Source organism: Mastacembelus armatus, chromosome 6 (assembly GCF_900324485.2).
Source record: "Mastacembelus armatus chromosome 6, fMasArm1.2, whole genome shotgun sequence".
NCBI classification, from domain to species: Eukaryota; Metazoa; Chordata; class Actinopteri; order Synbranchiformes; family Mastacembelidae; genus Mastacembelus; species Mastacembelus armatus.
The window spans coordinates 15,628,474-15,757,237 of NC_046638.1; the positions used below are offsets into that span (position 1 = coordinate 15,628,474).

The 128,764-nt window shown below is 40.2% G+C and overlaps 6 protein-coding genes across 13 annotated transcripts; 4 read left to right on the forward strand and 2 right to left on the reverse strand.

Moving 5' to 3' along the window:
* Window positions 1-18,342: 18,342 nt before the first annotated feature.
* On the forward strand, window positions 18,343-36,392 carry wt1a (WT1 transcription factor a). Of its 5 annotated transcripts, none has more exons than XR_003295948.2 (9): window positions 18,343-19,344; window positions 22,654-22,776; window positions 23,847-23,949; window positions 27,539-27,622; window positions 32,213-32,312; window positions 34,579-34,723; window positions 35,060-35,467; window positions 35,511-35,692; window positions 36,016-36,071. XR_003295948.2 is itself a non-coding variant. In XM_026311466.2 (9 exons), the coding sequence occupies exons 1-9, from the start codon at window positions 18,876-18,878 to the stop codon at window positions 36,135-36,137; spliced, it is 1,320 nt and encodes a 439-aa protein (XP_026167251.1). In that variant the 5' UTR covers window positions 18,343-18,875; the 3' UTR covers window positions 36,138-36,392. The 5 variants fall into 5 exon arrangements, 4 of the variants coding, with proteins under 4 accessions (XP_026167251.1, XP_026167250.1, XP_026167254.1 ...); XM_026311466.2 differs by having other exon boundaries at window positions 35,060-35,149; window positions 35,600-35,683; window positions 36,016-36,392; XM_026311465.2 differs by having other exon boundaries at window positions 18,344-19,344; window positions 35,060-35,149; window positions 35,600-35,692; window positions 36,016-36,392.
* An 8,417-nt stretch (window positions 36,393-44,809) lies between these two features.
* On the forward strand, window positions 44,810-54,804 carry LOC113132530 (probable E3 ubiquitin-protein ligase HERC4). Of its 2 annotated transcripts, none has more exons than XM_026310689.1 (24): window positions 44,810-44,853; window positions 44,969-45,294; window positions 45,425-45,539; window positions 45,866-45,942; window positions 46,073-46,294; window positions 46,513-46,604; window positions 47,111-47,241; window positions 47,536-47,660; window positions 47,745-47,821; window positions 47,897-48,015; window positions 48,130-48,189; window positions 48,503-48,608; window positions 48,821-49,016; window positions 49,425-49,573; window positions 49,713-49,838; window positions 51,613-51,711; window positions 51,977-52,126; window positions 52,231-52,377; window positions 52,582-52,748; window positions 52,880-52,943; window positions 53,060-53,130; window positions 53,402-53,585; window positions 53,724-53,826; window positions 54,096-54,804. In XM_026310689.1, exons 1-24 carry the CDS (start codon window positions 44,825-44,827, stop codon window positions 54,308-54,310), a joined length of 3,150 nt encoding a protein of 1,049 aa, XP_026166474.1. In that variant the 5' UTR covers window positions 44,810-44,824; the 3' UTR covers window positions 54,311-54,804. The 2 variants fall into 2 exon arrangements, with proteins under 2 accessions (XP_026166474.1, XP_026166475.1); XM_026310690.1 differs by having other exon boundaries at window positions 49,713-49,823.
* A 90-nt stretch (window positions 54,805-54,894) lies between these two features.
* Window positions 54,895-64,206, forward strand: LOC113132531 (probable E3 ubiquitin-protein ligase HERC4). Of its 3 annotated transcripts, none has more exons than XM_026310691.1 (23): window positions 54,895-55,246; window positions 55,817-55,937; window positions 56,035-56,111; window positions 56,405-56,626; window positions 56,722-56,813; window positions 57,410-57,540; window positions 58,033-58,157; window positions 58,631-58,707; window positions 58,819-58,937; window positions 59,076-59,135; window positions 59,221-59,326; window positions 59,420-59,615; window positions 60,520-60,680; window positions 60,796-60,912; window positions 61,095-61,193; window positions 61,502-61,651; window positions 61,746-61,886; window positions 62,041-62,210; window positions 62,336-62,387; window positions 62,502-62,560; window positions 62,694-62,877; window positions 62,998-63,100; window positions 63,586-64,206. In XM_026310691.1, exons 1-23 carry the CDS (start codon window positions 55,033-55,035, stop codon window positions 63,804-63,806), a joined length of 2,997 nt encoding a protein of 998 aa, XP_026166476.1. In that variant the 5' UTR covers window positions 54,895-55,032; the 3' UTR covers window positions 63,807-64,206. The 3 variants fall into 3 exon arrangements, with proteins under 3 accessions (XP_026166476.1, XP_026166477.1, XP_026166478.1); XM_026310692.2 differs by having other exon boundaries at window positions 55,046-55,301; XM_026310693.1 differs by lacking the exons at window positions 54,895-55,246; window positions 56,722-56,813 and having other exon boundaries at window positions 55,874-55,937.
* A 2,045-nt stretch (window positions 64,207-66,251) lies between these two features.
* On the forward strand, window positions 66,252-79,156 carry snrkb (SNF related kinase b). Its single transcript, XM_026311256.2, has 5 exons — window positions 66,252-66,499; window positions 67,474-67,854; window positions 68,207-68,601; window positions 73,740-73,881; window positions 76,358-79,156. The coding sequence occupies exons 2-5, from the start codon at window positions 67,631-67,633 to the stop codon at window positions 77,445-77,447; spliced, it is 1,851 nt and encodes a 616-aa protein (XP_026167041.1). The 5' UTR covers window positions 66,252-66,499; window positions 67,474-67,630; the 3' UTR covers window positions 77,448-79,156.
* Window positions 79,157-79,930: 774 nt separating this feature from the next.
* On the reverse strand, window positions 79,931-91,526 carry ano10b (anoctamin 10b). Its single transcript, XM_026311309.1, has 16 exons — window positions 91,387-91,526; window positions 91,196-91,244; window positions 89,730-90,004; window positions 88,711-88,884; window positions 86,734-86,871; window positions 85,897-86,013; window positions 85,454-85,570; window positions 84,653-84,988; window positions 84,212-84,394; window positions 84,015-84,070; window positions 83,692-83,766; window positions 83,181-83,345; window positions 82,894-83,085; window positions 82,655-82,792; window positions 82,438-82,554; window positions 79,931-82,349 (listed from the first exon to the last, which is right to left on the reverse strand). Exons 3-16 carry the CDS (start codon window positions 89,995-89,997, stop codon window positions 82,326-82,328), a joined length of 2,100 nt encoding a protein of 699 aa, XP_026167094.1. The 5' UTR covers window positions 89,998-90,004; window positions 91,196-91,244; window positions 91,387-91,526; the 3' UTR covers window positions 79,931-82,325.
* A 1,308-nt stretch (window positions 91,527-92,834) lies between these two features.
* Window positions 92,835-120,544, reverse strand: fa2h (fatty acid 2-hydroxylase). Its single transcript, XM_026312221.1, has 7 exons — window positions 119,866-120,544; window positions 100,226-100,357; window positions 97,561-97,703; window positions 97,063-97,163; window positions 96,674-96,846; window positions 96,118-96,370; window positions 92,835-96,012 (listed from the first exon to the last, which is right to left on the reverse strand). Exons 1-7 carry the CDS (start codon window positions 120,145-120,147, stop codon window positions 95,945-95,947), a joined length of 1,152 nt encoding a protein of 383 aa, XP_026168006.1. The 5' UTR covers window positions 120,148-120,544; the 3' UTR covers window positions 92,835-95,944.
* Window positions 120,545-128,764: the final 8,220 nt, after the last annotated feature.

A 128,764-nucleotide genomic window follows, 5' to 3' on the forward strand; every position in this document is an offset into this window, starting at 1 on the left:
CATCCATCCATTATCTATTCCTGCTTATTCCTAACCAGGCTCACAGAGATCTGCTGGAGCCTATCCCAGCTCTCTCTGGGTGAAAGGCAGGGGTACACCCTGGACAGGTCACCAGTCCATCACCTCTTCTAACATACTATATTTAACATTTCTAATTCATGGAAATTTAAAGATGCTTTTTAGTACAGTAACACCTTTTCATTTTCACTTATTCCGAATCTTTATAGTCCAAATGTGCTTAGTCTTAAAGGACTATATTGCTTTACATTTTAACTCTCAACTGCAAATTATTCATAGGCCACTTCACATGTTTCCTGACCAATTGTATATACATTATGTAGTACTGTAATGTAGTACATTTTACGGTTGGATTTAATATTTCTGCCTGAAATGCAAATCAATTAGACTATCAAACATGTCTGGATAGTTTTATCCAATGCGGTTAATATTTTTGCATTAGTTTTGGTCAGTGCTGTGTTGTTGTTGTTAATGGAGTCAAACCTATAATTAAATATTAATATATAGGCTATTATAACATATTTGTGCTGAATAAGCTTAGACGTACCAAAAAGTAATGAAGCTTTGACAAAACAAGTACATACATGGACAAAATTATTGGTACCTTTTCATGGGAGAAAGAAAAATGCACAATGGTCACTGAAATAACTTGAAATTGACAAAAGTAATAATAAATAAAAATGTACTAAATATTAACTAATGAAAATCAGACATTGCTTTTGAATTGTGGTTCAACAGAAGCATGTAAAAAAACAAACTAATGAAACTGACCTGGACAAAAATGATGGTGCCTCTAGAAAGGATTGAAAAGAATTTGACCACAGGGACATGTTAAACTCAAGTGTGTCCTGTAATCAGCATCACAGGTGTCTTCAAACTTGTGATCAGTCAGTCTGCCTATTTAAAGGGTGAAAAGTAGTCACTGTGCTGTTTGGTATCATGGTGTGTGTGTGTGTGTGTTCCCTTGGTGGAAGGGTGCCAACAATTTTGTCCATATGTGTAAGTACACTGTGATGGATAATACAACTTTGCTTATTCATCTTTATGTTGTAAGGAAATTAATGGAAAACATGGCATGGTGTGCAAAATGATTTTATTATCACTACACTGCTTAATTAGTAATCTACAATTTCCTAAATCCCTTCCACCAAAACAGTAATTGTCCAGTCATAGTTTTGCAATTGTAATTAGGCAGAATGTCAGAGCAGCATAACTAGTTCACTACCTACAGTGGTTCAGGTACTTTGAATGAGTCAAGGAGTATTTAACTAGCTAACGTTATTTTGGAGAATGTTTGGAGCTGGAACAGGGCTAAGATGCTTCTAGTTTTGTGTAACATCACCATAAATACATGCAGATTTTTGTCTGTAAAGTTACAGTCCTAACTTTACACTTATTTCATGTATGTAGCCACCACAACAATATTTAAGGTTCTTTTACATTGCAGATCGTGTTCATCTGCTAAAATCGACAGGGGTCAGTTAGAAAACGCAGAATTTGAAGTAAAGCAGCCTCTGTTGTCATTGGATGTGAGTTACTAAGGAAAGTGGGAGGGAAGCTGGAGTCAATCCCAGCTGACACTGGGTGAGAGGCAGGGTCCACCCTGAACAGATCACCAGTCTATCACAGGACTGACACATAGAAACAGACAAACACCCACACTCACACCTGCAGGCAATTTCATGTCACCAGTCAACCTAACCTGCATGTCTGGACTGTGGGAGGAAGCTGGAGTACCTGCATAAAACCCACACAGACACAGGGAGAACATGCAAACACCACACAGAAAGGCCTCTGGGTTGAATCGGATCCGAACGTGGAACCTTCTTGCTGTGAGGCGACAGTGCTAACCACTGCACCCTGTTCCCTGCCCCTTCCAAACTAAATCTCTAAAAATCTCCCTTCAGCTATGGGAGATGTGTGTGTTTATACAGGCGGTAAATCAGATAACTGCTCCTTTAACTATTGAATGCATCAGTGGAATTAAAAGAAAAGAAACACACAGATATCCAAACTAAAACCTCACAATGTTTTTCACGTGGCATTTCTGGTTCTCAGGTATGAAATATAGTTAAGCCATTTGTCTTCTGTGGTTTCTATCTCTGCACATTTTTACTGCGGTTAAACCTCACAACGCTGATAAATAACAAGCTTCACCTTTCCTTAGTAGGGCTTAGCGTGACTGACTGCACCCCTAGTCTCTCTGAGAGTGTGTCTTCAGCTGTGAATCACTTGGTTGCCTCTCACAACCACACACACACTCCTTGTCTTTCAGCCACGTTGAAAGCACAGAGCAGAGAAGATAATCTCTGAAACGTCACCCTGCTGTCAAAGGTCAGAAGAGTGGAAAGGTCGACCTGTGCATCATTTATAGGCTCTTAAATAAGCCCAGACCAAATGCGCCAGACAACTCTCCTTTTTCAAGCAGCTATCAGATTCTGCGAGTTATGAATTATCGTCTCAACGTCCTGCATGTCTTTGTATTGAGAAATCAGAAAAACAGTGCAAGAGAAAGAGAGCATTGTGGAAAAAAGAAGAGATATAGTATGGAGGCAGAAAAGTAAACAAATACAGTGAAAGAAGGAGACAAAATAGGAGACATAGGGAAGTGGGTCTGGGAACCTTTAGGAGTCCAAGAGTGGCCTCCTGCCTGACCACATTGAATTCAATGGGAAGGTTTGGACACACTTAATCATTGAATTCAATGCCAGTACAGTTCAGTAAATTACAAAGTCTAGTGCCCTTGCTCTATATCCCTTCAATAAATAGGATATATGTATATTTTACATACTGTATTTTACAGACTCTAAATTAAACAAATAATCAACTAGGGATCTTACTGTGAGACATTAGAGTAGGCAGCACGTTGGATTGGTGGTTAGCACTGTTGCCTCACAGCAAGAAGGTCCCTGGTTTGAAACCCATCAGGGGCCTTTCTGTGTGGAGTTTGCATGTTCTCCCTGTGCTTGTGTGGGTTTTCTCCAGGTACTCTGGTTTCCTCCCACAGTCCAAAAACATGTATGTCAGGTTGATTGGTGACTCTAAATTGCCCATAGGAGTGAGTGTGAGTGTGTGAGGTTGTTTGTCTCTATGTGGCCCTGTGATGGACTGGTGACCTGTCCAGGGTGTACCCCTGCCTTTCACCCAAAGAGAGCTGGGATAGGCTCCAGCAGATCCCCTTGACCCTAAACAGGAATAAGGGAATAGATAATGGATGGATGGATGGACTTTAAAGAATACAGTAATTTGCTTTAGAGCAAACTACTTTTCTGTGGCCTCCCGTAATGTGAGTACAGTTAGAGAAGTGTTCACAGTGTGTCAGAGACAGGCAGAGAGAGGTTGAGGCCAAAGAGTGGCTGGTCGGCTCTGTGATACTCTGTGGATTGCGATCGTGACTGAGTTATCCTCCACAGAGGACCACCATGGCAGCAGACATACGTTTCTGATTTCCTGAGAAGGCTTTAACTTCTTATGGGTACATGGTCCTCCCACAGACCAACACTGTCACTGTTGCCTATATATCTATTGGAATGTGTGTGTGTGTGTGTGTGTGTGTGTGTGTGTGAGCATATGTGTGTGTGTTGGTGTGTGAGCCCCTCCCTCAATGAGCTGCTCACTGCTCACAGTTGGTATGATGGAGAACTTTTCACTCCAGGGGATCCTATAAACCTGTCACGACCATGATCTCTCTCTCTCTAGCTGTCTTCTCTCTCTGCCTAGTTGCCAGATTTGTATTTGTGAGTTACTTTCAACACGCAGGAGCCTCATGTAATCCTCAGATCAGACCTTGTTCACTCTGTCTCACACATGCACATGAGCACTTCACTCTAAATCACAGACCCATAACAACATGCCAAGCTCCGTGTTGCTACAAATGTATTTAGTTACTGCTCTTCCAAATGGATGCATAACAACACTATCTTCTTCTCCATGCTCGAACTTGTCGATAGTAGCTGCTACGTTTGACCTTTCTGAGGTTTTGTTTCAAATAAATAGGACCTGTGCGGCTGAAAGACTAAACTGAGGGTGTCACATTACTCCTGATTTGTGTGTAGTCCTGACTTTGGAAAACATTTATGAACATTTAACAGTGTGCACTGAACATACCAGTATTATCAAAGTTCAGTGCAACAGCCTCATGTATTTAAAACAAGTTGAAATATTAAGAGGTGAGTGTGAAGGTTTTTAATGGTGGCAGAATATCACCAAGTCACCTGAGGCTGCACACACCTGTACACCAAACCTCACTGATCACACCGATTCCATGATAGCAGGTTGCCACTGTATCAGAACAGATACACTCCTGTTTCAGCTCAGTATCTATGCAGGCAACAAAAACAGTTGGTATTTTACTTGTGCTATACAGCCATACACATGACAAGAAGTACAGTATATTCTTACGCTCCAAGTCACCACTTTGTTTTCCATGTGTGTCTGTGACCATGTCTGGGTTCAGGTTTTGTGCCATTAAATTTGACGTTTATGTGTTTTTCCTGCGATTACCATCTGACCACTCATGTAGTCCTAATGCCGGCACACATGGGTCCAGTGATACTGCACACAGAAAACCTGCACAGTGAGAAAAGCAGACAGGAGAGCAGAAACTGATCGTGGTTATAAATGGAGAAACTCACACTGGCCCATTAACTGCTCAGATACATCTCAGGTCTGTTTGTTTTGATAGTAAAGCAGCAACGACACAGATGAATGTCTTTCTCTGTTATGATTCCATTAGCAGAGAGCCAGTGTGATTTTCCCACTCTCTACGGCTCGCAGCCTCTGTGCTTTTCCATGGACCAGTCGGCCCAGAATCCCACCGCCCTCTGCACAGAGAAGTCCTTCCTCACCAGGGGAGAGGTTTGTGTGATCCTTTAGTATGCTGGAAGGGTAATACCCAGGAGATACAGAGTGAATAAAAGGGCAAAACAAATAAAACCAAAATGGAAACTTTACGATCTCACTAGAGGGTAATATTTTTTGTCCTCACTTCCCAAAAGGTCAAAAGTATATAAATATAAAAATGATAGGGTAGAAGACTCTATTAGATAACATTTAATTCCCTCTGTGTATATGATCTATAATACTAACCATACTGATAAAGTACTGGTGTGGTGATTGTAGATTTGTGTTTGTCTCATGCTGGTAATACAGGTGTTAAAGTAGTATTTAGCAGCTGATACCCAGCAGGATACATTAGGAATTGGACTGAAGCTGCCTGGTTCAGGTGAAACGATGAGCAGATGGTAGAGACTCAGACAGACAGACAGGCTGAATGACTGGCTGGAGGCAGGGAGGCAACTGGAACTGAAACTGACAGGTTTGGGTGTAGGGAGACAAACTGGTAGAACTACTAACTGGTCATGGAAATAGGCAGGAAATGGAGACTGAATCTAACAGGTTTGGTTACACAGGGTTACTGACCAGGAGCAGGCAAGAGATTTAGAACAAAGACAGCTATAGGGAGGCAGGCAGGTTGAGTTGAGTTACTGACTGGAGCAGATTGGTGGTCTGGGTGACTAGGTGAGAGTGGCTGGAGCTTCAGGGCAGGTTTAGATACAGCGAAGCAGACAGGTCTTTATCTGAGGCTGGCAGGCACAGGTACAGGAATACAGATGGATTCTGGTGGACAAAAAGTTCAGGGGGTGGGTGAGAAAGAATCTTGCAAGGAAAAGTGTGTGGCAGGGTTGATGTAGTCAGGGAGAGGAGACAACAAGGTGAACAAGGTGATAATGACCAGGGTAAGCAAAGCTATATTAAGGGAGTGACCAGGAGACTGGAAAAACTAAAAAGATAAAACTGCTGAGCCAGAAGTGAATCAGGACTCATGACATCTGACAGCAAGGTGTTATTCTTCTAAGCCTCAAGCCTCAGCGATGACATCTCAAAATCAACATCTAAATAAATAAATCCCCATCTCAGGTCTAGACAAACAAGTCGCAAATAGATCCCCAGGTCAAAAGGAATAGGTCTCAGGCCCAGTTCAAAGACCCACATTTAGAGTAAGAAGTGCCAAGTCAACCCTGGTGTGAAAACTAAGAGTCCCAAGTTCAAGTCCTACACTTTATAAGGTTGTTCTTTACCAAATTTAATACTGGTATAAATGTAAAAGAGAGTTGGTGGATGCTCAGTTCCTGATGTCAGCAGTTTGGGCCCTTCTGCCAACATGTCTCCCCCTGGTCTCCCCCCTGTCCAAAACATAAAATTCTAGCTTTTTAACATTTTTTCTTTATTCCTGATTAGGAAAGATATCAAGTCCTTACCAAGTCGAAAGGCTAAATTCAGAAGTCATGGTCAGGTCATGTGTAAAGTCATGGTGAAAACATGTTATAACCTGACTATAAACAGCTGGTGTCTGCTGGACACAGTAATGGTCTCTCAGAAAAAAGAAAATGTGTTTTTTGTGACCAATATTTAAAAAAAAAAAAACAAGTAAAAACAAATCACAAATTCATTTGATGGAGTGAGTAATTTTTTCGTTTGTTGTAAAAAGTTATGATTGCTGAATGTGTAAAATCTTTTTTTATTTCATTTTTACTTTTAAATAGTTTGACAACAGACTGACACTGTTAGTTGTGGCTGCTTAGTATCCATCTTAACCACGACCAGGTGATGCAAACCTGCTCACCCTCAGTAACATCTGCAGAATATGGAGCCACAAACAAAATGGTTTCCCTTTTCCATGTTCTGCTGTTGTTAAAGTCCTCCAGCCTGCATCACAATCTCATGTGGAGATGGAGTCTGGAGCTGTGTGATCATTGTGCACCAAACGCTGCTCTTATTGCAGACGCCACAGATGCAAAGCTCTTCTCTGCAGGTTGGCTTTCAGTGTTTTAAATCCAAGGTTTGATGCTTAACATTCTGTTGAGCAGTAATTTTAGAAACGGCTCCAGTGGCTGATTTATTGATACACAGAGGTCAGTGCTTTGATTTACTCACTTCCTGTAGCGTCTGTCTGTTATTTGTTCTCATGTTTTCCCCTCTCGTAATGGTTTTTCAGATCTGACAAACATTTTCCTTTAGATAACCCATGTTATCTTACCATGTATGTAATTATAGCTCATTTATTTAATAAAAGCCTTCAATTAATTGCAGGTCAAAATAAATTGAATAGCTTTTGGATAATAAATTGATGATATGATGGATAAAGTGTTTTTTTGCTTTCAAATAACTATTTGGAGGGAGGCAAAAACGTGAATCGATGGTAATCTGTTAGTTGCTGACTGGTGGCATTCAGTCCAGCCCTTAATGACCTGTCACATGGCGGGAAAAATGAGGTCAGAGGTCATCGGATTCAGATCAGCGGCGCTCCTTCCCACTGCCACTGTGGTCATCTCGCTCTGTGTGTCTCTGATATAGATGAATGGTGCTTGTTTTTCGCGTGGTTCTGCATGTCGGAAGTGAAGTCGGGCTGCCCTCCAAGAGCAACATGTGGAACTAGAAATAGAAGGTTGAGATTTGCAAGGGAGTTCTGATGGAAAGTAAACAGAAGATAGAGATGTTAAAAAAACTGCAAGAAAGAAGCACAGTCTCCTACTGGGTTGCATGGGTGCTTATTGTTTTTTCTGAGCGGGAAGTAGTCCATAATGATTGTCCTGAGCTCGGTAAATGTTCCAAATGCTTTTAAGCAAAAAACGTATTCAGGCTTCCCACTGTGAAACCTTTGTCACAGCTTGAGATGCTTTCAGGCTCTGCAGCACCAGACCATAATGTTAAAATAATCTATTGTCGCACTTGATGACTGAACCCATAGACTGCCATCATCATTCCCTGTCAGCCCATTTGTTATTAAAGTGCTGGAATGTGCCTGCTACTTTATCACAGCTAGCAGCACCGAGCAGTGACTCTGCTATGTGATCACCTACCCTTTAACACACACGTGCTATAACAAAAACACAGGTACACACATATTTCCAACTAGTGTCCACAAGACACATTAAGTGAGTCCCACACACAGACACGCTGCATGGTAAAGAGACATGTACAGAACGGACAAAGGCAGAGCTGTAAGGTGATGGATGGTCTGAGTGCAGGGAGCTGTTTGTCTGGCACAGAAACATTGGTGTCAAATCCAGTTCAGCCTGACACACAAATCAACCTGAAATCAATTCATAAAATGGTATTAGATATCATCAAATAACATATAGTGCTGCACCTTGTTTAAGTAAATAATATATATATGTACACAGTCCTTCCTCTGTCTGATATCTGTTTCATTGTTCTTCTCAGTTTTCTTGCCAGCAGGGTCGTCTGCTTTCTTCTAACTCCCTGTTAGCTGCTTTATTGTGGTCACTGGCTGAGTGACTTTGGCTCATTATAAACAGGTGACAAGGACAAGATGAAGATGGAAGGCAGTGTTAGATCACTGGAGCCTAAGAGTGGAGTGGTTAGTCCACTGTGGAACGCTGGGAGAAAACAGATTTAACTGTTTAATTGTTTTTTTGCTCTTTATACAGTTTAACCTCAGTTTTCATACAAATCAAACAAAATAAACTATGTTTATTGGTGAAAGTTGCAAGTGTTCATCTAGGCCAACTGGCTGCTGGCTCCAGCATCATATTGATCCTACAGACATGAGAGTGACATCAGTTTTCGCATTTAAGTCAAGGCAAGAAAACAATTTACAAAATGTGAAACTGTTCCTTTATAATTGTACTTCAGTTTATGGTTGCCTGAAGAGGATCTTGTTGTTCTGTTATTAACTCAGAGGTTTGTTTTGTTCTGATTTTCATAGTTTTAGCCATCAGTTCTATCAGTAATAACTGTAATTTCTCATTCACATTAATGCATCATTCAGTGCATTTGACTTTTTCACCATCCCAGTAAAGTAATGTAATACTGTTGTTCTGTTAATATTATTGTTAGGATTTATCATTAATAATCTGTTTTTACTTCTATGATGCTTTTTCAGGATTGTGGGTGTTGGTCTCATAATCACCCTGCCATCACTCCCACTGTTTCCAGTCTGTGTGTGTGAATCAGAGGTTACTATGACAGCCTGTGCACAACATGAAAACAGCCCCAGCGGCACCCTCCATCACCACCCTGCCATCATGTCCCGCTCTGACCTTGACTGACTGGGATGCTTTCACTGCTCACACTTTGTTGCATTTCACTTTTGTCTTGGGTCTTTTTTCATTAGTGAGTGTGATCCTTGGTGCCTGACAGGTTGGCATGGCTTAGAGCTGGACTGATGACATTTTTTGTATTTTTAAATTGGGGAAAAAAGTTTATGTCTCTCGTCCCACCTGACCAACAAAAACCTTGAGATGAGTCTGTTCGTTCTGCCTACTTATAACCTTTTTTTACCAGTGGGTATTCTTATCAGCTAATCCAATCAAATCCGCTGTTTATAATGTGTTTTGTATTTTTTCCACCCCAGTGTTTGTTCCTCTGAACGTGACCTGTGTAAAGACCAGACACTACCTACTAATTTCCCTCCAGTTTAAGACAAAAATAAATGTTATTGTGTAGATTTACAAAAGACATGATTGAAAAACTGATGTGCATTATATGAGGATGAAGCTTCCAAAGGCTACATTCTTGTTTTAAGTGATGGATGGTATGATGATGATGACCAACAACAGGCTGTAGTTAACCAAATAATTTACAAAAGATTGATGAATCACTAGTTTTTTTCAGGCTGTTTTACTATCGGACAGTTTCAAGTGTCTGGTGAGTTAAATCAAAGGGATCTTGAGTGGGTCAAATGTTTGGATCTATTTTCAGATGTGTATTGGTTCATGTCTGCAGCTGTCTGCAGATTGTGTTGGGTGGATTTGGCTGAATCCTAAGGAGAAAGCAGTGATTTGCTGCTCCAGTATTCTGAAAATATATATATATGCTGATTTGGAAGTTCTTCCTTCAGACAGAGATAGTATCTTTGAAGAATCGGCTCCAACAGCCAGAAAATAACTTACTTCACATAGCTTTCTGAAGCCGATGGCAAGCCAAAAAATGTGTGTGTTTGTGTGTGTGTGTGTGTGTGTGTACTGACTTTATATTTATACCTCTCTCTGCCCTTTCGTTCACATCTGCCTCAACAAAAACATCTGTAAAACGAGCTCATTTGTTTTTGGAAATCAACACTTCCACAAGAACACAGGAAATTTCTCTCATTCACATTAATGCTGAGTTACTGCTGTCTATTTTGGAAGGATATTCATTCTTCCATTACACCGGCTAAGATCTTTTTTCGTAAGAGAATGAGATACTGCCACCTGACAGAAAATAGATGTTAATTCATTATTATCACTTAAAAAATGATCACATTGGACAAAAGATTAGACTGGGAATAGCAATAGTTCAACATCGTTCAATTTCTTTTTAAGAATAAAGCATCTGTGAGTTAAAGGTGCAATGTTTAAAATGTGAAAGACTTAGCAGCAGCATCATCACCTAGCAGAATGTTGAGAACCTGAAAATCCCTCACATCTCACCCTTCATCTCCATGCTTCATCTCTTAAAAGAAAATGCAATTCCCTGTCTAGAGCCAGTGTTTGGTTTGTCCTTCTGGGCTACTGTAGAAACATGGGGGCCCAAAGTGGCTGCCTCTGTGAAAGGAGACCCGATCCATATGTAGTTTTAAAAGGCTCAATCTAAAATTAAGAAAATGCAATGGGTGGTATTTTCCAGGATTGCACACTAATGACAACATATGTATGAATACTATGTTCCATAACTGCTTATAGATAAAAAAAACTGTTTGCTATATCAATTTAAAAGACAGCAGCGTTCTGTTCTCAACTTGTTTCACTGCCCCCAAGTGACCAAAAAGTTATTTCTATAAAATAGACACTTTAACATGCAGGAGTTAATCAAATCTATCAATTCCATTTTGCAATGTGGAAATTACATCATGTAGCACTGTTTTTCTCTGGAGCTTCTGTTGTGATATTAATTCATTAAGCTTGAAAATACAAAATTGAGAGTAAATGTATTAATGACTTATCCCACTCGGTTCCAAGAGTTATTGCAAACTATAACTCTTTTTACTTTCTACAGCTGGTTGTGCATGTGTGTGTTGATTCAACATTGACTAAATTCCAGCCTGCATTAATCAGCTGGTAGTACCACTCTCTCATTCTCTGTTGGATCCAGTCCAAAATGCTCTAAGACTAGGCCAGAGGTTCTCACTTACATATTATTTCTAGTACTTTCTATTACACATCCAGACTGACAGCCTAGTTGGCGACAGGTCAGTTCAGTTCACCACCTGTGTTTGCAGGGAGTAAATTTGAGACCAAAAATGACCAAAGTAAACATTATTTGGGGTTGAAGGTCATGGCAGCTGGCCTCACTTCACTTACAACCATTAACTGTCAGTGTTGGTGAAAAAAAAAAATGCCTGACAGCTAAAGGGCAGTTTTGGATTTTCATTCAACATGTCTACAGAGAGTTTATGTTTGTTCCTTTTTTAAACATTAAGCTGCAGCTTTTTGCCTGTCTCTTGAAATAACCTTGAGGCATCTGTTGGGTTTAAACTGTGTTCTCTTTATGACTATTGCATAAGTTCTTTTCATCCTCACTCTAATCTATGAATCATCAAACGTGGGGAGTGTTTCAAGGGAAATGTGCACACACTGAGCCAACCATACAACGCAAAGTGTTCAACTGCCTTTTAACAATTGTTACTGATTGCAGTTTCATAACGCAGATAGGTTATCCACAAGCCTCTTGACACCACTTTTTGAACAGTTTATACATTTTTTTCTCTCTTCCCTTAGAAAATTAAAACATAAAACAGAAGGAGTGGTTTCTTATCTCTTGGAGTCCATGTAGTGCTGTAACCTGTTGCTGTATCTCCTGATGTCCAAATGCCAACATTATAATGCTCCAGGATGAGTATGTGGAATTTGCCTGGGTGTGTCTTTGATTGATGTTATGCAATGTGGTTTAGGCCAGTGAAATGAAAGCAACTAGAAATATGTAGAACAAACTATCAGAGCAAAAGGAACTGATGTCTGTCCATCAAACTATCTCTCTTCATCTTTTTCAGCTTTTTGTCTTTGCACTGAATGTGTTTTACTGCCATGGCTTTTTTCAAGGAGGTTTGAAAAACAAAATCAAAAATAGAAAAAATGTTTTCTTTGTTATCATATTGTTAACTATCTTTATGTAGAAGAGCTCCTCCATCCTCCATCTTCATATTAGTAAATAGCTCATTTGTAGGAAAGCAGGGAGGAAATATCTGGGCCCTGAGTTCTCATGACACAATCAGCTGAAACAAAACAGGGATTCACACGGAAGTGATAGTATAGTGAGGCATAAAATACACCTGGCTGAACACATGCACACACAGGGGGAACATGTATGCACACACCCACATAAATATGCAGACCTCTGCATATCAAAAGCACAGGAGTGTAAGATTTATATATAAAAATCCTTCCACAAATACGTTTTAAGTAAGCTACATTTTGTTAACTAAAATTACACATTGTTTCCAGTATATACTGTATATTTAAAAATAAAGGGGATTAAAAGTGCTCCAAAGCACTACTGTGCATGTACAACAAAGACAGGCTTAAATCAGGGTATGTTTATGAAAGAATTAAAGAAAAAAAAAGAAAGATACAGAAGGGGCTTAGTGGCAGTGATGTGGTCTTTCATTTAAACAAGCTCCACCTTAACATGAGTCTGCTGCATATGGAAAAAGAAAATATTTCCCGGGTCACTGGGATCTCACTGAGGGTAAGGTAGACGAGTTTTCATTTGAAGATAATTTGTTGTTCGTAGAGCAGGAATGTGTTCCATTGGCCGTAGGGGCCATCAATCTCTTGGTCGACTGGTCAGATGCCTGAGTGCTCCTCTGGGATAAGGCATGTTAATATGGAGAGTGAAAGGGTGTGTGATTGTCTTCCTTTATGTACATGTCTGTGTTTATGTGTTCCTGAGGAAGATAAGGAAAGGCAGAAGAAAGAGCAGCAGCACGGCAACTTCATTTTGTCCCTGTGGCCGTCCACTGTGTGGCTGCTGGATTATTTCTCCTCAGGACTCCAACCTGAGTCCTATCAGAGATCACAGGGCTTATCATGATGGATCAGTACACATTTATCAGCAAAGCACAGAACAAAAGCACAAATGCCTCTTTGTGTTGAAGATTTAACCCGACTGAAAGTAATAGAAGTGTGCGATTTGAAGGCCATGATTTGCTGACGCAAGAGTACAAACTGGTCTGTGTATATGAGATGGAGTCCTTGGAGTTTAACGTCTACAAGAAAAGAAATATTAATACAAAAAAATATGAGGATTTGGTAGATCACTCTGTCACAGGTTCGGGAATAAATCTTGTTATTTTCAGGCTGAACTTCTTTTGCTTGTCTGCTCAGCTGTGGTGACTGAAAAAAGACCCTTTTTCACAGCAGACAGTTTGACAGTAATGCGCAGGTGTAATAGATAACATTAATGGTAGAGCCCATCCATTTAAATACTCCGGTAAGTCATGCCAGTGTCCAAAAAGATACAATATCCAAGGCCTGGATGGATTGCAGCCATTGTTGTGTTAGTGCTACAGTGTGCTGTTCTTCAGCTGGATGAAATGAGATGGTCTTCCCAAATCCTGTTTTAACATAAAGACAAACCAATATCACTGCTCATTGACACAGTGAGAGTGTGTTACTTTTTAGACGAGGGTGTGTTTGAAAACACTAACGCAGCATTAATAATCTTTTGCCAGTTATTAGCAAACTGCTACCTCACCACAGCATCTGGCTCTGAAGAAACAACACAAGTCAAGTACACACGCAGCAAGCAGAACCTGCGTTTGTGTGTGTGTGTGTGTGTTGATAGTCTGCAGGAGTGTTTATGCATTTGTGAACATGTACTCTTATTTCCACGACTTGGATGAACAGAGTAGTTTGACACTGATTCTTCTCCTCATGACAAGTACTTTTAACACAGCTCTCTGCCTCCCTCCCTCATCCTCTCCTCCTACGAACCCCCACCCCCTCCTCACCCTCTCGTTCCTCAAGGAGTTGAAGAGTTGAATCGTGGGTCAGCAGGTCTTTGTGCAGAGAGCCAGACTAGATTTCCAGATGGTGAAGTCACCATCTATCTCTGCTCATCAATTTAACACAGATACACCCAAACTCACACTTACCTACACGGAGACACACACACTTGCAAAAGAGGCTCACACCAACAGTAATCACTGATTTGAGCATGTTTTAACCAGAGCACAAACACGCACGATGAACACTCAGTGCTGCCATCTAACCTGTACCTGTCCTGATTCCTCTGACGTGCAGAGCCACAGTGTCAAATAAACTGAGACATGTCAGTGCTGTAATAAGTTCCAGCAGAAGAGCATGATGGTAAGAAAAGCGCTGAGTGGACACTTCCGTTAAGCGGGGGAAAACCCTGGTGGCAGCTCGCCAGCGTCTACGGCCTGTTGAACATCCATTTTTCTTCAATGCGAGGAAAATACAAATGTGTCCCAAAACGAACACAGTGTGTTCACATGTTAATAATTCTGAAGACTGCATTTGTTCAAGTGTTAAGACGCTGAAACATATCCCAGTGGCTCCGCAGAGTTTTTCCATATAAGTCCTGTTCCTTTCCATTGATGTTTTCTTGTGTTAGTTCCCACTTGTCAATTGACAAAAATTTAAGTTATAAAAATGGTTGTCATGAATTTGTAAAACCGAGAAATTCCTTAAACCAGCTAGTTAAACGGTCTAGAAGATTTGTTGATGAGTCACAGCTGTATCCAACATCTCCGTATACCAGACAGTTACAGCAAATGGCTACATCTATTTTAAATGATGACTCCCACCCTTTGCACAGTGAGTTTCAGCTTCTGCCCTTTGGACGGAGGTTTTTAGTCCCAAGGTGCAGAACAAAGCGTTATAAAAACAGCTTTGTTCCAGTTCTAACGGTGTTGAATAAGATGTAGGAGTATTTTTTTTTTTTTTTTTTTAAATTAGATTTATGATATGTCCTGAGTGGTGGAGCCTTTAGCACTTGTATCATGTATCATGTTATTGTCGCGATGTATTTTGTTTTAAAATTGGATGTTACTACTATCATTTTACTACAAAACAAATGTACCTGTGGGTATAAATAAAGTTACCTAACCTAACCTATTCCCAAAAAGTGTGGTGTCTGGTACTATGTGTCAGTGTTTGTGTGTGTGTGTGTGTGTGTGTGCGCGCGCGCGCGTGTGTGCGTGTGTGTGTGTGCGTGTGTGAGGGTGTGTGTGTGTGTGCGTGTGTGTGTGCGCGTGTGTGTGTGTGTGTTTTGTTTGTTGCCATAGCCACAAGACAGCTGGCAAACCACGCACATCAGTGTGAGAAAGATAACCTTTAGAAAGCCAACAGTATTAGATCAGAAGCAGTGGCATTAGTCAAGGACACACACGCACACGCACACACACACGCACACGCACACACACACACACACAGGGTGAGTCTGCAGTTTGTGTGTGTAACAGGAAGATGAACACAGGAACAGAAAATAACAATGTGATTCTTTTCATGTTGGCTGCAAACCCTCCTTAGAAAATAAATGAAAGGTCTCATTAGACAAAGCAGTTGTTTAACCTTGAAGTGGACCAGCAGTTCAGGCCTCTATCCATAGGAATGGCATTTTAAATAAGAGGTTCTCTGATTTGCATCTGTTGTGCATGGAGACCTGCATCCATTATTTGCTGTATTGGCACAAAGAGCAAGAGCATGGAAGTGAGAACTCAACTTTTTTACTTCAGCCAAGTGTGAAAACTTTTTTGGAGTGCTTACACCTTTTTAAAACCACCATATAAACCATTTCTCCATTTATTTCTTGCTATGCAAACACAGAAATAAAAACAAAAGCTAATTTCTCTTTGGATGATTGTCCTGAGTAATTAGATGTGATAGTTAGTTAGTTAGTTGGTTAGTTAGTTGTTTATTGAGCTGATAAGGCTCAATGTAAAGCCTCTCTGGGGGACAGGGATGGGTTGACTGACAGGTGTCTCAACCTATCAAAGTCAGCGGTGTTGGCTGCCGCTTGCCAGCTCAGCTCCTCTCAGCAACTCCTTCTTTGCCCACACTTGGAGGTTCTAGCTTCACTAAGTGACAAAGACGGCAATGAACAGTAAATGTACATCTGAGCTGAGTCTTCTCAAAGATACAGGCTGCTGTGTCACAGTAACCTTGATTAGGAAACAAATGAAGATTAATGTATTTCACACCAGCCTGTTTCACTCAAAACATTTCAAAAGCAGAAGTCTGACCAGGCCGGCTGGTTCTCTGCTGTATTTTGGACTATAAAAATACATTAATCGATGTCAGTAAGATGCAAAAGGGGCAGGTTTAGCCAAATGGCTTATTTTCAGCTGCAGAAAAAAAATGAATGTGTTAACTCCTTTCATTTGAATTCAATAGATGTTTGTGCAATAAGAAGCTGTATTTTAACAGTATGCTCAACATATCTGATGGCATTGGGTCAAAATAATAATAATAATAAAAAAACAAAAACAAATAAAGGCACATTGCTTTTAACAGAGAGAAATCAGGTGGGAGAGTGGAAAAAGTGTTGTATTTGTGAATGGGCTTTTCTGTTGCAGTGTGAAGATGCTTCATCATGGTTGTCCTCCTCTCTCATATTCTCCCCTGTGTGTCTCTAGGTCATCCTAAATTACGGCAGCGGGGTCATAAACAGGTCTGGGGGCTGTGTCTTGTGGGTCGGCCCATACTGTACAATGATGATGTTCTTACAGCCAGTAAAGGAGTGTTAAAGGAGGAAGGCAGGGATGTCTCAGACAGAAAGCTGGGAAAGACCCAATGCCTGAAAATCACAAAGTGGAAACAAGGTTTAAAAAGCACAAGCCATTATAAAATCAGCAAAACGTTTGTATTTAGAACCAAAACAAAGAAAATAATTAAATACAGGGCATGTGAATTACTTACAACGTGCTCGTGTTTCAGAAACCTAGACGATTGCACATAACCAGATTTGTTACAAATGAGCCTGCGGGGCGCGTAATTAAAGAGAAATGATTTCCATGATTCCCATCCAGCATCAGCGCGGGCCCGCACACCAGCTCCAGCGCTGTAAGGTCGTTATTGCCCGTGGCTGCTGTTTTTAAGATGGACTGTCGTATGATAACACATGGGACTATCCTTTAAGACCCAGAGAGACAAGAGTCCACACATACGGACGCCTTCAGGACATTTATCAGTAATGTTAATAACGAACAAACTGGAGAAAAAGGAGAGAAAAATGGTCTAATAAAAAATAATTATTATTTTTATTATTATTATGGCTGAAATGTATTAATAATAATACAATAATAATAATATTACTATCAGATCCCCGTGACCCTAATTAGGGATAAACGGGTAGAGATAATGGGCTAATAATAATGATGATGATAATAATAATAATAATAATAATAATAATAACATAACTAAAAGAATTAAAAAATAGGATAGCCTAATTTATTTTAAAATGTGGGTCAATCCGATGATCTCTGCCTCTTCTCTAATAGCCGCTCTGTATATCACAACAGCAAGAACCACACGTGAGAGTCACTCTGCCTTGTTTTATTGTCAGCAATACACTGGACTTAACTGCATAAACTAAGAAAAGCTAAGAAAAAATGAGATGAAATAAATAAACTGATAATTAGACCCTCAGCCCTTAAAGACCAACTCCTCCTTATTTATCGTCACGCGGGCCGTTTATTCACGCGCGACTTGCCGTAAACCTGCCTGCGATATAAATGAAAACCTTCTCTTCTTTGCCATCAGGATAATTAACACAGTACAAATAATCATGTGATCTACACAAAACGACGATATTTTATAATATTTTTGGTGGAGAATAATTTAATTTCACTCCCCTTCAGACCCGCGTCAGGCCGGGCCCGCTGTCTCTGCCGCCTCCGTCCAGGTGAGTCTCAGGGTTTAAACGGTGAATCTAAATGTTTAAATTCCTTATCGAGCACAAACGTCTTAAAAATAGTGATTAAAAATAATAACAGGTCTACATTGGGCTTTGTACACAAATGGCCTGTCTGACACTGAAAAAGAAACACTGGGTAAAAAGTATCAGTCTCTTTTAGCAACAAAGCAGATTTAAAGCTCTAAAAGTCTAATGAAACAATGGAGTTTTTCAGGGGGACAACAAAATAAGCAAAATGACATGAGCATCTGATTTTTCCCTGATATCCTAAATGTCAGAATTACAATTGGAATTGTTATTTTCGTGTGTGTGTGTGTGTGTGTGTGTGTACTGTTCAGCATACAGTAAATGAATGAAGTCAGAGGGCTCCTGTCCCTCATCACCTCCTGACTCCACCCCCCTATCCTCCATACACACACACACAGACACACACACACGCACACACACACACACAGGCTGAGAGCATGGAGGGAAAAGAGGGCTACTCCTCCTCACTCCTCCACTCGTCTTTCTCCATTCACAGAGAACGCTCTGAGCCGAAACCTCAGCCCTCCTTGAATGGACTCCATCTCTCTGAGCCAAACAGTCTTTCACTGCTGTTGTGGGCAGAAACTGAAGATCACAGCTCATCATTGTGGTTCATTTCTCTCTGTTTCTTCTCCTTTGCCACTGCTGAGAAAAGTTGACCGCTGTGACATTTCTGTGTCGCCATGAACTTCTCTCGGACTTAAGGAGTTTCCAGACCGGCTGTGGGGTGTCGCAAACGATTTAATCCAAGAAGCCTTGTGAAAGAGAAGACGACTGGCTTAAAGTGAGAGAAAATCTCTTTAGATTGTCAAGGATTTAAGGGTTAGTGGTTGTTGCTGGGTTTGGGTGAGTCAAAGGCAGGGAGGTAGACAGGTAGAAAGGTGCAGGGAGACACATCAGATTTAAAAATATCGTTTTCATCTCCTCCTTTTTTTCCCTGGACCACAATGGGTTCAGACGTACGCGACCTTAACTCCCTGCTGCCGGCGGGCCCAAGCCCCAGCTGCCCGGCGCTGCCTGTCAGCACTGCCCCTCAGTGGGCTCCTGTCCTGGACTTCCACACCGCGGCCTCACCTTACTCCTCCCTGGCTGCTCCCCACACCTCCCTGGGGCCACACTCCTTCATCAAGCAGGAGCCTGGCTGGGGGGCCACAGGTGACCCCCACCACCACGACACAGACCCCCACTGTGGTCTCAGCGCGTTCACCGTCCACTTCTCGGGACAATTTACAGGCACGGGGGCCTGTAGGTATGGGGCAGCGTTCGGGGCGCCCCCACCTCCACAGCCACCACCACCCAGCCAGCCAGGCTCTGTGACTGCCCCACACCACCACCAGCCCCCCAGCAGGATGTTCAGCAACACGCCGTACCTGACCAACTGCATGGACACACAGCCAGCAGCACGCAACCAGACAGGTAGGGGCAGACGAGAGAGATGGGCGTGTGTGTTTCTTGTCTGGATGTCAAGTAAGTTAGAGGTCAGTTTGTCACAATGTGTCATCACCTGCTTCAGAGCCACTTTCACCCTGAGAAAAGTTTTGTCTGCACTGTTTTTGCTTCATTCAGATCTTTCAGTGTCACTTGTGTCCATAAAGTTCAGTTTTCTGTAACAGGCAAACAAAATGACACGTTGAAGCAAGTCGTCATTTGTCATGAATCTATAACAGCATGCAGAGCTGCTGTAAATTGTTATCAACTTTTAGTTGACATAAGTTTACCTGTGAATGTACCATCTGATGTAAATCTGAAGCGTTTCTCAGCAGTATTACACCTTTATAACTGAGCTGTGGTCGAGATTGGCTGATGTGTTGCTGTGAGTGCCTGGAGGCCTTAGTTCACTCTGACTTTGCACCATGTCATAGACTATGTGATAAACAACTAGATAACAATTGAAAAGCACATACGTTCTATTTAGAAATGACATTGACAAAGCATTGAGACATCTGGGTACTAGTAAAGAAATGTAATCCAACTTTTACATAACGAGTTTTGATAGAAAAACAATATTAGAAGGCTGCAAAGACTCAAGCATCAATTCGTTAATAAATTAATGAAATTAGTGGATGTCCGTAAAATTTTCCCTATTTATATTAAAGTTACAGGATGATGGCAGAATGATAACTGTGCTGTACATGCTCCCTGGCCCAGAGTCAAATTTACTGTTTAATGCTGTACTCTATGTATGTGGTATCTCAAATGAGCCCATACAAGTACACAAAATACAATACAATTCAATTTTGATCCTGGATAATGCTGTACACTGTACATGTGAAGAGCTAAGATTTCTAACAGCACTTGTAAAACAAGAATTCAGATTTAGGCCAAAGATATTGGTGCTTGCGGCATTGTACTAGTCGGGCTTAAAACTTGTTTTGACTTTAAACTGTCTCACTCTGTTTTAAAATACTCACTCTGTTGCTTTTGAGCTCTATAACAACTAATTTCTGTGTATTCTATTTTGGTATCCTTATTCTTGTGATGTTGTGTTTGTTTTTAATATGGTATTTTCAGGATTTAATAGTTAAACCAAAGATTTACCTGCATAGAGTCCAGATATTTAATGCTTGTTATTCCAAACATAGACACTGTTAAATTTGATAAATTCCAGGCTTTTAAAGTGAAGGAAAACTTGACAGGTTTACTGTTAATGAAAATGTATTAAACATGCAACTACTCCATCACTAATGTCAGACAAAATAAGACACAACAGCTAAAATTTGCACAGATTTGCTAGTCGTTCTGTGCAGTTGTCTGAAGAAATAAATTCTCTATAATATATTGATAAAATGAAGGAAATGCATCATGGTGATCACATATTTTTTATTTGACATTTGTATCCCATAGATGTAATTTTAGTCTATAAAAACAATGTATTTTACAACTATATGTCATTATATGTATAATAAATAAAATATGCAAAAAGTAAATTGCTAATACATAAATAGATTTTAGAATGACTTCAGATTAATTCTATTGCATCGATTTCGGTTCCTCTCTACTTATATAGAAAAACGAATTTATCTAAATTAAAAGCACATTCTTTGCTGTTTTTGACTCGTGATTAATGCATCTGCATTGCATTTCACAATTTCTTTAAAATGTAAGTTAAGGCTTTGCTAAATAACAGGTGACACAAAACCACAAGAAACCAGCTGAAATGCGTTAAAGGTCACCGGTGAGCACACTGTATCGAACACCTTCAGCAGCTGGGCTCTTACAAATGGGTCCAATCACTGGTGCTTTCCATGCAGGACAGTGAATCTGTTAGTGGTTACCCAACAGATTAATTAGTAATAACATGCTTATCAAGCAGATCATTTAGGAATAACATTATAATCAAAGAGCGAAGCTGACCTCTAACCTGTTGTATCTGTCCCCCCTCCCCGCTGTGGCTGAACGAGCACAGACAAACAAACTAACAGCAGGACTCGGGTCACACAGTAGAGCTGATAGCACAGTGGGGTCACACAGAGACCATCACACAACATTAAACTCGCTCCAGGAGGGATTTCATTTTCCTATTGGAGACGTGCATCTACTCTGCTCCATCTGTAAAGATATCGCGTAAACTGTTGCAGCACCACATGATAACCTCAGTAAGGCTCAAGCTTAGAGATAATATTTGAAATTGAAAAGACGGCAAAAGTGTATGAAAGGCATGTTGTACGACCATAAATACACTAAAAATAAATTAAGTTTGAGGCAATGTAAGTTATAAACCGGAGATTTCCTTAAACTGAAATGAAAATTCTCTTAATATTAACAGCACTGAACTTCATTGTGAAGCAGTATTTAAGAAAGAGGTATTTGGGGATTTTCCCGACTCTGGGTTTTCCAGTTGAATATAAATTGACCTCATCACTTGTCACCTCAGTGCTGGACTTCAAGGCAACAAAAGTATCACCCTACAGACACACACACAGGGAGAGAGAGCAGAGTCAGACAGGGGTGAGTGGAAGATAAATGGAGAGATTTAATGAGTCCTCCTCACCCACCGATTCACAGACTAAAGTCAGTGAAAGTGCTGCATTTTAATTAATGAAGCATGTATGTGAGAGTGAGAGATGGTGTGTGTGTGTCCATGCATGTGGGTGATTTATGAGTGTGTGATGTGCCCTTTAGGTCAGCCTAAGTCATGAGTCAGGTCTGGTTTAGGGTGTCAGGACAGATCTAGTCTCCCCTGTGATACTTTCATAGGACTGTGTGTTAACGGGTGTGCATGAACATGTCTGTGGCACATCAAATCAATACAAAAATCTAGGAATAAAAAGTTTACAAATTCTTGTAGGTTGGAATTTGAATAACGTCTCATTTTGATAATCAATATAAAATATCTCTAAAACTGTCAACTGATGATCCAATGGCGAAAAGGACATGTGAGTAAAATGCAACATATTTTTTAGATTTTCTGAGCAACACAAAACTTGCGATTGTGATTCCTTCACTTGAACAGAATCTCAACACAGAGCTTTTGTTCTGCTGTAATCAGGAACAGATTTAAAGCAAATAATTAATTTTAAAAAACATACAGATATTGCAATCTTTACAAAACAAGGAGACAAATATCTGTTTTGAACAATTTAATAGTTAGCAGCTGACACTGACACAAGTTAGTATTCATTTGTGTGTTACGGAAGTAATTTGTGATTTCTGGTGGGTTACATTTAAAAGTAGCTTTCCTACACATTAACGTGTGCTGTGACTGTGTGTATTTTTGTGTTGCAGGTTACAGCACGGTCGCATTCGATGGAGCCGGTAATTACGGTCACACTCCTACGCACCACAGCTCACAGTTCTCCAACCACTCCTTCAAACATGAAGACGCTCTAACTCAACAGAATACTCTGGGTCAGTGTGTGTGTACTGTGTGTGTCTGTGTATAACAGCACTGAATGTATATGACACACATCTATCTTCATACAAATGAAAGGAGTTTATGGATATGTGGGCTGATTTTTGTCTCTCCACATAAACCTGTTGACTTATTTTGCTTCTAGTGACTGTAGAAGCAGTGAAGCTGAGAAAAAAAGGTTTAATGTTTTCAAGCTTGTCAGCAAAATATGTAACAGAAAAGTTGTAAGAACTTCATTATTTCTCCTACAGTATATTTTCTACAGCATAATAACATTTGAAATAGTAAAACAGATTAAAGCCAATTTTGACTAATGGTCCCTCCAAGCCGACTAAACGTATGTAACACATAAGTTTCAATGAAAGTCCTACCCTATATAAGTTTACTCAAAATAATTAAAGAAGTATTTGAAAACAACTTTCTTTTGAGAAGAAGAAAAGCAGATCTTTATATGAATTAAAATCCACAGTGTAAGAGGACAGCTGTGTCTGCATGGCAGGTCTGTGGCGCTCACCTAGGGAGTGTCTTGTCCCTTATTCTGACGTCTCCACAGTGACCTCGCCTGTCAGAGGTATAAATCAGCCACATCCTGATTTACAAACTCCCTCGTTTCCCCCCTTATTTCATCCACCCACCTATCCTTTTAATCCCACCTCTGCGCATGTTATTGGTAAACATACATAGTGTGCATATTTTATGAAACCGCCGATTGTAAATTTCTTACGATTTTTACGGCAAAGACAACTGGGACAATGGGAGCTGAGAGGGATGTTGGAATGCAGAAAAATGTCGAGGGAGCCATTCAGTACACTGCTGGAGAACTTAGAGAGAAAAGAATGAAGCACAGGGTCAAATTTGTACATGAAACAGGGAAAGAGTGCAGCAAATCAGAGAGGTCAGAGTTTAAAAGAGACGAGATTTGGAAAAATTTTACATTCAGCATCATTTCAGAGTGAGTCCTGGATGAGTTTAACTTCATATTCAGACCTTCTGGGTACATACTGAGGTATCAATGCATTTGGATGTAAGTTATGTGATTGTGTGTGTGTGTGTCTGTGGACTATAGGTGAGCAGCAATATGCTGTACCTCCTCCTGTCTATGGATGCCACACGCCTTCAGACAGCTGCACAGGCAGTCAGGCTCTGCTGCTGAGAAACCCATACAACAGGTAACACAGACACACACATGCATACACACACATTTACCCACAGGCCTTGCACATGCATGACATGCTTACTTTATGATCTATTTTTAAAACAAATGAACAAACAGAAACAAGCAAAAATGGAAATTGCTCAGAAACCATTGTTGGCTGTTCCATGTCAAACAGCAGTAATAAGGTGAAAGGGAGCAGGATGCCATTTTGCACAGGATGTTCACCTTCAGGACAGGTCTGTCTGCCACTGCAGCTTCCTCTCTGGTTTGGTTCTCCTTCCTCTGGGTGGGTTCTGGTCATTCCACTTGTCATGGTGACTCTGTCGTGAAGTGTTATATGGTGATTAGTAATTTTCCAATACACCTATGAAAGTCATGGTGCCACTGAAGGAAGTAAATATAACAGTGGCAGGAAGTCCTGAAGGAAAGTGGGTTGATCAGAAAACACTGGAAGAATATTTTGGGTATTTGGGTAATGCTTTTTTTTAATTCTCTTTTAGGACAGATGACAGGCCTAGAGAATATATGCCTTTTTTGTGTGTATGCTCAGAAATTAGGACGAAGGTATACTGGCTCTAAGTACAGATTAGTCTTTAATATTTTTGCAGTTTTACTAAAGATTACTATTCTGGTGCAGCTATGGAAATCTAGCTTCCAAACATTATAGTCTGAAAGAGAAGCAACCAAGTTCTAAAATTATTTTCTATATATGTTTTAGCCAAATATACCCAAATTCAATCAGTGACAGTTACACAACTGAGAGGCCAAAATGTACCAATATATGAGAGGATTTTTAAATACAATAAATCTCCCCGTCTCCATCAGCAGTCTTCAGCGAGATTTGAAAAATGTTTTACTTCAGCCTAATCAAAGAGCTAAATTAGAGTCATTCCACCTGATGATCAGAAAATAAAGTAAAAGACCGTTTCTCATTTTGGTGAATTGCATTAAGCTGTTTTTAAAAAGTGGTCTGTAATTTGCTCCAGTCGATAAATGACTGGAATGCGACACAATTGGCGTCTGCTGAGAGAAAGCCACATCTGTAACTAACCTTTCTTTTTCTGGCAATCTACGCACTGATTCATCAAGCAACTCCATGGGTCACTGTTTTCTTGCCACTTATGTGGAACTGGGTATTTTTGCTCTTTGGACAGTGTTTGTATCATTTAATTGAAGGCTTTTTTTTACAGCAAACAATTTAACTTGTCATAGTAGGAAATGTCATTACCATTACAAACTGTTCAACCATTCAGACACACATACATGCACATACACCGTTAATAGTGCGAGTCCAAAAATGTTTCTGCCTCACAAAAACCTTTCTGACCAGTTCACCTCCAACCACACCACGTCTTAACCTTTTATCCGTCCTATCCTCCCAGATCCTCCCATACACTGCAATGAAAAATTCCCAAAAAGTATTGCCCAATTTCTACATAATTTCCATTTAAAAAAAAAAAAAAAAATCATGACCTTATTGAAATTCCCAGCCACAGACAGCTCATTGCAGAATCGCCACTCACACAGCCCCCGTCTTCCTGACTTCCGGTGTCTGAGCCTTAAATTACTATTCACTATGACCTGTCCTGCCATCTCTTTCAGTCTGAACTCTGTGACTCCATGATGGTGGAGTGACTTGCTGGACTTCGTCCATTCTACAAAAATCGCTTGAAATCATATTTCTTCTTTCTCTTTCACTGCGTTGAAAAAAACTGCACCTCATTTGTACGTCACAGAAGCGTCTGCCAAAAATCTGAGAAACATAAATCAAATTTTAATAAACCCGCTCCAAATTTAATAAACTAGACAAGTTAAAGGGGTACACTGTTTTGGTGTATGTGCTCCGAACTGTTTACTGGTTATGTTTCTAAATCAAACATTCTTCACATGCCTGTGATTCTGTGTTTTCTATCGAATGAAGGAATCCTCTGCAAATACCACAGCATGGATGGATACTAATGTTTCAGTTCAGAGACAGAGGGAGATGTGGGGTGGACTGAAAGTCTCAGTCTGAGGGCCTACTTCGCCATAAACAACTGTCATAAACACAACTGTTATCTGCTCAACACACACACACACACACACACACACACACACACACACAGTACAGGCACAATAACACACATGGTTGGGGAGGCCTACATGAGTTTAGTCAGTTGTCTAATCTTGCAGCCTGGTACCAACAGGACTGTATTTACTCTGCTCAGCCCACTGGAACACTGTGAAATGAAAGCATGCAGAAGTCTTATTAATCCATACACACACACACACATACACACACACACATGTGCATATACACACACAGGGTTTTATCAAAGCAAGAAACAGTAAGAGATGCCTGAAAGTATTTACACACTAAGTGGAGAAACACACAGTATTATTAACACAAGGAAATATTTAATCACTCCATTAATACTCAAAAGTGTTATTTCTAAACATACTATGTAATGTCTAAATATATATACTGTAGCTCGAAACAGGGCTATTAGGTTATACAGGTAGTACATCCTGGTGGTACAGGTGGGACATCCTGTTTTCGAAGGGTCGACCATATAATTGTCGTAATGTTACTTCTCCTGGGAGGGCAGGTTGACCTGGGGGCTAGTAGTGAAGGAAGTCAACGTGTACTATATTTAGCCATAAAGATTAAAGATTCTGTGAACTATCTAAAGTTTTAAAGCGACATAGTGAACCAAAGGTAAATATCTCAAAAACCTGGGCAAATATAACAAAAACCCGTTAGGCTCAAACTGGATGACAAAAGGTTTTTTGAGAACTTGCTGTTGCTCCGGCAGGTGTCCTATGAGCCAGAGGTTCCCAAGGAATGATGTACTGTACAACACATTGGCTGTTTAGGGCAGCATGTTAGGACGTAGACCTTCAGAAATGGATGCATGTACTTAAGGCTGAATCAGGGATTTGGTCCATCCTTCAGCAAGACTAGAAAAGCACACACGTATTTGTTTGAAAATGTCATGGATCACTGCTTTAAATCTTACGCTTTCCTTTCATTCCAACAATATTTCAGCAGGAGTACTATTTGTGCTCCACTGGCTGTGAGCCCCTGCTGTACAGGAAAATAATAGCTGTGTAATGAGCAGGGTACCAGGCACCACATCTGCCCTGTCCAGACTGCCGGAGGCCTACAGGTGGTGTGATAGAGGGGCTGTGGTATTAGGGGGTGAGAACTATAAATCTGAGTGTGTGTGTGTGTGTGTGTGTGTGTGCGTGCGTGCGTGCGTGCATGCATGCATGCGTGTGTGTGTGTGTGTGTGTGTGTGTGTTTGTGTGTGTGTGTGTGCGCATATTTGTGGCAGTGTATTTAATTAAATGGCAGGTGTGAGTAATGATTGTGGAGTCTGCTGTGTTAATGAAAGTTGGATGTTACGGGAGAACTTAGCTTTCTTGAAATCTTCGAGGAACATTCTTTAACGTGTCAGCTCCTCCTTCAACTGTGTGTGTGTGTGTCCATGTGTGTGTTGGCTTTTTACAGCAGTGTACTTCTATTGAGGACAACAAAAAGCAACATCCCTGTCCTGGTAAATTACAGTCCACTTCACAGCTCATGGGATTTTTCTCTACATTTAGTCTTTCCCCCACAGCGGAGAAAATTTATATCAAATGACCTCTCAGTTGGAGTGTGTCACGTGGAACCCTGTCAATACACTGGCATCCACCATAAAGAGGTAGGAACTCATCCATCGCTCTCTTTAAACAGCAGACGTCAGTCCAGCTTATGTTGTATAAGGCAGAGGGAAGCATAAACAGTATGTTAGAGACTAGCGATTTAAAGACTGACCATTTTGGAGCATCGGTAGCAGCTTCAGTGTCTGAACAACTTCACACCCCTGATCTCCAGTGGTTTAGTAATGAAGCAGCAGGGTGTGGCAGTACACTGTGGTATCACTGTGGTTACAGGTGCAAAAAAAGCAGCCCACACCCTTCTTCTACTACTCGTATTAGTTTGGTCCATTATCATTTTTGATCAAATACCTGCAGATAGATATCCTGTTGCATACAGTCATTTTTTGTTTTAAACCAAGAAAATTTATATTTGCATCTGCTACTGAATTAATGTGAATGTAGTTTTTTAAAAAGACAAAAACTGTAAAACATAAATCACATAATGTTTTGAAAATAAGATAAGATTTTTTTCTTTTGGTTAAGTTTAGTGGCCTTCGCTCAGGATGAAAATGGACAATTACAGGAATAATTAATGAAAATAAAACTCCAAAATATACATAATAAACATCAGAAAACTGGGCAACTAACTCCTCCAAAGTCCTTGTCAGTCTCAAAGCTCATTCATGTATTTCTAACTGTATTACTAATGATGCCCCCAAAAAATCTGTAATCAGAGTAGACGTTAAATAAATATATGAAGAATGATAAATAAAAACTGGAGAAAACATATTGAGAGATTGTAAAAAAAGAAAAACAGATAGCCCCTTAAGATGTTCATTACATCTCACAACATGAAAGATCAAAGTCACCAAAGTACATCAGCCTTAACCTCTGCGGACCAAGAATATGCATCTCATGGCAAAGATGCTAATCGTGTAAGGGGACATGAAAATGATACTGGTGCTAGACATGGTGGTTATGTTTCTCCAAGGCAGTGTTGGCCAGTATTTGCTCAAATACATTACTGTGGACCAAGATATAGATGTTTTGATAAAAAGATGGACGACCTATAAGGCACACCAGAGACAACAGACAACATCTGTGTCCATCTTTGAATTACTAAAATGTTTTATACACTGGATTATGTGCAATGCTCAGTGTTACCAGAAGATCTTTTTTTTTAAAAAGTTGTTTAGGCCTTTAATTAAAGAAACTCTTGGTACCCTGTTCTTAAACAGTCTTCCAATGAGACCTCAAGGCATCCTTTTTTCTGTTCTATCTCCTACAAAATGGAGCAGAAGTATATTATAAGGTGATGTATAGTAATCACTGAAGTATCAGCAGCCACGGTTCAGTTGAGAGCATTCAGTAGTATGTGCTGCGCTGTATGTCACTGTGACCCGCATAGCTGCATGCTGGTCAGTGCCTGTGTCGGATCACAAATACCTTTCTGCTCCCAGCCAACAGGCATTTATCATAGTTAACAGATGAATGTGTGTGTGTGTCTGACAGAAAGTGCATGAAGAAGGAATGTCCTTTTTTGGCGGGGGGGGGGGGGGGGGGGGGGGGGGGTTGCTGCATTGCAAATGGTGTGTGTGGACTGTGTGAGTGGCTGTGTACAGTGGTCTAAGGCTGTGGTTCTTGGTCTTGGTGATTGTATGTAAATGAGTGAGAGACCATGTGATTCCCATGTGAAGTCTTCTGTGCCACAAATTACTATATTTTCTTCTTCATAAGAAGAATACCCTTGTTTCTCTGTAGCTCAATATGCCTCTCTGTGCTTTCTCGGTCGGGGAGGGGGAGCGGCAGAAGGGAGGAGAGGTGTGAGGGAGTAGCAAGGATGAGGAGGGACAGAAAAGAAAGCAACAGAAGGAGGAGGGCGTCAGTGGCGATAAAGAGGAATGAGGCGAGGAGCAGGAGATGAGGAAGAGGAAGTGTAGGGGAGATGAGTTAGGGAGGAAGAGCAGATAGGCCCATTTCCAACATTAATGCTAGACATCACCTGCCTCAGAGGTGGGTTTATATATTTCTTTTTATGTTTAATAAATCTTATTGTTGCTCACCTATAGTACAATATCACAGATATTTAAAGTATTATAATTAACAATTTTGTTTGATCATCAAAAAAGTACTTGCTCTTGTCTTTTGTGTCATATTTTTAAAGTTATGGGGTAATAAACTCTGTTTAACTCACTTATGGAAGAAACACTAAACAACAGACATACTGGAAAAACTTATACTCAGCCTAACTTATCTTAAGTCATTTGATTTAAATACCACATTTCCACTTTGTAGGTGACCCCAAAGTGCTGTACTGTAAGCACCATACAACCAGAGATGATTCCTCACCAAGGATTGACAAAACACAGAAAAGACATCCAGAGATCAACAAAAACACAGTGTGTCATACACAAACTACCTAGAATCAAAATGCCTGATTAAAAGGATACATTGATAATTTTGATTTAAAAAACAATAACTGACATAATATGGAGATCAGGTGAGTTGAGGAGTAAGAACAGAAAAAGTGCTATTGCCCCATCTCTTGCCCCTTGCTATAACCCTGTATGCACTGTGTGCCACAGAGATCATTATCTTTGGTCCAATGTTATGGGTTGGACTAAAAATTGGGTAGCCTGTCTAACCAGATTGGGCCCACTATCAAAAATCCTGATGTTATTTTTAACAGGCACCTTAGGTTTGACAGATTTTTGTGGCTGTGAAGTCTTGAGAGAGCCCTTAAGGACATTTTAAAGATGCACTATGTAACCTTTGCTCACAGTTTCCCCCATCTGGTTAAGAAGCGCAATTGTGTGTTACCAGTGTTGTAAGTGCTGTCGCTGTACAAGCTGTCCAGTGGGCAGCACAATACATGTGAATTTGCTGACTAAGCTGACTGAACCTGCGAATATTGATTCGTGCTCAGGCTCGTGTCCGATTGCTCTCTCTCTTTCTTTTCATTGCTTCCTCTGTCAAAACCCTCTTTGGTTTCTTTGCTGGCTCTGCCATTGGCGTTGGCTTTGAGAATTCCAGGTTGGATCGTTTTGTCTTATAGTTAGCTGTTGGCTAACTCCACCCAGGCCACAAGTAAAACACGAGACCTGTGCAGGTGGCACTCTTCTGCTCGCAGCAGATGGGCGGGGCTGAGTGATCCTACCCGAACATTAAAGTTGCATAGTGCTGTTGCAGCCAACGCAAGCCCACTCAGGCTGCAGCAGTGGTAGAATTAGTCTGGTTAAGTTTGTTGTTGTTGTTCTACCACTGAAATAATTTTAAGGTCTACATAAAACTACAAAGTGTTGTTTTAAAGCCTGTGTGTTCACAGGTGTAGAATAGGCACTTAAAGTAGCTTGAAGATGCTTATTTAAAATTTATATTTTTTATCTGCATTTACTCTTTATATTATTTGCAATTAGTTCAATATGCTGAAGTTATGCTGGTCTTGTTTGCACTATGGGGTTAGTCCCAACTTGTATGTTTATGTTACCTGCTGCAAAAAACTAAAATAACCAAAATGAATGATGATGAATGAATGAAGTTAAGAAAAAGAGCATACGGTATGATTAACAATATGTCTACTGCTGCTGACGTAATATAATATTGAGGCCTCTCTTACTGTGTTTGGGAAAAGTAAGGTAGACAAAGAGCACCTTGTGATCACTCAGCCGTGTACAGTACATTCCCAGTGCAGCAGCACAGGATGCAAACTCCCGTACTCCTGGTTTAGTTAGACAGACTGAAATATAACACATTTCATAGACAAACGCTTTCTGTTTCTGTGTGTTATCTTAAGAAGATAGGGGCAACGCTTGGCAGCTGTGTCACACAGAGGAGGTTTTGTTCTGCTTGTCAACATAAAGTAAAACACTGAAAGTTATTTGTGTCATACATTATACTGTGTTTCTGTAGTAGCTCATGATTAATTAGGATAAATGATCAATTATCTGATCAAGAAGAAATTATACATTTGAGAGATGATATCTGCAGTGAGATATCAGTTTTAATTTGTACACCTTCTCCAGAACATATGACAGATAATTTTCTGTCACAGCTTGTTGTGCCAAGAGTTCAAAGCCTGATTTCTCCAGCCAAGTATCTCATACAAAACACACACCCACACACAACAGGGTTCAGCTGGATATATGCTGCTCTGACAAAAGAAAAAAAAAAACATACATCAACACAAGGTACATGTGTACAGTCAACTCTGTGTGTATAAATGACTGGTCTGTGTTTTGCATTATGGGATATATGTGGTGCAGTGAACATGTTTGAATAATTATACCTTTCTGACCCTGCTGTACCTGTAGACAGTACGCTCAAACAGCAGTTCCTGTACAGTACATCTACCAGTGTTTGTTGCACCATATGCATTTGTGGCATTAAATTATACTCTTGTCGTGACAGCTCTCTTTTCTCTACCTTCATGCTATGCAGCAGCAATCAACATGGAAGCTTCCTTTTTGAAGTGCGGGGAGTGTTTTTGTGACTGGAGAATGATTTAGTGGCAACAAGCCTTCCAAATGTGATATTTTAGAGCTGTATAACAATGGTTGTTTTCTTACATTGAATTAATTGAATTCAGTTTTTTGCTCTAAGAATCTGAATAAGTCAGCCACTGTCATCACCACTCTGCTTTTCTGTGTTGGCAGCCATGCAGGAGGTTACGACAGTGACCCCAGCACACCCATGGTGTACAGCTGCAGCACACAGTACCGCATACATACTCACGGAGTCTTCAGGGGCATACAGGTAGGACTCACACTGCTGCTGCTGAAACATCTGTACACGCTATTTCTTTATTCCTTGTCAAGACGCCATCATGAGGCATGAGGTCTTTTGTCTGCACATGCAATTTATGCACCTTCTTTACTGTATATGTATACAGTCAAATTCAGGATATAAGGTCAAAATAAAAACACATTGACAATAACAAGTCGCTAACATATTTTTTTAATGAGTGAGTGGACTGAAAGATATGAGTGGTGGAGAGGCTGACGCAATGACCAGGCTACATGAATAGGAAATACTGATATGGAGCAGAGTTGAAAATGAACAAACGCACACACACAAGGAGATTTTTAAAAGGCAGGTCCAAAAGCCAAGAGGAATCTTTTTCCACAAAAATCCATTAGCAGTGGAGATACACACACACACACACACTCACACACACAGGGTTACACAAGGCAAAGATACAGTTTCCATGCAGGGATCAACATGTTAATAAATCATTCGATTTTAATTATTGTCTGTCAGTGACTCTAAAGGACCGGGAGCAGAGATTCTCCAGGCCTGCTCTTACTCCACACTAGAACATTTAGAGCTTTTTCTTTTTTCTTTTTGGGGCCTGTTTTATCATTCTCCCTGTTCCTCCGATTTCTTTGTGTCTTTTTTCTTCTCTTCACAGAAATGAGGTCTGGCTCGGCACAAGAGAATAAACAAACTCTCACTTTTATGCCTTTTCGACTATAATTTAAAATCTGTTAAGAGATAACAGACTAAGTAGAAAAGTGGTGCTTTGTTCTGCATTTTTTATTACAAATATTTCACTGATTCCCATTCACTGCCAAAGCAAATAGAGCTGACAGCCAAAGAGTTTCATTCTTCATTAGTAATGGTTTAAGACTAAAACTTTTTTACACAGCTTGTTGAAAACTAAATCTTAGGATCACACAGAATCATATAATAGATAATGACAGACAGGAAGCCGATCAATTAAGCAGAACACAAATTAGCAAACAGAGTATTACTCCTGAACATGCTGGATTAGACTGGGCTCCTTTTCCCCAAGGTTTTTATTAGAATTAAAAGCTGAGTAGCCAATTATATGATTATAATATAATGATTTATACTATAAATTATAATAATTAATACATTCGGGAAAATATTCAAATTACAAATTACAAATTATTACTTTAACATTTATTTAGAATTTTAATTTCTATTTGAAAATTGTTTGCCTGGCACATGTCAAAAAAAGCTTACATGTTTTTCAGTGTAATACCTCAAATGGCCACTGGGGCAAAGGCCGAGTGGTGTGTCTGGAAGTCTTGAAGCAACCTCTTAACATAAAACACATACTTTGGAGCATTTTGACTAAAAAATACTAGAAAGTAAAAATATAAAAAAGTAGCATACTATAACTTTAGTACTGACCACTAGCTAAAAATACTGCATTTTTAATTGGTAATAATCAAGTTTGAAATTCATTGTGTAGGTTTATTTAGCAACAATGAACCCCATGTTGCACATGTCTGCAACATGTACTGTGAACTGCAGCACCTGACTTGCTGTAGAATGAGACAGGGCTTATCAGGGCACTTCATTTTTAACTTCCTGCTTCAGTATAATGTGGGATTTTAGGTTGAAGGTATCAGTATATTTCACTCTATGCAGTCCTTCCAATATGTGATGGTTGTAATGTACTTATCAGTAGCTGCTAACAGTACTAATTAAACTGAGATTACCTCTGAGGCTCTTAGAGCTTTATGCCGAACACAGAGGAAATGAAAAGCAGATGGCTATTAACCGTAGCCTATATTCTGGCAAGTGGCATGAGGGGGCATGAAAAATAGAAAAAAATATTTTCTATGCACTTGAACTAAAATACAAAGTCCAGATTTTCTTGTGCAGCCATGTGTTGTTTCCTGTTATTCTTCTCCAGCAGTGTTTGCAGTGAGCAGTGGGGCTGTAATGGGCCATTGTGGAAAGGGGGCTGTCTAAAAGGCGTGACTAACAGCTCCCTGTGGGCTGCAGTCAGTCTGGGGTCATTTTACTGCTAATTCCCATCTAATGAATATATGACCATTTTATTATAATGATCCCCATGAGCCAGACAGCTCACATGCTCTTAGTTTCACACAGGGCAGATTTAATTGCCTGTTTTTTAAATTACATTTTACTGGTTCAATTACTGATATACAGGGAGAGTTTCTGTTAATTCTTCTGCCTTGAGTGGTTTGGCTTTAAATAAATGTGTTTGGTGTGTGTGTGTGTGTGTGTGTGTGTGTGTGTCCAGGATGTGAGGCGTGTGCCCAGCATCGCTCCAGCCCTCGTGCGCTCAGAAAGCAGCGAGAAGCGTCCGTTCATGTGCGCCTACCCAGGATGCAACAAACGCTACTTCAAGCTTTCTCATCTGCAGATGCACAGTCGCAAACACACAGGTGAAACCGGCAGGAAGAGCAAAATGTCAGTCTTTAATGTCAGAGCTCATAACGACGGACAGGAGCATTGTTAGTGTTTCCATACAATAAGACTCATTTCCCACAATTATTTTTACTGTCACCAACTTAGTCCTAGTTCACTCAAACTCTTCCACTTCAAGAGAACAAATATTACTGATATTTCCTTTGTAGTAGACTACAAAGACCACTAGTAGACCTTCATAAATTACTACGGGTATGTGTGTGTTGTCAGTGGTATGTTCAGGTATAAATCGGTGATTTAAAAAAATTCAAATTTATGTAACTTTCCATGTCCTTTCTCATGTGTTTGTCCAGGGGAGAAACCCTATCAGTGTGAGTTCACAGACTGTGGTCGGAGGTTTTCTCGCTCTGACCAGCTCAAAAGGCACCAGAGGAGACATACAGGTTTGATGAGCTTTACTCAAACTGCCTCTCTGGCTTTATTTTTCAGTTGTTTCCCCTTTCAGTTCTTTTTCTTTGCTCCCTCTACTTGCTCTCCTCTGCTGTTTGCATGACAGCCATTTTGTGGACAATGCAGTCTTTAGAGGTGCACAGTTTGCATACAGTGTACAGTGGTGCACTACAATGAACTCCCATCAGATGACGTTACTAAGGGCTGGCTAAACTTTGGAATGGCTTTCCTGCAAGCCTCTGCTCTACTGTATTTTTCTATCTCCCTCTGTGTGTGTGTGTGTGTGTGTGTGTGTGTGTGTGTGTGTGTGGGTGTGTGTGCGCGTGTGTGTGTGTGTGTGTGTGTGTGTGTGAGATGTTGAACCTGTGTTTTCTGTATGTGTGTATTGGACTTGGGTTTGTGTACTGAATGTGTGTGTGCATGCATACCGTACATGTGTTTAGGAGTTAAACCCTTCCAATGCGAGACGTGTCAGAGAAAGTTCTCTCGGTCTGACCACCTTAAGACACACACCCGGACTCATACAGGTAAAACAAGTGCGTAAACTTTTATTTTTCCATTTCTTCTTCATTCATTTGATCTTTACATATATACAATAGCAAGGATTAAGTGACGAACTTTTACAACATAATGTTTGAATATCAGCATGTATGTAGCTTGTTACAATGAACTACATAAATATTCTACGGTATGAAGTTCACTTAATCGTCCCATTTGGCCTATGAACAGCATAATATTCTAATATGTGTTTCCTTCTGAATCCCTCCTGCCCTAATTCTCCCCCTCCTGTCATTACTGTACCATCCTTTTCCATGTCTTCTTCAATCCACCCACTGTCCATCCATCCCACCTGTCTCAGGTGAGAAGCCCTTTAATTGCCGGTGGCCGAACTGTCAGAAGAAGTTTGCCCGGAGCGATGAGTTGGTGCGACACCACAACATGCACCAGAGGAACCTCACCAAGCTCCAGCTGGCCATCTGAACCTATCCCAGCTGGAGGCAAAATGCTAATGTGTCATAAAAGATTCTGGTATCTGTGATATATATGCGCTTATATGCAGCATCTCCTGGAAACTGACTTTCAGGGTGTGGAGTTTAAAGTCTGGCAAAATTCTGTATTTTTGCGATTGCCAACAAGTTCCATGAAAAAACCAGCAATGTGTGACAAACGCAGCTCCCTCATTCGAAAGAATAAGACCACAATGTTGACAGAGCATAGGCTCCAGAAAAAAAAAAATATATATATATTATATATATATATATATATATATATATATATATATACTGTATATATATATATATATATATATATATATATATATATATATCGTTGTCTTCCAAAAATGTGAATCTGACTCCATTACTGCTGCAAGGCAATCCAACATCATTTTGGTAAAGTACTGCGTTGGCCAGTCAAATTCATGACGACGCACATTCCTGGTAGATCATTTTAAATTTCTGCTGTTTACCTCACAGTCCTGGTTAAATCCTTCTCTGTAATATTTTAAGGTGCTGTACAGTATTTTGGCATCTCACAGATGTATCCTTTTATTTTTCTTCAACACAGGGCTGTTTCTGGTCTGAAGCATGATTTTCATCCTACTGAATATATACAGTAAATAATACTAAACGGGTCACAAACATACTTTTTAGGTCTTTATACATATTTATTAAAAGGCTAAATAATTTCTGTTTAGGGACTGTACACATGGCAGCAGAGTGAGTATTTATGCTACCTTAACGGTCAATATTGGTTTTATTCTAAATAAATCTCAATTGAACAAAGGAGCTCTATGACAGATGGATAAGCTCTGTCAAGCATTTGCTACATAGATAATACTGACATTAGTAGGACCCGATCATCCTCAGTTTGGTTTTTTTTCATTATTTGACAATGAAAAAAATCCAGAGCATCACCAGCCCTCTCCAGTAAAGAAATATTTTTATTTTATCAAGTCAGTCAGCACCTCAGATCTTCCAGGTTTTCCACAAAAAAAACAAAAAAAAAACATTTTCTGATGTTTTTGTTTACCACTGAAACATTTTTCCGCTGGCATAAAAACCTGTCATTTAGATGTAAATACAAAATGTGCAGAGACCTAATAAGATGTACATTTACTTCAAGAGGTTTGGACGTTCAAATGTTATAACTACTGTATCATGTAGTGTCTTCTACTATCACTAGTAGTTGTTTCTTTCTCAAAACTTTTTCAGGCTGTTGTAAATATCTCTTACGCTGAGCTGCTCTGGGACAGCTTATTTATTGTCTCTTCATGGATAAAAATTGTTTTCACTGGAATGATTTTAAAGGGACACAGGTGACATCCAGTCTCTGTTGTGATCACATACAATGGCAGGCTTCTCGAGTTTTTACCGTTATACCATAACATTATGCTTCCTTCAATGTGAAAAAATCAAATTAGGTTATCAGTTTCAGTGCAGTGTTTGCAGTGTAAGCTTTTGATGTTTTGTCTCATCGGCATTGCAAACACCAAATACCCTATACCTTGATGCTTATATTTAAAAAGCTGAACTTTTTTCCTTTTGAGTAATGTAAGAATTTGATATTTTTCTGGCAGTGCTCAGCACTTGTGGAACTAAATCGTCTGAGTCTCTTGTCTCTGTGGTGTGTAAATATTACTGGACTTTGGCAGTGTTTTAGACACTGTGAGCTTTAAAACATGTCTGCGGGGTCACACTGGCTCTGTGGCCGGGACATTATGGTCAAGATGTAAATAATAAGTCTTCACCCTGGGAACTGAACTCTTTCCATGGGGGAAAACATGTAGCATAACTGATATATTTTAGACTCTCTTTGGATGGATCCAGGAAATGTTTATACTTTCTTTCTTCTTGCTTTGATGTGTATTAATATTTGAGTCATAAAACAGCAAATGTCAGTGAAACATTTTGTACTCAAAATTGTGAGATAATTGAAAATGATCTCAGTGGAAATGTATTGTGACTTTTGATACAGTTTGTGTCTTTGGTCATTATTTATTCATTTCTGCATTTCTTTCTTATACAAAAGGTGGTATCTATGACGTATTACCGGACTCATTACATATATCGCCATCATCACAGGGATGTACTTGCTATATTTGAAATATGCAGCTTAACATTAAGTTCCAATATTTTGTAAAGGTCTTGAAATGAAATATGTGTCTATACATCAGCTGACCCAGGTTCCTTCCCATATTACCAAGGTTCTTCCTCTGTAAAGTATATCTTGGCGTGTTAATGACTAAATCAGTGTTTCGTAACTTTAAGAACTGAATCAAGCATTATTAGACCACTGGTTTGTGAGAGACGAGGGAAACAACATTCAGAACCTTCAGATTCTACTGTTACACACTAATAGATCCCAATAGTTGCACAATCAGCACACACACACACATACAGTACCATCAACTTTCCTCTCTTTATCTCTCACCAGATTCCTTATTGCATTCCTTGGCTCGCCTCTCAGTAAAGAAAAAAAGAAGCAGATAAAAACGAACGTGTTTTCCTTCAGCCTCTCTCAGCCCTCTTTCATTCTCTCATCCTTGTCCACCATTTGCTTCTTTTTTCAAGGTAACACCAATTGATTTGTTACTTATTTACTTCATCGTTATTATTATTATCATTTTTATGACCTTCAAATAATCTGACAATGACTAGAAGGAAAATAGGAAATATTCAGACAAAGCTGACAATCAACAAGACGACGCACGCAGCTTTAAAATGTTGTCGACCAGCAGCCAAAACAGTATTTAGGGAGAAAGAGAGCACAAAACAGAGACAGAGACATATGGAGGCAGAGATGGATAAAGGCAGATACAGCAGTGTTTCTTTTGTGAACTTTTATCATAAGTTTAGCCAAAGTGTTAGTGTAAATCAGACAATGTGTCCGATTCCCTTGGTGGAAATCCCCTGAAACTCCCCAGGGCTCTCGTGCTATATCTCAGCTGTCGGACGAAGCCTATATCTCTCATCTCTCTTTTTCTGTGCTCTTTGTGTGTGTGTGTGTGTGTGTGTGTGTGTGTGTGTGTGTGTGTGTGTGTGTGTGTGTGTTTTGGTGTTTCATGTCTGTCCCGGCCTCGTGCCGCTAAAGGCCCTTTGAAGTATGATAGCTGGTCAGTGTAACTGTAGTTTTGTCCACTTTCAGCACTCACATTAGACACTGTATCTAAATGTTCTGCAGATAGAGAATACATGGATTAGGCCTCTTGCAGAGTACTGAGAGAAAAAAAAATCACATACAAGGACATCCTGGGTACACGAAGGACAACATTTTTCAACATTAATAGTTTTTACAGCTTAACCAATCAGAACTGTCTCCAGAAATTCCTCTAGTTCAATCTGTTAAGCGTGGTCTCAGTTACCGGGGTAGACAGTAGCTGCTATACAGCGTGCTGATTTGCCAGTGAGACAGTCGAAGTGTGCCCAACAACTAGGCCTACACATTTTAATGGGAACATTAACATAGCCTCAACTTGTTTAGAGAGCTTTTTTATATATGATTCACTAGCCAGTTTGTCATAAAGCATTAACGCCAGAATAAAAAAATCTTTCTGATTTTAGTCTGCACCGTAGCTGGGACAAATATACTTTTTAACAGCACATATTTTGACTTGTCATGAGAGGATAACGTGAATGGAAATAATGACATTAACACTGGTTCAGTTTAGTTGTCCCAGACAGCTATTCCAGTAAGCCAACATGAACACCAGCAGGGTGTCCCCTAAAATGAATGTAATTTAAACAGACCTGTGCTTTCACCGCTGCGACGTGGAAAGTATCTGCTCTGAAAAACAGATTAAGCACATTGTTAATGTCATTAATATACCTGTCACATGCCAAAATGTTTGCTGTGGGAAAGACCATTTTCAATGTTTTGAGTGATGCATAATATGAAAAAATATGTCCAGCCCACACGCACAATACAAATTCATATAAGCCAAATACAGACTTTCTAAACAATACTACAAAAAGTCAAAAAATAAAGAAAACCAAATATGATACTGCACCATTATATAAACCACTGGCAAAACATGTACAGAATAAGAAGCAGAACAAATACAAAAACATCTAGCGGCTGAACATCCACCTTGTGGCCATTCCTCACACCCCCCTGTTTCCAGGTGCAATGGAGGGCACAGTGGCTGACCTTTGAAACAAAACGTGATTCCCTGTTTGTCCTTCTGGGCTACTGTAGAAACATGGAGGTGCAAAATGGCTCATTCTAAGATTAATAAAATGCAAGGGTTGGTATTATCCTGTGGTTACACACTAATGACAACATATTTATGAATACTATATTGTTTGTCTCACTTTACTGTACATGCCTGGGTGCAAACATGAGCACTGGAAGGGGACAGAGTGCTGAGAGCTAGTTCTGATAATGTCTTAATGAAATCATTTTGTGGGTGAGAGAATCCAGCCGTGGTGTTGGCAGCTCAATAATTGTGGTGTCTTACTCACATCATTAGGAAATCAAAAGTTTAAAAAAAGTCAGACTTTGTGTCTGAAGATAAGAGTAGAAGAGACAAATGGTTATCACATTTTTTCCAAAGTAGAAAGACAAAGACTCACAGCTGTGGAGAAGGACAGAGAGAAATGAAACAGGGGGAAAGAGTAAAAGACGGAGACATCCTCTGCGGTCATGTCGTTCTGGGATCTGTTGAAGCGGAGAAAGGGAGATGATGCTGTGGACGTTTATGTTCTGGTACAGCTCAGCACAACACAGAGGACACACAAGTGCACACACACATGATGGAGGATGCGCTCAGTACAGCTTGTTTTTCAAGAGGCTGCATTCCTTCATTTAAGTGGATTCAAGAGGATTGAAATTCTGACAGAAGCACAACAAAGCCAAAGAACTGCAGAGTAAGTGCTGACTAAACAGTAAATATTGCAAGGATCGCTTTGCTGGTTCTTTTCTGTTCTGTCTAGTCAATTTACCAAAATTCGCTCAGTATCAATACCATGTAAATAGCATTATTTGGAACATTTAGCAGCCCTACTCTGCGTTTTATATTTTGTTCCTTCATGCAGGATTGAAGGTGAATGTGTTTTATTGCTCTATGGCACAAGACTGGAAGAAGCCGAGGCTCCTCCAGTCCAGACTGAGCTAAAGCTCTTGACAGTTTCTGGCAGTGACAGATGAAAGGAGTGAGAGGCTTATGGAGGAGTCACATCCAACATAGTTATCCTCTTCAGCAGAGCCAAGAGAACAACAAGGAAGCTCCAAGAAAAGGACTTTATGAGAAACAGGCTTGTTTAATTATTAAATATGGCCTAAGTTTTGAGGCGGAATATAACAGCCTTGTGGAGTAAGTCATGACCATATTGCAGCTATTGTTACATCTCTTCTGTAAATCATTATATTTACCCCCTATAAAATGAACATTTCTGATACATTTTTAACCTAAGTATTATGAGCTTTTTATTTTTGTCACTGGTGAAATTTAATATCATTAAATCTTAAACTTTTATATTGAAAAAACAGCCATAGGAAATACACATGCAAGTACCTGTAAATTAGTAAATTAGTTAAATGAGAATAATCTAGTCCAGTCTGGCTTCCTCAAAACTGATGAAGTTTAGGTTAATTGGTGACTTTAAATTGCCTGTGGGTGTGAATGTTTGTCACGCTATGTGTCAGCCCTGTGATAGACTGGTGATGTGTCCAGGGTGGACCCTGCGTGTCACCCACTGTCAGCTGGAACAGTGGATGGATGGACGCTTGTCAGTCTGACAGCAGCTTTCCGACTGTGGCTGTGTACAGACTGGATTTGAGTGACATGTGCTAGTCCTCCTATCAGCTTTGCCACACCTGCACAGGTGGTGGCATGGCCCCTATATAATAGCTATTGGTTCATGTAGTTTGGTATCCTCCTGCCTCCCTAACATACTGTAGCTTAACTCAGCTTCAGCCTGAGCAGATCATCTCAATAAATGAAAACAGCTGTGAGACTCAGCAGGGCCTTTAATCTTTGCAGGATCATTTTGAACTGTTTTTGCAGCAGTGGATCCTGTTCTGAAAACATTCACTGACTCATCAAGATGTCAACCAACCAGTAGTACACACCCTCATTAGTCAACATAATCAAAAAAGGAGAGGAAGTGGAGGTAAATGATGACCAGGTAGGATTTGTGTCATGCTGTCACTCTGATCTTGTCTACAACCACCTCTTTTCTCCCTCTATCACTGGCCACCTTTGAAAACATATTTTAAATCTATGAGAGATGTTTTTTTTTTTTACATATTAATCTGCATTTCCACATGGCAAGCATTATTAATACAAGCATTTTCTCCAAATAAAGACAAAATTTCCCACAAGGTTTGTTGTCACCTCCTTTGTGCCTGCCTGCTGCAAAGATGATATTGCACTAGATATAACCTTTGGGAGTTTCAGTTCCCACCGGACTAGCAGCAGCATGCTAATGTTGAGTTTTTATATCAAATAAAAATAAACTTTTTGATAATGTTTTTTTTTTTTTTTTTACTTTCTGTCTGGGCACAGTGGAGTCAGTGCAGTATACTGGAGAGAGATTCAGTCTCTACTGCCACCGTGTGGCTCCTCTATGTCACCCTCTAAATACGAACACGTTAGGTTCATGATGAACCCTTGCACAGAGTTTCAGGGGCCTAAATGCTGCAGCAAAGAGTTCTGAGATGTCTATTTATAATCATTATTAGGGGTCTCTATGGTCATTATGCTCATATGCTTCCATTAACTTTTGTTAATTTGATATTTATTATTAATAATATATGAAGGAGACTCTTCATTTACTGTATCTGCATCCTTCTGCATCACGCATCCATTGCAGTGGAGTTCATATTGGTCTAATAAACACATGGTTTTAAAACCTAACTCTAATCATGCAATGCCAAGTTTTTCCTTATTTGAAGATCTGTTCTGTGTGAAGGACACAGGATTTATTCTGACGTGGAATCACATCAGACTTAAAATAATAGGTCAGCAATGACTCAAGTCACTAAATGGTATATAGCCATCTCTCATTTTTATTATTAACACCTGCTTTTCCTAATGTGATATGTTAACATAACAACTATGATATACTATGAAACTGTATTTCATTGCCTTGTACTGTAACGTGTGCAATGACAAAAGTGTTTCTTTTTACTTTTATTATACAGCGCTTTATACTTTGTTTGATCCATCCACCATTATCTATACCCGCTTATTCCTAACCAGGGTCACGGGGATCTGCTGGAGCCTATCCCAGTTCTCTTTGGGTGAAAGGCAGGGGTCCACCCTGGACAGGTCACCAGTCCATCACAGGGCCACATAGAGACAAACAACCTCACACACTCACACTCACTCCTATGGGCAATTTAGAGTCACCAATCAACCTGACATACATGTTTTTGGACTGTGGGAGGAAACCAGAGTACCTGGAGAAAACCCACACAAGCACAGGGAGAACATGCAAACCCCACACAGAAAGGTTCCTGACAGGTTGTGATCCCAGGACCTTCTTGCTGTGAAGCAGCAGTGCTAAACACTAAGCATACCTACTTTGTCTGGCAATTTCTTTATAAATAAAGATATTATTATTATTATTATCATAGATGTCTATATGAATTTGGCTAATTAGCAAATCCCCACTAAGTTGCAAAGTGTTTTTATGATTGAATTACACATATTTGCTATGCAATTAGGCAGGAAAGTATATTTGCAGCACATTAATGGACATTGAATTGAAGTTGAGAAAACTCTGACTATCTGGAAATTTGTTCTTTCATAGATGGATTTTTTTTTCTTCAAAGAAAACAACCAGGTGCAGGTGAGAAAGTAATCAAAATCTATAACAACGCAATATTCAATCAGAATAATTTTATAAATCAATATAGATCAAGTTATACCTATTATTACCTTATAGATTCTGTGATTGGATGTTAAGTTTGCTCTTTGGTTGACAGCACAAAGATGGAGAGAGGAGGATAGAGAGGGAGAGTAGGTGAGAGAGCAAGATGAAATAGGAGGAAGTATCACTTGGCAATAAGGCCACGTATAAATGAAAAACCCATATCGGTCGACCTGTACTCTAAACTGAGCAATAAATGCAAGATAAAATCCAAGACAGACAAAGTCCAAAAACAGGGAAATAATCCAAACGTGGAAAAACAAGAACACGAGGAACACACTGGTATGAAATAGTATTAGGAACTGAATGGAAACTGATGATAAATTGGAAACAGGTTAACAGAGTCATGTGACTGCGATCAGAGAGCAAGTGAAGGTGTCCAGGGACATCTAGAGGCAAAGAAAAGGAACTTCCAGAAACTGAGCTCTGGGATTTGGACAATGAGGTTAATGATTCTGCTAGAGCAATCTAGAAATCAGAAAATCTATTAGATCAGTGGCAGGAGGGTAAAAATAAAGAAGATCTGCTAGTGGAAAGAAAATTGGGCATTTAACAATATCAAAACGTTGATGTATAGTTATTTCCTATAGGCTTCTGTTCGACGTTAGTAATAAAGTTATGTGTTAATATTGGTGAGTGGGTGTGTTTGATTCAGGCCACGTGACATAGTCTGAGGGTGGTGCAGCTGCGTCCATTAGGCTGCCTATTAATTATGTTATTATTATTATACTGTATTGATCTACTCCATGGGTGTCCAATCTACGGCCCGCGGACTATTATCTCATTGCCCACATGGGAAACCTTTCTCAGAGGGTGACTTGGTAAAACTCACTCTCCGGACAAAACGCACAATTTACAAAACATTAACAGTTTCACTTTCGTTTGTTTGACTGTAGAAGTAAGAAATGAGTGTCAGTCTGAATCTGCTGTGTGTAGGTTTCGTTTTCCCCTGGCTCACAGCACACATGCTCCTAAGTTTCGTTTCTGGCTGACAGCTGTGAAAAAGCCCCTGCAGCTTCAGAAGAGCCACTGTGGCAGGATGTTTTCATGGGGAGAGGACTGTCATCGGGGCTTCTGGTTAAAACACGGCCCAGACGCCAGCAGCACGGCAGAGGACGGGGTCCATTATTTAAACCTCGATTATCACATCAGGGACCTGTCAGCTGGTCACAACATGCTGGCTTTTGTCAAAACTAATGGAAACTCCTTCATCATTCGCACAAACCAGAGCAAAGATGGGAGAAGATGCAGAGGAAAACAAAGTAAGCACCAGTCATATGTTAGTTTTCAGTCGTGGAAACATGTCAGCTCAAACTCTGACTTCAAAAGTTTTCTCCTTTGCAGTAGTGTTGACATACCCGCGCCTGTATCACCTGCTGTGTGTGTTTTCAGAGTTTGTGGAGTGTAAAGAGAAGATTCAGGCTGTGAGTTGTGGTGATGACATAGTCACTCTGTTGTCGGAGAGAGGCACAGTTTTCTGTGTGGACAGACTGTGTTACACTCTGAGGTAAGGGCAAAGAAAGTTGTTGCATTGTCCTGCCTGCATAATAAAAGTCAAATGGCCAGACTTCACATTCCTTTATTTTTATTTGCAGAAAAAAAAATCATTAGCTAGTGTTGGAAATGTGTTTGAACAAATGTGTTGTGAAAAAAAATGGTGACAAAATTGTGTTGGAGTTTATTGCAAAATACAACACACAAAAACTCTTCTCATTCGGGGCTTTTTGAGGGCCCCTCACTGCAGTGGGCCCTGGGTAAACAGTACCCCCCCAAGTCCGTCGCCTATGGCTCTGATCGTTTTGTATGACGGCTGTTTTCTTTCCTGGTCCTCAGGACACCAAAAGCTTTGTGTAACATAGCAGTTTCTCAGGTTGCTTGTGGGAGCCAGCATTCGGTCGCCCTGACCAAAGGTACAGTAAAAATGTATAATTATATTCAAATATATAGAATTGAAACCGAGACCAAGAGTCAGAATATTCAAAAAGCAGATCACAGTATTGCAGAGTGCAGCTCACAGCACCGTGGTGGTTTATGCCACAGATGGTCAGGTATACACATGGGGCCAGGGCTCCAGGGGCCAGCTGGGTCTGGGAGAGGGGACATTCACCGACAGTTCACCCCAACAGCTCCGAGCCCTGTCAGCGATGCCCCTGGTGCAGATCGCTGCAGGAGGGGAGCAGAGCTTCGCCCTCTCTGTGTCTGGAGGAGTGTTCAGCTGGGGCAGAAACGACTGTGGACAGCTTGGGCTGGGGGACACAACAGGTACCACAGCAGCATGTTACATATGTCTCTGTCTCATTTTAAATTTTAAGCTGTGCTGTATGTTTTTTGAAAAGGTAAAATTGAAATGTGTAATGAGTTGGTTCTGTTTACACATCTTTAAAAGTTAGTTTCACAAGTAACAACAAAGCATCAGTAGCGTTTGAAATGTATCTACAATGACAGTATTTCCAAAGCAGAATGTGCATTTCTTCATTTAGACAGAAACACACCAAGTCCTGTTTACTGTTTGAACATAAAGAAAGCTACTCATGTTTCCTGTGGGAAGGACCACACTGCCATTTTGACAAAGGTTAGTCAAAAAACTTGTAACACTTTACAATAAAGTACAATAAAGTACAATACCAAATTGGAAGTGGTTACTAAAGAGTCATGATTTGTTCACTTTCCTCACTCAAGTACATACAACGTTCTGTAGCAGATTGTGAAGTTTACCAGAAAGTGTTTTAATGCTCCTGTTGGAACCACTGCTGAGAAGACATTAAACTCACCAGATGACATCAGGGAATGATGATGGAATAGGTTTTAAATGGCTCCATTTTGAAAAGACCACTGTGGGGAAAATAATTTGTCAGGTTAAAAACCAACTTTAGTAACAATGATTTCCGTCACTGTTAAGAGAACAATATTTATTAGTGCAGTTTTAAGAGATTAGATTTGCATTGGATAGTTGAGGAAAAATTAAAAAATTTGCATTTATTAGCAGATTTACTCAGAATAACTGATTTACCACAGGTTTGGATATACAAGTATGAAAATAAGTGGTACCCAAACTCTATATTCTGGTTGTTTTGTTAGGATGGTGTAGTGTTTACATTTGGCTCTGGTCAATATGGACAGCTTGGACACAACTCATTCAGGGATGAACTACGTCCTCGCATTGTTGCAGAGCTCTGGGGGGCAAAGGTCATCAAGATTGCATGTGGACGGTACAGTAAACATTCATCTTTTTTGTACTGCATCAGATATCTTCTAATTGGGACTTGTACTTTAATCTTTCCCCTTCAAACACTTCGGTCCACTCCTGTTGTTTTTAAATGTACTTTGGAAATACATTTGACTTGTCATGTTACAGAGTAATACACTGACTGTAATAATACCTCAAAAAGAGCATCAGTTAATCAAATATTCAAAGAGGCCTTGAAACTGTTCCATTGAAAACTATCCTGCATCAAAATATCTTTATGTTGACGTGGAGTTTTGTAATATATATTTTTCAACAGACATCACACATTAGTGCTGACAGACTCCAAGGAAGTCTACTCCTTTGGCTGCCGTGACCAAGGGCAGCTGGGTCATGGAGACATGAGTAATCACTCTGTACCGCTACCAGTTGAACTGCCAGAGGGTAACTATATTTCTGGTATAAGTGAGTTCACTAAGAAGTAATCAGATATATTAAAGAGATCACACTTTATATTAACAATTTCAGACAGAGGTGAGGGTCCCAAACTTAGAAGCATCTTCGCAGGAGGAAACTGTTCCTTTGCAACGTGCACATCTAATGAGGTACCAACACGAATACATACAATACAGACCATCAGACAGTGATGTGAAAATCAACTCAGTTGGTTTCTTTCACAGGAAGAACACAAGGAGTCAAACAATGATAGTGTAAGCAATGTGAGACAGCCCAGCCTTCAAGACATGATTGACAAGTGGACAGCTCACTGTAATTCAAAGTCATGGAAAAGGGCTAAACAGTAAGTGTACTGCAGTGACATTACCTTAGTGAATATTCTGAATGATTCACTTGACTCCACAGCTTTGAGCTTTGATATCAGTGTCTTTGACTAAAAATATTGAACTCTTCACAGAGAAATTCACAGCACATTTTCCTCTGCACCCTCCTGGAACAAACTCTTCATTGAGCAAAGGTAAACACAGTACATCAGACTGGAATATTTGAACTTTTGGATGGGTTTTTATGAATGATGAAGATGTTCATAGGTCCTATGTGATAAATACTAATATTTTTGTCACGTTAGTGGCATTAAAAGGTACAAATGTCCATTTCTTCAATACTTTGGTTCATAACAAAACACCTGCAAAACTGATAGTCCCTTCACTTTACCTGCTAAAAATCTTAGTACCAGTGTGCACATGCTGATGTTAGCATGTAGTGGAAAGAGCCACTGTGCCTAAATAGTCTCACAGAGCTCTGGACTCTTTTTTTCTTTGTCTTTCTAGCCAAGATAAACATTTCTACACCTCACCACAGTACCCTGGCTTAAACTTCTCACTTGCACACCGTGCTTTCAAGAAACTGGCAAAGAAGGCTGATGTTTTGGCAGAGGTAAAATGTGTTAAATGTGTATGAAAGGTTACTGTTGTTGCTAACATTGGCGCGATGTAATTAACTCTGTAATTACTTTAAAATTAAAATGTGTTTATAATAAAACAACTGATTTATCTGAGGCTTTTAAATATAACACAATAGTCCAGACACTTTTCCCCTTACGTACGTGAACCCAACTGCTACTGACTGATCCTTGATCAAACTAACAGGTCGAAGCTGCTGTCCTGCACTTGCTTAAGTCCATAAATACAAAACCAGTGGGAGTGGAGGGGATGAGGATCTACCTGCTTCTTAATGAACTTCTGCGTGTGATCCAGAAACGCAAAGGGCAACAGAGCACAAAGCTCGCTGAGGCTGTTGCTGCTGTCTTAATAAGCTTGTCTGCTGAAAACCTTCAAGTCATAGGTACGAATAATGTCACCACAACACATGTAACTGTATCAAACATGTTTACTTACTGTTAAGGTAAAACAGACTATTTTCTCCTTCTGCTGCATCACAATAAAAGCAGTCCGGAGCCATTTATTGTGAAGATGTCACAGTATACTGTCTCTACGAAACATGACAACACTAATTTTAGCATGAGTTTTAAATATTGCAGGGTGTAATTGAACAGTCAAGAGCAGCCCCAGTGAGCTCCTAGATGAAAGGTACAGGTTGTGCATGTCCAACTCCTCAGCATGATAAACACACCAGCTGCAGAATCAAGCCACACTGGACTGGACTAAATTTTAAGGAATCCGAATAGTTTGAAGTAATGTCCTTTATGTCAGGTGTGAAATGATCACTGAGACTGACATTCATCTTCCGCAGGAGACTGGTGGTCCTCACTGTCGCCCTCCACCATGGTTAAATACGTTAAGGCGTGGAAGCAGGCCCTCTCAGTGATCCTGTCCACTGAGCCTGTCCCTCGCAACTCTGGAGTCAAAAACCTGATACTAGTGCTCCAGTATATGTACAATGTGAGTATCAGTAGTTACTTATGTTTTCTGTACATGTCACACAACATAAGCCTAAACCAGTAATTCTACTCACTCTTACTACAAAACAAATGTTTTTATTTTGCTTCTCATCTAAAATCTTAATGCACTTGTTTTAAAGGCCAACAGCAGGATTGCAGAATCCCGAAGGATACCAGAAAGTGATTTTTGTTTGGTGCTTGACGACAACTTTCTTCATAACGAACTGCTGCACTGGCAGTCACAACATGGGGTAAAAAATAGACCGGTATGTGTTTGGTGAGCTAAAGCCATGTACAGTGGGTACGGAAAGTATTCAGACCCCTTTAAATTTTTCACTCTTTGTGTCATTGCAGCCATTTGCCAAAATCAAAAAAGTTCCTTTTATTTCTCATTAATGTACACTCAGCACCCCATCTTGACAGAAAAAAACAGAAATGTAGAAATTTTTGCAAATATATTAAAACAGAAAAACTGAAATATCACATGGTCATAAGTATTCAGACCCTGTGCTCAGTATTGAGTAGAAGCACCCTTTAGAGCTAGTACAGCCATGAGTCTTCTTGGGAATGATGCAACAAGTTTTTCACACCTGGATTTGGGGATCCTCTGCCATTCTTCCTTGCAGATCCTCTCCAGTTCTGTCAGGTTGGATGATGAACGTTGGTGGACAGCCATTTTCAGGTCTCTCCAGAGATGCTCAATTGGGTTTAGGTCAGGGCTCTGACTGGGCCAGTCAACAACGGTCACAGAGTTGTTCCGAAGCCACTCCTTTGTTATTTTAGCTGTGTGCTTAGGGTCATTGTCCTGTTGAAAGGTGAACCTTCGGCCCAGTCTGAGGTCCTGAGCACTCTGGAAGAGGTTTTCTTCCAGGATATCTCTGTACTTGGCCGCATTCATCTTTCCTTCAATTGCAACCAGTCGTCCTGTCCCTGCAGCTGAAAAACACCCCCGCAACATGATGCTCCCACCACCATGTTTCACTGTAGGGATTGTATTGGGCAGGTGATGAGCAGTGCCTGGTTTTCTCCACACATACCGCTTAGAATTAATGCCAAAAAGTTCAATCTTGGTCTCATCAGACCAGAGAATCTTATTTCTCATAGTCTGGGAGTCCTTCATGTGTTTTTTGGCAAACTCTATGCAGGCTTTCATGTGTCTTGCACTGAGGAGAGGCTTCCGTCGGGCCACTCTGCCATAAAGCCCCGACTGGTGGAGGGCTGCAGTGATAGTTGACTTTGTGGAACTTTCTCCCATCTCCCTACTGCATCTCTGGAGCTCAGCCACAGTGATCTTTGGGTTCTTCTTTACCTCTCTCACCAAGGCTCTTCTCCCACGATTGCTCAGTTTGGCTGGACGGCCAGGTCTAGGAAGAGTTCTGGTCGTCCCAAACTTTTTCCATTTGAGGGTTATGGAGGCCACTGTGCTCTAGGAACCTTCAGTGCTGCAGAAATTCTTTTGTAACCTTGGCCAGATCTGTGCCTTGCCACAATTCTGTCTCTGAGCTCCTTGGGCAGTTCCTTCGACCTCATGATTCTCATTTGCTCTGACATGCACTGTGAGCTGTAAGGTCTTATATAGACAGGTGTGTGCCTTTCCTAATCAAGTCCAATCAGTTTAATTAAACACAGCTGGACTCCAATGAAGGAGCAGAACCATCTCAAGGAGGATCAGAAGAAATGAGCAGCATGTGAGTTAAATATGAGTGTCACTGCAAAGGGTCTGAATACTTATGACCATGTGATATTTCAGTTTTTCTGTTTTAATAAATTTGCAAAAATTTCTACTTTTCTGTTTTTTTCTGTCAAGATGGGGTGCTGAGTGTACATTAATGAGAAATAATTTTGATTTTTTGATTTTGGCAAATGGCTGCAATGACACAAAGAGTGAAAAATTTAAAGGGGTCTGAATACTTTCCGTACCCACTGTATCTGTAAATAATGCATTTGAATATGCCTCTGGTGCATCGTGGCTGCTTCAGGCCCAGTCTATTGATGTAAAAAACACAAAAAACTGATCTTCACTTGCTGTTGTTTTTTCAGATCGTGTCTGCTGAGCCACTCATCCTGTGTAGCTTCCCCATTGTGATGGATCTGCAATCAAAGAAAACTGTTTTTGACATGAATACTGAATACATCCGGGTAACTGAAGAATTGAAATGTGGCTCATGAGAAGGAGCTGTTACACACAAATCCTGTCTTTGTTTGTTCACAGTATAATAGTTTTTTGCATTTCAATAAGGGGACATGACAGTTACTTATGGCACAGTAACCTATAGCTAACAGTTTTAAGAGTATCATGATCATGATGACCAACAAAATTTCTAGAAATTATGATTTTGAGATGATCTTTAAATGTACTGAGACTTTTCTATCACCAAAGCCAATGAAATCTAATTTATTCCAGAGGAGAGCAATGACTTACAACTTCTACAACTTCGTTTGGCTGTTTCTGCCAACCTTCCTCACACTGGAGCTGAGGAGAGAATCTGTATTGGAAGACACATTTGAACAACTGGCTTCTGCTCATCACAGCAAATACAAGTGGCCACTTATGGTAAACAATTGGATCAAAGTCATGCTAAAAAGCGTGCATTATTTTTAGTTACTGTTATAGTTACTGAATGTTATAAACCTAGTTTTTATCTTATTGTCTTCTAGGTCTGTTTTGATCAAATGTTTGCCGAGGATGATGCGAATGTCTACATGAAAGACTTTTTTCACAAAGTCTTTCATGAGATGATGTCAGCTGAATCTGGGATGTTCATGTACAATGACTCTGAAACACTGGCGTGGTTCCCCTCCAATGTAAGACTACAGAGCTTCAAAAAGGAATCTGCTTAAAGTAGATTCAGGATTCAGTAAAAGTAGCTAGGTTGCTTCTGATGGTAATGAGCAATAATGAAACAAAAGTCGCTTTAGTTCCTACTTCTTTAAAAATAGTGAAGCAGCAGTCCTATTCAAGTGATCTATACAACAGATTTCTGTTGATGTCCCTTCCATCAATACCAGGTGACACAGGAGCACCACAGGTACTTCCTGTTTGGAGTCCTGTGTGGATTGGCCTTGTACAACCAGTGTATCATACACTTGCCCTTCCCACTGGCTCTGTTCAAGAAGCTGCTCGATGTAAAGCCTTCGCTGGAGGATATGCTGGAGTTCAGTCCGTGTGTTGGAAAGTAAGTGGAAATTACCACAAATTATAATCACACAAATTAGTAGTTTTAGGTCATAATTTCTCAGGGAATACTGCAAACATAATCTTTCTGCTGTGTGAGCTTGTATGTATTTGCATGTGTTGTGTTTGAAGGAGTCTGAAGGGCATCCTGGAAGAAAAAGATGGTGTCATGGGAAACGAGGACATGTATTTTTTAGTACGTATTTTACCAAAATAGTCATAAACTTACAATGTCTCTTTTATCCTCTTTATGATATTCATCTGACAATCTATAGACATTTCCCAAAGTGATATCTTCTTCTTTGTTACTAGATCTGGTGGGATGGGACAATAGTTGACCTTGATCCGGAGAACCCTGAAAAACCAGTGACAAGTCAGAATAAGTAAAGACCATTAATCCATTATTATTCAGTATTTTTTGTTACTTTCTTGTGCATTGTGTAGTATAATTTAAAGGAAAACATCTAATCAGCATTAATATGACTATGTAAAACACTACAAATGTGCATGCAGTTTAAATACATTATGCAACAGAAAATCTGGTGTGTCAGCAGAAAGTAGAGAAGATGGGAAGATGTAATTGTAAAAGCATGTAAAAGTGCGTCTTGTATGCAAGAAAGTTATACTGCCAAGTTATACTGTTTTGCTAAACAGGAAGGAGTTTGTGGATGCCTACGTGAATCATGCCTTCAACACATCAGCGAAGAGTGTGTTTCAGGAGTTCAAGCGAGGCTTCTTCCAAGTGTGTGAACGGGATTTGGTGAAGTTGTTCAGGCCAGAGGAACTGCGGGGAGTGATGGTGGGAAGAGATTTCCACAACTGGGAAAAACTCAAACTGGTAGCTTCAAAACAAGAGCTGCTTATTTTCTGCAACTCCAACTAAATAATCTAAACCTTATGTTATTGATTTGAATACTACAAATTATTCTAAGAGGCTGGACAAGAAGTAATTGTGTTTCTGTTTAACTGTAATTAGAACACAGTGTATGAGGGAGAGTACCATGTTGGGCATCCCACCATACAGATGTTTTGGGAAGTTTTTGATGAACTAACTGAGGAGCAGAAGAAAACTTTCCTTTGTAAGTATAGTGCCATAAAAAACATACTACTCTTACCATGTAGACTTTTATATGTATAAAATTATATAAATTGAAATGTTAATTTCAGTAGCTCTTTACCAAGAACACACAACAAGCTTGGTTTAACATGAATATGAAAAATTGCAAACTAGCAGCTATCTATTAGTTCCTATATGCATTAATCACGGTAATGTGACTTATCAGTTAACAGTTTGTATAAATAGTTACCAATTCTGAAACTCACTGATTACCACTTTCCCATTCCCTAGGGTTTGTGACAGGTTTTGACAGGGTGCCTATTCTGGGCATGGACCTCATCAAGATGAATGTCAAGGTTAAACAAGTCCAGGACCTCTCTTACGACCAGTACTACCCTGAAACACACACATGTTTCTCAACCCTGGAGCTGCCCTTATACTCAACCAAGGAGATCATGCAAACCAAGCTGACTGAGGCCCTGAGCAATAACCGAATGTACAAGTGATTATGAGACTCTGCTGCATCTCTGCTGAACAGATGACATAACACTGTGACGCAGCACTTTGTATTTGGCTGACCAAAGAGCAGCCTTTGTAGCTTCTGTAAGTGTAACTATGTATTAGCCAACATGAGGGGTTTGGAATGTGTGTGTGTGTGTGTGTGTGGTGGATGTCATACAGCCTAAATGCTCTATATAAAAATATATCTGTATTCTGCCTATCTTTATATTGTATAGATGTGTAGCAGGGAAGTAGCTTACTAATGTGTTGCCTTCCCATGAAGAATGTGTTGAAATCAGTTGTGATTTCCTGGAGCCAAATTAAACAAGACTAGTTACAAAACTAAAACCCGATTTTCTGCATCTGTACAGTCTTTTCATGTTTGTTACAAAAACTATAAGAATATAATAGTTGTTACATGTTCGATGTTCAAGCAATAAACTACATTGTTTTCTGTGCTTCTCAGGTGTTAAATGATAATAAAATGATGCGAAAAGAGCAGCGCTGTCAAGATCGGTTTCATTTTCACTTTTCATTTCACAACTGTAATAAATCTCCTCCTTTTCCCCGGATGGGCGTGTTATTTTCATTATAAGCGTTTTAAGTTTTGTTTTCCCTCACTTCTCACTATCGGATCAGCATAACGAGCCAATTAGGTTTGGTCTCTGTCTGACCGAGCTCAGTCATAAAGAGCAGGTCCCGGTGTGCCCGGAGTCACTTTACCAACATGTTTTCATGGGGAGAGGACTGCCACCAGGGATTTCGGGTCCGGGCCGGTTCCCATACATCCGGGGCCGGGGTTCACTTTTTAAACCTCAGTTATGGCATCAGGGATCTGTCCGCAGGCCACAGCGCGATAGTCTTCACCAAAACCAGCGGAGATGCGTCCATCATTCGCAGCAGTGAGAGCAACGACGGGAGAAGAGTCTGGAGAAAACAGAGTGAGCAGCAGATTTAGCCAGTGGTGGAAAGTAACTACTCAAGGACTCTCCTTAGGTACACTTTGTAGATATCTGTACTTAGCTTTGCAATAGGCTTACTTTGATTTGACTACATCTCAGAGCAAAATGTTGTACTTTTACATTTTTGGATTAGGATATAGAACTGTATAATGCAAAATACAGTGATTAAAACTTTATTGATCCCAATTCACAAGCTATCCAGCAGCATGCACAGTAACTCAAATTACTGGTAGTATATAATCAATATTTCATATTGAAAGGGAAAATTAACACAATAAGAACACAATAATGCATCAATAAATATGATCCAAAAAAGTACTTTTAATTTTGGTACTTCGGTTATATTAGGCTTAGGTAATATTTTGAATGCAGACTTGTAACAGTGTATTATACACTGTGGTACTTTTACTTAAGTAAAGGATCTGAGTACTTCTTCCACCACTGGTCTTAGGTTCACATGCACATTGAAATTCATTCAGTACAAAGGTGATGTGGTGAAAGAAAGTTCTCTTATCACCTGCTGCATGTTTGTGGGTCACTCACTTTCAGAGTTTGTGGACTGTAAAGAGGAGATTCAGGCTGTGAGTTGTGGTGATGATGTGGTCACTCTGTTGTCGGAGAGAGGCACAGTTTTCTGTGTGGACACAACTCCTGCTCATTTCACTCCAAGGTAAAGAGTCCTTTGTAAAATCTCACTTGAGTTAATAGTAACTGGCTCTGATTATTATAGAGCAGCTGTGTAAGCTCTGCTGTCACTGTTGTTTCAGGACACCAAAAGCTTTGTGTAACATAGCAGTTTCTCAGGTTGCATGTGGGAGCCAGCATTCAGTCGCCCTGACCAAAGGTACAGTAAAGCTTGAAATGCTAGAGATGTTTTAAGCTTGAAATCAAGATTCTTAATCTAAGATACTCTTTCTGAAGTTTGGATAGAAATATGGTAAATGTTAAAATAATCACATACGTGAGACTAAAAACTCTAGTCATGATAGAAAAAGTTGACTCCAAGTCAAGGTGATGGCCTGAATGCTAATAATGATATGTAGGCTACGCTACTATGCTGCTACTATGTAGCACACACAAATTGTGTTTACAAATTGCTTTACAATAGGCAAACATGTCACTGTGATTTCTCCACAGATGGTCAGGTATACACATGGGGCCAGGGCTCCAGGGGCCAGCTGGGTCTGGGAGAGGGGATATTCACCGACAGTTCACCCCAACAGCTCCGAGCCCTGTCAGCGATGCCCCTGGTGCAGATCGCTGCAGGAGGGGAGCAGAGCTTCGCCCTCTCTGTGTCTGGAGGAGTGTTCAGCTGGGGCAGAAACGACTGTGGACAGCTTGGGCTGGGGGACACAACAGGTAAAAAAAAGAAACTAAATATTCACTAAGATATAGAACATATATATATATATATATATATATACTGTTCTGGAATTTTAATATCTTTGCTATAGACAGAAACACTCCAACTCATGTTGATTACCTGAACATGAAGAAAACTATTCATGTTTCCTGTGGAAAAGACCACACTACTATTTTGACAAAGGTTAGTCAAAGAAAGGTTTGTGGCACTCTCATGTTGTAACATTTTACATTTTATAACCAAAAAAGGGTATAAAATCAGACAGTTTACACTCCTCTACTGATAAATTGCTTGTAGTGTTTGAAATAATACTGAAATGATAGAATATGTAAGCGGAAGAAGATGGATGGATGGATGATAGAATATGTTTAAATAAAATCTGGTCAAAATGCTGGTTTTGGAAGTAAAAAACTATTTTTGCAACACCATAGTTGTCAGATGTGTTTTTATTTATTAAAGATGCCATCTGAGTTTGCATACTGCTCCCACATTCTATCTGCCTGGTGTTAACTCAGAAAAACACCCATTTAGCGATTCAGACTTCTGACTGCCAGATTCATCAGGCATGGCTGGATTATCAAGAACAACTATTGATCAGCAAACAAAACCGGTCATTATGGTGATCTAATCAACCACCAGTCATTATTATATCAAAAATATTTACTGTCAACTAACACAGATATAAAATCACATGCTGACATCTTAGATCCCCCAAAAAACATAGGTGGAAGTGTGAAAATAATTGATACCCAAACTCTATTTTCTGGTTGTTTTGTTAGGATGGTGTAGTGTTTACATTTGGCTCTGGTCAATATGGACAGCTTGGACACAACTCATTCAGGGATGAACTACGTCCTCGCATTGTTGCAGAGCTCTGGGGGGCAAAGGTCACCAAGATTGCATGTGGACGGTACAGTACACCTACAAACTTATCATAAACCATAATGCTTAGTCAATTCAGCTCATTGCTCATAAAGATTCTTGCATAATTGTTTTGTGATCATTTTGGCATATTCAGACAATGAGGCACTCTGTGTGACAGAAAACAGTTATGTACATAAATACATGAGTCCATTTTTGTATAGCTCCATCAGACAGTTATTGAATATCAGACTATAGGTTGTCATTATAAAAGAATTAGCATCACTGTGGCATTTGACAGCATCACAGTATAGTACAAGTAAAGTCTGTGACAGACTATTAACTAACTACACATTACAGCTACTGGATCATATTCTCAGGTTGTTCCTGTACATTTTTGTGCATCTCACTGTCCTTCTGTTGATCTTCCCCCAGAGATTATTACACTAACTAAAGTTTAGTGAAATACAGGATTGTAGTTGCAAACCCTATGGAAACACTTTGTTGCTGATATTATAATACAGTTTGTTGTCTCAATCAGATATCACACACTAGTACTGACAGACTCCAATAGGGTCTATTCCTTTGGGCATGGAGAGCAGGGGCAGCTGGGACATCTAGGGGAGAGTCATCCGTCTGTGCCTCAACGTGTTCACTTGCCAACAGGTAACTCCTCATCAAGTTATTCCTAAAATGTTATACTCCCCATACATTGAAATATTAAAAACAAAAACAAATAGGGAAATAACTGTAACAGACAAAAACAATTGTTTGATTACATTAATGAATTGATGGGCCTCAAACACAGTTGCTTACTGGCAGATATTTAGCTGGGATTTTTTCAATGTGGCAATGGCTACAGGTTGTCAGTGTAGCTATGGTAAATCATGCTGTATTATCTAAAAAGAAAACACAGGGCAAGTATATCTAAATACCACTGGGCCTAATGTGGAACCTTGGAGTGTATCACATGTAGCAGAAGGGACAAAATGTTTGAGTGTAAAGTTTTACTTTGAGCATTTACTAAGTGTTTCAGATGAGATGATTATGGAATAATTGGCTGCATGGTTTGGTTTCCATGAGTTCCAGACTGGACATGATAAAGGTTAGACAAAAATATTTTCTACTTCAAATTCCAGACACCAATGGTGGAATCCAGCTTAGAAACATCTTCGCAGGAGGAACCTGCTCTTTTGCAACAAGCACATCTAATGAGGTAACAACACAAATGCATACAATATAGCCCTGGAAGGTTTAATCATACCTTTACCCCAATTAATATACATCTAAAGTCTTTTTCCTAAACCAAGCATGAACTCTTTCACAGGATCTTCACCAAGGGTCAAACACCACCACTACAAGCAATGTTTCACAGCACTCCATTGATAATATGATTGACAGATGGACCTCTAAACGTGATTCAAAATCATGGAAAGAAATAAAACTGTGGGTATAACGCAGTAAAGGTTATTGTTCTCTTAGTATATAATAATTTTGTTGAATAGTCCAGTGTTAGGGTTAGGGCTCACCATGACCCTACACTTAACACTGGATCATCACCCTAACCATATGAAATCTTAACAGGGAAATCCACAGTATGTTTTCATCTGCATCTTGTCTGAATCAAAGTTTCCTGGACCGAAGGTGAACAAGAGTTTCTATGTATGGTCATTACTTTTTCCTATCTCTTGATTTACATTACATTTACATGTACTTTTTGTGTTTTTAGCAGAGAGAAACATTTCCAGACCTCACCAAGCTACTCTGGCTTGGACCTGTCTCTTGCACAAGTAAAACTAGAGGAATTGATGAAGAGGGATAATGTTTTGGAAGTGGTATGAAATTGAAATTTGGCATATTGCTGTAAAAAAGTGGGAATTTTACTTACTCATTTTACTTTCACTCAGCGCATTATATTTTTTCAATAGGTTGAGGCGGCTGTTCTGCAGATGCTTCCCTCTCTTGATGAGACACCACTGGGAGTGGAGGGGTTGAGGGTGTACCTGCTTCTGAACAAACTTCTGCATGTCACCCAGGAACGCAAATGGCGACAGAGCACAAAGCTTGCTGATGCGCTTGCTGCTGCTATGCTAAGCTTGTCTGCTGAAAGTCTTCAAGTCATAGGTATTGTGAGAGAAAACTGCTTGAACAATTTGAATGTTTGAGACACTTTAAATGGCATTAGTTCACTACGGACGAATGTTGTGGAAAACTGTGTTCCTAGGACTTTTCTGACATTTTAATGTACTTTTGTGAAACTTTTGAGTCTGAAAGAAGGAGCACAGGATGCTCCTGTGCATGGCCACTGATAACATGTTCTCTGTAGCTGATAACGCCCTGTTTTCCAAAAACCCTATACATCCCATATTGGTATTGTGTAACTTTTTTATTTTTGCCAGCTACAAGACAGTTCAGGGGATGGGCAGAAGGAATAGGGATAGAGGAAAGGAGAAAAATACATGTGACATAATAGCAAACAACTGCAATGATACAATATCAAAAATATCAACGCTTATACTATGTCAGCAACACAATGTGAGACATAACTATTGTCAGTGATAACAGAGCAATACAATACTGTTAATAATAATAGTAAAAATAACAATCAAGGAACTCAACTCTTTCTATGGAGTCCTGAGTTTGCAAAATCAAATCAAATAGCTCCTGACCTTTGCAGAATATAATCAGTTAATAAGAGGACTTATCATCTTAATATTGTAAGTATTGTATTAATTATTGTAGTTAAAAACATATGAATGAGTAATTGAACTTCAAAGATTAAAATGTAACATTCATTTTGAAAATGCTTTTAAAAATGTCACCTTTTATTAGTAACACATTAATTTCCCTCCAGATTAGTAAATGGAATAACAAAAAGTATAATTTAAAATATATTTTAAAATTAATCTTGTAAATCCTTCAAAAAATTCTATTTTATTCTAATTGTTTTATTAATTCACTAGAATTAATAATAAATGGGTTTTTTGAAACATATCTGTGACCTTTGTTCTTTTTCTGTCTTCTTCAGGAGACTGGTGGTCCTCACTGTCGCCCAACACCAAGGTTAAATATGTTAAGGTGTGGAAGCAGGCCCTCTCAATGACCCTGTCTTGTGGGCCTTTTCCTTGCAACTCTGTAGTAAGCTCCAGAGATAGAAACCTGCTCCTAGTCCTCCAACAGTTGTACAATGTTAGTATCATTTAGTATACATCTACAAAATATATATATATATTATATATAATATATATCTACAAAAAATACTTTTTTATATTTACCAATCTTTCTTCGTGTATGTGTTTTAAAGGCCAACAACATGATTGCAGGATGCCAACGAATCCCAGAAAACACATTTTGTTTGGGAATTAACTATGCTATTCTTCAAGAGGATCTGAGGCTTTGGCGTTCAGAGTCAAAAAGCAAGGTAAAAAAGTATAGCTGTTAAAAAAATAGTTTGAAGGAGTCAGTCAAGTCATTCCTTCCTTGTATCTTCTTGTTTTTATTCTTCACATAGTGTATTTATTTAAAAACAGAAAACTTAAAAAAAACCCAATTACTTATAGTACCTTTTGGAAAAAGTTATGTACTGGTATGCTCTTTTTTCAGGATGTGAATGATCAGCCAGTTTTTCTGATTAACTTTCCATTTGTGATGGATCTGAATTCAAAGATTACAGCTTTTAACATCAGTGCTAGTTGGACTCAGGTAACTTAAGTTTGGAGCTTGGGAATAATCAGCATTTCTATTTTGTCTTAATGTTCTGTTTTAATGCATGTCCTATCACTAATCAGAATTCCATAATAATAATGGATCAAATAAGGGTGGATAATATAATATGACATTTCCACACAGACTTATTACCTAATTCTGCAGTTACACTGTACTCTACTTTTTTTTGAGCTTCACATTAAGTGCTCAAAATCGAAGCAGCTTTAAATAATAAAATACATTACATTTCATCCCATATAAATATAATTAAAACTGGTAAATTGACATTTTGAATTGTATTGTAGAAAGAACACCAGGCATATCTCACACCCTTGGGATGGGTTCCCCATTCAGAACCTTTTTTTGGACTGAAGCTGAAGCGAGCGTCACTTTTGAAAGGCACCTTCGAGCAGCTGGATGCTGCACATTGCAGTGATTTCAAGAAGCCACTTGTGGTAATTACTTTGTTTTTTAGCCTAATGTTGGAAGCGTAGCCAAATAATTTTGTCATCCACAGTAAGTGTCAGTCTAACACTTTCTATCTCTCAGGTCTATTTTGACGAGGATCCAAAGGTCACAGATGTGTACAAAAGAGACTTGTTTCACCACTTGTTTAAAGACATGGTGTCAACTCAATCTGGCATGTTCAAGTTTAATGACTCAAAAACACTGGCATGGTTCCCCTCCAAAGTAAGACTTCCTACTTACGACGCAGTAATGGAAATATATGCACTTTCAGTGGTGCAGTTTACAACTGAAAAATCATCAACATATATATTAGACATATTAATATCAACACAATTCAAAAAACAGATTGGGATTGTTTCTACCATTACCATTACAGACAACAGAAAAGGAGAGGAAACATTTCTACCTGTTTGGAGTCCTGTGTGGATTGGCCTTGTACAACCAGTGTATCATACACTTGCCCTTCCCACTGGTTCTGTTCAAGAAGCTGCTCGATGTAAAGCCTTCACTGGAGGATATGCTGGAATTTGAGACATTTGATGGACAGTCAGTATTCATCTAAATTTAATAGTACACATTTGTTGTTTTACAGTTTGATACCTAGGAAGTGACAATATAAAAACTGTGAGTAAACATTTCCTTTATTAAAACTTATTTCATCCTGTTTAAAGGCGTCTGCAGGAAATCCTGGACTATGAAGGTGATGACCTAGAAGAGAAGGGGGTAGGTGTTTACTCTAAAATTTACCTGTAATATGTTTTATTTATCTTTCTTGCAGTATTTCAGTAGTGTTGCAGTGATATTACTAACCTCTTCCTTTTCATAATTGCTGAACAGATCGAATGGGTTGACCTTGATCCCCAAAATCCTGGAAAGCTAGTGACAAATGAAAATAAGTACGACTTCTGTCTAAAACCATCCATGGAATAAAACCTTACACCTAATTTACAGGATGTATATAACATGTATCCAGATCAGCCCTGCTTCAGAGAAATGTTTGTTGAATTAACACTTTAATTTGCTACACAGGGAGGAGTTTGTGGATGCCTACGTGAATCATGCCTTCAACACATCAGTGGAGAGTGTGTTTCAGGAGTTCAAGCGAGGCTTCTTCCAAGTGTGTGAACAGGATTTGGTGAAGTTGTTCAGGCCAGAGGAACTGCAGGGAGTGATGGTGGGAAAAGATGTCTATGACTGGGCAAAGCTGAAACAGGTACAGCCAGCAAAAGGTCCCTGAGATCTATGTTAATCTGCACCTGCAAAAGATTTCACACATCTTGATATGTTTTATTTTGTCAAATACTTCAATAGTCTTTTCTTTTACTTAACTTAGAACACAGGATATGAGCCAGAGTATCATGTTGGACACCCCACGATACAGATGTTTTGGGAGGTTTTTCATGAACTAACTGAAGAACAGAAGAAAGATTTCCTTTGTAAGTATCGTGCCTTACTGGTTGAAGCCTTTGAAAACCACAATATTATATTTACAGGTTAGAATGTGTTGTAAATCAGATTGTCATTATCAACCAGTCTGACATTGCAGTGTGGCTATTATACTGTTAGACTATTATACTTTAGTATTGTATCACATAAATAAAAGAACATTTTGCCAACTGTGCCAATTCATAGACAAACAAAAGGGCATTAGTACAATGCTGCTAGAACTCCATGTAGTGTTTTTGTTTAGTGTTTGGATCCATTGTCAATGCTGCTAATGACACATAGACATCAGCAATTTATTGTAATGTTTGTTAATTAGTCTTCACCTATAAATTTAAATAAATACATACAGTATATGAATAACTAACTAATTAAATAAATAATTAAATAAATAGTCAGCAGTTACTGTTGATACCCAAAGATGTTAACAGACAAATTGTAACTTGAGGATTCCTATTAATCCCTGCGTGTTCTTCAGGGTTCCTGACTGGTTATAGAAGGGTTCCTATTCTTGGAATGGACCAGATCCACATGATGGTTCGAGTTAGGCAAATAATGCAGGGCGACTCCTATGATAAGCACATCCCTGAGTCCCTGACATGCCACTCTATTCTGCAGCTGCCCTTATATTCAACAAAGTCTATCATGCGGGACAGACTGATAACGGCTCTGACACCAGAGAGAGGATTCAGGATGTGATGGTGGATCATCAAATATAGGACAGGAGTGTGTATCGGGTGTGTTCAGGAAAAGTGTGTGCTTGGTGTTTGTTTTGGAATCTAATCTCCTGTGGTAAGAATAAAATCAACATACTTGAATTGACATTGTTAGCATGTAGTTTGAAAATGGTGACTAAAGATCAGCATTCTCAGCCATTCCTCCAGTTCTACTGTATAACCGTATGTGAAGGCAAAATGGTTATTTGCTGTAATTTCACTGATTAAATTTATGAATGTTTCCTTTTTTAGTGTTATATCTATCTCAGGAACAAAGTTTATTTTATGACATATTTTGCTGAGATCAAGCTGAAATTGTTTCCTTGTGAATTTATCATGTACACTAAATCTAATGCAATCCAATATAGATCTTCAGTAATTTATATATTTATCTGGTGTTTGTTTGTGACAATTACAAGGTTTCTGGTTCTGTGTGTGAGAGGGGTCAGTTCAACTGTATTATCATGTTTGAATTGGCCATTTGTGGTTCTGGAGTATTATATACTAAGTAGGCAAAATATTGTCATTGTCGTTAAGTTGGATAAGTTAATAGTTGTATGTAAATTAGATTTATTCTTATTTATTCTTCTTTTCCTTAACCATATCTCTTTAGTTTCTGTCCAGTCAGTGGCTTTTTTAGAAACCATTTGAGGTGAATATTGGGGGCTGGAATGAAACACAAATTTGATATTTGAGACATGATACAAATGACCAGAGTTGCAGATTTGTAATGCTGGTGAAAATGAATGTCATCAAGTGTACTGTCAAGTGTCGGTGAGAGAAGGAGAGGCGGTAGGACCCAAATGCGGAATCAAAGAACTTTATTCTTCCTCCTGGGGATCACCAGGGCAGGGAAAACATAAAAAACACCAAGATGAATGAAACAGGAAAACTAGAGGAACCGAATGAAACGGTACACAGGCAAACACTTGCAACATGCAATAACAAAGCTTACGCTATCTAATGCTTCAGCAAAGAACAAAAGAAAGAGGGAAGCATATATAGGGAGACAACAAAAGGTGATGAGACACAGGTGAAATCTGGTAAACTGGTGTCAAGCTGCTGGGGACCAGAGCAGGGGACAAAAGGTAAGTCTTTTCATAATAAGGGTCCCCGGCAGGAAGTCCCAAAAGGGGAATCATGACGTGTACTGACACTACATTGTCTGCATGTAACTTTTAACTCATACACAAAAATGTAAATATATGGTATTGTATATGGAAATATACTGTGCATTATATTGCATGTTCCACTCTCATTCTTAGTATAGTATCAGATGTCACAAGAATTTCAAATTCAGCACAATAGCTGGTTACAAATATGATCATATATAAAGTCTACAAATACATTATCCCTTGTGTAGAAACACAATGCATGAAGCTAAATTGAACAGATATGTTACCAAACTACTATAATAACTCAACTTCAAGTAAAGCAAGGAGCTCAGGGCCAGAATAACCAATCATTCAATAACAGCAATATATGACTGAACAAAAAATGTTAACAGACATACCTTAGGTTTGTAACACTGGGTTGCTATTGTTAGTGCCCCATGCACTGTGTTTGTTCTTGTTCACAACAGGAATGCTGAAATCCAGATAAGTGATCAAACCACGTAATGGAGTCAAATGTCTGAGAGAAAGAGAGAAACCCAAAGATACATCCTTTGTTAGTATTGTATAATAGCTGATGGATGTGTGCAGGGTTTCTTACTACTGACAATATGAAGAAACACAGCAAGAAGACAGACCACTAGATGGCCCCATTATTCTGCTTGTTGACTGGATACATCAAACAAAGAGCAACTGGGATGAGATCACCAAGCAAACTAGTGCAGCTTTACAGTAGCAATACATGATATGTAAAACTTAGATCATAACAAATGCGGTCAGTAATATTGGTGTGCTGTGGTGCCACACGTCACATCATAAATACCTGGGCATGGAAATAAGCTAATATACAGTTGTAGTAGAAAAAAAAACTTACATGTAGGCCTACATGATGCCATCATTAGTGAATACTGTTTGGCATACTGCAGCTCCCAGTACGTACACAGTACAGGCATGCCATGTGGCGTTTCCTCAGGACATTCCAGTTTCCACAAACAAACTAGGGGTATAAAAGGAAACTACTTTTTTGTTTTTTCCCTTGTGGTCCCCAGGCCTGCTGTGGAATGAATAAAATCATTAAAACAGAGAATTGAAGGAAACTAAGTTTTTATTTATGTTACGATGCATGTCAGTGCTCTTCCCTGCCTGTCTGAGCAACAAATGATATTACTTGCACATGCGCTAGTTACATAATGTCTTGGACTTCCGAAGCACCGAGCCAGTTATTTTCCTCCCTGTGCTCGCGACCGCTGGCTGCTGCTGCTGCGCCGCGGGAGCGAGTTGGAATGCATTGACGTCAGAAGGAAGCTGGACACGCGCGCGCGCGTACGGGCACGTTCCGTCCTCTGCTCCGTTCTGGGTGTCGGAGCGGGCGCGCGGGTCACAGAGCTCGAGACTGGGATGAATTGAGGCAGACGGAGGAAAGTATGTTCACACATGGAGGAAAATGAGACGGCGGCTTTTTCCGTGTCTGAATTTAGCGGTGACAATAAGTGTGAAGCTGTGGACTGACAGAAACTGCCGCTGACTGAGCGGCTCGCAGCTACGGGATATCTACATGTCAATGGTAAGTTAGCACCGAGCTTACTGGATTTTCATAGCTGCCTGTCCGCTCCAGGAGCGGGTTTATATTCCTGCGGCGCTGTCAGTGAGGCTGTTAGTCGGAGGTGTAGCGTGCAGGGGGATGACTATATATTTCTATATATATATATGCGTATGTGCCAACTCGGGACTGCAGTTGAGGCCAAGTACAGAACAGCTGGCCTTAAAACAAGTACAACAACCCGTATGTAACATAACGCACTATCTGGGATCTGATGAAAGTGTCCAGCCAAGAATATCGGTGTGTATCAACGCGGCGAGGCCTGCTAGTGTCCATTTAGCCCACTGAAGCTGTGGAAGAGGCTTTGAACATGTTGGTAAACAATGCTATTGCTTTTAATGGGAACATTAACACTGCTGAATAGTGATGAGTAAGTGGTGATTGTCATGCTGTGGACGGTGAGGTGCTGACAGTAGGGGTGATCCAAAGGATGACAATGATAAACAATGAAGTTGCCACTTAATAATAACTGCAGAGGTGATCACAGCTGAACTTAGCTGAGGAAGATGTGATGATGACATCATTCCAGGTCCATTGCCACCTTCTGACCCTCTTAGTCAAACTAATGGAGCGCACACGCACAGAAACATACATTATGGTTTCCTGTTACAGTATTGATTTGGTGTGCCATTTATGCTGGATGGGTGTTATTTGAGATCAAGCCAAACACAGCCCCTCAACATCACAGACAATAAAAAGAACATGTTACCCTCTGCTGCTCTCACTGTGCTATAATTCTGTGCATCGTAATGCAGCCTTCACTACTTCATTTAAACTTGTTTGGCCTGCTCTGCCTTCACTAAAGGATATTAAATATCCAGGTGTTTTGTTCCACCGCAGCTGACCACATCTATAACACTTGTACCTTTGGTTCAAAGGCCAAAATTTCCAACACAGTCATTTAGTCTCATTGTGTTGTCTTTTCTTTTTCCTGGCAGGAGACTCTCCATCAGTGAGGAACTTTGCTACCCAGCACTCCCTCCTCCCTTGATTCCTGACGCCTTGACACAACTTTTTTCCATTTCCTTTTTTTCTTTTATACTTTTGTTTATCTCATTCCTTCACTGTATCCTCTACTGCCCTCCTGCCCTGAACATGGAGTCCTCTGCGGGTCAGGATGGACATCTTGACCCCAGGTGCAGCCCCAGTCGCGCTGATCTCAGTGGACTGTACCATCTGGGTCGGACTTTGGGCAGGGGCCACTTTGCGGTGGTGAAGCTGGCTCGTCATCTCAACACCGGACAACTGGTGGCTGTGAAGATGATTGACAAAACAAAACTTGATGTTATGGCAACAAGCCACCTTTTACAGGAAGTGAGGTACAGAAAAAAACAGTTCTTTCTGAAAGTAGAATTGTTAAGAGGGAAGGATCAGGGTTAGAGAAAGGGTTATGAACAGTTTGGAAAATAAAAGTGGGAGCAGTTTTTAGTCAGCTTTTTATGTCAGTCTTAATGACATTTCAAACAGACCTACTGATTTTAGATTACATGTAATCCATTGGTGTCTTATCAGAGCCAGAAATGGAGCAAAATAAGAATAATCTTGTCTGAATTTTAAGGTGCCCTGAAGGAGTAACACCACTTAAAGCATCCTTATTAAAATTCTATTCAAAACTTAAATTTTTACCTCCTTGTAAACTATTATCTCACCATCACTGCTATTTATTTTTAGGTGCATGAGGCTGGTGCAGCATCCCAATGTGGTTCGCCTCTATGAGGTCATTGACACACCCACCACCCTCTACCTGGTCATGGAGCTGGCTGAGGGGGGTGACCTCTATGACTACATCCTCCGCCATGAGGGAGGCTTGGCCGAGGGCACCGCCAAGCGTCATTTTGCCCAGATAGTACGTGCTGTAGCGTACTGCCACAAGCTCCACGTGGTGCACCGGGACCTGAAGCCTGAGAATGTAGTGTTCTTTCCAAAGCAGGGAGCAGTTAAACTGACAGACTTCGGCTTCAGCAACTTATTCCAACCTGGGAAAATGTTGGCCACCAGCTGTGGCTCACTGGCATACTCCGCTCCAGAGATTCTGCTGGGAGAAGAGTATGATGCTCCAGCTGTTGGTGAGAAATAGAGAAATGTAGATTTTGTTTTTTTGTTGTTTTTTTTATATACATATTTTTGTTGCATTTGTGAGTGTTAACTGTTGGACACTACCTAAAAAGGGGGGCCAGGGGCCTCACAGGGAGTTGCACGGTGATAAAAGGATACTTGCGCTATATAAATTTATTTAGTCAGTTTCCTCTAAATTAACAGATTTTCTTGTGAAGGATTTGGTCATTTAACTGATGGTGGATAAGTTTGCATAATGTATGGGAAAAATGGCTAAACTGGTCTCCACTGGTTGACCAATGCAACTAATGCTGAAGGGTCAGAAGTGTAGTTCTGTTTGTTTGCAGAGTCCAGGGGTAAAAGACTGGCCTAGATAAGCCATTATGTTTAGGCTTGTAGTTCTGCTGATGCTGATATAGCTCAGTCACACATTGACGTCAGAGCTAGAGGTTTGCATCCAAAATGTTTTGTTGCTGTAAAGGAAGTATTGATCAAAAGCTTTCTAAATCTAAAACCTTACCTTTAAGTGATGAAATCTAATACTAAACTCTACCTTGAGCTCATTTCAATAGCTGTTCAGATCTTACATCATCTGAGTTTGTCAAGTTGTCAAGGTGATGTGGACTTCTCTTAGAAATAGCTGACAAAGCAGTCTTACTTTAATGGCTATTTACTGGTTGCTCTGGAGTTTTCATACTACACATTTAGCAGAGGAAAACGATAAGGGAAGCTTATATTGTCTGCATGTACTGTTTCCAATCTCGTGAAAGTTTTTCTTTTAAACTAAATTGTCTCATCATGCTTAGCACAGCTACAACAAAATGCTAACAAGTAGTTCATCTGCCAAATTCGGCTGGAAGGCTTTACTGTTTGGATGAGCTCCTGTGGAGTTTCTGGCCAGGCATATATGTCCCCTCGACATATTCCTGGGTATTTTGTGTAACTCAGTATGTGTGTGTTCCTGCTTTGCGGGCCCTTGTTTGTATTGTTTGTATCTGTTAATGGCTTGTGTGTATGTATGGATGTGTGATGCATTTGTATATCTGTAAAGATTAATGTGTGTATCTGGGTCAGTCTGAGCAAGCCAGCCATGAGCCATGAGCCAAGTGGGCACGTTCTGCAGTGGAACCAAGCACTGCAGTGTGTGTGTGTGTGTGTGTGTGTGTATGTGTGTGAGTGTGAGTGTGAGTGTAAGTACCATACATTACTGTTTATCCATATCTGTTCATCTGATATCATGTGAGGTAGGCAAATAGACAATCTGACCTTAAAGAAGCAGAACGAAAAGTAGGGGATTCAGTCTTATGTCTCCTGATGTGAGACGCAGCATGTCTGCCTCAGGGAGGTGGTCTTATCCTCTAAGCTGGACGTTGGCAGGGTTTGTGTGCTATTTATTCTGGTGACTACAAATACATCTGAACTGAATACAAATGTGCATTCCAACTTCAATTAGTGGCTGTCCTTGTGGAAGGACGGTAAGGATGACCTTCAAATGGGTCAAAGCCGGTGAACGTGTAGTTTAACTTTTGAAAATAACATTTCAAAACAATGGTTTCTATGTTAACCAAGGGTGTGGTATTTATGTAAGGGGTGATGATGAAGAAACACTGCTCACATGCATCCATAACTTCAGCATGTTGCATTATTAGTTCCTTTTTTAGGTTAGTTCCGTTTTCTAAAAGCATCTAAATGAAGGGTGTGTTATTACCTCGCCAAAGACTGTTTTCTGCTTCACTTCAACTTAAGTGAACTTTTATGTCCTATTCTTCTCTAAGACTTAACCTGTAGATATCATGATTATAACACCTGTAATAGAAGAACATACTTCCATCTCATCTTCTATCTATAGTGTGTGTATATGTGTGTGTCAGTGTGTCATAATCCTCAGCTGCACAGTAGAAAGGATGAGGAAGAGATGTCCCTTGGTGATGTCAGCTTAGTAAGGTGACTCACAAACCTGTCTCTGCACACTCACTCACACAGACAGACTACTCTGCTTACAGTTACATAATATCTGCCCACACTGCACTCGTGTGTACAGTTTGTGATGGTTGGGTGTTAAAGCTTCACAGACAAGAAAATGTCACTAAGTCAGTGGGAGATCATTATCTCTGCTGCAGTACATCATAGCCTGCTAATGATAATTATGTCTTTCTTTCCTTCACAGGATTTTCTTTTTTGAGATAATTACTGAACGTTTGACTAAAAGGAACTTGGCCAGGCTGGTTTATCTCAGCTTAGACTAAGGAGGCCATTTATCAGTGAATGTGCTTGAAAAATGTAAACATAATGGTGACTGGAGTTGTCGTGGCTGAAAAGAAAATAGCAAGAAAATTAGCAAGAAAATCAAATAAAATGTTAAATAAGAAAGGATGAAATCCTAAATTAGAGGAGTGTTTTCTGTGCAGGAGTAACCCTTAAGTAAACCTCTGTGCATCAGCATTTGTATTTACACTATGAAGTGCAAATAGCCCTGTATAAAGTGGTGAGATGCGGTTGTAATAGAAAAATCCACCCTAAACAGCAGGTGATGGTGATATACTTTGATTTTCAAGGAGAATCAGTTGTTTGGTGATTCTGATTGACTTCTGTATTTGTTTTTTTTTTGTTTTTTTTGTGCGTCAGTCCCATTATTTAAAGAACATTTACAATATTTGTGATTCACAATAAGTACAGCACAGTAATGTCCAGTCAGTAAAGTCCAAAGAGCTGCCCAATGTCCTCAAAGTGTGGTGTATTGAACCAGAGGAAAAAGTTTCATTTAGAATAACAACTTTCCATACATCCTCTTTAGCAGGCCACCACATCATATATACCAGTCATTTCTGGGTGGAGGGTTACTTGTCTGCTGTCCTGGAGCAGCACATGGAACCCCCCATAAACATCCTAATTTAGACGAGGAGGAATAAAATAGACAATACCACTTTGTGAGTGTTTTCATATCAAGCTGAAGGCCACAGGACTGTTTATATCAACAAGGATTTTTCCAAAGCTTGAAAAGCCCAGATTCAGCACATCAGCAGTAGGTACACCATCAAATATAACCATCTCACTTAGCAACAGTATCCAAAAACAGATTCATCACTTCAGGGGAAAATTGTACAAAACTGCTTATAAATGAGCCCTTTGTGCACAAAACCTCCTAACACGTAAAAGAGAGAATGACACTGTTCACTTCATTGATACTGAGGGTAGTATTAAGCACATGTTGCATTGAATGCCTGTTTTAAAATCGGCAGTCCACCAGTTTACTGACTTAGCTAGTATTACTCAGTGTTAGATTCTATTTTTTGGCTCTGGTGGTCATCTTTAAAAACCACCTCAGAGGTCATCAGGATTGTGTCTCAGAGTTGGGACCTACAAAATTTTAATGCAAATCCTGTGTTTCGAACTGGAGTTTAAAAAATGAGGGACTAAAAATTGGAGTGAGATTTTTGCTTAAGGTACTCCAAAGTCATTAGAGGGCGACTTCAAAATAATGCCAGTGATGCCTATTTGAATTAAAATTGTCAATACAATGTTATCAGGTCATTACGTCAGAGTTAAATAATCGTCTCTGAGGAATGAGATTTGCCTAGAGCATGAGAAAAGTATTCATAATTAGTCCAGTTTATGTAATGCAGTATATTTATCATATTTATGACCTAAATGCACCATTAATAACTTAGTACCCTGCAGTTCACATAGGGATACTCTGCTGGGTTTTGTTTTCCAAATGTGGGCAAAATATGAGCAGCATTTTTTTTGTCTTAGCTTGGAAGAGCCTGTGGAACAGGGCTTCTTTTTTTGTTGACCCTTTATGACGTGTTAGTTTTAAAAAGCACACATCAAAAGCAGGCAGGCCACGGATCACAGAACCAGAATGTTCACTCTGCTCGTCTGGGCAGTACTGCTGAACTCTCTGCCCAGGCTTTTGTGTCTCATTCTTTGTGTGGTGAGAATGTGTGATATTCCCCATTGAGCAGAGAAAAGAACACTACCAGCACTCACTGGCTTCTCTACCCTGTTGCATAACGCCCTCCAGACTGAAATAAGGGTGTGTGTGAGGGTACGTTGTGTGGCGAGGACTGAGTGCTGTTGTTTGGACTATCATAAGTGTAATGTGGGACAATGGCTGAATGTTTATCACACATGGGGATGGTACTTGTGAGAATCTCTGGATAGATGTGGGGCTGAATGAACTACAGTGTCTGGGTTTTTATTGTATTCTGACATACAATATCCTCAGCAGTTATCTGATCTGCTTAGAATGTGCAGACTGTGCAGTGTTCGTATTTCCAGTGTTTGGCAGTAATACAAAGAGAGAGCAAAAAGGGAAAGCAAAATCAAGTTGGACAATACCACAACAAACCTTCTGTTTGTTATGGCCTTCAGGCGGCAGCTGCCTTTCCTCTGCATGTGTGTGCGTTTCCCTCAACTTGCCACACTATTCTTGCCTAGTTCTGGCTGTTCTTGAGTTCTCGGAGACTTGCTCTCACTGCATCTGCATGAAGACAAGAGCGAGCGGGGAGGGAGGAGGGGGGGGAAGGGGAAGGAAAGGGAGGAGACAGAAAAAGAACACACAGTCAGCACTATCGGTAAGCACCAGGAAGCCTGTGTGTGTGTGTGTGTGTGTGTGTGTGTGTGTGTGTGTGTGTGTGTGTGTGTGTGTGTGTGTGTGTGTGTGTTTGAGTCAGGGTGTCAAGAGCACTGAAGCCAGCCATGTAGAATTAAAAACTCACACTTTAGAAATGTAAAACTGGACATCCAGCTATGAGTCATGCACTGTCCTCTTCTATTATTTTCATATTACTGGGAATAACCTTATGTAACCTTAACTAGGACTCCCCATGGACACTGCTCTCTTGCTCACCCTGACCTCCGACATCTCTGTCAAGGATGTGGAGGAGGCATGAGAAAAACTTGAGCCTTTTATGCAGATTTTCAGGATGGACGTTTACCTCATCTGTAGGCAGAGGCAGCTCAGAAAATAACTGCTGGGCGTTTTCAAGTCAAATTCAAAACGGACAAATATTTTTAAATATCTCTCATGAACCATGAAGCTCACAGCATTCTAAATAGGATCAGAGAGAAGAGGGATTGTAGGCTATTTTCAGGCCTGAGATGCTTTCCTATTTAAGTCAAATTTTTTTGCTTTTCTACGTTCCAGATATCTGGTCCCTAGGGGTGATCCTGTACATGTTGGTGTGTGGAGTCCCTCCCTTCCAGGAAACCAACGACAGCGAGACTCTCATCATGATTCTCGACTGTCGCTACTCCATCCCTGAACATGTTTCAGGCGACTGCAGAGAGTAAGTAGGGAGAAGGAATCACACTACAGATAATCACTACAGAGATGAAGGTTCTCTGCCCACAGCTTCAGAAAAATGTGAAATACAAACTGACTTTACCTTTCACGTTTTGTAGTCTTCATTTGAAAGCTCATTCTCCCCCAGTGGCTGCTGAATAGTGGGTCATCCTGTCTTTAAGGAGCCGTTGACCATTAAATCAACTTATTAGTGTGTGTTTCAGTGGATCATTTTAGTGTCCTAGTTGTCTCAGAGGCTTCTCCAGCCAACTGAAAATACACGTCTTCCTAAAGCATTGAAAAGTTTCTTGGCAAGAACCAGTGACTTTTCTATCAAATACTGGCTATTGTCCATTATAATACAACAACATCTGTGGGCTTGAACCTTAAACTGTATTTCAGAGACACACAAACATACTCGTGGAACAAAATACAACTCGCACATACTTGTCTCTTCTCACCTACTCCTCACACTTCAAACCAAAATACACACACCCCATCCTGTTCTGGGATCACATGGACAGCAGGGTAAACATTGGTAGAGTTGACACTACCGCAGCATATTTGGAGAGTGAACAACGTGACCCTAAGATAAAAACCTAAACCCTACAGAGACAATTTCATTAGCTCAGTGTTGACTTAAAGAAGAATAATCAATACAGGAAGAAGATAGTAGGAGTAATTCCAAAACCTACAATGAAAGTATTCTGCTAACAAGTAACTGTATCTTATTAGTCACTGTTGGCCAAAAAAGCAAACAAACAATAAAACCAAGCATAACAATAAAATATACTGAGAGGGAACAAACATAAGATAAAAAAAAGGTACAGAAAGACGGCATCACATAAAAGAATACCTATAAAAATTGGTTGGTTGAATCAAAAGAAGATACGGATTGGGCTAGTCTAATCTCCCCAGGCAGGACGTTCCAAAGCCAAGAGGCCCAGATAGCAAATGCATGGTCACCCTTAGATTTCAGCTTGACTTTGGGAGAACCGAAAAAGCTCCACCTGAGGATCTGAAGCTGCAGGGTGGCTCATAGGGGATTAAGAGATCTAGTAAATAACTAGGGGCCAGGCCCAGAGAAATCTTAAAAGTAATCATTAAAATCTTAAAATCAATTCTAAAACGGACAGGCAGCCAGTGAAGGGAGGCCAATAGTGGTGTAATGTGATGTCTGTTAAAACTGGTAAGAAGCCAAGCTGCTGCATTTGGGACTAGCTGGAGATGAGAGAGTGATTTAGAGGTGATGCTAAAAAGGATGGAGTTGTCCAATCTAGAGGAGATAAAGGAATGAATAACCTTTTACAAATTTAAAAGTTGAAGGAAAACAACCACTGTTTAATGGATTATTTAAAATCTGTAAAAAAACAGGGCCAACAGAGTCAAAGCCCCCTCTCAGAAAGTGAGGGGGCATGACATTAAGGCTGCAAATGGTGGGTTTCATGCGTGCATTAGTCTAATAATGATAGAGTGATAGGGTTTTATATTTTTTAATAATGGCAATGAACCTTGATGGTGTATGAAAGACAATCAGGGGGGCTTATCTGCTCTCTTATATCCCGTATTTTTTTGGTTAAGAATTCAAACCATTTATCAGAATGCACCTGAGAGACCTCAGTAAAAGGACAAGGTGAATGAGTAGTTACAGAATCTGTAATATTAAGTAGGAGTTGGAGATTTGATTTTCTAAATAAGGTTCTAGATCGTAAAACAGCTTTCTAATACTCTTTCATTTTCGATTTCCAGAATTCACAGAACACCAAGTCCTGTTTTTTTTCCATTCATAGTCCATTTTTCAACAGTGTCTTCTTAAAACTTGGGTAGATTCATTAAGCCAGGGTTGTGAAATTCCTTGTCTTTTTGACTTTATAGGGGGCAACTCAATCGAGGATATTCTGACAAAATGAATTAAAAGAGGAGACCAGCTCCTCATTATTAGGACCAGAGTTAAAATCGGTTAAGAATATAGTAGTAAAAAGCTTGGAGAACTTACTGGCTGACAGCGGACTGAGGCAGAATCAGTAAGGGGTTGTTGCTGAAGAATCACATTGAGAACAATGAGAAAATTAGAGCAGTGCCGTTGCTGATAGGTGCATCTGTAAAACAGCAGTTTTACTGAAAAGCTCACTGAATGAACACCTCTTTTCTGTTCAACTAAGGTTAGAAGGCGACAGGCATAAATACCCTCATCTAAGCGGTTTGTCAGATTGTCTCTCATTTGACTTAGCCCTCGGTCATATGATTTAATTTTATTTCAGAAAATGAACAGAAAAGAATGAAACAACCCTCTGGACATTAGAAAGTCCTACAGGGTTCAAGTCATTTTGGTAACATTCATTGTTGGTGGAGATGATCTAGATCAGCTGTAAATCAGGTCATTATCATTGTCAAATCAGTTTCTGCAGTGTCTGATAACTAAGATGTGAAACAAACAGAACGGTTGGTATATCTTTAAAATCTCTGTCTGTCCCCATCAGTCTAATCTCAAGGATGCTCCAGAAGGACCCATCCCGCCGTGCCTCACTCAAAGAGATTGAGGCTCACAACTGGCTGCAGGGGTTGGATAGTGCCCTGCTCAGCCCAGAGGCCCCACCACACTGGCTCTCAGGGGCCCTGTCTCCCAGCTCTCCCCGCTCTGGAGTGCCTGAGTGTGGTGACCTGCTTGCTGCGAGGCTTCAACAGCCTTTCCCTGGGCCCTGGCAGCCCAGTATCAGCTTCACCCTCCGCCCACCTCCTGCTGAGGAACCTCCAGTTACCAAGAACCTGCCTGTGCTACAGCAGATTTGTGAGGAAGAAGAAGAAGAAGAAGAGGATGGGGAGGAACATGAAGAAGGGGGGGAGGAGGAAGATGAAGAAGTGGAGGAAGAGGGAGGTTTGGTAAAAGAGGCAGAAAGTCTGGCATCTTCGTTAGTAGCAGAACCAGAAAAAGAAGCTGAGAAGCTTGATGAAGCAGATGACCAAGACTGCAGAGAGCAGGAAGAAATAGAAGAGTCAGGAAGCTCGGTGGAGGAGGAAGAGGAAGCAGTGGAATATAAAGTACAGAGAGGGATGAACACAGATAAAGACAGCAGGTGTGTGATTTCAGACCAACCAGTCAGTCATGGAGACAAACTGGTCAGGTGTCCAACTGAAGATCCACCATTGTCTGTGACTGGTTTGGTGGGGCCCTGCTGTCAGGGGCAACCAGACCTCACAAGCTCAGAGGAAGGAAGGGATGAGGAGACAGAACCCAACAACAACACTAACAAACCTCTTTCATCCATCCCTGCTTCCTCTGCCAGACTCATTCTCAACAGAAAGAAGGTGCCAAAGAGCGAAAGAGGAGGAGAACAAGAGGACGGGGGAAGAGATGACCTCTTGACAAACAGATCTCAACCCCACAATGCACTGGGGACCCGGGATGAGCCTGCTCCGAGGGTGGAACAGGGGAAACGACACAGCATAAAGCTGCGTGAGAGACTTTTTCAGTTCCCTCTGTGTGAGAAAGCTCTGGCCTTCAACATACCCACACACAACAAGCCTAAGATCCTCCCTCTGGCTCAGTACAACTGCTGCCATGTGCTCTAAGTATATCTTTGACGTGGTGCTTGATCACTTGGGGACATGGAGGCTTAGTACTCCGCAAGTGGCTGGCTACTGAGCACAAACCTTATGAAGTGGCAAACCTCTGAGCCTTTCTGCTGCAGAGACCTCGAGGCCCTCAGCATCCAAGCACCAGGTGTACAGGATGGGACGTGTACAGCTTCATACCTACGCTACAAACACTCGGTTCATAGCATTGTACTCATGTAATCAACGTTGTGTTAAGCTAGGGCCAGTGTACAGCACAGTAGTCAGACTTAGTAGAACCTCATCCATTCGCTGCTGTGTACAGGAGCAACCATAGAATTACAGTGACTTACTAGACAGTGTCCAATCTGTAGCTTAGAAACAGTACTGAGAGTGGGAGAGTGAAGAAAGAAGACAGCAACAGATAGACATAATGACTGTTTTTATTGAATAAGCTATTTATTTAGTTTTTTTCAAAAGGTGCCTACAACGACAAAATGGGTCTCATAGTGTATATGGCCACTGCTTCAATTTTGGTTCTGACTGTAAAAACCCTAAATGTCAGAATGTTTTGGCACGTGCACTCAATAGATCCATGCTTTCATAATTTACAATATACCAATTAGAATAAAGTTTGAACCAGCTTCTGCTACAGAGTAGCACTTGTTTCATCATCCTTTTGCACAACCGGCTTCTCACATTGGTTTAAAAGCTCTTAATATAAGCTCTATAAGCTAAAGAAAGACTGATATGATAGGAGATATGTTATATGCCTAAGATGATTATATGATTATCTGTTCTCTTAACCCTTGAGTCTTATTGATATAATGGCTTGTCCTAAAATACTGTATCATACTGTTTATATGATCATTGATTGGGATGCAGGTCTTCCATGATATTTGAAGTAATTCTTTGTAATTATACTGAACCTTTTAATTATATTTGATCATACAGTTTTATTTTGTATCTGCAGATGTGAAGATTTGTTTTATAACGTGACAAAGATATTCATTCTCTGAAGAAATATGTGACTTTGTGCATGTTATTACTGTTATTTATCACAATATACCTCCATGTGTCTTGGATCTGACAGGACATTGTACTTGTGTAACTGTAGCTTGAGGTAACCCACTGATTGATGACTTGCACACAGTATGACTACTGTAGCTGGTAGCTTTCTACATGCGTCAGTCCTGGGATTTGGTGGAGGGGTTTTAAGAGTCGTGCAGCTGACGAGTCCCTCTGCAGGGTATTATTTTACCATACAATGTCTCAACGTGTTCCTATATACATACACATCCATACTGTATTTTTCTTCCTTTGAAGCTCAGACATGAAGCATAATATTTTGTAGAGTAACAGAAGGCCAAAGCTGTAAAACAAGCATCATTCTTCTGATAGTTCAGTAAACAGAGCTTATTCTTGTCAGTTGTTGCAATTTCATGGGCACAACTAATTGGATTTTTAACCTGCGACTTGTGATTGGATGGTCTTTGCCTAAGGAGCAGCTGTCACGTGAAATGTGATTAATCACTCATATTTCCCCAGCTGTATAATCTGTGCAGGAAAAGGATAAAATCCCATTATTTGTTCCTGTGTTATTACAGCCTGTCTCTCCCCAGTCTGTGTCTACTGACCTGCATAGTAACTAGGACCATGTCTCTATGGAGCCAGGAACTTATTTTTCTGTATTTATTTATTAAAATGGATTAAATCAACAAAGTGGATGTGTCCAGTGTATTATTTCACAGACACACACACACTGCAAACCAAATAGCCACTATCTTGACAGGACTTTATGGTTCTTTGTACTTTGTACTAATCTGCCACATTCCAGGGAAAATATTGTATTTTGCTCCATTACATTTATTATATATATATATTTTAAAAAAACATACATTTGTAAATGACAATTTATTGTTAAAGTTTAAACCTGTGGGTCTCAATCTGACTTGTGATCCTTTTAGAATGGCAGGATTTATGTAAGCCTCATATTCACACTAACTCTCATAGACCAGTCTACCTGTGAACACTAGGACCACTTTGGCGTTCAGTGTCTTACCTGAGGACACATGTGGTGAACTGATATGCCAATCCTGCCATTAATGGACCCAGGTCAAAATAGTTAAAATTATGTAATAAATCACATGACAGAGGCCACAGTACAAATATGTGTATAAATATTTGGGTTTTCCTCTAAATCATCTCATGGCCTCTCAGATTTGGAACCTTTTGGAGGGCCCTCAACCCCCAATTTGGGAACCACAGGCCTAAACTCTATCCAACTATTGAAAAAGGAGTTCAAACTGGTTCCAATTTAACCAGTTACGACAGCAAAACGCAGTTACAGTCACAGAGGCTGTTTTTCTGCAGAAGCAACTATTATTTTGCTCAGAAAACAAAGATGCTAGTCTGATAATGAATAGGATATTCACATGAGGACAGAGGATGCTAAATGGCAAAATGTCCTAACTAAATTACCAACATAGTGCGACACAGAGAACAGTAATAAACCTGTATTTTAATAGGGATGTAAAATGCATTCAGATTACTTTTTCCTTATGCAATGCCACATTGTAAAATACTCCATTTTAAGTCTTACATTCAAAATCATACGTAAATAAAAGTACACAGCTATTATCAGCAAATGTACTTTATCACTATTTATTACACAGTCGAATGTCAGAACTATATTACTATAAATATGCAGTATTACTACTGCAAATGCATTAACATGAAATGAGTATTTTTATGTTGTACTGTAGTTAGTCATTGGCTGATATAGATTGCTGGGTGGTTTCATCACAATGCATAGTTCTGCATCTATCAATTCTCATTTCTCCTATTATTTTCATAAGTTGTCCATCATTTGCTTACAGTATAAAGTATTTCACAATTTTCTGAAAGAACACAGATCAACCTACAAGCCTTCTGATTATTTATTTTTGGGACAACCAGCAAACATTCTTACCTTTGTGTCTGACCAGATTGTCTTCATTTATTCATCACAAACCTCAGAACTGTACACACACACACACACACACATCTAAAAACACACACACAATTATATGATTAGTGTTAGGAGAAAATGTACAACTGAGGAAGTCTCACCATCCGTCTGCAGCTTTGCTGCATCTGTCTTTCTGCAGCCACCAGGAGTTGTCACAATATGCTTGTTGAATAGAAGTCTGTACTGCCTCCTGGTGGCTGGAAAGAATATTAACCCCTAAAAAAAACAATAACTTATGTAAGAAACCACACACCACTGTTTACCAATAATGGAAAAAAGGGTGGACTTCCCCAGTGACTTCATCTGTACTTTATATTTATCAAATGTGCCACTGAAGAGTGAACAGTGCAATAACAGTGTATAAATGTGAAGTATTAGTTTATAGGTTGAATCAGTTATTGCAGCACAGTGATTTCAAGCAGTCATTCTTTGCATCACACAACAGCCTGGCATGTAAAAAATTAAATCCACACAAAAATGATATATTTCTAAAAGCCAAGCAGAAAACCGTTCTTTCTTTTCTTGGTTGCTCTCTATGGCTTTCCACACAGTTTTAAAAAGTTGGCACACAAGTGACTGCATTAACTTGACTAGATTATACAGATTATATTTGATGTTAAGCATTTTCCTATAGCCATAGTGTGATTACTTCAGGAATAAAAGGAAAGGACAGCATCATCAAAAGAGCTACAAGTAAGAATACAAGTCTAATGTCTTTCTCTTCAGCCAGAGACACATTTCCCATGAATTCACGGCCTATTTTTAATGTCAAATCACAACGAAAGTTAGCATTAACACTTAAAAGGCCATTTGGTAAATAATACATGCAGTACTGTAAACTGCTAGGTAATTGCAAAACCGTATTTCTCCACTTGACAGAGCCACCACAGCTTCTTCCTTTTGACATGTTACAGACACACAAAACCGATGGTTATAAGAACTATGAAAAGTTTCCTCAGGTCTGAAAAACACCTACTAACATCACATTAAGGTGATACAGCTACTATGTTAGCAAAGAGTTGCCAGCAGACACAGAGCAACATTCATTTAGATTTGTGTTTCTGTGCAAAGTGCAAATTTCTCTCGCCTTCTAGTGCTGTTTATGTCTCTACCAACTACTGAGAAAAATATATCTTTAGCTGCTGCATGCAACACTGTATTCACCTGCCAGTTAGCCACCTGCTAACTTTGTTAGGTAGGCAGCATACATTGGGTTTATATACAGGTAGAGCTGCAACTGTCACTGAAAACAAATCTGATGAGACTGAAATTATCGACCATAAAACCAAAACCACTGAGCTAAAAGACTCTAAAATATTCCAAGCTGAGGTGAAGGGGGGCTGTTAACTCATTTCTATTTGTTTTTTGTTTTTTTTATTATGACAGACTCCATTGATGATACTGTCCTCTAAATGTGAATCCTGAACACCAGATGTACAGTAGCTTAATCACTAGTTTGTTCAGAGAAACAAACTATAATCTTCTGTTAGGTATTCTTTCTGTCTATGACCCTGCCAGTAGCAATAAATACTCTAGGTCCTGTCAGTTCCTTACTCAATATTGGTTATACATAACCAATATTGATTTTATCTAATTACCCCTGAACAAACTCTGTGAACCCCTTTATCATACCATAAACCTCTGTAGCAAATACATTTAAATTTCTGTCTAACATTAGAAAATAAAAACACTTTTTAGCTGATGTCTCAATTACACTTGCAGTGTATATGTAATATGAATACATAGGGGAGGTAGCAGGGGCACAGCAGTATGTACTGTGGCCCTACTGGTGGTACACACAACACTGAGGAAGGTACTGCGTCTTCCGGTTGTAGCAGCCCAGCACCAAACGAAATAAAACGGCACCTCAACACTTTGAAAGGCAATCAAGACTTTTGACAAGGCAGCGTCTGTTAGAGGAGAAGAGAAAGCCATCACGCAGATGAAGGAAAACACCAAAATGCTAAATAATGAAATGCATGGGGGAAAGTGGTTAACCTGCTGTTTCAGGGCCTGCATGGATGTGTACTCCATGTGCTCTCTCTTTCTGCGGATCCAGTCGGGCTCGTCGGGGATCAGGACAGCCAAAATGACCTTAACTAAGAGGAGCACATGCTGGGAAAACACACAGAGGTAAAAGGTAAAAAGGGGAACATGCATGCATAATTATTTTGCATTTGTTTGTCACTAATGATTTCATCAGTCTCCTGCTTACCTCCACCAAAACAGCCAGCATCAAAATGTTAGTGCTGTTCATCTTGCCCTGCTGACACAGCTCTTGTAACTGCGGTGAGAGCAGCAGCAGCCAGCAGTTGGACATGACCGAGACAAAACTCAGGACCTCGAATGCTATCTGAAACACATGCAAGACAATGTCATGAGCTTTTCACTCATAATTGACTGAGTGTGACTGGGTGCGCCTCATTTCTATTGTGTGTTATATTAAATGCTGACCTGCCATACGCCCATGTTAGCCACTGGGGGGATGAAGGGTTTGCGGAAGAGCTTGCAGATCTTATAGGCATCTGTTCGGATCTCCGTTACGTTGTTGATGAGCAGCAGCACAGCAGTCAGAGGATACACACAGGAGAAAAGACTCAAATACCCAAACTGCACCAGGAGCTCGATGTACTCTGAAAACAGGCCCTGTTACAAAACAAACAGCTGTCATACACTGCAGAAATGTTTTGTTTTATTTTGCAATGCAGTTTTAAGAGTTTCTCTTAAAGCTGTATACACACAGGGAATGCAGGCAGCTTGCTTTGGTTCCTAAATTTGTCCTCCTGTGGGTCATCCTCTCTCTCCGCCCTTGTGGGGGCGCTGATGAACCGGTCTACAAGGTAGGGTATGACCACCTCTGTCACCTGGTTCACCACCTGGGACACTAACAGCAAAGAGGCCAGGCGCTTCAGAGACACAGAGAGAGAATATGTGATTTCACAGTTATTCAGACTTAAGTTATATTTCAACAGCTAACACTGACATCTGACTGACTCACTTAGCGTTTTTACACCTAAAGATCAGTTTTTCTATTCAGGACAGCACTACTGCATCCTGGTTCCATATGTCTGAATTGATGCCCACATTACAGATTTGTGTAGTCATCCAAATGTGCCTGGTTTTGCGCTCATTGACACCTATTTCCATTAGTTGGAGAAACATTAAATATTCATTATTCATTTTAGGCTTATGAACCACTGCAGACACAACGCTTTCCTAAGACCAGTGGAGAAGTAGGAGGGTTCCTCTTACCTTACGAAGCAAAGCCACGTCCTGCTTGACGAAAGCAATGTGGAAGAGCACGGCAAAGAAGTTGAAGAAGGTGAACTGGGGAAAGAGAGAAAAGGGGTTGGTAAAAAGCTTTTTGAGAGGAGAGGAGAGGAGAGGAGAGGAGAGGAGAGGAGAGGAGAGGAGAGGAGAGGAGAGGGAGGGGAGGGGAGGGGAGGGGAGGGGAGAGGAGAGGAGAGGAGAGGAGAGGAGAGGAGAGGGGAGGGGAGGGGAGGGGAGGGGAGGAGGAGAGAGGAGAGGAGAGGAGAGGAGAGGAGAGGAGAGGAGAGGAGAGGAGAGGAACTAACCACCAAAACTTTGGCTGTCAGATGGTTATCGAAGGACGACTCCTCTCTATGGTTCTCTGAGGGGACAGAATGAGACAGAATGGGTCATTGTTTTCACCCAAATAAGCAGTAATATTGGTAATCTCATTAGAAAATTTGCATGATTCTTATGACTTTTTTTCTACTGTATTAAAGTTTTAAAGTCTTATCTCACTCACCATATTCAGTCAGAGACTGCGCCGCCGTCCTGTAAACAGTTGCCAACATGTTTGTGTAGACAATGTGTAGCACTGAGGGAACGTAGAGAATAGCCTGAGACAGAAGAGAGTCCCAGTGTTTGTGTAGCTGTTGGACATGGGCCTCTGCCCAGTAGAAACAAGCCATGCCCAGTACCACCAGCACTGCAGGAAACATTTGACAGGAGAGGTGAGGAGGGAACCAAAGCTGAGAAGATGTTTTGCTGTTTTAAAGGACAGAACATAGTTTTTATTACACTACCAGTAAAACGTTTGGTCACAATTTCACACTGACCTGAATAGGAAAGTATGTGCAAACCTTTGTTTCACAGACATCAAATAAATAAATAGATAAATATCTCGTCACCTTTTAGCTATGTAACATGAAGTATGAATGCATTTAGTTAAAAACCAAAGTCATACCTAGAAACAGACCCACCACCGGCACAGACACCAGTGCCATACGTAGGTCCCTCCGCCATCCAGGAAAGAGCGGCTCCGCACGGCCTGTCACTGGGTTGACCCCAAGTTCACCGTGGAAACCAGGCCGGGGCTCTGCAAAGCGCTCGGCTAGGTTCAGGGTCCCCCAGCGGTAGGACAGGGAGGCGCTCCGACGTTTCCACAGCTCCATGACTACCGTGGACCAGATCATGCTGAACACAGCCTGGATCATGTGACCGCTCAACACTAGTCCTGACTCTTCTTCAGCACTTGTGACCTGTGTGCCAGAGACTGACTCGATCTCCTTCTGAGCCCCACCTGTGATAAGCAAGAAGCAGAACTTAGTGCCTTAGAGATTGTTTGTTTTTCAGTTTACACAGTGTTTCAACTAGGGACGTGGTTTATTGTAACTAATAAATACAAAGTGAAGCTGGGTGAGTCCCTTTGTCAATATCTGTACAGAGAATAATATTATTAACCAGTCTAATGACATTTTAGACAACATTTTAATCAGGAGTCAAAAATTAGAAGACTGGAATGTGCTAATTTGATATCAGAATTAGTAGCCTACAGATCATAGACTGTATACAATGGGCCATGCATTCATCTGGTAACATGGAGGGTCCTGCCCTTTTGTCTTAAGGTAACAGCACATACCAACTGGGGTGATGAGAATGAGCCTCTGGCCTCTGTTGGTAGTTTACTAAAATAAAGTCTCCTGGTGGCTCAGTATTCATAATATTGCAACAGAAATAGAAATAAATAATATACTGAAGTACCTACCTGAGAAGCAAGTGATGGACAGGGCTAGTATTGCTGGTGGGACCAGAGACCAGGTGTAGAAATCGAGGAAGCTGAAGTAGAAAGCCACCGAACCTCCAAAGTACCCATTGACTAAATCTGGATAAATCAGCAGACAGAGGGTTCTGGTGTAAGTGCACGTGTGGTTCATGTATCTTATATATACAGTGAAAATAGACCCAACCAGGGGTCTACTGTGAATTCTGGTTTCTCTCAGGAGTGGCACTGAAAAATTAAACTGTGGCTATATTTGCATTCATTTCTACGTGTGTGTGTGTGTGTGTGTGTGTGTGTGTGTGTGAGGGGGTGTGTGTGTGTGCGTGTGTGTGTGTGTGTGTGTGTGTGTGTGCGTGCGTGCGTGTGTGTGTGTGCACACATGCCTACAAGCACTCAGATGGTAGTGTGTGTGATGTGTTTCTACCCACCCAGAGGCTGAGCCAGCTGATTCCCAGAGTACCATGCTTTACTGAGTTCCTTCAGTTTGTCCTGGTTGTGGAGGGGAATCATGTCCACAATCACACCAGCTGACCCAAGCTTCGCCCCTGCACATGACATCAAAACAGCACTGCAAACCAGAGTCACGCATGACCGTGCAATCCATGTGTAGTGTGTGTTCGTGTACTGTGACCACACACACTGAGGTTGGTGTCAGTCATTTCACAATGCAGTAGTACAGCTAGTTTGTCAATACTGTAAATATAACTGGTAATATGTAAAAATAAAATAAAATTTTAATTGTTAAAACCAAGTCAATGAGCCACACTACTGAGCTGAGTGACATGTTCCAGTTTTACCATGAACACACACACAAGTTTATTTTATCGCTCTCCCGGATTCAGTGTCCCACTGACAGAAATACTCACTAGAGCACCAAATGTCCATTAATCTGCAGCTAAACAATAGTACTGTGTAATCCTGTTTGGTTAGTGACCTGTCTTTAATAATGAAATCTTCAGTAGGAAAAAATGGGCATGGGGGCTGATGGGAAGGGACGTCAGAGACAGACTAACACAAAAGCTTCAGCCTTTGTCATGGGATTTGTTGACTATAATTAAAAGCTAAAATAATAGCAGCATTATCTTTTAAAGTGGTGATCTTCAGCTGCTGAAGCTGGTGTTTGTATCTCCATCTTTGTCCCAAGGCATTTCTGAAAAAACATTCAACTTAGAATAGAACAAGACACCAAAAATTCCCACTCTCACTTTTGCTCTGTTGTCATATAATTCCACAACAAGCTGAAATCTGAACAAGAGAGTACTCACAGATGCTGTCTCGTTGGTGCAGTACGAAGCTGTCAGGCAGGCCGGGTATTTTCTGGTCCCTCTGTGCCCGCAAACCATCCAGCTCATGCTTCACTATGTACTGTCGCTCTGCCAGGGTTAGGAACGCCTCGATGTTGTCTGTCACACACACACAGGTAGACACAGGGTGTAGCCAGCTAATGTCTGGCATGTGGACCATGCTCACAGCGACATGCACTGCAGCAGTATCAGCAGCTTCATTCAACACACCAGCAGTTTTTCTCCCTCTATTTGATCCACTGCCATGATCACAACTTCAAATACATTTACATAATGCTTAATGATTTCTCATTTTTTCCATTGCAAAACATTTAACACACGTGCAGACACTGATTTCAGATTTCAGATCATTCACTGTGAAAATATGCAGCGTGCTTCATTGTATAATAAGTCTAAAGTCACATGGTGTAAAGGGACACTACAGGTTGGACAGGGATGACAAAACTGTGCAAATGTTGGGTGGGGCAGCAGGAGAAGCCTGTCCATGTACTGTTACAGAGTACAGAGGGCCGCCCCACCTGAATATAGTGTTCCACGAAAAGGCGCTCAACCAAATCCAACATATCCTGCAGGGCAAATTAGACACACCCCAAAAGTAACAGACAACTGACTGATATTTTTCTGGCACGTTTCAGATTATTTTATTCAGATTATTTTTTGTTATTTTTGGCTTTGTAAAATGTATTTAAATCCTTCACATACAGGCCACTACACTATTTTTAACTCTTTCAACAACTGCAACATTGTTAGTGGTGAGGTCTTTCGTAAATGGATCACAACATCTCCAGGTAGACAGGGTATAACAGCATGATAGAAGCCGATCATAACAACCTCACTTTAAGATCAAGACGATGCTGCTGATACACCAGGGACCATCGTCAGAGCATGCAGTCAGTCAGTATGCAGCAGCTGCAAGGGGTCAGCACTTACCACAAACCATTCAACACCCTAATATCTCTGCTGCTACACCCTAAAGACAGGACCCCACGTGTCATGTGACACACCTGTGAAGAACACTAGCCCAGGACTCAGGACGAGAGGCTGAATGAACACCAGAAAAAGACAACATCTCTCTTGAACATCAGATCAAGCAAAAAAATATAAAAAAAAACATTCATATGAATATCTGAATAAATATGAGGTTAAAATCCTCCTATTGTATACAACCACTGAAATTCCAGGCAGAGATCACATAACACTGAAACCATTTCTATGATATCTGAGTAACCTCATGCAGTGAAAGCTCCAGAAGAATTAGAGATATGTGGACAACGTAGGAGGATTTTACTAAAATATACATATGTTAGGATTATTTAGCTGAGCTTATGCATAAAAACAAACCATCCCTCTACTATTCATGTTTAGATAATCACGTCTTACAGTTTCAGTCGAAATATAACCACACAAAAATATTAAGATAGACTGCAGATTTGTGTGTAAAAATACATTCACACTGTAATACTTACATAATCCATCCATCCATTATCTATTATTCCTAACCAGGGTCACAAGGATCTGCTGGAGTCTATCCCAGCTCTCTATGGGTGAAAGGCAGGGGTACACCCTGGACAGGTCACCAGTCCATTGGAGGTCCATATTTACATAACATATATGTAAATCATTGCAAGCGTTGTGTTGTGAAAAGAATGCACTCCCCAGATATCCATTTTTTATGATCTAGTTTTGTGGCACAAATGTTTTTTTTTAAACTGTAGTTTAACAAGATAGTAGGTTTTCTCAACCCTCATAGCATTTAAGTTTTAATTGCAAACATATCAAATTATTTTGTGCAACTATTAAATTAAACAGTGAGACAGTAAAATCTTATAAAATCTCATATTCTCCTTGTAATTTGAAATCTATATGTGTTATAAAGCTGTGATGCACTCAATGTGGTCAGTGTATTTATAGTGTTACAGTAAACCCTGTGTGCTGTACCTGAATTTTCAAAGTTGTCTCTGTCATTGTAAGAGAAGGCCTCCATGTCCCCGTTGCGGTAAGGCTTACACAGACCCAGCTCTTCAGTGGCTTGTAGTAACGCACAGCGTGGAGCGGAGACCACGATGATGTCACCAGTGGCATCTTCACCCGGGTGGGCCAGTAATGCAGCACCTGGCACAGGACAGTGGAGCAAAAAGGGCAGTATTGAAAGTGTATTTTGTGACCAAAAGAGAGGCCAGTACAGAGCAGCAGGAAGAGCAGCTACAGTGACCAACATGTGTTTCAAGACTTTCTGTCTATGGGCTTTTTAAACCCACCGTCACACAGTATTAAAGTTGTACGTTCTGTTTTGCCTTTTTGCCTCCATGTTTTTATAGTTGTACCACTCCACCAAATAGAAAAATTCTTTTGTCTTCTTAGTCTTTGTAATTTTTGCGCATTTCCAGAAATATTTGATGTCTTTGGAAACTTTGGTGTATTTACTATGGCCTCTGTGAGGTTTTGCCCTTTACTGTCTGTACAGTATGGATTTAATGACTGCTAAACCACTGATATAAGAAATTCCCTCCAATGATATACAAATAGATCAGAGCTACAAAGTAAATTGAAATGTAAATGTTTGTTTTATTATTAGGCTATAATCTATGACTCATTTACACTATAAATACTATAGTTCAACTAATAAAATAGGGCATTTATCTACAAATTTTGTCTTATTTTTTTTCTGTCCTAGAAGCTGTCCTTTGTAAACCATCTTTAGCTTACAGTAAATTTACATAGACATCATTTAACTAAATTTATCTACACTGCCAACTGGCATGAAAATGCAAATGCAATCAAATGTTTAAATGCTGGAGACCTCACAGGCAGTGTAACTCTCATTTTCAATAGATAATACAAATGCTCTTTGATGTTTCATCTTCATGTTCTTGTTTGCTATGCTGCAGTCAGTGGACAGAGAAACATGAGCTTTTCCTGTGCTCCAGGCCAGCTCATCACTGTAAAGCAGCCCTTACCTCCATCTTTCTGAGGAGCTCCAATCAATCTGATGAGCCACCTCTTCGTCTCAGGCCGAACCTTCGCTCCAAGCTTCACCAGAACCAAAGGCTCAACTCGCTCTGACATGCAGCAAGGGCAGCTGACCTTAGTCCATCCTGGTCCAGTGGTGGTAGCACCCAGCTTGCCCAGGGCCTTTCCCTCCGAGGTCTTATCCTCTGGCCGCTGGGGTTTTTCACTGCCGCTGCCACAGGCACCTTCACCTTCACCACCACCTGTCTTACTCATGGTGAGACTGGAAAGACATGTACACAAAAATAACTTAGGTTTGCCATTTAATGACTGCTTTCCACTCATCCTGGAGCTTTAATCCATAATCATTCCATCATTATCAGAATGAATGAATGGATCATGTTGACACTGTTGATCCCCACACTTTACCTGGCAGCAGCATGATAACTATAGTGATCCACCGACTTTTCCTAAACCACCACAATGAGGTTATCGTGTGGTCTCTAGTGACATGACTTGAATGGATTTCCATGAAATGTAATACACACATTCCCTTATGATGAACTGTAATAACTTTCGTGATCTCTTAACTTTTCATCTACCATCATCATCAGGTCAGAATTTCAAATTATGCAACATTAATGACAACACAATTGCCATTGTATTGAGTGCTAATTAGCGAAAGTTAGCATGCTAATCTTAATTAATAAGACAGTAATAACTGCTAAACGTCATCATATTAGCACCCTGATGTTAGCATTTACCCTGAGGCACTGCAGTGCACAGTACAGCTTCAAAACAACAAAAAAAACAGGTTTTGTAAGTAAGTTATGGTACAATATAGAATAGATCAGGTAAAAATGTTAAGGCTGTCCAGGACAGGATTTAATATTTAGCTCATATTTTAGGTAAAATCCTTATAGAAAGTGACTAAAAATCATGAAAAAAACTGTTTAATTAGAAAAAGGTCCAAACTTAACATTATTTCTGAGATAATGCAGTATCTCAGTCATTTTCATAGGCCATCGTTTACATATTTGAGTGCGGTCATATGTGGACAGCTATTACATTATGAAAACATCCAACCGGCTATGAATCTCTTAGATTTGCATGTTAGACCTCACATGGGCTAATTTCAGGTATCACTGTTCAGGGATCTGCATGCTACACTTGGTCATTTACACTCTGGCTATACTTTCAGTTACTTTCTTCACTCTTTAAATGTGAATCTACATTAAAACTTCCAGTTTATTGGGGGAATGCAGCAGTTATTACTGTGACTGCATTGCAACTGTGCTTGAAGATACAATAACACAGACACACTCTTGGGAAGACGGGACAAGACTGAGAGAGTAAACTGAAAGTGGCTCAGTACTTCCTATTGTGGCTGAATTTAAACAGGCAGAGACAATAAAGACATAGAGTAGAGACATTAAAGGTGAAAGACAGGAGGATGAGTCAGGAAATACAACACCTGGCAGGGCGTTGATGATGAGGTCCTGGTCTCCAGTCCTACTGCAATCCTATTTGAACGGACACACATACACACATACACACAGAGAGACACACACATACGCACACACACACACAGTAAAACTGAGAATAGCAATAACTCTTTAGTTGTCCTGAAAAGAAACAAGGATCAGCACAGCTACACACACTTACCCAGCTTTAGAGTAATGTTCTCTCTTGCTTTATGTCTTTCTATATATGTGTATATGTGTGTGGTAAGAATGCGGAGGAACTTCCTAGAGACTGCAGGGTGTGGATGGCTGTTTGGTTGACATTCTGGCTCCTCCCTGCTGGCTACTCCCTGCTTTACTGTTGCTGCTGCACCCCAGGGTCCTACTGCACCACATACTGTACTTCTGCCTTCCTGTGATAAGTGTTACAGTTTTAAAGGCACACACACAACACACACAACAGAGCTTTGTATGAAAGAACAGAGTTTTGTAGAAGCTGCAATACAAATCTGTGCCAAAACACCAGGAACAGTGCAGCAAAATGTGAAAAACGTGACAGCAGCATTGAGGTTCATCATATCCATGCACTATACATTACAGAACAAGCTACACTACATAATGCATATCTGTGGTTCCCAACCTGGAGTTCAAGGCAAGACAAGGGGTCACTAAATAATTTCCAGGAAATAGGAAACTCTCCCCCTAAAAGTTATTTTATTTATGCATTTTACTGCAAAATAGTGCATCTTGAAAAAATATCGAAATGAAAATCAGTTTGAATGAACCAAATGCCTGCAAAATGAATGACACTCCTGTGTCAGTCTTAGCTTTGTGAGCTGAGCTTATTCATAATTTCAGCATACTACCACACTTAAGTCTGAAGAGGCAAACATTATAACTGTTTAAAATCTACACATTATCATTGTCACTGAGAGCATCTTAGCATGATGGCATTAGCATTTAGCCCAAAGCCAACTGTGCCAAAGAAAACCGTCATAGACCCCCTAATGTCGCCATAGTCAGCTTTACGTCTGTGTCCTTGGCATCTTGTTAAGGTGAGTTAGTGTCATTATGTTTTTTACGATGTTACAACTAGAAGTTGGCAAATATAAAGTTTCAATTCACTTATAAACATGAGAAGCTATGAGTTTACAGATATCATCCCCTTGTATTATAACAAAAATTAGAGATATGAAATACAAAGATTAAGACCACATACAAATATGAAATAGCAGATTTCATAATATTGTAGAATATAATACAATAGTTTTGCTTCAAATGCTACCTTTGTACAGGGCTGCCATGTTAAATTCTGATTCAGAGAGGTGTTGAGTCAATTTCAAATTTGAGCCTTTTTGTGTTGTTGTAGTGCATAGAATTTTGAGGGTCTTTTATCAACTCCCATACTCCTACATGTGCCCCCAATTAAAGGTTCAATATGTAATATTCAGAGCAGTCAATCAGCAGAGATGAAATAAACATGCTGTCAGTGTGAAATCACTGGAAAATACCAGCTGTTGCATTTTCTTAATAGTAGAATGAGGCTAAAGATTTGAAACGACCAAGTAGCATTCACTATGAATCATATCAGTGTAAGCCTGTTGGCACTCCCTTTAAAAAAAGAGGGATAAAGACCAAGACAGCCTGGCATCAGAAATATACTGACATTTATTTACAAAAGCATTTGCATAGACATTTGAAATTCCAAAATAAAAACTATAGGGATCATGGATATGAGAGTAAACATATTTAGGAAATATTATTTTATGCTGCATAATTTAGCACATGGAAAAGTTCACTTGTCATATTCAGCACCTACAAGAACATTGTAAGTTTTATCCTTATCAAGCTTTATCCCACTCCACCATCCATCCATCTTCCCATCTATATATATACTTTATATATGTACTTTACTTCAACGGGTGGAATCATTTCACTTTGCCATTTCATGGTCATTATCACTCATCATCATCATCATCATCATCATTTATGTTATGGTCATCATTATCTCCACCATCATTACATACATAAAAAATATATATTTCCGGTTCTTTCTGAAAAATCTCTGTGGTACATAGTATTATATAAAATACAACAACAGACTTTTTTTCTTTATGATGTAATTATAATCTCCACTGTGTGACAGAAACAAGAGATGTGCTTTAAAAAACACAACATGTTTTGGTGCAAGTTCACTTACAGTGCAACCCTGTAAGCCTGGGTGAGACAAATTAAACTGATTAAATTACAAATGGTTTTGGTGACAAAACCCATATAAGATTTATCTGAGGAATTATTTATTATTTTAATGAATGTTTAAAAAAAAAAGCTATTCAGATCATCTCACTTTATTATTAAATTGCTGCTTTCATCAAAAGTAGTAATTTTTTTTTTATTACTTCATTTTACAAATGCAAGAATAAGTGCGAGTACTTCTTCACACTAGAAAAGTTGGGAAAAAAACATTTTTGCGCAGTATTAAAATATTCTCAATGTTCTCTATTACGTATTGAAATATTTTGAATCAACTTTGTTCTGCTTTAGTTATCAGTGTTGTCAAGTGTTTAGAAGAGACATTTTGAGGATCTGCCAGTAATTATCAAGACCTGCTGCTGTCCAGTCAGATGGTCCAGTGATCGTCATCCTGTGGGGATCTGCAGGGCAGAGCCATTAAAAATGATGTGGATCTTAATGGTAAAAATATAAAATTGCCTAAAAAGCTTTGTTGAGTTGTGCTAAAAACAACTGTTTTCACATGAAAGCCAATAATTCTTCTCACTTAGCTGAACCTGCAACCTTTGACCCCGAGATCCCCACAACAGGAAGTCTGATAGGCTGGCTTCATGCCATCAGCTCTGCCCCTCTGTCATCATGACAACACTCTAACATCCATCCATCTTCCCATCTAAATGCATCCACAGATACAATATTTATCCACCGATGCATTCACTATCTATCTTAGAAAATGTCAGTTCACTCTAATGACATACAGTAAAGCTTGTGCAGTTCTGTACAAAGCATCTTACAAAACATCTTAACAATCTTTGTTGCATCATTAATGACAAAACAAAAGAAAACAGAGGAAATACGACACCAGATTTGCAAAAATATATCTCCACGGGTGTTCCAAACATTCAGAACTCTGCTTTACATGACATTATATCAAATTAGCACATTACAGCATGACCTCCCTTCCACAGCACTGCAAATAATTAATAAGTTAAATCTAAAGTGTCATCATGTTCAAAAAGCTACAACCAGATGTTTTCTGTTCCCAGCTGTTTTAACAAAGAAGAGCAAGAGCCAAACATTGTTGAGGGAATGTCTGAAAACTGAATCTACAGTAACAGCATGTAGCAGCATAGCTGGGTAGCTTAGTGGTCAGCCGAGAGGACAGCTATGACACTCAGGACAAAATAAGAAACAGTCCAACAGCAGTTAGTGCAAAGGAGGGCTAGAGATTTCTTTCCTGAGTTAGTTTACTTGGGGTGATGTTAGAGTTTGGAAATTTTCTGTCACTTGGTCTCCACTCAAATTGCCAAACCCTTTTCTCTCACTCACATTCTCTTTCATCTCCATCACTCTTCAACCTTCACCCACCATCTAGCACTTCCTTTTCCTTCTCTCCCACTGCGATTGAAGCTACAACTGTGTGTTGTTTTGTGTATTTATTTTTAGCTAATCCTTCAAAATTAAAAAAAGAACATACTTAAAGACAAATACCTGTTTGCATTCTGTGTCTGTTCATGTGTATGGGTGAGCCTGTGGGGACTAAAACCCTAAATACTTAAGATTGTGGGGACTTGCCTTCCTTGTGAGGACCAGATTCTGGTCCCCACCACATACAGTAAATAAAGTCTTTAGGAAACAGAGGAAGTCAATGTGAAGCTTCCATGAAGAATGGAAAGAGAAATGTATATGTGTGTGTGTGCATCCCTCTCTTTCTCTCTATAGCCCACCACACATTGAATATTACAATGTTGTGTTAGGTGATCAGGTAATGACTTCGCTATTGAGCTGCGAGCAGCAAAAGCACAGCAGCAGAAGTAAGCCGGGTTTATGTTTCTCTGTGTTGCACGTAAGCATGTAGGACACATTCAGAGACATTCACAAATGTGTTTCTTTATACTTTAACCCCACAGTTGCCTGCAGACATTGAATCAATACAGAAACAGACATCGGTGTAACCCTACTAACAGTGTAAATTGGTTACTGTAATTACTGTGATTGGTCATTGGTGAAGCAGAGTTAGATTTGCAAACATAGGTAGTATGGGTGGGACAAGACAATCAGCGATATGATGTGTCTTAATGAGGACATTAACTTTCAGAACAAATGTTTATATTTTTTTAACCTTCTGTTAAAAAATATAAACTGTTCCATCTTCCTTTCAAATGAGCCTCTCAACATGAAGTGGGATTAACTAATTAGGCTGCTTGAACCGGAGTTTTGCACAACACACTGTTGAGATTTGGGAGCATCATTAGCTCCTCTGTGTCCTATAGTTACCCATAACACCCTTCTCTTTACGCGTATCTTCAGAAATGCATAAATCCGGCTGTAGCAGTAGTAGATTGGTTTGGTTACTAAAAAAGAATGAAAAGGCCATACAACTGTATAGAAATCAATAAGGAAGTAGTATGGACTAGCAGAGGCTATGGGAGCTATGGCTGCAGAGACTGAACTAAGGTTGTCAGGGTGGTTAGAGCATGTGGGCTGGTTGGTAAGTCTTGCGGCCCTTCAGGAGAGCTGCTTCTACTCTAAAATTTCTCATCGGGGATCAGTGTGTTGAAGGGGTAGTCCCAGAATGTGGAGGTGATTCCAAAACCTAGAGGGAACAATAAAAATGACATCAGATCGGTCAGACAAAAGCCAGAAGCACAGAGAGGCTAATCCTACATGTCCAACAAATTTACAGTTTTCCAGTGCTCACCTGTTCTCTGGTGCTCAAAGTGGTGTTTGACATGGTAGGCTTTCAGGCTGTACATATACGAGCCTTTCTTTGGCGAGCCATAATGAAGGTAGTAGTGTATCATATCATACACGACGTAGCCGCACAGTCCTCCAACAAACACAGATATCGCAAAAATCTCTGGGAGTGTGTTGCGGAGGATTATGTAGAAACTTCCCACCACTAAGGAGGCCAAGCCAGGGGGGAAGACCAGCCGAGAGCCATCGAAAGGAGACTGTGGAGGAAACAAGTTTGTGTCCTGTACTTAAACATGATACTGTAGAAGCAACAGCCAGGAAAAAAAAACACAGGTGCAAAAAAAGAGCTAAAATTTATTAACACAAGCCGACAACATTGTACATTGTGGAAAATGTGGACTAGTTTAACTGCAGTATGAGATTATTCAATAATGATAACCTGCCATTAAAAGTCGTCATAATTAAAGAAATATGAGTTTTATGATTAAACCTGTTTTATGACCATGAACCATGGGCACCATGTGCCCCATCTCTATGCGTCAGTGGCACTGTGTTTGTACCTTGTGGTGCTGCCCATGCAGGAGGAAGTGCAGTGTGATAAGGTAATAGTTATGAGCTGGCGGTTTCATGTGAAAGACAAAGCGATGGATGCAGTACTCGATGAATGACCACAAGAACCAGCCCATCAAAAACAGTGGCGGGAAAACGTATGAAGGGATCGGGACAGAGAAGTCTGGGAACACACACACCGACAATGACACAGACATAAACACACACTAAGTGGATCAAAATTATAAAAACAAATGCACTGCTCGATATAGCTGTGTGTCTATGCAAATGAGAATCCGAATGTGCAAATGAAGATGAAAGTGTGCAAGAGTCTGGCAATTGTGTTTGCATGACATAAGCATGCATCAAATGTGGTGGCGCTTATGTGTGTGTGTGTTACCTGAAGTGAGGACTATCGTGGTGGTGCCCTTTGCCAGGGTGCTGTAGCAGTACCAACTGAGATAAAACACAATAGGAAGCCACACCACTGGGACCCAGTACCTGTAGAAACAGATGATGCCAAACTCTTTCAACTCAGAATAGCTCTCAGTGGAAATTTGTACAGTGGCAACTCTGGCTATAAATGAGAAAAACTGCAACAACTTCTTGTCGTTGATAAGAAAGCTCCAAAGGGCACCTTTAACCTTGAATAGTCCCCTCATAACATGTTTAATTGTTCCTCATTTAGTTAAAAAGCCCTTAAAGCTTTAAATTAAATCTATGTCATTACTTTTTAAACATCAGGGAAATGCACAAAACATGGCTGTTTAGTTTGAAAGTCTGAAAATGCATACTTCAGACTAATAAATCTCATATCTTCTGAATAAGAATTTTGAGAAAAACATTTTACTTTTTATTTCGTTATATAATAATAGTAATATTAAAATAGCTTTCTGACCAGGAAGTCTTGGTGCTGGCCTCCAGGAAAGGGTTTCCAAACAGTCTGATTGGTCTGTCAACTGGCTCGTGAACCCATGCATCATATTTTTCTCCAAGGTGGCCTACCTGCCACGCCAGGGGCTTCCTCCAGTCCACCAAATCCTGTGGAGATTGAAACAATGTATTCAGGAAGTCTCCATTGTGTCCAGCAGGTGGCAGCAGAGAGTTAAACACTGAAGACAAGCACAGGGACTGATCAAACCAGGAAATAACCATGTTTGGTATTATAACTAGGAAAGTGTAGTCTCCAATCAGAACTTTATGATGAAGATGAGTACAGACAGCAAAACCATGATTGGAGTACATGAGCTCAGTTGACACTTTCAGCTGTGTTACTTGTGAAACAACATATGACCCCAACTCCTGTTTTTCTGAATGGTGCTGATTATTAAGGAAGTGTGGACTGTTGGCCATGTGATATGTCTCAGTTGAAATACCCCTGTGGTATCAGGCAGAAACTCCCATTGTCACCTGATGCTGGTTACTGCCACAGTGATAACATTTTAGCACATAATCTTATTTGGACGGAGAAACAAGAACAAAATGGTCTCTCCTCAGCTCTGAATGCTACAACACAATGTCCAACCATTATGTTTTACACTTCTGCTTCTGCTTCCCCATCAGGCTTCATGCATATACAATCATTCACACTGACAACATGCAGTGGCAGTTTGCTGACTCTGACTAGGGAGCTATCTGCCATATCACTACAAGGACTCAGAGCACTGCTTAGTAACACTCATCTCTGCCCCTTATTACCTTAGTTCATTCAGGGTTAGATAAGCTTATTGTGCTTTTATGATAATCCTAAGTAATGCTGTGCACTACCTGTATGTTGCTACAACAAAACTAACAGCCAAAAAGTCATAAAGAACAGACTAACAGACTGTACTTTTACACACCTTCAACATATCAGATTCCCAATGGACAAAATGATCAGGATCTGTGTAGCAGAACCAGAGATATTTAGAATCCATGTGTTATTCTTCCTCATCAAAACAAACTTTTAGCTGGGTTGGAGATCTGGGTGTGTTTGTAGTAGCTATTATTTTTGCACAAACACTAGAAAAAATAAATGGTATGGGGCTGTTGTTCAAATTTGTCATGCAGGAAATGGGATGGAAATGTCTGTTATTAGACTAAAAGAATAAAATGTTCATCTTTATTAAATCTAGTCTCACACATTAAGAGAAAGAATTGAAATTGTTTGTCACATGGTAATTATAATAAATCTTGTGACTAGTGCAGGAATATCCCACACACAAGTTGTCACGAACTGGGGTGTGTGGATGCGGGAGCGGGAGCGAAGGAAAGGCGGTAGGACCCAAATGCAGAACGAAGACAAAGCTTTATTCCCTTCTGGGATCTCCAGGGCAGAATGAAAATACAAAACTCAGGGAACCGGATGAGACGGTAGAACTAAGGATTGACCGGATGGGACGGTCGTCATAAAAAAAAAAAAAAACTCACTGACATCAATGATCACGATAACTGTCACAAAAACCCACCACAACTAATGCTTCGCCAGGGAACAAAGGAAAGAGGGAGGTATAAGTACAGAGAACACAAAAGGTGACTAACCACAGGTGAAAAGGATAACCAATAAACAACAGGTGAAACCAATGAACACAAACAGCAAATGTGAAGCTGCCGGGGACCAGTGCACAGGGAAAAAGGAAGTCTCTACAAAATAAGGGTCTCCCGGCAGGAAGTCCCAAAGGGGAATCATGACACAAGTGATGGCACAAGTTGGAAAAGGTTGTTTTAAAAATCCACTATCCTTTTATGCTGCACTGCAGCTTTCTGGTATGGTATGTAACCTTAGAACTGAATAATTCTACTTAATAAAGAAGTAAACCTTAGAAAACATGATTGAAAAAAACTGTGAAACATGGTGTTATATAAATCAGAATAACATGTACTGATTCACCTGGTAAAAAATATTAAGTGATTGACAGCCGGTATTCACAGCACTCCCAATATAAACAAAATATCAGCAAATACCAGTCATACTGATGTTTTTGTAAGATTTGACAGGTGATGTTTGGTCATACTGAGGACGTTTCTGCATCTAAAACTACCGGGTGAAAAAAAATAGACAAAAAAAAACTGGGCCACATGCATGTGTGTCTCACATTCCTGAGAGTGAGACAGCCTCAGACAAAATGTGGCAAGATACACACACACCTGGCAAGATGCGTGATTCAAAACACTGTTACCAATTAGCCTCTGCACAGCTGGCCAAGAGTTTGGTGATGCTATAAAGTCAAAAACACCCTAAAGTGTTTCTGACACAATCCTGATTTACAGTGTGAACAGCCAAGAGCACTGCATCCTACCCAATACACTCTGATGCCTGGCAACAGAGTGAACAACACAGACTGGTTAATTAAGTGCGCCATGGTGTCGTGCCATGCTAGGACCTGGTAACTGCGAGTTAGGGATATTTACACGATGACTGTTCACTCTTCATCTACTCCCCATCACAAGCACACACACTTCCCGTACTTGTGTGGTCACTTTCCTTCGCTCTCAAGCATGTAACCCTCTACATTTCCACATTACCACAGAGATACAGTCACTCCCTGTCTCCACATAGCTTTTCACAGTAAACACACACATACCTTATCCAGATCCACAGAGCTGCAGAGCTTGTAGGGGTCGTTCTCATCCTCCTCTTTGGCTTTTATGTCTGCTGTCTTTTCTGCCGTCTTTCCCTCTGCTTGTTCACTGGCCGTCCTCCTCTCTCTCAGTGTCTGAGGACACAAAAATGGACATAGTTAACACCAGAAGTGCTAACCTAGTGATCACATGTACAAAGAGATGGACAAACAATTATCTTTTTCTGCGCAGTGATATCGGTTTTCATTTTCTTTCTTTCTTTCATTCATCTTATTTCATGATATGTTTACTGGTTACAAAGAACTATAATACACCACCGTATACAAGACAGAGAGGACCTGTTCATACTATGACTCTGAAATAAACTATGGCCAGGATGTGTATCTGTGTGTTTTTAAGGTGAACCACTTTTACTCACAATCGAATTGCTCTTTGCTCATCTGTTATGGTCATATGAGATATACCAGAAGATTTAATTTAATCCAATTGTCAACCCTTGAACACATATGTATCATTAACAAACACCAACAAATGGCCTCTACTATTGTTTCTTTTTTAAAGTCAGAGTAAATAGTGTAGTGTGACAATGCAAAAGGTGCAGTATTAACAGGCTGTTAACCCAATCAGACCTCTCCATTCATGTGCACAGTAAAAAAAAAAAAAAGTGTCATCAAACATCAAAAGCTTGTAAACATTTCCACCTGCCATAACAATTCAAGCAAATAGCAACTGTGGTTGCCTTACACACAGATAAATGAATAAGGGCACAGCCTAGTGTCATGCATGAAAGGTAAAAGATGAAAGATATCCTTCAGTTAAACTCAAGCTACTCAATATTTTTATATCATTTTGACTGACAGCTATGATAAATACAGGTGATCAACCATTTTTGTTTTTTCATAATGGAAATTTCAATTAGATTTTGATGCACATGCAAATAATATTAGCCAAGTAAACAAATAAGCTTTTACAACTTGTATTTATGCAGAGCAAATAAATAATATTGACAATAGTAATGCCTGAATTTGGTTTCACTGATACTTTCCTACCAGGTCCTAAACTGGCCATAAGGAAAAGACAGTGAATGTTACTGCTAAACACAACATGACGCATGCGATGATAAACAGTGATAAACAGATGTATATCTGGACATTATGAACACACATAAAGATGTTTTTGCACAGAAATTGCACTAGAGTGAAACCATCCTGTTAAAACCAGTTCCACTAAAGGACTACCTCACCCAAACTGGATCAATCTAGCACTAAATTGTCACGACATGTAGGCTCTAGATAACAGTGGTTGTGGTAAACCTCAATTAGTTTCAGTTACAGTGGTTTCAAGTAGTGACCCAGTTTTCAAAAAAAACAGCCCACTCACAAAGTCAACAAAATATGACTATATGTAGTTTCCCCTTGACACCACTGTGGCTAAGTGTTTACACTTGTCACACAGCAGAGTGAGTGAAGAAATATGAGGGCAGTAGATTATGCTGGAGGAGCAACTTGAAAATTGTATGGTATATTTTTTTGCAATGGTACTACGCTCACGTAACTGGCATGAACCCAAGCACCCTACAACCTGTCAAATCTCAAATAGTAGATTTTGTAGATTTTGGGTGCAGTATCCTTTATGTCTAACCAAAACTGAGATGGCACAGAACAGTAGCTTCTAGTGTGTTGCCACTACAGTCCAAAAACTGTGAAATGCATCTTCTTCCCCTTCATCTGTGACTAAACGCTCATTATACAAATTCATCATTATCTCCCTTCTCTGCTCTGCAGTTGCTTGATGCCTATTCTTTGCATCTCTCTCTCTCTCTCTCACACACACACACACACACACACACACACACACCAACAGTGAGCCAGTCTGTCATGTCTTACTATAGTTGTTAGGTCACTCATTGACATAATCCTTTATCCTAACCGTAACAATCACAACCATATGCCTAATGCCGACCCGTAACCTAAACCTTATCTAAACCAGGCTCTTGTTCGTGTTTTAACACTCAATGGATGGAAACCAGATGGATGGAAATATGCTTTAAATGGTCCTCACAAAGGTAGAAATACAAGTACAAACACAACCAGGTCCCAATAGGTTGCCTTATAATGGCTTATAACATCACCTTGACAATTCAACATATACATAGGCAACAATCCACACCCATAACCACACTGCACTTAAAAAAAAAAAAAAAAAAAAAAAAAAAACTGCGATTCTCCTTGGAAAAACAGAATTAATGTTGTGACACACTCTGGACATTATTTGGTAAAATGTAAAACATTTTTGAGTCAGGGTAAATTAAGTACATCACAGGAGAAAAGGTTACAAAGAAGGAAAACAGTCTACAAGTCAATGTCATTCAAAGTGATCAATATATGATTAATATCATCAGTAAGATGTTACAATGCGCAGACAGTCGTCATTTGTTTAGTGTTGTTATGGGTGATATGGTACATGGTGATACAGATCTGATATTACACTTAGTAACACAAACAAAGGCAGTGCAGAAAAATGTGTTGGCTCACAGGTACACACACACACACACACACACACACCCTCACACACGCACACACACACACACACACACACACACACACACACTCACACACACACCACAACCAGCAGTGTGATTGCTTTATATTGGAGAAAGAAAGCAATATGCACACACAATGTTTGTATCAGAAACAGCCAGGGCCTACATGATCTGTAATTGTGATTTTTAATGAGAGCTACCTCATCCTACGTTGTACATATGGAACTGGCTTAACAAAGGTGACTGTGACATCAATAAATTCTGCAGGTGTGTTGCAATGAAGGGTGGGTGTGGCCAGTATTGGGAATGTAAACATCCCACCAGGTTTTCCCCGAAGTGGGAGGTTTATTTTTGCTTAGTTAGACACGGTGGAGATGTGTGTGACGATCGCCAATCCTGTTTTGTAACCCTGCAGAAACACAGCCAAGATGCCAGAGCTGCAGCCAGAGATTATTGGTGACAGAAACATTTTGTGTACAAAATCAACCACATGATAATCAACTACATGGAAATTTTTAAGGCTGCAGTTTGTTTTTTGCAGTCATGTACAGCAAACCCTTAGCGGTCAACCAAAATGACATTTTAGGTGTAGTACTAAACTAAGCACTTCTTAGCACACCTAGGTGATTTTCTGTAATATTAACTAGTGCTATGCCAAATGATGAATTTTATGTTGCATTGTGATAAGATTAAGGTTTATCTCGATGGTAAGATGGACACTTGCTCTAACACCTCATCCTGTCATTGTTTTGACAGAAAGACAGAGATAAAACTTGATGGTTTTATTAGTGCTGTAAAAACAGCACTGTTGAAAAATTAAAAAGGAGCTAAAGGTTAGCAACCACATGTAAAAAAGTATCATGTGGCAGCTGACTACTGCTGAAAACCAGGTGCATGTTACTTTCTGCATCTCATTAAGTTTTGCATATTAATAGTTATTTTTAGACTGCAGTGCAAGACGGAAAGGTGAGTGGCTAAAAGGAAAAACCAAATGCCATGGCACCATGGGTATAGGATGTTCCTTCATTAGTTCATCACCTGGAACAAGTTTTACTGTACTCACAGACCCCAGCAGGGAAAACCAAGGGACTGACAGTAACTTGATGATGGCCTTGGTGAGAGCTATCATTTATAGCAGGAGTGGGCAACTCTAGTCCACAAGGGCAAGAACTGCCCTTATCGATAGTCTTAGTTATCAACTTCACCTTTGAACAATGAAAAGGGAGAATATTAGATGCTCTGTTTGGTTTAAGTAGATATAAAGACTGAATATCACCTTTTAAAAACAAACATAATACATCAGTGTCTGTAGAGGTGTTCAGATCATCAAACAAAAATCTTCATGTGCGACCGATTTCTTTCTGACAGTGAAACCACACCACTGACCACAGTTTGATCTAGATGTGAATCTACTGTGCTATGAGAGGAAACAATTGGCTGGATGAGGTCTTTCTTTGTGGTTCAATTTTTTTGAAAAAAGACAAAACTCTGGTCACTATCTATAAACACTTTTTAGTTAGGGGGGAAAACATTAAAAAACACACACAAAAAAGCGCATGATATATTATAAGCCTTTACTTTAAAAAAAAGAACAGCCATATTTAATCTAATTAATAGATCTATTAATCTTAATCTATTTAAAAGTAATTGAAGAAAAATGGCCCTGCTGTTTACAGTTGAAATAAAAATGGTACCACTCTCTATTTACGTTAAGCTCTTAATTTCTAATTCAGATGTGTGATCCATCAATTACTTTACACAAAGTCCTTAAATGTCTTTTTGTGCACGGTGTGAATGTCCAATGGATTAAAAATGAACTGTGACGTGAGGCTTTGAGAGTGCTGCACTAATTGTTTGTGTGATCACTCTGCTGATAAGGATTGTTGACAGACTAAGCCATCACTGCTGCACTGTTGCTTTTCCCAGTTGCCAAATATCTCTGAGCTGTGATGACTTTCATTTCTGGGCTTGTGGCATGTTTGCACTGGCTACAAGATAAGATGAGATAAACTTTATTAGGGAAGAACGTTAATTCGTAGTCTTGTAGAAAAGTAGAAAGCAACAGATATGAACACATCTGTAATGAGATCAACAGCAAACATTATCTAGTCTGTAACGTTCTGCTTAAAAAAAATTCCTAAGACTCTTAAAAGTCCTCCTCTATGAAAGTTTTCCACCCTAGGAGGGATTTAAGGGTTAAGATGCTTCATGAATAACTTTATCTTTACTATGATCTACATTTAAATTTGAGGTGAAATTGTTTGGTAACTTCAACAATTTTAAGACTCTTCTTAAAATTTCATCACTAGGAGCTAGTCTCTGCTAGAAATGTTTATTAATGTGGACCCTGGCTTATACAAGGCAATACAACTGACCAATTCAAGCCAAAAGCCAGGAAAATGCAAACTGTGCTATTACTTTTTCTTGCAACTGCAAAAGCAGCCAATGATATATATATATATATATATATATATATTTTCCAATAGAGAAAGAAAATGCCAAAATTTCCAAGCAATCAATAAATGATCGATAAATAAATTCACTCAGCATCAAGTATAAATATAGCCGCAAGCGGCGATGATCGGCCCTCGCCTCGAGCGGACCGCCTCCCCCGGCGCGCCGCCCCCGCGAGCGAACCGTGTCCCCCAGCGAACCGCGTCCACGAACGAACCGCCTCCCCCAGCGAACGGCCTCCCCGAACGAACCGCCTCCCCAACCGCCCCCGCCCTCCGAATCGACCGTCCCCCAAGAACCGGCGGCCCCCCCAAAACCCCTCCCCCGAGGAGACCGCACCTCCCCAAGTAGACCACGTCATTCAGCGGACCCCCACGGAGATCTGTGCCAAATTCGGTACAGTTCTGACAAAGTAAGTGCAAGAACATAGGGGGCGCCATCCGCCCCCCCCCACACCGTCCCAAGTAGACCATGTCCTCTCCTGGAGCCCCACGGAGGTCTGTGCCAAATTTGATACAGTTCTGACAAAGTAAGTGCAACTGCATAGGGGGCGCTATCCGCCCCCCCCACACCCCCTCCAAGTAGACCATGCCCTTCACTGGACCCCCACGGAGATCTGTGCCAAATCTGGTACCGTTCTGACAAAAGCTGGACATTTTGCAAAATTCCCATTGGAAACGAATGGCGAGATCCAGTCACCGCCAAGGCAACCACATGCAAAATAGAGCATGGGTCCGATCGGCTTTTACGATCAGGACGCCCTAAAGGATGTGTGTGCCAAATCTGGTACAAAGCTGACAAAGTAAATGGTTTGGTTTGAATGGCAATTTTCAAATCGTTATACAGGGGGCGCTATAGGGCCTATTTCGATTTAGTTTAATCAGATGGGTCTAGGGCGGCAGGGACTACAATTCATCAATTGGTCCCATTCCAATCCGACCATGCGTGTGAGAGTTATTACAAGTTGAGGAAACGGCGGCGAGCCAAAAACCTAGGCCAAATTGCAGCGCCCGCCAAAGGAAAACCGTAATACTTATTCAAAGAATTTGGATAACTTTTGCAGCCCCATGGGTCTAGGTGACGCCGGCCAAAAATGAGCTCGATCGGTCAAAAGCCCAAGGAGGAGTTCGAAAGAATACGAGGTGAGCAAAATCAACGAACTCAATGACCTCGAGATAAACCCCCAGCTGGTGGACTTCCTGTCGGTCACACGACCGGGACACAATAAGCTTTTTTGCCTGGCCTAACATGAAGAAGATGTGTGCCAGGTTTTGCGACTGTACAATGAAAAAAGTGTCACATGACCTCCCATAGGCCCAATGTATCTCGACCTCTGTCGGGGGCGCCGCAAGAGCCATTCTTTTGAGGTCGTTTATGAAACCCATAAAATATCAAATTGTGACGCGATTCTGAGGGGGGTGCAAATTTTGGTGAGTTTTCACACACGTTCAGGGGGTCAAATAAGGCTGTAAACGCTTATTCGTCCCTTGCCCATTGAGCGATTATAATAGTCCCTGCGCTGGGACCTCGGTCCTTGCTCGGGCCTAAAAATGAGCGACTGTGAAGAAGGAGAATGAGACTGTGGCAAAGAAAGGTCACACAATATCTGTGATTTGAAAATGGCTCAGATTTCTAAAGCTAAATAAACAACAGAGCAATATCTTCTGTAAAAGATACTGTGGCCTGTGCTGGTGGGAAACACAACAAACCTTTTCCACACTTAAACAGGTGTCGTTACCATGCCAGTACATAGACAGTCAAAGCCTGTGCTCCCATCAACATCAAGCCCCTTGTGGTATATTACTTCAAATCCCAGCAGTGGTCCCTCCTGTCAGCCATTATAGTCATTACCTGATATGTTAACAGCTCAAAGAGAAGCAATGACACAGCTCATGTTTAATGGTGAAAGTCTTGACACCAGTTAGAGTGGTGGGAAAAAACAGTTTGCCAAAGCTAATGAAAGTGGTTCGCTCCCAGAGAGAAGTTCCAGTGTGGAAACATTTTGTAAGATTCAGTGAAAAGTGGAAGAGCAGGTTTGCCACCAATGCAGTCTGTCTGCACAACAGTGTTACATGAGCATAAATGTTAGAACATGTTGCCTTCAGAATCTGAAATTAATAATTAAAAAATAAATCATTGTTTAGAACCATAAACAGCCTTAGGGATTAGTCTCAGATTCAACCAAAACCTTTGATTTAAATTGAAATTAAAAGGGATCCTGTATTTCTTGTAAATAATGTTCACATTTAGTGGCACCCACCATAACACCACGTGTGTACGTGTGCAACATGTTGAGTGTGTCCTTCCTCATTGATGCTATTATTATTACACAGTAATTATCATGGTAATATTTTTGGCCAGAACTCCCTGCCCTATTCTTTTACATGTAAAGGTCCTGTATTCAAATAAAAGAGCTATTTACTGCCAATACCTGTACTGAAGTCACTGTTTATAGTACTGCTATAGGATATACTGTATTGAGTAATTTATTAACTGTATTAAAGTCATTTTAATCGAACATAAAAATTAAATCAATAATTTATACTTCTTTGTTTAGAATGATCTATTTCACGATAAAAACACACAGACGTCTGACAGAGAAATTATGGAAGTTCCTCTTTGAAGACTGAACATTGACCAATAAATTAACTATTCCTAATATAGCAATTGCACAGTAACTCCCAAAATCACAGTCATTCAACAGATATACTTCATCTCACTGAACCTGATATTCAGACTCATAGCTCAGGTACAGTCTGCCATGACAACACATCAATAGTGCCCACAGGAGGCGAGGACTTCGGTAACCCTCACCCCCATCTCTTCTCTAACTCACATACCTCCATCTCACTTTTTCTCTCAGTCTGTATTTCACAATGCCATCTGTTCATTTTTGGTCAGTGCTAAGACACAATTTCTGCTTTGCTACCTAAATATAAATCCAGTAAAACAGAGAAGAAATGAACAAAAGATAATGTGCCAGTTGTTTAGTAAACACTGAAAGAAAGAGTAGGGAGTTCAGTAACTAATTGCTGGCCTTAGTCTGTGTTTCTGTTGATCCAGGAGTGTCCCTCTTTTGTGTACACTCTCCAGGCCTGAGCTGAGACAATGGGTGCCATGACTGTGCTGCTGACATTACTCTCACCCCACGTCGGCCCATTGTCACGCAGAGATTGACACCCGACCTGCATTATACGGAAGAGGGACACTGAAGATGTTTGATTATACTGTTCTGCCTTTGAATTTTATTGTGTGATTGAAAGCATTCAACAAGCTTAGAACAACCTTCATTCACAAAATTGTGTTCTCTGTTTTAAGGCAGATCTCAGTTATGTCATTCTTTATGAACAATCTGTTTTAGGTGATTCAAATTTGAAAATTTACAAAATATTCAACTTTGCCTTCCTGGAGACAGGAGAATGGTCCGAACATTAGCGACAGGTTACTACATTTCAGAATCTTTACTTTAATGGAAAAAGAGAGGTAATGAATAAAAGGTGCCTTGTTATATAAGCACAGTCTGATTGAATAATCTTATTTTAGTGTGGAGTAAAACATAAGAGGGCTCTGTCCCAGTAGGAAGAGAAATATAAAAGAAAGAGAGACAAAAAACAAAGGAGATGCCTAGAGTAGAGTGGCGATGTGCCCTGGTACCATCACCACACAAACTATACTCAGTCTCTGCAGGGAGAGGAGAGAAAGGACAACTTGGGTAGATGAATTTAACCAAAGCTGTGAATGGGGTATAATACAAATTGTGGAGGGGAGCAGGGGCCTGAATGAATAGAAGGCGTCCTTCAGGTTATCATTATGGACACAGGATGAAGTAAAAGATGGGTAGTGGCCCAGGCCATAGTTTGCCCCCATTTCGCTTTGTTACACTGCTATAATCCCAAAACCCAGCTGGTGGACTAAAAAGAAAAGTTAGAGAGGCTAGATGGGAGAGCAGCCTTAATTAAACACTGCTTATATGTGAAAATTTGTCTAGCCACTGTAAAATCTCATTTACACTTACACATCTTACATGGGTTTGACAGCCATCTAATATCAAAACAGCTGCAAGTAAATGCATCTAAGCATTCAACAACTGAAATCTGACTGCGTAATCCAGACATACCCAAACCAAATGCAGAAAAGGCATAAATACGTCAGTCTCTCCAAAATGCACAGAGGAGCTTCACCCCTCCCTATGTCAGTAAAGTGGTCTGTCCCTGGCGATTACACTAAAACAATATTAATATTAAAGAAGACTCAGCAAATACAGTCACACAGAATCATTTAAACCACTGAGTGATTTATATGGGTGAGAGAGTCACAGCTCTTGAAGATGATAGAACTTTTGTTTCACTTGTAGTCAATAAATACACACTTTCAGACTTAGAAACATAATACAGTAAATACTAAACTAACGTAGTGTGGACTTCATGCAGCTGCTATGTACCGTAAGTTGTAAGAATGTAAGTAGACTGGTCATGGCAGTAGAGTTTAGTGGTTGGTGCAGTGGATATTTTGAAGGATGATGACAGTGGCACTTAAACTGAAGTGTGACAGCAGCTTAACTCCAACCTTTAAATCCCTCAAATCAAACAGCATTTGTTGTCATAAAAACCATATTTCATTCTGACACCAATTTTGGATTGGTTACATATTCTAGACTTTGCTTAAACTATTATTACCGACCTAACCATGTAGCAAAACCTGCATTTCAGGTTAACTATTATTAAGAAACTTTCATAACCCCCCCTTGGCTCCGGTTACGTAGCACATGAGGAGGGTCACGCAGCCTGTCAACCTGAGGAGGCTCAGCTGGCTTATTACTTTTAGGCTGTTTTGAGAGCATTGTAAGGCTGACACTTACAGCACTCACAGCATCACCAAATATTTTGTCTTTTTAGGAATTCAAGTCAGGTGTTCCGAACTCGTACGATCGAGAAGTGACCAACAGGAGATCTTTGGAGAGGATAAGGGTGTGAGACTGAATAATGTGTGAACAGTAATCATGAAAATAAAACTGCTATATCTATTCTTATCGCTGTGTGGACTTGCTATTGTGCACTTTCAAACAGTGTGTAGGTGCGTTTCCATGTCGTTTTGTGAGGGTGTGTCTGGTAAGGCCCATGTGGTAACAGGGTTAAAGTTCAGTAATACTTTAAAAAGTTCAATAGCACTGAAAAGGCCATTAGCTCTGAGTTCTATCTCTCCCACACACAAACACACATCCATGTGGTACACAGGTCATTCACCCATTTTATAGAAAATCCAAAAGAAGATTATTTATTTACAAGTAGTAGTAATTAACCAAAGTCCTTTATAGGTCTATCTGAGTGATTATCAAATCCTTGTCTCAATACATGCATGGTCTCACTTAGGTTTCAGACATGATCAAGGAACCACAGAACATGTAAGATGTCAGTGTTCAGTTTCATCAGGTCTTACTAAATCACTGATGGCTGTGTTAGCCAAAAGCACTGATGACAGGCATTTAAATTGCAACCATGCCATTCATTTGATTGTCAGTAAGTCTGCGTCATACTCTGCTATTCATATCCAATAACAAAGACATCAGTCTCACCAGAAACATCACATGACTGTGTGTGTGTGAATGTTCAGTGCTCTCGCAGTTCACACTAAGCAAGATGAAGGAAAGACAGACCCACTCACGTCTCCTCTGCCCTAGTTTCAGCCACGGGCACAGTCACACCTCAACGTGCTAGACATCTCATTTGACAACAACATTTCAGAGTTGAAATACTTCTCTGCTCTAGCCAACTGCACAGCTAGATTGGGATAAATACGGCCAAACCAACTGGCAAGGTGTGTGGGTGTGACTGTGGGTCAGAGACAAGAGGACGGGTACAGGCTGAGCTCTGCAGTCTTCATGTATGGCAGGAGCCAGTATCACAAGTTTTTTATTTCTTCAGTATCTTGCAAACTTTTTTCTAATTTTGTCAGCTGCAGCATGGCCACTTTGTGTGTGTGTGTGTGTGTGTGTGTGTGTGTGTGTGTGTGTATACGTCTATCTATAGGTGTGTGGACACATTTTACTCTGATACTATTCTTGTTTGTATATTAGTGTGTAGTGCAGATAATAATCTTGCTCTAACTACAAGAACTAGTCAAACCTGAAAGGCTGGGACTCAAGATTCCACCCTTGTTTCCTTTCTCTCTGAACCTGTTATGTGTTTGCATTTCTGTGTTTGTGTGAGTATGTGCACAAATCAGAAGCTGTGTATAGTTATTCAGCTTGTAATAGGCCGTAACTATTAGTAATCCACATGCCATAAAAAACACAGCAACCGCCCTCGCAATGTTTCCATATTCTGTGTAGATAAGTGTAAGAGATATATGAATAATTTTTTCTAATTTATAAAAATTTGACACAAAACAACATTTCATGCAAACCTGAACACTAAAATGCTTCAAGATTATCAATAAGATTTCAGCTTAACTCATGCCAAAACACAGACAAACACATTTCTCCTACAACGGCCTCTCCCAGTTTTCTTCAGGTCCAGTAAGGATCAAATGCAAACACGGATGCACCAACATCAGTATTGGGTCTGACAGGAGCCTCTAGTATTCATAATCATAAAAATTATTTGATACAACACACTGATGTTGGTTCAGCAGGTTGAGCAGGCACTCAGGCAGTGGAGGAAAAATTTCATCAGTGGAGATTTTTAAGACAAGTGATGACAAAACAAAACAGTCACTCTGGTAATGGAGAAAGTATGAGCAGTTGAAGAAGAGGAAGACAAAGAGGAAGAAGAAAGAAAGAAAGAAATCTGACATCTTCACTCTCTCCACCCGTTACCCTGTTCACCCACTGAACTTCATAAAGTTCTTTGTAGTGGCAAGTACTCAAATATAGGTACTCAGAAGTATCCAAAAGTGATATTTGTTTATCCCAAATATGTGTTATCTTTGACTAAAGTTTTACATGTGTATGTTATGACCACCCATGGGTGTTTTAGATGATTCTAGTCATCCATGACTATAAGCAACAATTTAATTTACTGATACTGTAAAGCCCATTCATCCATCATCTATACCCACTTATCCCTAACCAGGGTCACAGGGATCTGCTGGAGCCTATCCCAGCTCTCTTTGGGTGAAAGGCAGGGGTACACCCTGGACAGGTCACCAGTCCATCACAGGGCCACATAGAGACAAACAACCTCACACACTCACACTCACTCCTATGGGCAATTTAGAGTCACCAATCAACCTGACATACATGTTTTTGGACTGTGGGAGGAAACCAGAGTACCTGGAGAAAACCCACACAAGCACAGGGAGAACATGCAGACTCCACACAGAAAGGCCCCTGATGGGTTTCAAACCAGGAACCTTCTTGATGTGAGGCAACAGTGCTAACCACTAAGTCACCATGCCGCCCTACTCTAAAGTCAAATAGACATTTCAACCACAGGTTGACATGCAATAAAGCTATGTACCACAGCCATCTGTCCTGGTGCTAAAAATCCATGTTTGTTCTTCTTCACATGCATGTACAATATCCACAGCAGAAGCAGTGCCCCAGTCCTCTCTAACTGCCCTGTAACACAGCACAACAGTGTGGCCTTTGATCTCCTCCTCAATCCTCTAGGTGTGTCTGAGGATTTTGTATATTTCTCCCACACATTCCTACTGTTTGTTTTGCAGTAGCAACACACCTGAATTTGTGTGTGTGTGTGTGTGTGTGTGTGTGTGTGTGTGTGTGTGTGTGTGTGTGTGTGTGTGTGTGTGTGTGTGTGTGTGTGTATGTTTTTCCTACATTACAGGGATCTTGTTTGTGACTTGGGGACTCAGCTTCCTCGTGGGAACCATAGCCAGATCCCCACAATGTAAATTACTGAATTTTAAGGAGAAGACTTGCTTTGACGTTAGTGTAAGGTTAGGTTTGGGTTTAGGTTAGGGTAAATCTTCAGGAAATGAATGTAAGTCTATGTGTGTGTTGTACTACACAACAACCTGTCACATCCACAGTGTATAAATACATCACCCTGAGGCCAAGCTGCTGCAAAAAGCAGAATCCTGACTAAACATGACTAGATGACATATGGGGTGGAGTTTTGTAATGCAGGATATGAACAATACTTCATAAAATTTAAGGAAGGTTAGGTCAAAAGTCCAGGACCTCATATGTCCACTCTGTGGGCTCACAACAGTTTAATGTGAATGAACAATATTAAGTGAGGGATATATTATGATTAAAAAGAAAGAAGTAGAGTAAATGTGAACACTTCAGCACTTGCACAAATGAAGAAGAAGAAAGAAAAGTCTTTGCTAAAATAAACTGCACTGTTCATCTCCATCATCTCTGATGGTCCATCAAATCTTCCTCCACCTCGTTCCCAATTCCAACCGTTACCGTGGCAATGACAGGAGCCACCTGAGGCCTGCACCTGAGCACTAATTGCCGTGTTGACAGTGTCTATGGTAGCAAGGGTACACAATGTGCCAGGTAATGTATCACCACGGTGATAAGCTCAGAGCAGCTTTTCAGAGTTCACCTCGATATCCTGATGACACAGACACTGGAGACAACATGTCAACAGGTGAATGGCAACAGGTAGGCTCTTGGTGAATACAGTGTCATTAATTTGCTTTGATGTGACGGGCTCCTGCTGCTGTGTAAGTCCATTCTTACCTGCAGGGGCAAAGTCTTTAATAAATACCTGCATTTCATGACTCTATTATGCTGCCAAAAATAAACTGTAACTAAATTCTCACTTAGCAGGTGTTAATATTGAACTTATTGTAAATACTGTCGTAAACCCCTCCTCAAGGCCTTCAACCCCCCTCCATATGACGAAGGACAATCACATCATTGACAAAGACCCGTGTAGCTCAAAATCCACATTCCAGCACTCCACCAGTCTGACCCAGTCGCCCTCCAGCATTCCAGCCACAGAACTTATCAGCACCCACCATTATGAGCTCTGTGCTCCTCTCTGTACAGTTTCTGGTCTCTTACACACTTTAATTGTATACTGTTGTTGTGTTTTACCTGTTTTTAAGCTTTTTTAAATACTACCCAAAACCTTTAGAAAGTTTTTGACCTTTTCTCTCCTATTCTCACTTACATTTTCCAATTTAATCCCATCCACTTCCTGTCTCTCCCATGTGCTGCCACTCTACATAGCTCATCTGTACTATCTTCACTGTTCCTTATTCATTCACACACTGATTTGTGATTCCACTCCATTAACAGTATCTGTACTATTCTCCCAAGTGCAGCTACACTGTGCCTTATGTTAAAGCAGACATACGACGGCGTCTGCCCTCTGCGCCCTTAGAATCCATTTACATTTCAAGTCAGTGTATAGAAAGAGACACATAGACCCAGTGGAAATAAAAGGAAAGTCACAGAATTTTGAGCTAATTCCACATCCCATCTAGAGGTTGATAAGCCTTGTTGGCTTGATTCATTCTAAACAAGGAGAAAGAAGCAGAGCAAACAAAGGTGTACCCATGAATGAAATCAGTTCAGTCTTCAATGAAAATGCATGCACAAAATCATTAACATCCCAGTGGCTGAACCAAAACATCGCTTCTGTACTACATTTATTAGGAGACTGAGTAGGGATTTTTACTTTAGGGATTTTAGGGATGAATTTTGACAAAATGTTCAGTAGCACAAGTACTGTACTGTATTGTGTCTGGATACAGATTTATTCAGCCATTTACCACTGGACTGCTTTTACACTGCACTTCTCAGAAATATTATGCATGATCAAGCTTTTGTTGTCCCAGATCTCAGTCAGTGAAGTGTTTACTGATAACATACCTGCTATCAAGTTGCATTAAGTATAATCCAGCATTTGTGAAACATGACCAGTACTAAAGACAAAAAGTCAGGGTATCTCTGCTTTTGTTGGACGTTATCAGATCCATATCTTAAGAATTCCCAATGTTTATTAAAATGGAACACTAAACTACTGGTGGACTCCACCTTTACGCTCCCATACATTCTTGGCAGCCGAGCAGTTTTAAATACACAGTAGTTTGCGCAACAGGTTCTCTGCTGTTTAATATTTTGTATAACCCCTGTGGAGAGTAAGTGTCATCAGTTTTGGGCACAATTGGGAAAGCATGAAGTGTCTCTAGCACAGATATTCTATGATGTATAATACAAGTGAGAACATAATATAAGAGATAAGAGAGAATCAAAATGAACAATGGCTGTAATCAGATAGTTGAGCTGTTAACTAGAGAAAGAACTGTGGCCCTGGCATCATATCATGGAAAGGTACTTCTACACAAAAAAAAAGACAAAAGTGCTTTCAAAAATACAAATGATCAGTATTTATGACAAAGCAGTTTGATTTGTTGATCGTGCAAACAGCACCTCTGTCTCAAACACATATCCTGTTCTTCCTTCTTTAGGTTTTGGATCCCTAATAAAAACAGACATGTCCACAGTTATAATCTAAGGCATGGATAGTTTACCTTGAGTTTTCTCCAAAAAAGATTTGTGAGAAATGTTGTTGCCTATTTAGGAGGGCAAGCAAATCTGGAGCCCAGGAATCTGCTGCTGCAGACCTGAGACTTTAGTTGGGTATTTCAGAATGACTGTTCACATGTTTACGTTTCCCAACAAAGTAACAGTTGATTTTTAAAACATAGCACAGACCTTTTTAGATACAGAGCAACCTGCAACAGCACATTTTCAATGTCCTGCTTTGCTCGTCGCTGGCTACTCCCCATGCTGTGTGCATAGCGCTGCACAGGGGGTGAGCTTATCCTTGTGCATCCAATTTCTGATTGGGTGTGACAACACAATAAGGACAACAGTGTGTGTCTTCAACACTACTCACTCTCAAGGCAAGAGATTCAAAATTAATTAATTCATTATTTTTTAAATTTTAAATAGTTTAAAAACTTGGTTAAGGAATTAGCGGGTATAGAAAATGGATGGACAGATGGATGTTTAAAAACACTGTGAAGACAGAATCACAGCGGAGGACATCCGCCAACATCTTGATGTAGCTCAAAGCTCTTTTTTTGCTCTACATCATAGCAGCTCTTTAAGGACATGTGTATGTTGGCTACTCATGCAATGAAGAACACCATTTCTTCTAATACCCCTCAAACATCCTTAATTATGTTTGTATTTTAGGTAACCTCAAACAAAATACTGCACAAGTCCTGTAATGTGTCTGTCTACCAAGCTGTTCAAACACTTGGTCCTGTGTGGCAGGGCACAGGAGAGCAGCCTCCTCCGGGACACAGGAAAGTGCAGACTGTATTATTGGCTTGTGCTCATTAAGGATTAACCCTTACGATGACAGGTGTTCCCTTAAAGAGCCAGATTAGGGCACTGCATCTTACAGCACCTACTGCCTCGAAAAAACCACATTAGCTTTTTAATTAAAAACAAAGCTTTTTTGTCATACTGTATGTCCTAGTAAATCCAATTCTTCACTTTGGGTCAGAAAAACAGGGCTGCACTATTCAGGGTAAAATATGAATCACACTTTTTTTTCATTTAGAGCTGAATCACCATTTTCTCTCACGATCCTTGACCAATTAAATCTTCTCTCTATTGTTTTTTCAGTGACATATTTCTCTACATTATGTCAAAAGTAACAACATGGTCTTTACACCATTGCAGTTATCGTTCGTGAAACGGTTGGAAACGTTTTTTCGTTCTTCCCCACATTCACTGGAAGGGTCTTCTCAGGCCTGAGCAATCTTGTTATCACTACTGGAGCCTTTCTTTTCACCATGTCAAATACAGTGGATTTGTTTTTTAATCAGGCTCACTGTGTATGGCACAATCATTGTCATGTGAGAATGAGATCACATAGGGGTCAGAATTAAGATCAAGATCAAGATCAATATCGAAAAATAATTAATTGTCCAGCCCTGCTAGACAACTGAATACATGAGCTTGGGGTTCAGCAACTTGTGAAAAACTATTTTCACTGTTTTCTAACAAAGTGTGGACCAAAAAATGACATTTATCAATGAAATATAATAAAGTCAACCCAAACAGCCATAAACTGTCAGAAAGCAGAACAGTCCAGACAGAAAGATCTCTGCCTTGCGATATTAATAGCTCTGTACTGTTGATACATCACAACAAACCATAGCACAATGTGGATTCAGCATTTTCCCATTCACCACAATAACTGAAACAGATATGCGTCTTATATCCCACCCATGTCACGTTTGATGATATTCCCAGTATACTGATGGCAGCCACTGACTGACACGTGATGATACATTAATGGAACAGAAGAATTATTTTCTAATTCTCTATATTTCATTCTATCCAACCAAAGGCAAAGGTCTATTATTTTTACAATAGTTAAAATGACCATGCTACTTCTGTAACTAACTTTTCTTTTGAATGCAATCCAAGCACAATCAGAGTCACATGGTTTTGACTGAAAGTTTGTACGTCCCGTTTCCACACTGGTATTTGTTCCCTTGGTGAAAATGCCCTTTAAGGCCATTAGGCCAATATTAAAGAACAAATCACAGGTTAGGTGTGACATTTGCAGTTAGACAAATGTGCTTAAATGCCTGGAGAAAAATGAGAGGAGAAAGTGGGCTGTATTTGTTCACTGGCCAAGCTCAGAGGATAAAAAAACAAAACATTACGCAAGGTTATTTCATTATTAGCTGGAATGCCCTGGTGACTGAGTCAATCACAGAAATAGTGTCTCATGACCTCCACTTTTGACCAGCGTTTCACACCCCGTGGATGGACACACAAGTTCCTCAGTAACACAGTGTGAAATTATGCGTTGAGAGAATGTTTATGACAAAATTACTTTCTGTTACCTCAGTCAGTGTTTTCTCCACTCAGTGCCTAATCATATTAAAACAAACGGCAGTTTGAATTAAGAGGAAGTAAATACATTTACAGTGAAATAAACTATTATTCTGTAGATTGTGAACATAAATTATGACAGAACTAATACTCTTACAAAGGAGCTGGTTTATGAATTTTAAAAACTGCTGAGTGGACAAGGTATGAGTGTCACTCTGTACTTTGTACATATTTCCCAGAATTAACCAATAAGGTTTTAAAGGTACATCGTTCCTGCTGCAAAATAGTCACTGTAGTTCTGCTGTGGAGTGTTAAATATGAGTTAATGTGGTTTTCCCACCGGACAACACAAACATTCTGATAAACAGGCTGTTACAGCAGCAGATCAGAGACGTTATTTCAGGTCTGAAACACTGGCTGGTCTCTGCTGTAACAGATGACTTCACATGCTGAAACTAAGAAAACGCTGACAACCCTCCTGTTAGACTTAATATATTAAAAAACTACAGGAGATTTCACAACACATAGTACAAAAAATCTTACAAATACCAAAAGTAATAGCAACTGATTCCTCAAAATGCTGCACAATTTGATGTGTAAATGATCTTTGTAGCACAAAGTGTTTAAGACTAGTTACATGGCACACTGTCCTGCTATAATGATAAAGGATATGGCATTTGTATTGTTCCTGACGCTCACTCATTTAACACTCAGTCCTCAATCTTCCCCATACACATGCTGCATGACACTATCAATTCTAACAGCAGGCAGACAAAACATAGTACACTAGTCTAATTCCTCATGATTATGACTAATCAGCGGCTGAAGCGTATTGTTCCGGGGGGGTCAAGAAGAAAAGAACATGTCTTATTGTTTAGCTGTGTACATTTTGCATACAGAGATGCAACAAACATAAGAAATCTCCTCACAGACATAGGAATTGGTTGTGGATCCCCCCCCCCCAATCAAATTCCCTGTTTGCAGTCCCCTCCATGTGTAATCAGACAGGACAAACCAGTTTGTTCCTCTATGCCTCTCTCTCACTCATACCTCTTCAATCATTCATTCACTGAACCCCCAGAGTTGCCCTACCCCAACTCCACAGGTCTGCTATATCACCTGTATGCCCCTCCTTGTTCCACACCTTTTCCTTCACCTCCTGCACAATTACACAGGCATGGAGCCAAACCCTCCCTGAGTCTTTTTCCACCAGCTCCCTTTCCTGTGATCAATAGCAGCCAAGAGGAGTGCAGAGCAGGGAGTTCTCCCTCCCCTGTGAGTTACTAACAGAAAAACGCCCAGTTAAGTCAAGTGAGAGACAATTATACACCTGTTATCCAACGCCAACAAGCCCCTATCAGTTTCCACTGCCTCAAAACCACCGAGCACTAAGTCACCCTGTCTCACATTCAGCCAATAAACACACCCAGACCTGTTCAAAGCCCAAATCAGGTCGTGTCAGGTGTTCCCCAGCCTGAAGAGCACTCAGCTGGCCTGGGAAATCTCAGTGGGGAACATCTGGTTTGATTCTGATAAACATCTGGCAGGCTCGTGTCACTGCCCTGTCAAACATGCTAGAAATGTCCAAGTTATTCTCAAATTTGAGCCGCAAATGGTCCAGGTTTGTTTGTCTGTTGTTCCTGCACCGCTGGGCGCAGAGGGGAAAGCTGAAGACTGATTTAAGACAACGGGCCTTCTTTTAAAGAAGGAACGACCCTGTCTGAAGACCCTGGTTTAAGACAACGGTGTGTCTGAGACACACACCTGCACGACCCTCCGGTGCGGACCTGGAACAGGTTCTTCTGCTATGTCTCTGTATGTCAGTCTAGCTACCCGCTGTGGGTCAGTTATCCGCCTACCTCCGCCTGTCCCTCGGCGCTGTCTCTCCTCAGCTCCCCGATGTAGTACTGCTCCATCCACCGCCGGGCGTTCTCCGAGTGCCGATGCGGGGGTCCTTCCATCACCCGGCTCAAGTCCTTGCCCGAGCGACCCAGTATCAGCGCCTCTCCGCCCGGGTGCATCCGCAAGAATGCGGTCACGTCGTACACCCTGGTCCCCAGCAGGACCCAGCAGGAGTCCTTGTTGCAGTGGCGGGCCACCTCCCTCTCCGTGAAGGACTGGGGAGACGCGGACGACGACATCCTGACAGTGGAGGTGCAGAGCGTCCACCTGTAGCGAAAGCCGAGCAGAGACAGCAGAGCAGAGAAACGTCCTCGGAGGGGCCGTCGACCTCACTACTGGACGGGGAACTTTCCTTCAGCACTGACACCCAGAGGCTCCTGACTCCAACCACAAGACAGAGGCGGGGTCTGTGAGGCGTTCAGGGGCTCGGAAAACAACAAGGCGGCTGTCACAGCTGCAGACACATGTTCCGAAACTTAACAAATGTGACAAATGTATGCTTAGAGGACTGGTTTGGATTAGTGGACAAATACTTGCGGTTTTCTTGCACTATTAGGCCTAGTCACCTTCAAACTAAGAGAAAACGAGTGTTACCTTAGAGTGTTACCTTACCTTGCCAGGCTCTTACGTGTACCGTGAATGCAGCATTAACCTGTTGTTGCTCTGGGAAATGCGAACAGGTAGCGGTACACGTGATTACAGCCTATGGACCACTTAATTGCTCTTAATGTGAATTATTGAAACTTAAGTTAATTACAGCCCAATGGGGACACGTATTCCAGGCCAAAGCGCTGGTGCAGTCCGTCAGTACTTCCTGATTGATAAAATACGGTCCATGCCTCTGCGCGTTTAACGCAGCTCCCTCGACTTATTTACATGTAAACAAGGTTTTATCCAACACATGGGGGCTGACGCTAACGTGAAGCCTGAAGCGGTTTCTCAGAACCGGAACTAAAACTTACTGCGTGATTTGTGCATTACCTGCAAAACTAAATGCCCACGCGTGGTCACATTTGAGTTAACGTTGTGTGAAATATACGAGAACATGTTGGTCTGTTCTCTCACGGCAGAGCTACACGTCTCTCTCACCTTTATCTTCACCGAGCAGATGAACTCGGCAGGTGACTGCTGCCGCGTTCAGACCCCGAAATGAAGGATGTAAGGATGACAGCCTGAGTGTCAATATTGTTATATTTCTAAGTGACGTGTTGTTAAAACAACACATTTGAAACAAACGACCGAGATTTAGGGTTTGGACAAAATCCTGGAAGTCGCACAAAGCGCTGAAGGCAGCAGGAGACCAAACACTCGTCCACAGCGCCCCTCTGTGTGTTTTGGTGAGTGCCAGCTCTCCAAACCACGATGGACAGATTCAAGTGAATCAGAAAACAAGTGACTCCACCCTTAAGAAAAAGCTGTAAATAACAGATCAGACGTAATAACCTTGTGACAAACAATAAAGTCTGAATGTAGTATATAGTGCATGATAGAAAGTAACATATTGCTATACACTATGGCCAATTACAAGAAAACATGACATCAAATCTGAGCATGTGTAAAACAGCATTTTCTTACATCTCACTACTGGAGAGTGGTGTAGAAAACAGCAGGGGGCAGAAAAGGACCATAATGTGAGTGATGTGAAAGCTGCAGAGACCCAGAGGTGTGAGGAAAGCTAGTGAAACAAGCCACAAGATCGCACTTCTTGGTGTTTTTCTCGTCTTTCTCTAAATAAGACAGGAAGAAGTGACATGTTAGTTCTATACTGGGCAGATAAACCCAACACTCAAATCAGGTCACGTCTCATTTTAGCATTTGCAGAGTCTAGTGAGTCAAAGTTTCACTGTTAATAATAAATTAATTGAGAATAAACTGAATATTTGTCTATGCTATACTGATGCAGCCTTCAAAGAAGACAATAACAATAATAATAATGATAATAATTTCTCTGGAGTACCGGTTCTGCCAACAAAAACATTATTATAACAAACACACACAATACTAAACTCACACCTAAGTTTTGGGCTCAAATATGGCTCAACCCAGGCCCTTTCTCTGTGGAGTTTACATGTTCTCCGAGTGTGTCCAAACACATGCAGCTTTAGGTTGGGTTGACTGGTGACTCCAAATTGCCTGTAGGTGTGAGTGTGAGTGTTTGTCTCTATGTGTCTCTATTTGGCTCTGTGTCCACAGGGTGGACTCCTCCTCTCACCCCCACTGTCATCTGAGATTGACTGCAGTCTCTCAACAGCTCCCTACAGGATAAGTTGCATAGATAATGCAGTTATGTTATGTTATGTTATGTTATGTTATGTTATGTTATGTTTTGTTTTATGTTATAAAAGATTGTTATGTTTTATGCATGTCTTTCTGAAGGCAGTACAGATGTCCTTATCGTCAGGATCCTAGCACAAATAACAAAGCCATTATAATAATGTCAGTCAATATTTGTTAAGTTGTTCTCCCATTTTATTAGTGAGTTTTTATTTTACTCACACAAGTACTAATAAAGAGGTGGATGTGCCAGGACAGCTGATTGCTGCTCATGCTTGAATGTGAAACAGAAACCTTAAATCTCGCTCGTTTGTTTGTGTTGTTTTAACAGCACTTAACTTAGAAATATAACAATATTGACACTCAGGCTGTCATCCTTACATCCTTCATTTCGGGGTCACACCAGAGTTCACCAGACACCTAAAATGGTCTGCATTCATTCATGATGGCATTGGTTCCCTGAACAACAGCAACAAGAAACAGCGGCCCAGTAGATCCTCACCTCTTAAAGATGTTTATGAGGCTTGGACGTGATTCAAAATGAGCAAACCTTCAAACTTTTGCTAAAGTTACAAACATTCATCACTTATAGCCTATATTTTGATATTAACTGTGGAATGCCATTTAAGTAACAACTTATTTTATTTGCTATGTCCTGAACTTAGTAAATTTTATGATATGAGAAAAGAAAATGATGATTCTCCCTCTTTAACTTCATTACAGTCAGTGGTTGGTCCAGTAACTGGAAAGCACAGTAGAATAACTCCGCAGCTAATCATGTATTGGCACGTCCCATCACTGATGTGTAATAATGTAGCGACTGATGATATGTAATGCATCGGTGCATCGCTTTGTTCACAAACGTCACCCTACACTGTGTGACGCCTGCTTCCCTCCTCACTCTCTAGGCCTTTTGCTGTCACCTGTGGTTATCTCGAGCACTGCCCCATCCTGCCTCCATCATTTTCTTCTTTCCTGTCATCTCTCTCTTCCTCCTGCTTCTCTTTCTCGTTGAATCATCATACTCCCCTCTTTTTACAGCTGCTTTTAAATATACCCAGCAGGAGTCCTCAACAACGGACTGCGTGTCAGTGTCTGTAACCTGAAGCAACAGGCAAGTGTGTGTATGCGTGACCTGGCTGTGGTGATGTCAGATGTAGGCGGGTTTATTTTGTGTTTTCTGGCTTGTAGGCATGAGGGCAATGATTCACACACTGATTATCATTTCTTTACTACAGAGCTTTAACTTCCTCCATGGCAGCCGTTGTTCCTGTAAGTATTTATGCAAATCTTTTTCTGTGACTTCGCAGGCAAAGGTACCATTGATACCATTGTTGGGAGGACATTTTACAGGTTTGAGGGCTAAGATTTGATTTTAGCTTTCAGGTTATAATTACAGACATTTTGTTGTGATGTTTAGGATTAGGGTAGGATTAGGGCTAGAGAAGGCATTATGCCAACAAATGTTTGACAACTATATAAAGACAACCAAGTGTCTTTTTTAGATCAATTCTCTCACTCGGTACTTCATCAATAATTCCATGCAATACTCTGTTTTAATTGTGATTTGAGAAATCAGCCGTTAAAGGCAGACTAAGTGGAAGAGAACTACAGTGGGAACAGTGTAAACATCAATATTTGAGGCAAGAAGTGTTTCCATCTTTGTGAAAGCTTTTGAGCATAAAATTAGAAGCAGCTTTTTAAAATGTAATTTTGATTTTGGTACTATAGATATTTCATACAATGAAAAGGTATTGTTTTCTAAGCAAATTACAATTGAAAGATAGTATATCAGGTCAGCAATTATGTGTGTGTGTGTGTGTGTGTGTGCACATGTGTTTGTGTGCATAAGTAAACAACTGTTGGGAGGCAAATTTAGATGATCAAGTGTCGGCCTTGTAAATGGAGCTGAATTCTCTTTGTGTGACTGGCCCTTTGTTTGTGTATGTGTGTGTCTTATGTTTCTGATTGAGAGGGTGATTAAGTGTGCAACAGGAAAACAGTGCCTCATATGCTAATTAAAACGGTGTGACAGTCAAACTGTGAATGACACAGATACACAGCTGAGACTGTATCTGATCAAAATGCAATGCAACCTAGAAATATCTGCACCTTTTAGAAGACAATGGAACATAATGGACAAAGCAATATACTTTCATTCTTGTAGATGAATTTACTAAGCTTTCTTAATTTGCTTATAGACTACTGTTGTTGCTGCACAAGAAAGAATCATTTGTGCAGCAAAATGCCATTAGTCTGTAAGCAGCTGTGGTGCAGTGAGCTAGACGTTGCTCATACACAATTTCTGGCTGCAATTCTCTTCTGCCTCCTAAGCCAGACACCTACATTGTCTGTCTAGAATACCTTTTATGTTCCAGTAGATTAACATGCCTGTGGGTTGGACAACTTGTAATTGTATAATTATCAGGATTTCCTATGATGCATTGGGGACTAAATGATTTCCATAAAACAATGCATGAAGTGTAAAAACAGAAGAGAGGAGTGATAATTGAACACATGCAGTGGTCATTGTGGTAATTAAGGGAGTAACACATACTCAGCCTTCAGCTGTATGTGGATATACCAGGATGGAAGTACAGTAATCGCATGTCAATTTCAAAAAGGGACTGGCAATTTATGATTGTGAAAGTGAAAAATATGAGAAAACTCTGCCTATACAGGCTGAAGCAGACTTGATCACATCTAACAAGTTGCTATGTTTCCTTTCAATGACTCCCAGTTTGCTTCGTGCTATGCCAGCGGTCCGCCCATGCAGCTGTTTGGGAAAGGACCCAGAGGGGGAAACTATATGTCGCTCCTCACATATAGGGGCCCTCGCTACACCCCACACCCCCGCCTGGCATGTCACGCGCCCACTATGACCCTACGACAGATCTGTCGCATGCTGAAGGTGATGAAGCAGATCAGGAACAGAGAGGCGGCTGCTGCTGCTTCTGCTGCTGCTGCCAGGTGAGGAGCAACTTCCATGTAAAAACCTTTAACTTAAATCCAATAGCTAGTGCAGGAACTGAGCGACTACACCCTGTAGTTCTTCATATATTGTGCTGAATAAGTGAACTATTTGACCAGTTGACGATGTCATAGGTAAAGACAAGAGATCATGAATGTCCTCTGGCTTCATCTTTAATGGACCTTAAATATTTGTACCAAATTACATGGCAATATAGCCCATAGTCTTCATGATATTCCAATCTTGACTACCCATGTGCAACTCGTGGACCAAATGAGTGGCTAACATTGGCGTACGGCTGCTGCCATGGCTAGAAATTGTTCATTCTGAAATGTTTAGCTAATGTTTTGTTACTCCAACACATGTTAACCACCACTAAAATCCCATCTGAATTATAGAATGCAGTTAGTATCATTACTTTTTAAGTTGGTAATAAACGGATTAAAGGGTTTTACCATTTCCCCATAACCTCTTTTTGTACCAACAGTAAATGAATATGTAAAAACATAGTGGAGATAATAGAAAATCCCACATTTGGCAGCTTTTCAAACATTGTTGTGCCACCAAAGCTGTAACCCTGGTTTTTAATGGTGTTTTTTTACAGGGAACTTACATGTTAGTTAGTAGTTGATACACACATGGTGCACTGAGTTGTGGACAACCAGTAGCAAATTACCCTACAATAAGCAGTGATTATTAAGACATAATTACTCTGGGTTGACTAGTGTAGAATTCATGTCCATCCAAAAAGCTGATTACTATTTTAACATTACTGAGGCATTTTAGTGAGGATAATAACCAGCTTGTTTGTGCTGCAATCACATCAGTGCTTCCACGAGCAGAGGCCACAGGAGCCTGCTGTTAATAATTAAATACTTGTCATGTCACTGCCAGAACAAACACTCAACCACACTTCCTGCATCTGTGTCTGGTTTCTGTCTCTGCGCAGGAAGCCGGGGTCTGCCTCTCCAACCCCGGCATCTCCAGGCACCAAGTCAGAGAAGAAATGTATCCCCAGCTGTCTCAGACGCAAGCGCAGTATAAAACGTGTCAGCTGACCCATGAGCCCTGGCTGCAAATAAGTCTTTAACCCCCAGCAGATACCTGTTTGCCATCCAGTTACCACTCTCAAGATGACATGGGACATAATCGCCCACACCCCCCTCAGATTTTTTCAATTTGGACAGCTAGCCTTGCAATGTGACTGAGGACATGAGGATGACATTCATTTGACTCGTGATCGGTTTGGAGAGAGGATGATTTAATCTTATTCCTAAACACCTTGCTCTCCTGAGATATTTTTTTAAGGGCAAAAATAACTTAGGCCACCTTTTTGGTTTTTTTTTTTGGTTTTTTTTTTGCTTACCAGAGTGGAGCTTTTTTTAAATCATGCCATTCTTCATACTTGTGTTGCTGGGTCATTTCAGTGTCTAAATCCACAACCAACATCACTTACCCCACTGATCTTCTCAAAGAATAGAGAAGTGAAAACCTCATCTCCTCCACCAGACTTTTTACTGTAGCATCTTTGTTGTCTTTTAATGACTTTTTCAATAAAACCTAGACAAAAATTTGATGTTTGCTTATTGAAGAAAACAGCGTATTAGACTAAGCATTACTGCGGATATTTATATGATATGAAGAACACTTTATATATCTATAAACAGCATACATCCTACAACACTTTTAAAATGGCAGCTGTTTTTTGCATGTAATGTTGCTTTGTGAGTTATTTTCTTAAATAAAATTCAGCGTGATGTTACATCCAGTCTTTTTGTTGTTGCATGAAAAAATCATGATATTAAGGTAGCGGATGACATTAAACAACAGAGAGATGTTGCCTTCCAGGAAAACTGTGGTGCCTTCTGCATAACTGTTAACCTGACAGTATATGATTTAATCATTTCAAATGCATTATTAGGTGTTGCCCACTGCTCCAGTAAGCCCTGACAGTGTGACGGTGAGCCAGCAGGCACTAAACTAGCACCATGACATGTATTTGATCATATTCACAAGACACTTTTCCAATGTTGGCTTTCTGGATGTGGCTTATAGTGCACAGGAAATTTTAGATAAGCCTGTGAACCCAAGGTAGTTCTTTTTGAAAAATGACTAGAATTATTTATCTGTTGACTAAAGACTTCTACCTTTCTTATGACCATTTTGATTATTATTGCATCTGAATGAGGACCTTTTGGCAAAGTTAGGACATTTAAGCTGATCCTCACTTTGTCAGACTCCTGTTTGAGGGTTAATACTTGGTTTTAGGGTTAAAATTAGAATCAGGTTTAGGTTAGGGTTAGGGTAAGCATCTAGGAAACACATTATGCCTATGTGTGTGTGTGTGTGTGTGTGTGTGTGTGAGAGAGAGAGAGAACTAAATTAAACATCAGATGTACTGCAAGTTAAAATGCAAATGTGTTGATAACAAATGAGCGTCATTCATGTTTCACACTGTACAACCAACCATTGTGTCAGTCTAACTTCCAGTTACAGTGAATATTAGCATATTTGTCTGGCTGGAAAGTGACAATGCAACAAAAGAGCACTGTTTATCAATACAAAGGAATCATTTTCGGAAATAGTTATTTGCTTTCTTGACAAAATCAACATGAGAAGATGGAAAGCACTCTCATGTCTGTACACTCAATATGAAGCAACAGCCAGCAGCTTATCTTAGCATAGGGGATCACTACAAGGCTCCAGAAAGCTACTGCCAGGAAACTAAAGTGTCTGGCACACAACACTCATAAAACCACAACAGGTCAGATGAAATGCAACATATATTTTTATGATATTAATAGCTTATGTAATTGACCTTCACCTGCAGGCAAGTTGCTTCTGCACCCAAGCCAGCCTTGTTGCTACAAAATGTTTTACATTTTGTCTTCTAAGTGGTTAGCACTGTTGCCTCACAGCAAGAAGGTTCCTGGTTTGAAACGGGGCCTTTCTGTGTGGAGTTTGCATGTTCTCCCTGTGCTTGTGTGGGTTTTCTCCAGGTACTCTGGTTTCCTCCCACAGTCCAAAAACATGTATGTCAGGTCGATTGGTGACTCTAAATTGCCCATAGGAGTGAGTGTGAGTGTGTGTGGTTGTGTGTCTCTATGTGGCCCTGTGATGGACTGGTGACCTGTCCAGGGTGTACCCCTGCCTTTCACCCAAAGAGAGCTGGGATAGGCTCCAGCAGATCCCTGTGACCCTGGTTAGGGAATAAGCGGGTATAGATAATGGATGGATGGATGGATTTTGCCTTCTAAATGCATAGTTCAGACTGACTGAATGAAGACTTCATAATCTCAGTCATGAGCTCCACTGTTGCCAGTTTGAGTCCAGCTGGAATCCTGTGTAGCACTATAATTCTTATCAAATCCATAATAACGTCCTTAGTAAAGGATAAAAATGCTCAAATTTAAAAAAAAAAAAAAAAAAATCTTGCACAGTGAACTCAGATGGTTTAGGTACATAGGCAAACAACTCATTGTCTCTTTTAGCATTTGATTCTTGCCTTTTTTTAATAATTGATTTTTAAAAAAATGTTTCATACTGTAGAGAGTTCTCTTAAATGGGAGCTATTGTCCCAGGTGTGCAAACAAAACCCTTCCTGTTTTTCT

Excerpts from the sequence above, each read along its gene's own strand:
- LOC113132530 (XM_026310689.1), top strand. The coding sequence starts at position 44,825 with ATGGGAAACCTTTCTCAGAGGGTGACTTG. Across the intron at positions 46,605-47,110 it reads ACACTGCCATTTTGACAAAG|GATGGTGTAGTGTTTACATT; the intron begins GTTAGTCAAAAA and ends TTGTTTTGTTAG. Across the intron at positions 49,574-49,712 it reads TGCTCCAGTATATGTACAAT|GCCAACAGCAGGATTGCAGA; the intron begins GTGAGTATCAGT and ends CTTGTTTTAAAG.
- ano10b (XM_026311309.1), bottom strand. The coding sequence starts at position 89,997 with ATGAGTAAGACAGGTGGTGGTGAAGGTGAAGGTGCCTGTGGCAGCGGC. Across the intron at positions 86,872-88,710 it reads AGACAACTTTGAAAATTCAG|ACAACATCGAGGCGTTCCTA; the intron begins GTACAGCACACA and ends TGTGTGTGACAG. Across the intron at positions 84,395-84,652 it reads GGTGGTGGGTCTGTTTCTAG|TGCTGGTGGTACTGGGCATG; the intron begins GTATGACTTTGG and ends TGTTTCCTGCAG.
- LOC113132531 (XM_026310691.1), top strand. The coding sequence starts at position 55,033 with ATGTTTTCATGGGGAGAGGACTGCCACCAGGGATTTCGGGTCCGGGCC. Across the intron at positions 58,708-58,818 it reads CAACAAGCACATCTAATGAG|GATCTTCACCAAGGGTCAAA; the intron begins GTAACAACACAA and ends ACTCTTTCACAG. Across the intron at positions 62,561-62,693 it reads CTAGTGACAAATGAAAATAA|GGAGGAGTTTGTGGATGCCT; the intron begins GTACGACTTCTG and ends TTTGCTACACAG.
- fa2h (XM_026312221.1), bottom strand. The coding sequence starts at position 120,147 with ATGTCGTCGTCCGCGTCTCCCCAGTCCTTCACGGAGAGGGAGGTGGCC. Across the intron at positions 100,358-119,865 it reads GCGCCGAGGGACAGGCGGAG|ACACTGAGAGAGAGGAGGAC; the intron begins GTAGGCGGATAA and ends TTGTGTCCTCAG. Across the intron at positions 96,847-97,062 it reads CACGATAGTCCTCACTTCAG|ACTTCTCTGTCCCGATCCCT; the intron begins GTAACACACACA and ends GTGTGTTCCCAG.
- snrkb (XM_026311256.2), top strand. The coding sequence starts at position 67,631 with ATGGAGTCCTCTGCGGGTCAGGATGGACATCTTGACCCCAGGTGCAGC. Across the intron at positions 67,855-68,206 it reads CACCTTTTACAGGAAGTGAG|GTGCATGAGGCTGGTGCAGC; the intron begins GTACAGAAAAAA and ends ATTTATTTTTAG. Across the intron at positions 73,882-76,357 it reads GTTTCAGGCGACTGCAGAGA|TCTAATCTCAAGGATGCTCC; the intron begins GTAAGTAGGGAG and ends TGTCCCCATCAG.
- wt1a (XM_026311465.2), top strand. The coding sequence starts at position 18,876 with ATGGGTTCAGACGTACGCGACCTTAACTCCCTGCTGCCGGCGGGCCCA. Across the intron at positions 32,313-34,578 it reads GAGTCTTCAGGGGCATACAG|GATGTGAGGCGTGTGCCCAG; the intron begins GTAGGACTCACA and ends GTGTGTGTCCAG. Across the intron at positions 35,150-35,599 it reads GCACCAGAGGAGACATACAG|GAGTTAAACCCTTCCAATGC; the intron begins GTTTGATGAGCT and ends ACATGTGTTTAG.